General features: G+C 40.3%; 1 protein-coding gene across 4 annotated transcripts; it reads left to right on the forward strand.

Annotated features, from left to right (window-relative positions):
- The first annotated feature begins 6,725 nt into the window (after positions 1-6,725).
- On the forward strand, positions 6,726-112,521 carry pcbp4 (poly(rC) binding protein 4). Of its 4 annotated transcripts, none has more exons than XM_033967150.2 (15): positions 6,726-6,842; positions 49,310-49,357; positions 65,700-66,026; positions 67,064-67,087; positions 68,748-68,780; positions 73,064-73,180; positions 78,977-79,108; positions 80,344-80,472; positions 85,461-85,535; positions 89,046-89,117; positions 96,712-96,753; positions 96,834-96,912; positions 99,578-99,633; positions 107,037-107,206; positions 111,366-112,521. In XM_033967150.2, the coding sequence occupies exons 3-15, from the start codon at positions 65,853-65,855 to the stop codon at positions 111,781-111,783; spliced, it is 1,521 nt and encodes a 506-aa protein (XP_033823041.1). In that variant the 5' UTR covers positions 6,726-6,842; positions 49,310-49,357; positions 65,700-65,852; the 3' UTR covers positions 111,784-112,521. The 4 variants fall into 4 exon arrangements, with proteins under 4 accessions (XP_033823041.1, XP_055078123.1, XP_055078122.1 ...); XM_055222148.1 differs by lacking the exon at positions 111,366-112,521 and adding an exon at positions 111,055-111,338; XM_055222146.1 differs by lacking the exon at positions 6,726-6,842 and adding an exon at positions 12,869-12,923.
- Positions 112,522-136,491: the final 23,970 nt, after the last annotated feature.

Below are 136,491 nucleotides of genomic sequence, written 5' to 3' on the forward strand. Positions count from 1 at the left end.
ACGAGCTCTTTAGACGCATTCAGTCATTTATTTGAATTTTAAACATGGTCAATTTGTAGTTACGGTCCAGAGCGACAGGTTAAAGTGTCTAAAACTGGAAGAGATGCACAAATCGTTATATAATGTTCATGAAAAATGTGCTGTGGAGCTGATTTTATTTTGAAAATCATTTTAGTTTTTTTCTACAAAGACGTGCCACACACAAAAAAAAAAGCGTTACAACCCAAACGTCAAGCGCCCGTCTCCACCCGTCCTCGTTCTACCTTGACTTAAAGAACACACAAATTCTGGTATCGACCTCCGGAGACGGGCTCCTGGAACGACTATTGATCAGCGCGTTGCTCAAGGACAAGGGGCTTTAACTATTTTGCAGGTTAAAAATGACCCACTATTATTCTATGTCCAAGAAATAAATAAAAATGACGTTAAAATTGGACTTTTGATAGGTCGGTTATGAGGTTTTCCCACAAATCTGCTGTTTTTTCTTATTTAGAGATGCTCGTTTTGTTATATCTAAAACACAAAATAACTTAAAACAAGACCCAGCTTGTGTTTTATTGTGGTTTATTGCAAATATAAGAAGAAAAGGTGTAAAAGTGAATTCTGACCCATAAAAGTCCATAAACGCAGACTTCAGCTCATCGCACAGGCTGAAAAACATAATCCTGGTCATGTGGACGCGGCGTGTCCATCGTTTGTCTGATTGGATTTGCTCATGTTAAACACAAAGAGGCTGTTTTCAGACTGTCACATCATTGAAGGGGAAATAAAGACTTATGGGTAAAGAGGCTTTGAGCGTGAGCCGTGATCATCGTTATGAAAATCTCTGATCGTGTGTCATAAAGAAGAGATTTGTCCTTTGTGATTCCGTTAAGTGTTTGACTCACTTTTCTGCAAATATAACACAAACTTTACAATTAAAAACAGGTGAAATACTCTATTTTCTGGACGATAAGTGTGACTTTTTCCACAGTTTGTCGTTGGTGCGACTTATACTCAGATGTGACTTATATGTGAAATGATTCAAATCTATAATGTCACATGTTGGTTCTTGTCACAGTGACAGTCGTGCGAGGGGCTCTAGACTTGGACCAGTATCTACTCCTCCTGAACCACTCAACATTTAAAATATCAACATTACACTCATTTAAAAGACAAAGACAAACACTGAACGCTTCATCTTCCTCTGGAGTTGGTGGATTTGTTCAGAAGCGACACCGAGGATGAAGAATTCAATGGATTTATTGATTTGGAGTGAGATCCAGAGTAAACTTGTTGTTTTTTCTGCTTTATTTATCTGATTAACTGTTAATATCTTACGTTAACAAACCAGACACGTGTTCAGTTCTGTCTGTGCTTCATGGAGCTGAATAAATATAAATGTGTTACGTTAGCGTGATGTACTGATATTCAGCCTGTTGGTCCACATTTTATTATTATTATTAGAACTTGATTTAAAGATAAAATGTCTGTTCTTGGTCTCGGATTTTGCGAAATAATTTCCCCAAAAATGTGACTTATATATGTTTTTTTCTTCATTTTTATAATTTTTTGCTGGTATTAAATAAATAAATAATCAGCATGGCAGCACCTCCTCTGATCAGACTGAGGTTTGCTCCTTTTATACAGCTCCTCCTTTAATCCGTTGAGTCGACTCTGCGGCACAGGTGAGTTTCAGCACGTCACATAATCTTATTAAAGTTATTGCTAAAAAAAAAAAAAGTGTAAATATTTATTCAATCAAATATGTTGTTAAAAATAAAGCTTTACATTAATTTATCTGTTTAATCTGTGAAAAACCAAACAAGATACAACGAGCTCAAATATTTGGCCCCCCCTCCTCCTCAGCACAGAGTCGTCTGCCCCGGAACCTTCTTAAAGTGCCACAGCTCCCAGGGGACTCATTTGGGTGTAACACCTAAAATGGCCGACAACATGGGTGAGTAGAAATTCAAACTATTCAATGACAATCGATTACAACCACTTCAATCATTAAAATATTTAAACTTTCTTCTTTTTTGCTGTTACCTTCAAGTTTAGGCCCATGTAAAGGACAAACTGATACAAAAACAAAGAAATAAAGTTGTAAAAGTCCATAAATAAGAACAAAGTGTAGAAATCCATCACCGGCTCAAACAGTAGAAACGATCTGCTCTTTTCCATTTCTCTGTTTTGAAGTTCATTAGTCAAAGCTTCTGTTAACTGTTCACATTTAACTCAAATAAAACAAACAAAAGGATATTTGAAACACAATTTAAACGATTGAGGCGCTAATTAAAAGCTGAAACGATGAGCACGGTGCGAGATTCTGCCTAAAACGACACCGTGTTCTGTTTATAAGTGACATTCTGAGCACGTTCGACCGCTGGAAACGCTTTGAATTGTTAATTACTATGGCAACGGCGCTGGATTTTCATTCCTCTGAAAGGTGAAAATGAAATCTTGGCGCTGGACGAGTTTGTAGCGTTTGTAAAATCCCCTCGGAGACGACATTGACGCACAAACACGCGGCCGCCGCCTTTGAAATAAACTCGGATACAGATGCATAAATTCATCTGAGCGTTTTATCTCTCGCCGCGCGGGTCGCTTTAGCCCGTCAGGACGTTAAACCCCCCTCCACGCCGCCGCCGCTCTCATATTCACGTTTATTATCAGTCACATCTGTTTGTACTTTTACTTTATTCTGGATTCGTCATTGTCGTCGTTTCACTGCATCGATTCTTCATCTCGACGTCGCACGGATCTGTTAAAATTCTGCCCAAGTTTCTCCTGAACTCTCCCTTGTTTTTCTTATTAAAATTCTTCACTCTTTGCGTACGCTGAATCTATTTTCTGACACCTTGACGTTTTTATTTGTTTTCGCGGCGGCTTGTTTGAAGGTGATATGTTTTTTTTTGAAGACTGTTTCACCTGCGAGATTCAATTCACTGTTTTGTGTCGTCTTTGTTTTGCACGACTTTATCTGGAGCTTTTGAACGTCCCGCAAAGAAAAAGAAAATACTATAGGCTACTGCTGCGTTATTCATGTATTAATCAGAAAAGTGGAGTCACAACAGCAGGTTTTGTTAAATTAATGACTCTGATGGACGTAAACTTACACTTTTATTACAGTTTGAGCTGGTTACACTTTAAATAAACATGTTCTAAACAAAACTGAGTGAACAAAGTTTATATTTGTCAGTTTCACTTCATTTCAACACTTCATTACCAGATTTTTTGCGGCTATAGATGAGAACGTTCTTGATTCACCACAGTTAAATCACATTGAAACTACAAAAAAGTCACTGACAGTTGAAAAAAACTCATAACTCTTTTGTTTCTAAATATTTTCCAGAGCATTTAGAACGACTCTTCCCACATTAATCTGAGCAAATCCAGCACCGAGGAACAAACCCTCATTGTGCCCCGAGCGTAAACGCCATTAAAGGAATAATAAGTGTTTTTCAAAGACAGGGGGCAGTATCTCCACAGACCTGACTCGTCCTGATTTCTTCCTGTGGGTCGATCTTAAAGAAAAGGTGTTTGTGAATAAACCTCAGACGATAAACGACTTAAAACATGATATAGAGGATCAAATAAGAGCAAATAAGAGCCGGAAATGATTTAAATGTGACGCAAAGTGAGTTGGATCGGGCTGTTCAGGGAGAAACACAAAATGGTGGACACTTAAGAACATTATTTTTACTTTCACGAGTTTAAGCCGTGATAAGTTCAAGTGTAAATGAACAATTATAACCGTATATATCACCAAAAATCTCAGAAGGTTCAGTTTCTCTACGGCTAAAATTTGGTGAGTAAAACTTAAGGATTATAGGAGCGACTGAAGATTTAAAAGTGTCAGTGACTTTTGTGCCACTGATTCAAAACAGGAGAATCCCAGTAAACTAGTTCTTAAATGTCTGTATCATTAAAAAGCCTGAGCTGCAGCGAGTAAATGGCAGAAGGAGCCAGTATTTAGTCTCAGAAACTGTTTAATCAAATCTCTACAGCTGAAATCTTACATTATTACATAAAAACGGCAACAAATTTCACTATTACTGTAAAGAAATTGTGCACATGATACATTTTCAGCCCCAAAATTCTTGCAATTTTTTACTGAATTAGTTTAAAAAGAGAAAATAGCTCCAGAACATAAAACTTAAATGAGTCCGGGGCTTTTACAGTAAAACAGAAATCTGTTTTTTTGACAGAAAGAGACGACGCTGCAGATTCAAGTTCTGCTGTTGTGTGATGGCGCCCTCTGCTGGATGGTTTTAAAAACTGCATTTAAAAGGCAAACACTATTTTTTATTTATTTATTTTTAGCTTTGTTACCATGTTACACTGTCCCCTCAGCAAAAACAGGCCTGAAGAGACTTCTCCATGTATGTTTCAGTAATTTAGAGATCTCTCCTGGGCCCCATTTAAACCCTCCTTATGATTGGCTGTAAGATTTTTTTTTTTGCAAGGCTCCGCCCACAACCCCACGTCACCCGTGATCCGCCCACAACCCCACGTCACCCATGCTCCGCCCACAACCCCACGTCACCCATGCTCCGCCCACATCCCACGTCACCCATGCTCCACACAACAATCCTCCATAAACAAAAACAAAACTGCACAACGTGACAAACCTGGTGTGATGTGCAGGAGTGTCATTGGTGGGATGTGCTCTGAAGGGGGAGGGGCCACTGCTGATATAAAGTGATAAAGAGGAGACGTGTAGAAATTATGAAATTATAAGTATTTACAGTATTTTGAGTAGCCTGCAGTATGAAATATTTCTAAGACTGTAACTAGACTGTATTGACGTGTCTCTTCTCATCTCACCACTGGACACTAGGGGGCAGTGTTTCTCTGTCCATGACCAGAGCATGTGTCATACATGACCCAGAATCCTCTGGGGCTCTGAGCAGAGTCTCTATTGTCAACATATTTATATCAGGGACATTCCTCCAGAGGACACCTGTCCAACTCTGACTCTTCAACATGTCACTGTGTCCACACGACTCCAAAGACAACTGTCCACGACAGGACTGTCCACAGCAGGACTGTCCACGACAACGACAGGACTGTCCACGGCAGGACTGTCCACGGCAGGACTGTCCATGGCAGGACTGTCCATGTCCACAGCAGGACTGTCCACGACAGGACTGTCCACAAACAGGACTGTCCACGACAGGACTGTCCACGACAGGACTGTCCACGACAACGACAGGACTGTCCACGGCAGGACTGTCCACGGCAGGACTGTCCACGGCAGGACTGTCCACAAACAGGACTGTCCACGGCAGGACTGTCCACGGCAGGACTGTCCACGGCAGGAATGTCCACAAACGTCACACACAGAGCTTCATAATCTCTTCTGCTTTAATGTAGTAAAGACAGTCGTGTTGTTGTGTGTAAAGTCGTGTTGTTGTGTGTTGAGTTGTGTTGTTGTGTGTTGAGTTGTGTTGTTGTGTGTTGAGTTGTGTTGTTGTTGTTATGGTGAAGCTTCTGCTCTGAGTCTGTCCTCACAGTTTGGACGTGTTAAGACTGAATATTATTCTTAGTTTATATTTAATGAAGACAGACTGATCCACTCTCGCTGTCTGAAGGTTTCAGGTCTTTCCTTCCTGCTGCTGTCAGACACTGAACATGTGTCATCCACACGTATGTGCAATAAAGTCACTGAACCACACCCATGTGCAATACTAAAGTCACTTTATGGAGATGTTATATTCTCTGTTATATTCTGTTAGTCTATTTTTAGTTTATTTTTAAGTATATTTTTAAATTATTTTAAACTATCTATTCTCTTGTTTTATTGCATGTTCCATTTTCCTTCTGTTCTTTAACTGTGCGGTGCAACACTGGAATTTCCCCACTGTGGGACTAATAAAGGCAGATCTGATCTTAAATAAATACTGAGCCTCCTGCTCAACAAAACTAAAATAAAGAGCATCAGCCTCTGAACTGTTTTAAATGTTTTAAATATTTTAAATGTTTTAAATGTTCAGATGGTGCAATGTTTCCATGTTTTATGTTTTTGGAAATGAACTAAAGTTGCATGTTTTTATTTTATTTTATTTTATTTTTTTTCCTTCAGAAAACCAGGCCTGTCCCAGACAGATCAGGACATAAGACAAAGTGTCTTGTGCAGTAGAATGTTTATTTAACTTTGGTCACTTCATTCTCTGGGAAAAGACAAAGAGTCAAAACATCAAGTTTTTCTGGACGGTTTTTGGACATGTGGTTTAAGTCTGTTTGTATTTGCAAAAACACCAAACACTCCTCCTCCTGCCTCAGTGCAGTGCAGGTGTGTGTTTTCCACCACTAGGTGGCAGTGTCTGGAGGCAGGTGCAGATCTGAGCTTTAAAATAGAAATCTAAGTCTGTTCACCCAGAGCCTCAGAGAAAACAGCTGAAATAAAATCAGAACATCTCTACTTTTACACAGATTGAGCCAAATATGAACCAACCCTCGCAGCGCAGAGTCTAAACTGTCAACTTCAAAGAAAATCACGTGTTTTTAACCGATTATTAAGTTGAATTTCCGCATTTCTCAGACACTGCGCTGTTCTCCAGTGTACGCGCTCCGTCCAAACACTCAGCTTTATTTCCTTCCTGTAACAATCAATCCCAGTGTTTGTAATTGGACAGAGCCCCCTCCTCCTCCTCCTCCTCCTCCTCCTCTTCCTCCCCCTCCTCCTCCCTCTCTGCTGCTCCTTCCCCTCCCCGGGTTATTGTCACTGACAGTCGGATTATTCCCTCACAGCAGCCGCGCGCTCGCCTCATCCTCCTGCTTCTCCTTGTACGATGCGAAATAAGGATTTATAACTGCTCCAGAATCAGTTTCCTCTCGGTCTTCGCGTCTCGTTCACGGTAAGAGACACATTTGTACCTTTTCCAAACATGTTTCATGGACAGAGTCATGCGCCGCGCGGGTGGACCATGTGGAGCGGCTCCATTACGCGCGGCTCTGAGCTTCGTCCTGAGTGCGGATGGGGGGTTTTTGGTCCATTGCACAGCTCGTGTAGGTTCATGTTCAACTTATAACAAACTCCATCACGTCTCCGGGCTGTGATGTAAGAGGAGAGAGTGTCTGCTGACGTTTACACGCCTCAATCAGACGCTCTCTCCGCCTTAAACGCTCTTATTTCCCAAAGAAATCCCACATTAAATCCTCAAACACTGTTGGATTTCAGTGCGTAAAGGCTGAAGACCGTGATGTCCCTCAGATCATCCACACCACAGACACTTCTGCACCTGAACCTGCCCCCCACCCTCACAGAATGACCCCTGTACAGACCAAATAAGACCAAACCGTGGAGTTTTTCTGAAGGTCCATGTCTCCTAAACTCAGCCTGAGCTCCGTGTGGCATATGCTCCTCACACTTTCCCCCTCAGGCTCACAGATGTTCGCTCATTACATCAGCAGCTTTAGTTTGGAGATGGAGAAGTGCAGTGTGGCTGGACACCTCCTGCTCTGTGGATATTTAAACTGAACCAGAGATGATCCTTTGGTCTGCAGTGAGTTGGATTTCACCAGGATTATAAATGTCTCCTCCAGGTTGTGGATTGTTCTTCTTTGGATTTGAACTTTTGATGTTTTTGGTAAGAAAAGTCACGATTGCATCCGTTTTATGAGGCATTTATTGGTGATTTTACTGAAAAAATGACATAAAAATGCACCATGTTGATCTTTTTAGTTTTTTTGTTGATATTCTGTTGAAAAAGTGTCTCTGCTCTGGATTATCTGAGGAACATCATGGTCTTCAGCCTTTGTGCACTTAAATCCAAGAGAGTTTGAGGATATAATTGGGGATTTCTTTGGGAAATGACGTCCTTTTTTTACCAAAATAAGAGCGTTTAGGGCTGAGAGACTGTCTTTTCTTATAACAGCTGTGTTTCTACTCTTTTATTTTATTATTATTCAGTGTTTTATGTTGCACTTTATCACTGAAGCAAGTTCCTGGTTTGTGAGCTGAGCTGTTTTCACTGACAATGGCAATAAAAGTCTTGAGATTTTGATTCTGAAAAGCAGTTTTGTGGCTACGACTTGTGCGCTGTGGCTTCTGTGGCTTCATTTTACGTTACAACAATCACAAAATACAACTACACAAAGAGTTTAAAGCAAATTGGAGTTAGAGATGAGACGATAAACGATATTCTTTATCATTTATGTTGTATAATCACAGTTTGTTTGATAGAAAAATCATCTGGACACGGTTTAATTTGGCGATACTGATTTGAGACGCTTGGATTTACACTACACCGGTTTATTTCTGTACATTTTTAAGCATAACAAGTTGAAAATGTCTTGAATCCATCTGAAATCTTCCTTTGGACAAACGAGGATCACATTTCCTGCGTCATGCTTCTCTTTCGAGCACTGTCGTTTGGATTTATAACCATTTCACAGCCATTTTAACTCATGAATCGTGGCTTTATCGTCAGTTATTTTGTCCGTGATGATTGTGACGCGGCGTTTCGATACCGTCCCGTGTCTATTTTCGAAATGTGAGTTTATCGGAGTTTGCTGGTGTGATATTGTCCAGTTTTCAGTCTGAATAACGGGCATTTCCTGTGACGTGGGCCCTGCGTTCTCTGTGTGTGAGATGAGCTTTATAAAAAGTTGAATGTGGCTTGTGTCGTTGGGTCAGTGTGTGTGTGTGTGTGTGTGTGTGTGTGTGTGTGTGTGTGGAGCTGGCAGCGAGGGGGGCGTGGATTTTTGGAAGCATACTTACGTTTCAAAGTAATGGCCTATTTATAAGGCAGACGGAGCGAGGGCAGCGCCGCGGGCTGTTGTAGAATCAAAGAATGCTCCGGCAGCGCCAATGCTGATAAGTCAAAAGTCGTCAGGTGTTTCTGCGAAGTGACGTGTGCACGGGGGAAGTGAACACGCACAACCGCAACACAAATCACACTTGGTCACAAATCCATCGCGATCAAGTCATATCCCTTTTGTTTCTGACCTATCTATCTGACCTAAATCAAACTCACAACTGTTTTATTCCCACTGCATGTGTCGTATTAACTCAAATTTTGACTTTTTCCCCAAAAAACCTTCACCAAATTGCACAAAAATTGCAACATTTTAAGAAAACACAAGCTTTTTTTCCCCTAAAAGATTTTCAGACACTTTAATCTCAACATTTTACCAATAATTTTACAAATCTGCAGTAAATTTACACAAAAAACCTTCAGATTTGATTTGTTTTGCTGTACTGTATATCGTTTAGGGGCAAAAAAAGTCAGATTTGTGTCTTTTTCTGTTCACTGAGGTTGAACAAAGCTCCTCCCTCTGTGTTTTAAACTTCAGAGACACAAAGTTGTGACTTGATGTTGATTCTTCCTTTTGTTTCTGACCTAAAAATCAAACTCTTAACTGTTTTATTCCCACTGCATGTGTCGTATTAACTCAAATTTTGACTTTTTCCCCCCAAAAACCTTCACCAAATTGCACAAAAATTGCAACATTTCAAGAAAACACAAGCTTTTTTTTCCCCCTAAAAGATTTTCTTCTAACTACAGACACTTTAATCTCAACATTTTACCAATAAATTTACAAATCTGTGCAGTAAATTTACACAAAACCTTCAGATTTGATTTATTTTGCAAACTATGTATTGGTTTAGGTGCTAAAAAAGTCAGATTTGTGTGTTTTTGTGTGCACTGACGTTGGAAAAAGCTCCTCCCTCTGTGTTTCAAACTTCAGAGACACAAAGTTTTGACTTGATGTTGATTCTTCCTTTTGTTTCTGACCTAAAAATCAAACTCTTAACTGTTTTATTCCCACTGCATGTGTCGTATTAACTCAAATTTGGACTTTTTCTCCCAGAAAACCTTCACCAAATTGCACAAAAATTGCAACATTTCAAGAAAACACAAGCTTTTTTTTACCCTAAAAGATTTTCAGACACTTTAATCTCAACGTTTTACCAATAATTTTACAAATCTGTGCAGTAAATTTACCCAAAAAACCTTCAGATTTGATTTATTTTGCTCACTATGTATTGGTTTAAGTGCTAAAAAAGTCATATTTATGTTTTTTTCATGTGATTATCTCTGACGTGGCGTGTCGTACTTCAGCGACACAAAGCTTTGCACAGAGCTGATGTTTTTAAGCGCACGTCTAATCTCAAACGACGTAACCCGCGTTTGATTCGCCGCTTTCTCTAAACCCGCATATACGTACGATCATCAAAGGCGGAGATATCGATCTGCGTCGGTCTCAGCTGGAGGCTATGCTAACTGCGTCGTCTTAGATCAAAGCTAACTGCAGACTCGTGCCACTTCGGTCCAGAGCGTTGGATGATGCCACCGCGGTCTGTGTGTGTGTGTGTGTGTGTGTGTGTTTACTGCGTTAACGTTGACCCGGGAACATCTCGATTACAGTCTGATCTGCACATCGATCGATCCACTCACCAAATCCACTTAGACTCGAGGGGAGACGTGACGCATCGAACCTCCGAGTCTTTAGTCGAGCGACAAGTTCATTCAGCGCCGTCGCCCCAAGACCGTGACGGAAATGATCCAAAATCCAAAAAAAATCATTGTTTTTGTTGTTAGAGTCAAACCTTTATCTGTTGCTTTGGACTTTGGGGACTTATGTAACGCACTTTACACCGAAAAACAAACAAAGCTCCTCCCTCTGTGTTTTAAACTTCAGAGACACAAAGTTGTGACTTGATGTTGATTCTTCCTTTTGTTTCTGACCTAAAAATCAAACTCTTAACTGTTTTATTCCCACTGCATGTGTCGTATTAACTCAAATTTTGACTTTTTCCCCCAAAAAACCTTCACCAAATTGCACAAAAATTGCAACATTTCAAGAAAACACAAGCTTTTTTTCCCCCTAAAAGATTTTCTTCTAACTACAGACTCAAAAAACGGCGTTATGTGGACCTACGGGGACCTTATTATTGCGGCGCACTTGTTTTCAAAGGCAGGTTATTGTCTTTGCGCTCGTGTTCGGTTTCATTCACACAGCGGGTGAACGCGGACGCCGTAATAAGAAAAGACGACCGGCGGCGGAGGTGTGTGCACCGCCGAGTCGCACGGAGGGGGTGATATCAACCGCTACACGTCGGCGTCTCTCGTTTTGGCGAGTAGCAGCTGTAAAATATAGTTTCTTGTGCTGTGTGCGGCGTCCATCGCTGTTATAAACCGTCAAGGAGAGAAATGCAGAAAAGCTAACGGTCAGAAGGTTTAAAATGACAAAACAAGACGCAAAAATGAATAAAACTTCTATTTGTGACGTGGAAACTTGGCGTCGCACGTTTTCTCTCGCCTCACGCTGAAGTCGTGTTTTCTGATGTTTTGCTCTACAATCGCACGCCTCCGTTTTGTTTTTCGTCTCTAAACCGTTTGTTGTTTTTCTACGTTTCTGTCGCTCATCCGTTTCTTGTCTGAAGCTTTTTTTTTGCTGCGTCGTTTATAAAAAAAAGTGCTAAAAAAGTCGTTGATGCTGTAAAGTTGATTGAATTTGGAGCAGGGGCGGTGCCAGAGATTTTCGGTGGGAGGAGCTAACCGGGCGCTAAGGTTATTTAAAGTTATTTTCGTCTTTTAACAGTGGGGCAAAAGTGTTTCGGGGGTTTTGGGGGCGGCTTTGGTCATTCTAGAGGAGGCGTGTGCCCCTCTGGCTCCTCCCTGGCTCCGCCCCTCTGGCTCCTCCCTGGCTCCGCCCCTGACCAGGTGGAGCAGTGTTTTGTTGGTTTTATATTTTTTAGTTTTAAGGTGGATTCTTGAGCTTTAATCCACGTTCTAACGCAATTAACTCCTCAAAAACAGACCTGGAGTTAAGTGAAGGTGTGTGGAGTTTAAAAACACAGTGGAGCACTTCCTGTATCACCACATGATGACATCACAAGGTGGAACAGCGTGTTTTAGCTTGAGAAGAAATCAGGGCTGCAGGTTTTGTGCGTTAAACATGAGAATGAAACAAAACACAAGGTCTGTGTGTGGCGAGGAAAGTGGCCCAGTGTAATATGGGCCCTTTTGACGCTAGTGGCCCAGTGTAATATGGGCCCTTGTGATGCTAATGGCCCAGTGTAATATGGGCCCTTTTGACGCTAGTGGCCCAGTGTAATATGGGCCCTTTTGACGCTAGTGGCCCAGTGTAATATGGGCCCTTTTGACGCTAGTGGCCCAGTGTAATATGGGCCCTTTTGACGCTAGTGGCCCAGTGTAATATGGGCCCTTTTGACGCTAGTGGCCCAGTGTAATATGGGCCCTTTTGACGCTAGTGGCCCAGTGTAATATGGGCCCTTTTGACGCTAGTGGCCCAGTGTAATATGGGCCCTTTTGACGCTAGCGGCCCAGTGTAATATGGGCCCTTTTGACGCTAGCGGCCCAGTGTAATATGGGCCCTTTTGACGCTAGCGGCCCAGTGTAATATGGGCCCTTTTGACGCTAATGGCCCAGTGTAATATGGGCCCTTTTGACGCTAGTGGCCCAGTCTAATATAAACACAACTCCAGGTCAGTTTTTTGACGAGGAAACAACATTAAAACCGTAAAAACACAAGTACCAACATTTATCTGGACTTTTTTTTTTTACATTCCGTTGCGATACTCCAAAGAAAACAACATTTTCTCCGTCTTTTCGCAGTTTTCTTTTATTATTGTGGAAAAAATAACTCGCAGCAGAACACGACGTGACGGGAGTTGATGGGAACCAAATCAAAATTCACTTCTAATACGAGACGGCCCACTTTTGAAACAGTGGCGTTATTGTGAGAGAGAACACGCAGCGCCGGCCCCCGTGGTACAAAGAGTCTGCGCCGTACTTCAAAACAATATCACAATAAAAACGTCCCCATAAAATAATGATGCATCAATACAGGCCAGAGCGCACAACGAAAACGAACACAGGAATATCAAGGCCCGCGGAAGAACGAGGGCATTGTTCTCTCTCAACGGGACCGTGAAAACAAAACATTTTCCACAAACGTCCTCTTACGTAAGCCCGACTGTTTTATCTTCACATTTTTTTCTCGCGTTTGTAATTGAGGCCAGTGTTAATTGAGATTCAGACACCCATTAATTAGTGAGAAGATTCCTTGTTTGCCCCTTGCGTAATCGTGAAGTACTTTACTCCGAGTCTTCCGCCTGAGAATTATGTAAATGTGAATAATTTGTGGTCAGATGCTTTTGATGGTTTTGTTGTGGCTGTGAAACGTCATGTGGATCTGACAGATACTTTGGCGTTTTGTGTAACGAGGGCGTGACGTACAGGACGGACTCATTGTGACGGGGGAGGGGGGGAGTCTGCGCCGTAAACAAAGAAGAATCACGTGTTTGTTATGGACGGGGCGAGATCTCGTGAGATTCTGATCCTGTGAGATTTTTCTCCGTGTCTTTGTTTGGATTGGACAAAAAAAAAAAGGGTTAAATTCTGGTAAGTTTCATTTCTAAAGAAAGTGCTGCTCCAAAAAGCAGCTCCACAATGACAATAAAATATCTGAGGTGAATAAAAGACGGTGAAGCCAAATTGTGACATGAATCGCACAATTTATTTTAAAATCTCCGTCTCGTGGACCCAGTGTCTCATCAGTCCAGGATGTTTAAAGATTAAAGACACAAAATGTTTGTTTATTTAAATAATTTTACATTTGCACATGACATTCTGTGACCTAAATCATTTCCACCTTTATGATTTAATAAGTGCACTCGAGTTTGATTTCACTGTGATTCGATAACTTCACTTGATTTTGATTTCATTGTGATTTTGTTGTGATTGAATAACTGGCCTTGATTTTGATTTCATTGATTTCATAACTGCACCTAATTGTGATTTCACTGTGATTCGAAAATTGCTTCTGATTTCATTGTGATTTCACTGTGATTTGATAACTGCTCTTGATTTTATTATGATTCAGTAACTGCTCTTGATTTTGATTTCATTGCGAGTTGATAACTGCACTTGATTTCGATTCTACTGTGATTTCATTGTGATTTCCTTATGATTTCATAACTGCTCTTGATTGTGATTTCGTTTTAACATTGTGCGGTGCTGTCATACATGTGTACTCTCTGTGTGTACTCTTTGTGTGTACTCCCTGTGTGTACTCCCTGTGTGTACTCTCTGTATACTCCCTGTGTACTCCGTGTGTGTACTCAGTGTGTACTCTGTGTTTCCGTCCTGAAGTCTGCGTGGCGTCTCTGGGCGTCTCTACACATTTGTCACGTCGTTGGGGGCAGCTGTCGTCTGTCGTCGTTCCGAGCTGAAGTTGGCGGTGGATAAATCTAAATCAGGTCTGATTCCTGCCGAGTCCTGATTCTGCGATGGCGATGTGCTCGTTATGTCACCGCCAGTCGTCTCATGGTTAATTAAAGGACTCTGGAGACGGCCGTGTGTGAGCGCTGATTATTAACCAGGGGCTGGACTGACAGATTGAAAAGACGAGCGCGTTCTGTGTTTACTCTGCGACGCTCAGTGCTGTATTTTCATCATCAGACAGTATTAAACCGCGATTTAAAGAGCCACAGATTGGTGAGTTTTCTCTAGAGTCAGATCTGTGACAGTAAAAGCAGAGTTTGACTTTGAAGTTGGGCTGAAAGATAAATAATCCAATCAAAATATGGACATTTAAACAAAGTGCACAGGCTGGAGATATTAGGTATATCCTCCTGAGAAACGGGCTCCTGCAGGACTTTATTTGCAAAAACTATTAAGAGCTTGAACACAGACATTGTAAAAAACAAAATTAGAAACAATTTTGCCTCTAGGATCAATGTGTCTCATTTGTGCTGCTGACAGGTCCAGGAAGATATATGTCTTTAAATAAAAATAAAATAAAAATAAATCAATAAATAAAAATTAAAATACAATAAAAAATAATAAAACAAATAAAAATACAAACATATAAAATCAAATAAAACATAAATACAAAAATAAAATAAATAAAAATAAAATAAAAATAAATCAATCAATAAAAATTAAAATACAATAAAAAATAATAAAACAAATAAAAATACAAAAATATAAAATCAAATAAAACATAAATACAAAAATAAAATAAAAATAAATCAATCAATAAAAATTAAAATACAATAAAAAAAATAAAAAAAATAAAAATACAAAAATATAAAACAAATACAAAAATAAAATAAAAAATAAAAAATAAATAAAAATACAATTTAAAAAAATCAAATAAAAAAATAATTTAAAAAACATTAAAAAATCTAATCAAATAAAAATTGATAAAAAATAAAAATAAATGAATAAATAAATAAATATTCTAAACTCCTAGAAATATTCAAAATTGAACATGTTCTTGTTGCTGTTCTTCTAAAAATTTGCACTGTGGCCTAAACAACCCACAAAATGTGTTGTCCACAGATGAGGACACCAGGTCTCAGGAGGATAAGACATTTGGTGTTTCCTTAATGCGGAAAAAACAATGTAAAATAACAGTATGGTCAGAAAAATCACTCATTTATTTGTATTTTAAATGTTTTGGACGTCGCTCTGAGTGGAAAACATTCATTTAAGCTGAGGTTTATTTCTGGATAACACTAGTTTCCCCATATTCATCCATTTGGTTGTTTAATTTATTGCGTAATCATAATAACTCCTCTCATTTGTGTGAAAGTTTCATCCTGATCAGTCGTATTTACAGCTGTGAAGTTATAACGAGTGGATCTGGAGCTTCAGGCGTCGGAGGAAAAGCTACAGCCACATTTCTTCTCCCTGGATGGAAATAAAAGTAATAAGCACTTCTGTGTAACTTCCTTTTTTCTTTTTTAAAACACAACAATTACCGTTCAGCAAAAATGAGACGTTCGACTGGCTGCAGGCTCGAGCGCTCGGATATCTGTAAGCATCACATGACTGGCTTTTATGTGTCATTCGTCCTTGTGGAGAAGTGTTTTTTTTTCCTTCTTTTATAAACCCAACTGATACTGATACTGAGAGCAGACTCTGAAAAGGTTATTAATAAGATAAAAAATGATCCGAGTGTGTTTTGTAACTACAGATCAGCTTTGTAACGATATTAAGAGGCGTTTTGGGCCAGTAAATTGTCTCATTTCACCAAATTATTATTATTAATTATTAACGCGGTGGATCCAAACATCAAGTTCGCACGAGAAGAAGCGAAGAAGAACAAACTGGCCTTGTTAGATTGTGCGGTAACTTTAGGAGAAGACCGGCGAGTCCAGGTAGAAGTTTTTAGGAAGACCACGCACACTGACCGATACCTGAAGTTTGACTCACACCGTCCACTGAAAAACACAAATGGAAAAGTGAAGGAGGAGCAACACGTGGACCTGTGGAGATCCAAAATGGACCTTCAGTAGATCGAAGTGAGCAAAAAAAACCTAGAAGGAAACGTGTATCTCTTCCTTACGCGGCGAAAAACCTCAGAGAATCTTCAGACAGTTTGAGATTCCGGCCTTTTTCAAATCTACAAAAACTGATCCACCCGCTCCATAAGAGAACGAACCAACACGAGAAAGAGAGCAGCTCAGGACCACAGTCTGCTGTTCATCTGCATCTCAAAGACGCTAAGCACGACAGAAGAAGAGAGTGAGGATCAGATCTGACCCAGAGGAAAGAAACGGTTTGAGAGGAGAGTTAAAGAAGATATTTTTGTTAGGAAAGACAATCCTTGGGGGTCTTAGACGTCAACTTATCTGACCAGAACTGAAAAAGCGTCTTGTAGGAGCGAAGACGTTTAGCTGCTCGTCCAAGCCGCCAAACGTCTTCGCTCCTACAACGATTTGTCCAGTTGACAGATTTCAACTTCGTCTTTTGTTATTTCACCAATTTATGTGATGTCGTCTTGAAAACCGATGTGCCACCTATGAAAACGTCCAATATCGACGCAGATGTTCGTCCTTAAACATTTTTTTTTTTGGAAAAGGATGGACTCTCAGCGGAGTTTCAGACAATTACAGCAGAGAAAAATTAACACAAACAAATCTTACGATACAGAAATAGACACACGGTGAGTTTATTGTGCGTTAGAAAACTTTGCGACAGCCGCGTAATTCCTCATATTAGCAAAGAATTGATAGGAGACGTTTTAAAAGCCGTGCGTGTGTCTCTGTACGCGCAGCACTTTGACTTATCTGAGCGCACACGACGCCCGATTGGACCTCTGCGCCCGGGAGCCTCGCCGCAGTCAGGAGATACGTGGAGTAGCTCTTATCCTAATGCGTTTGTGTCCTCCTGAGGAAGTGGCGGCAGAGAGAGGGGGCGGAGGATAAGGACCGGGGGGGAAAAAGTGAGCGCGGAGAAGAAACCGGAGCAGTGATTAAGAGCGGAGGTATTTAAAAGGGCGTAAATGTGAACAAGATAAGAGGATCAAGAAATACAAAAGCGATATGAGCTGTATCAGAGCAGGGAGAGTGGCACAGACGTCAGAAGTCAGAAGGTCAGAGGTTAATAATGCAGTGTGAACGCTGGATATGAGTCTCTGAGGAGGAGTGTAGGGTTACAGACCAGTGATGCAGAGCTGTGAGGGCAGACAGTACGACAAACACATTATACTGGTATTTATTTTAATTTATTTTATTTTTTTGCATATTCTGTGTGGTTTGTGTTCTGGTTAACTTCTGTGCCCGTATTATTGCTTTCCATTAATATTACCACTTATTATGCTTGTCATACTTGGCTACGGCTATTTTTTTATTTTTTTATTTTTACTTATTTACTTGTATTTATTTTATTTTATTATTATTTTATTTTATTTATTTACTTATTTATTTGTATTTATTTAATTTATTTATTTTTATTTATTTATTTTCATGTACTTATTTATTTGTATTTATTTATTTTTATGTACTTATTTATTTGTATTAATTTTATTTATTTTTATTTATGTTTATTTTTATTTATTTATTTGATTTTTTATTATTTTATGTGTTTTACTTTTTTTTTTATTTATGTGTGTATTTTTTTTTTTTTTTTTTCCTGTTTCCGTCTGGGCGAGAGGGGTGGGAGGGCTGTAAAATGTTAAAATGCAATAAAAAAAAAAAGAAAGAATAATAAAAAAAAATCACCATTTCATTCCTCATAGTGATCAATCATAATCTTTATCTTAATAATCTTATAAAAATACCTTTTCAATATTAATTTCCTGAATATAAACAAACCTTAAATAGTCACGTTTCTTCCTGTAAAGTCTGAACTCTGCTCCAAATCTCAAACTTTTACTTGCACTTGTCCAAGCAAATCTCCGACGATTAAAACTAATTAAATCTTTATTAAAACCGGATTGATTCCATATAGTTTTGTGACGATGACACATTTTGAAGTGTAATATATCGCTGAAGTAAATACAGACAATAAATGAAAACTGAAACTTATTTATGACGCAAACAATGACCCAAGAGTAGATTTAAACCACAAAAACTGTCCTAAATGTAAATTATTTAGTAAAAAAAAACACTTAAGTCATTAGTTTGCATCTATAATGAGTCAGAGTTTATTAAATCAACTTTAACAGCTCAAAACCTTCCATAAAACTAAAAAAACAACCAAAAGTGTCCAGTAGTGCAAAGAAAAAGTCACACGATAAACTTTAACCCTCTAAATATATTGTTCCAGCTTTTAAATACTGAATGATAAGTCGATATTTTCATTATCGTGAACGCCGTGGGAGCAGTGATGTTTAACAGAAAAGCACAGACGACACTGAAATATGTAAATTTGAGTTCATTTCATTAAATCATCCTGATCAAATTCATTTATAAACTGTTCAAATCCTGACATTTTGACACTTTGACAAAGCCCCGTGTGTTTTTACGCCAAAACAACGACACACATCTGCTCCCAAAAGTCGACAAAACGAACTTGAACCTTTTCTTCCATCAAAGCGAAATAGTAAAATCCCAAATAGTTTTACTGTGGATCAGACCTGGACGACTGAGGATCACACAGACGTCAGACCAAAGAAACGTTTTTCCTCCTGTCGTAACTGTAAAAGTTTAATTCAAGTGTCCTGTAACTTTATAACAGTGAAACGATATGTCAGAACACAAAAGAACAGCTACAGAGTGAATTAAATGTGGATTTTGTTGTGTAAATAATGATGCATCGTATTGATTTGGACGTACAATTTTCCAGACAACCAAAGACGGACGACGAGATACAAATGATTCGGAGGATGTTTTCTTTACATATTCTGAATTCCACTTATTTCCGTCCCTCCAGGTCGTGTCCAGGTGACGTAAAAAAGCCAAAAGGGCAAAAATAATTATGATAAAACTGTATTATTCACAGTTACAGGTGACAACATGTTTGATGGAACTGAAATAAACCCATAACGAACGAATATGTTGATTTTGTAAGGCATAAAATCAAATCTTCAAACTGTAGCGGGCATTTTAGTTTATTTTTTTAGTATTTTATGTCTGTTAAATAAGGTAAATAAGTGTCATGAGTCCATTTATCTCCTGTCAGTGCCACATCTCGACACATCCTGCATCTTATTAGCGCGAAAATTCAGTCTGTAGATGGTCGTCGTTCGCAGGAGACGTCAAACTTTGGAATAATCTGATATATTTTGGTGTTAAATGCGTGAAATCAAGACTGAAATCCGTCTGTATTTATGTAGAAAAATCACATCGAGTCTAAAATCATCATATCCCAGTTGATGCTTTTGAGAAACTCTTTCCTAAAACTTTGAAGCACTTCGCCTCCTTTGCCTCACACTGATCTTTTAAGTCTCTTTTCTGGCCTGCGTCGGTCTCGACACAGCCTCTTGTTTGTGGCGTGCCCACGGTTTCTGCTGCGAGGACAAGAAGGGCGGTTCTTTGAGCGAAGGAGGAGAGTGGAGGTTGTCAGCGGCAGCCGGAGCCCCCACTGTCTGCCCTGATCCACAAACCACAGCCTGTTTTCTCTCCCAAACATAATGGAGCTAAAGTCATCTTTGTCCTTGTCACTGTAACCGACTACAGAGGCATTTACAGGGAAGAGAATCGCGCTCGCCGGGGGTTTCCAACGCGTGTTTATCTCTTTTGGTATTGTAATATGTGATACGCTTTTTTAGAACAAAAGCTGCACTTGTAACCCTCTGTTTTTAGCACGTCGTCGTTATGAAAGCTCGTCTGTATTGTAACGCTGAAGGTTTCTCAGTCTAGCAGTTCCATATTTGGTTTCCAGAAGTCCGCACTGCAGTGAAAAGCTCCGGCGTGCACCAACCCGGCGAGTCATGGAAGCTTCTGCACCAGTTTTTCCAAACAGGATTTACATTTCATTTGAGACGACCCCGCAGTCTTGCAGCGCGCGCTCTCCGATGCACTTTACTCGGGTTTGCCACCGCGCAGCTCGGCCTACAAAGCCTGGGCGGGCGCTCCCGTCATGCACATAATCGAGTTGAGCATAAGCGCGGTCGTCTCATGTCTAATGTAGGAATAAACAGACGCTGGCATGTGCACACGGCCACAGGATCTGGGTCAAACGCAACAGTGATAAGACGTAAAGGGACAGAGCGCAGCGCGGCGTTTGCCTCCTCAAGTTTGAGTATGAACCTCAAACATCAACAACGTCACTGCCAGTTTGTTATTACGTCTGAGATGCACCAACGTGTAGATCCTCCTGCGCACGAGCTGCAGTTTAACGACAAATGTTAAAATAAAAACTGATCGGTCAATTAAACTGGGGGAAATGTACGTGACGCTCGATATGTGTTAAATTAATATAAATAAATAAACTTTCGTCCTTGAAAAATGACGTGTAAATGTGAAAATTGAGTATCGATGTTGTACTTTATGCTACGCTGATGCATTTAAACGTAAATTATTATGAGTAAATCTATTATAAACCATCACAATCCAATATGTGGCTGTAAATAAACATGTTTCTTTTTATAATTTAAAAAAGGAGGTAGATAAAAGAACATCTTATCCATTTTCAGTGTTGGTTCATCCCGGTCTTGCCAAACATTGCCCCTCATGTTTGGTCCTGCTCCTGTTCCTCAGAGTAAATACTCAGAAGCTCTGGTTTTATTTGCCCCGAGTCGGACGAGTCTTGTTTTCGATCAGAACGACCCGAGGTGAACGTGTCCAGACATTCATCAGTGAGCGACAGTGATGTGTGTGACCTACACGCACTAAACTCTGGGATCTGCTGCCGTCTGTTTCGTCTTTTGCTTTGGACCAGACGCAGCTCAAATGCTATTTTCAGATGTCAGATGGCTGGACCCGAGAGAGGGACAGATTTGTGAAACGCGACGAGCTTCAGGGAAACATGGGCGGAAATAAAGACAAAGATTTGAGATGTGGGTGTGTTTTTATAATAGTTTAGAGGATGTAGGGTCAGCGTGAGTTCTTACTGTTGATTTTGCACTTGTTTTTAATTCTTCTCTCAAATGTGAAGAGTCGATGCTTTAACGCACATGTGTCAAACTCAAGGCCCGGGGGCCAAATGCGGCCCGCCACGCCATTTTATGTGGCCGCGAGAAGGTAAATTAAGGCTTGACTGTCATTTTAAAATAAGTCTGTACTGATTTAATGTGTGTATTGACAAACTAATGAGATTTTTTGCAAATAATCATCCCAAATTGTTCAGGAAGAGGAAAATTGTGGGCGTGGAAGGAAGTTTCAAGAAAGACACTAAAGGTGAATAAAGTTTGTGCTTTAAGGAGAAAATCTGTGTGTTTTTTGTGTTATGAGGCGGTCGGTCCAATCTACGTCGACATTTTGACACAAAACACGGAGCTAAGTATGAAAAAGTTAGACTGCAAGAAAAACAACAAACTGTCCAATAATTAAAAGGCTAAAAAAGTCTGTTTTTGAAGCAGAGCTGAAGGTTCTGACCAGATACACACTTTTAAAAATGTCAGTTTATCAGGAAATACACAGATACACAGACACGTAATATTTACAACTTGAATAAATAATAAACACAGAAACATTATTTAACAAGTTTAAAAGTAGTTACATTTATTTTACATGACATTTGTTTACATTTAGTGACATTTATCCTGCCACAGTCACATCTGGCCCTTGATGGTGGCCATTTTGCTGCTGTGGCCCTCGGTGAAGATGAGTTTGACGCCTCTGCTTTAACGTAAACGCTCAGTGACGTCGTTGGGGATAAATTCATCTGCTTCTTAAACATATTTATGATCTGTATATAAAAAAACCGGAGTCGTGTTTGTGTGATTCAGTCTTGATGCTTCTTCTCGTGTGTCACTGCAGTTCACGGATTTTCTGGCTCTGTCGAACACAGAGCCGCACTGTCCCCATGGTGCATTCACTGACACAAGGCTAATCTTTGTCTCGCTCGTCTCTCTGTAGCTTTTCCTCTCTTCTGCGTCCATGGCTCTTTTCAAGTTCCCCTCTGTTTTCTCCGTCTCCCTCGGTTTGTGTCGTAGAAGCCAAGTCTTGCCGTGCGGACTTGAATCGAGCCCATTATATGTTGTTTTTTTTAATATGTAAAGTAAAAATATGACTCTGAATTTAGTCCGAGTTGAATCTAGATTGAGACGGAGACGTTTCTGTTCGATACGCCTTGGTTTTTTTTGACTGAAAGACTCGACTCCAGCCAAACCTCCGTCAGTAAAAGCTCGTGGGTTGGAGCAGAGTTCAGACTTTGGACGAAGAATGTTGAATATTTTTCTGGGTTAAATCGTCCAGAATGAGATTTCTATGTATTTTCTTAAACAGAGGGACGTCTGTTTTGGTCAAGAGTGTTTTCTGGATCACAGGGAATCATTAAAAGTCGGTATTAATGTTTAGTAAATAAATATTGAAGCTCTTTGGGTTTGATTTTAATGAGACACTATTGTATTTTTGTCATATTGTTCATGTTTAAAGTTTACTAGCTTCAATTGCAATAGTTCTAAATAGTCTAAAAATACTCAAAGTTGTAGTTTGGGGGACGCACGATTCAATTTTGGTATCAGATATTGGCGCAGATAATGCAAAATTTGCTGGACGGGACATCGATTCAGACGATTTCCTGGTTGAACATGTAATTTGACGTAATAAGACGATTTACGTGTCATAATTGGCCCAGAAAACCTTTTAATGATTGAGTTTTTATTTATACAAAGCTGTTCTGTCGTTACATAACACTTTTAGATCAGTTTTGTCTTATTTTATTTTGTTTAAAGGAAAAAGAGAAGCATAAATATTCGAGAAATCATCTTCCCATTTGTTAATCACTTTCTCTTTTCTTAGCTCCATCTCTTCATCTAAAATAACTTTCAGGTGAATTTTTTAAACTTTTTGAGGCCCCAGTTGATCCAAAACTATTGTGGGTTACTTGTCTGTAAATTATGTTTTTAGTGCTTCGTCGTTTGAAAATCTTCTTCAAAAATGGACAGTTTCTGCTTATAAATGTTCCTCAAATCCTGTTTATTTTTTACACTTTTTGCAGTTAAGGAAAAACTTTCTCTGCAGATTTAAAATTAGGATTTATTTTATTAAAAATCCACAGAACTCACTGCACCATTTACATCAGAGAAACTCAAACTCATTTACACCGAGGGCCACATCAGCAAAATCAAGGGCCAGATGTGACTGTGGCAGGATAAATGTCACTAAATGTAAACAAATGTCATGTAAAATAAATGTAACTACTTTTAAACTTGTTAAATAATGTTTCTGTGTTTATTATTTATTCAAGTTGTAAATATTACGTGTCTGTGTATCTGTGTATTTCCTGATAAACTCACATTTTTAAAAGTGTGTATCTGGTCAGAATCTTCAGCTCTGATTCAAAAACAGACTTTTTTAGTCTTTTAATTATTGGACAGTTTGTTGTTTTTCTTGCAGTCTAACTTTTTCACACTTAGCTCCGTGTTTTGTGTCAAAATGTCGACGTAGATTGGACCGACCGCCTCATAACACAAAAAACATACAGATTTTCTCCTTAAAGCACAAACTTTATTCACCTTTAGCGTCTTTCTTGAAACTTCCTTCCACGCCGACAATTTTCCTGTTCCTGAACAATTTGTGATGATTATTTGCAAATATTTTTCAGTGTCACTTCAAATCTCATTAGTTTATTGTCAATACACACATTAAATCAGTATAGACTTATTTTAAAATGACAGTCAAGCCTTAATTTACCTTCTCGCGACCACATAAAATGACGTGGTGGGCCGCATTTGGCCCCCGGGCCTTGAGTTTGACACATGTGATTTACATCTTTGCATAAAAAAAATAACGTGTTTTCAGTCTCTGCTCTGAGGTGTTGCCAGATACTTGTTGTTGTGCTAAAACGTCGCCTCTTCTGCACATTTCTGTTGATATAGTCGCGTGCGCTCTGTGTCTGCGCTGATCTAATCCGTCTGTCAGACTCAGATTAGTCAAAAGGAGGAGTCAGCAGCACCTCCACCGCTCCATCCATTAACCCACCGTCTCTGGTTGTGTCACGTCTCCGCCCGGCCCTGAGTAATACTTCATTCTTCTCATTCATTTATGAGCTCTGATGGCTCGCTCTCATCAGCAAATCTGTGTTCCTTTTCCTCTCGTTCGTGGCCTCTGCAGGATCCGCGGTGCATTAGTGGATTAAACCACGACTCTGCCAACGACACCCCGCCCTCCGCGTCCAAACAACCGCTTTACAATTACGTTTACATTTTACCCTTTACATACCGTCTTTTAAGTATCGTCCGTCCCGTAAACATTTTATTTTTGAGTTCGCTGAGGAAAATCACACACAGCACCTCAGCGAGTTCCTCCAGTGCAAAGAAAAATTGAGCAATCAGCAGCTTGTCAAATACGTGACTCAGCGTGAGTCTGGAGCCATTTGAAATGAGTCAGATTTATAAAATATCCTTGTACAAATACGGGACGGGTCAGGTCTGTTTTGCTGCAGTTTTTAACCTTTTACAGCCTGGGTGCACGGAATAATAATAAAAAACATTGGCATTTCTGAAGCACGTCGTCATATTTTTGTTTATTCACACGTTTTCAGTTCATTTCCGATCATTTTTAAACACTAAACGTGACAATCCCGGTGTTTTGTTAGGTCTTTTAGTTCATCTGTCTTTAAGTTAAACATCACACACTCCTGTTACTTTAAAGCACATGTCAAACTCAAGGCCCGGGGGCCAAATGCGGCCCGCCACTTCATTTTATGTGGCCCGCGAGAAGGTAAATTAAGGCTTGACTGTCATTTTAAAATAAGTCTATACTGATTTAATGTGTGTATTGACAATAAACTAATGAGATTTGAAGTGACGCTGAGAAATATTTGCAAATAATCATCCCAAATTGTTCAGGAAGAGGAAAATTGTGGGCGTGGAAGGAAGTTTCAGGAAAGACGCTAAAGGTGAATAAAGTTTGTGCTTTAAGGAGAAAATCTATGTTTTTTGTGTTATGAGGCGGTCGGTCCAATCTACGTCGACATTTTGACACAAAACACGGAGCTAAGTGTGAAAAAGTTAGACTGCAAGAAAAACAACAAACTGTCCAATAATTAAAAGGCTAAAAAAGTCTGTTTTTGAATCAGAGCTGAAGGTTCTGACCAGATACACACTTTTAAAAATGTGAGTTTATCAGGAAATACACAGTTACACGGACACGTAATATTTACAACTTGAGTAAATAATAAACACAGAAACATTATTTAACAAGTTTAACATTAGTTACATTTATTTTCATGACATTTGTTTACATTTAGTGACATTTATCCTGCCACAGTCACATCTGGCCCTTGATGGCGGCCATTTTGCTGATGTGGCCCTCGGTGAAGATGAGTTTGACGCCTCTGCTTTAAAGAGATTTTATTTGGTTAAATTTATTCGATTCAGAGGGGGCGTGGTCTGTCAGCCTTGGGTGTGGTCATGGGCCGGACCATGTGGAGGGAGAACTGCGTTACATTCTTTTTTTTGTTTGTTTCATTATGTATTTTGTTTAATGTTTAAGTGTTTATAGTTTTATTTGAGTCACTTTTGAGTTAAAGATGCAGTTTTTAGTCCGATGATACAGTTGACAGGGAGGGGCCCAAACTCTTTTTTTATCGAGAGCCACATCTTAAAACAAACGAAGCGGGGGGCCACAGACGGTGATCAGTGCAGTGCGGCGCTTAGACCGAGCCGCCGTGTGTTAATAAAGCTTGAAACACATTAATTTTACGTCTGTATCACGCTGCAATGTGACGTTTGAGGTTATTGTGGTAGAAATAGTTTAATTTGCTGTTAAAAGTTCTGCTTATGATCAATTTGGCCGGTTCAGTGGGAGGTTTAAGGGCCAAAAAAAGCTGGTCTGAGGGCTGCATTTGGTCCCCGAGCCATAGTTTGGCCACCTTAAACCTGCAGCACCTGTGAAGTAAACGGTCTAAACGTAGGGGGAGGAGCTTCCTGTTTAAGGGAGTATTTTTGTCTTTCAGGAGGATCAGTGCAGCTGGAACACATGGAGTTTTCCTTAGTTTATTAATTTGTTGCTTTTTCTTCAGTTGAGCATCATTAATTTTGTAAATCTGTTTCATTTTTCCACGCTCACCTGTTCTTCTCCACAGAAACAAAAGCCCAAACTCTCAAAATATCATAGTAAAGTGTCATAAAGGCTGATGTGGGGGAGCAAAGACACAGACTCTGAAACAGTTCAACAGTTTATTTGCAGATTTAGGAATGTGAGTGAAGACGGAGCGGAGAGTCGGGGCGGCGTCGTGGGTCGCAGGGTCAGAGGCTGAGGTGTTCGTACCGGTCGTGGAGAGCTGGGTCGGAGACGGAGGAGCAGAGCAGTTCCAACAAATAAACCGGAGCATGACGTGAACGGAAAAAACGGAAAATGACAAGAAAATAGTGGAAGGCGACAAGACGATGTGGCCCAGAGTGTCGGGTCCTCAGTCGGCACAGAAAACAGCACAGAACACACAACAAAAAACAAATCCTGACAAGTAGTGACGTGTTAACATGTTCGATTTTTATTGTAGGGCACAGATCTGTAATAAAACCTGGAATACATTTACTACTGCGTTTAAACGGGTCAAGCGTGAGCGTTTGTGTTTAAGTTTTCTGTTTTGTCCACCACTGTTAGAAGATGATGCTCAGTTTGATTATAGAAGAAGAAAATACAGAAATATATCAGAATAAATATCAGTCGTACCTTAAATGTTTAATGGAATGACACAGCTAGATTTTCCCAAGTCTGACTCAAAGTTTGTTGGGATTTTTAAAAGAAATAGAGACGTTACCGCTGTTGTTATTCCCTAAAATGTTCCAGAGTACGACGGTAAACAAATGACTTATATCCTAAACGGCACTTTTAGTTGTTTGGTTGTTTTCTGCAGGTTTTTCCCGACCGCACACACTCATGATCGTCTTTTTCCGCTGCAGAATTTCCAAAAAGTCGGTCATTGGGATCGTCGTCCGTCGCAGCGTCGCAGGTGAACGGCTCCGTCGCAAACGGGCAGAGCGCCGACGCCGGACAGACGGAGAGCTTTAGGAACGTGTCATAAATAGTGAACTGACTTCCTCGCTCAGATCAATACGCCTCTCCTCGAGCGTGCCGAAATGCGCCGCCCCGTTGTGCTCGCCGCTCATATCAAAGAGCAAAAGCAGAGCCGGCAGCTGTAAAAGGAAAAAAAAGACGCCACAACGACCCCCGTGTACTCATCCGTGTGTCTGTTCACTCGTCATTTGGTGCTGCACTTTGGTTTTCAAACTGCAGAATGTTGGCTTCTTCTAACTATAGATCAGAGGGATGTTTTGCGTCGGAAATGGATTATGCTGCCCTAGATTTAGCGCATCTGTTTTTAAACTTAGATGGTGGAATTGTGCACCGAGCAGATGCAAATCGTACACACCGACGCTTCAAAAACACTTCATTTTAGCATTCAGCTGTGGTGTAAGTGCGTAAGTGCAGCGTTGTCTTGGATTAGATTTGGATTTTTTTACATCTTTCACCACAATGATCTTCGTTCTTTTGTGAAGTTTGAATAATAATTTAACAGCGTGTTAGTGGTTAGTGTGTTTTCCGAAGCAGCTCCATCAACGCTCCATGCTTCTTTGCAGAAAGTCTGAATTTTTAATGTAGAAATATGACTGGATTTTGTTTTATTCATGGTTCAAACGCCGTCCGCAAACGGGGAGTAAAGGAAGACTTTTGCGTGCTGTGAATTTTGTTTCTAGAAGAGATTTTTGAGTTTTTTGAGACCGTTTTTGATTGATTTTGACACTTTTTCTTTGGTTTTTAATCTCACCGTGTGCAAACAAACCAAACCAAATGCTACTTAAACATCTCCACTAAAACTTTAGCCAATCATTTGCTGTGCGTTCACTCGCGTTTCTCTTTGCGACCAATTATACTCAAGTCATTTCTTTCCACCTCTAACTTCCTTTGTGCTCCTCCTCCTTATGCTTCCATCTGAGTCGCTGAAATATTTATTAAGGCTCGTGCTATTTTGGGTGCAGCCTGGCTTTTTCCTTTGTGTCAGAGAAATGCAACGTCATGGCACAGGATTCATGAGAGAGGCTTCGAGCGCCGACGTTTACTTTATGAAATCAGATCTTTACATTTAAAATAAGCAGATTGTGCACTGTGCAGATGTGTATCGTGTTTTATCACTTGACAAATGAAGAAATTGGAATGAAATACAGTTGTAACAGTGCAAAACTTCGTAGATTAATCAGGTAAAGCGATTCTGGGTCGTCTAAAACATGGACCGTGCAGCGATAAGTCGTCTAAGCTCTCAAAATTATCCAGATTCTACTCAAAAACAGCGGTATATTCAAAGAAATAAACAGCATCTTCAGTAAAAATGACAAATAAAACTGTCCAGAACCCCAAAAACTCCAGCTCCTCTTTTCCTTAACAAATCCTTACAATCCAAATAAAATAATTACCCGACCAGTCCAAAATTTGGTGGACACCGTGAAGCGAATAACCAAAGACGACGTTGTTTACACGGCGTCGTAATGTTCGGGCTCGAGGAGTTAACTGTGCTCGTGCTGAGAGGAGACTAATGAGCTCTAACCTCTGCATTAGGAAATGAAATGGAGACATAAGACAAATGGTGTGACACAATGATGAATAAGGAGCACACTGTAAATAGGATTAGTGTCTGGAGATGCATTCAGTCAGATCAGTGATGAGTAATGCCTCACTGAGCCGTGTGCACTGGAGGATGAACTCAAATTATATTTAACACGGCTTTAGCATTTTTTAGCTCTCTGGCTAATCTGTCTATCCATTTGCTCAGAGTAAAAGCCAAAGTGAAAGTAAATTCAGTTCAGTGACTCATGTACAGTATACATTAATCGTAAACAGTGTCTTAAAAGAGTTTTGCGTGTGTGTTTTGAGTTCTACGCTTGAAACTCTTGCACACACTTAGACGTACGTTTGTTTAGCTTTTGCGCACGAGCTAAATGCGTCGGACGTGCTAAAAAAACAGACGCACTCGGATTAGCGTCTCTTATCGACACACGAAGCGCAGATTTTGCCCCCGGGGACCAAAACGACGGAGTGTTTTGGCCAAAAAGCATAAAAAAACAAAGAGAACAGACACAGATGAAGTTGTTTAGCGGTGCTGCTTGATTTAAAACACGACAAGAGTAAACGCTTTGTGGATATTTAACACGTTGGAGCGACAGGTGTAAAGTGTCTGTGGAGGAGAGACAGTTAAAAAGTTTTGCCTGGATTTCCAAACGCGTGTGTCGTGTGTCGTGTTTCAGCTGTTTCTCCTTCCGCACGTGTTTGGATTTGGCCGTGACGAGGCTGGGGCACGTATCTACAACGAGCAGCCGATGATTAAAAACATGGAAATCGCAGCTCGTTTTAATTGTACATAATGAATGAAGAAAAAAACAGCAGTGACAGAGCAGCGAGCGCATGTCAACTCATCATATTCTGAAGATTTTTGCAGGAACAGAAACCCTTTTGCTCCGACGCTGAACTCTTATTTACACTTTAGACCCGGAGTAACAATAAAACGCACAGTCTAACGCTTAATCATGTGCAACACGCCCACAAATATCATGCATTTTTCAGTTTGCTATCATGATTTAGCGCCTGGTTTAGTAAATATTCCCCGTAGCTTTGTTTGTCCGTATAATGTGCCATCCACAGATTTTAAGAGCAGAAACTCTCATCAGACGTGAGTTTTCTTGACTGTTCTTTCATTAAAACGCTTCAGTAATACACGTTTGAAGACGATGCGTGAGTTTTGTGTGTTTTTATGTGTTCTGATGGATGAAAAGTGCGTAAATATGAAGCTATACGGCAGAGGTGTCAAACTCACTTTCACCGAGGGCCACATCAGCAAAATGGCCGCCATCAAGGGCCAGATGTGACTGTGGCAGGATAAATGTCACTAAATGTAAACAAATGTCATGTAAAATAAATGTAACTACTTTTAAACTTGTTAAATAATGTTTCTGTGTTTATTATTTATTCAAGTTGTAAATATTACGTGTCTGTGTAACTGTGTATTTCCTGATAAACTCACATTTTTAAAAGTGTGTATCTGGTCAGAACCTTCAGCTCTGCTTCAAAAACAGACTTTTTTAGCCTTTTAATTATTGGACAGTTTGTTGTTTTTCTTGCAGTCTAACTTTTTCATACTTAGCTCCGTGTTTTGTGTCAAAATGTCGACGTAGATTGGACCGACCGCGCCTCATAACACAAAAAACACACAGATTTTCTCCTTAAAGCACAAACTTTATTCACCTTTAGCGTCTTTCTTGAAACTTCCTTCCACGCCCACAATTTTCCTCTTCCTGAACAATTTGGGATGATTATTTCCAAATATTTCTCTGTGTCACTTGTTGGGAAAATCTCATTCGTTTATTGTCAATACACACATTAAATCAGTATAGACTTATTTTAAAATGACAGTCGAGCCTTAATTTACCTTTTTACCGGCCACATAAAATGACGTGGCGGGCCGCATTTGGCCCCCGGGCCTTGAGTTTGACACATGTGCTATACGGCCTTGTTTGGTTCATGAACACTGACCTTATTGAAAACTGTGTGAGGGTTCGTCAGTGTTATTTTTGTGAGAAAGGAGTGAGAGGAGTTACCCAACTGCACAGATAAACTCACCACAGATATAAAATTCTTCTCGCCAAGTACCAAAACACAAATGTGTCAAAAAAAATAAATGAAGTGATGGTCCTTAAAAGCATTTTCCCTTCGACTTTGAATGCCTCCACATAAACTGATTGGATTGCATAATGTATTTCATTTCAAAAACGCAGCGTTGTTTTTCGCCCCGTAGGTCAGGCATTCACAATCTGACACCGTGGGCATTCAGAGCGGCCTACGGAATACATTGGCATTAGCAGCACCTCGCCACGACTCCTCCGCCAGTCCATCACCTTGACAGACGGCGGCTTTGTACGTCAAATTAGCACGACCTCGCCATCCTTTTCACTCCCCGCTTCACTTTTAAGCCTGCGTTTTCACATCTTTTTACGATTCGCGCGGGTTTTCTGCCGTAGATTCCCCTCGTCGTCGGCGTTCTCGTCAATCAAGATTTGTATGTTTCTCTGCGTGATGTGCGTTTTTGCTTAGACTGCGGAGGTTGGGGGGAGGAGGTATCTGCCCCGCTTTTGATAACTGCTGCTTACTTATAATAACAGGGATTATGAATGAGATTTCGAGGCTGATAGAACGCGTGTTGTTTGATCATAAAATTAGTATTCACACGGAGACCACAACACAACACACTTATTGCTGTGGAGTGGGGGGTGCGTGGAGCGGAGAGGACGCTCACTGTAAGGGGTTTTAGCGTCGTTGGCTTACGCTTTAATGTGTTTGGATGGTGTAAAAAGTGAGCGGTGAAATGAGCAGGTGAGAGACGACACAAAGCCTCCAGGTTATTTCTATATTTACTCTCTGAAATCAGCGCTGCCGGTTTCCTCGGTTGGATTTGGGAAAGATGGAGCCCTCGCAAAATGTTCTCTCAAGGTCATTTTCTTCAGTTTTCAAAGTGTTTTTTAGTTGATTTTATTTATTGTCTCGTATCCGGTCCCTGAGTGGGCTTCAAAACTGCTGTCAGATCAAACGGTGATTTAGCAGAGCCTCCCGCAAGACCCTGAGCTAAAATTACCACGAATAAAAGCATCTGTCTTCAGTATTGGAAGTTAAAAGTAGTTGGTAATTATGGTTTTGGTGGTTTAGAGAAGTTTGCTCCGGTTTTACGGCAGCTAAAGTCAAAATCTACACGACAAATCAAGTCTTTCCCGTCAGTCGAGAGTTTAAACGAGAGAGAAATGTGAGAAAATGTTAACGCCTGTGTGAGGAAAGTGTATAAAGTGTGTGGTGAGGGGTTTTACAGACAAAAAACATAGAGAATAACTGTTATTTTTAGAACATGACCCCCGCGATAAACGAGGGAACAGCGTGTCATGTTTTTGTTTAGAAGCAGAAGTTACAGACGGATGGAAGAAATATCGGTTCCGGTATCAGCTGTGGCCGTAATCGATGCAAATTTGTCGATTTCAACACCGATAATGTGCATTTCATATTGTATTTTTACTGTATAAATCTATTTTGCTGCTCTGAGTCCATGTGTCAGCCCCAGTGCATGAGATTTGTCTTTGTACAAAGTTAAAATAAATACATTTTGTTATTATTTTTATAAAAGTGTAGGTCTGTTTAGTCCTGCTCAGTGTTTGTCCATAGATTTTGATGAGATTCTGTTGGTGCAAATAGACGTCTGGCATAATTCTGTCTCATATAATATGCAAAAAGTATACATTTTTGCCTTTTTGCAGTTGTTTCTAATCATTTTAGAGCTTTATGATGAGCAACAATGTGTGATTTGATATTAAAATGTAAAGTCCAGGTGCTTTTTATACACTGTTTGACCATTTTAAACTGAAACCACCATCGTTTCTTCTGCTTATTCTGATGTTTTTATATAATTATAAGGAATTACTACACAGCTTTCATTCTAGAAAACAGGTCTAAACATTCCAAAACCCACAAGTCCATGATCTTAACTTTAAATTAAAATAAATTCACAGGTCTCGCCATCAATTTTAAAAGCAAAAAAAAGCACATATTGATCGTCAGCCACAGCCGCAGACCCTCACGTATCAACATCGGCTAAAAATCCATATCAGCAGAGCCTTAGTTATAAAATATCTGCTCGTTTTATGACTCTTGTTGTATTTTCTTGGGGAAGGACAAAAAGCCTCACGTCACGAGTTGAGGCGGACGTGCCCGGAGAAAAAGGAGAGAATAAAGATACGAGACCTGACAGAGAGAGAGAGAGAGAGAGAGAGAGAGCGCTCGACTGACTCTGCTCCAGACTCAAACTGAACGACTCACAAAGATCAAGTTTGGGTTTTGTTTTGGAAACTAGAGGCATTTTGAGCAACAGTCTGACCCTGGTAAAAAAGGGGCAGGGGTTTCAAACTCAGATAATCAGGGGCCGCAGGAGGAGTGTGGGTGAAGCTTTGTGTTTCAGGTATTCCACAAAAAAAAGCAGGTCAAAATCTTCTCAAAAGTCACAGCTGTTTTTAACATAAGGAAATATGCCAGTTCTTGTGAATATACATGGTTATTTGTTGAATCTTTTGTGACTGGAGTCCACGGCGCGAGTGACACACGTGTTGGTAACGCCACACACACATTCATCCTGTCCTGCGGGCCACAAAATATCATCTCGTGGGCCGCAATTGGTCCCCGGGCCGTGAGTTTGAGACCCCTGCTCCAGAGTGATCTCTCCGTAATTTGCTTATTCTCATTTCTACGCTCATGTAACGCAGGTAAATTTGTCTTTTGTAACGTAAATAAATGCTCTGGAAAACATCAACAACTTTCCTCCGAGTCACTGGATCAATACTTTAGTTTTATTATTAACGTGGAATTAACAGGAGCTAAAATCATGAAGTAAAAGAAAAACGTCTCATTGTGGAGTAAAACTTTATTAAAACTCAAATAATCAAGGTTCAGTAACTTATAATAAATGGAAAAGATTTTTTTTAAATACATAAAAATAGTGTAAACAAAAAGCTAAACTGTGAGGGGGCTTTAAATTTCAAAATAAATAAATAAAAATAAAATGTGTGTATAGATGTATATACTGTGTGTAGGTATAGGTGTATTTATACATTTACATATTGTGTGTGTGTGTGAATAAATATAAAATGGATGTATATATATTTGTATATGTGTATTTTATGGTATAGGTGTGTGTATATGTATTTATGTAGTATTTATTTATGTATTTTGTGAGTGTTTGACATGTTTGTTTTGATCTTGTTCGTCCCAAAGAGCTCGGGATTGGAGTTTCTTTCATTTACTTGATGTTTTTTTGTGTGTTTTTTGGTGGGGCGATGGGCGAATCTTATTTTTGTGTCTTGATTTTGCTACGATACACTTTTTTTTTTTAAATTATCGCATAAAAAACTAAGCTAACCCGTGCTCTGGCAGCTCTTCTGTAAGTCCAGTCGAGTAAAGAGGAGAAAGCAGCTGAACGTTCAATACTCTACTGTAATTTCCCTCTTGGTTGGTTTCAGAGTTTCCAAAATCGCAGCACTGCAGAAATAATGAAGCGCGACTAAAAGAAGAAGCGGCGCAGAAGTGACTGTGAAGGTAGTTTGTTTAGCGTCGGGATTGAGTTGTTTTTAATAGTAGGCATGTGTCTCTATCAGAGCGGGATAATTACTACTAGAAACATTCACTTCCGCGGCGGCGAGTCGAGGGGAGAGTATGGATTTTGTGATTACTATGGCATCTGTCACATTAGGACAGAACAATGAGAGTTAAAGCTGAAGCGTCCTCGGGAAAACGCCTCGCCGTCGTCAGGTTGAATCGTGTTTGTTATGAAAAAGGTTTAACCGGATCGATGCGAAGGTGAACTGCAGACGTCGGCGCCATTATTCCCTCGGAGTAAATACAAAATACAACACAGCAGGAGAAGTAAATGTGTACGTTTTGTGTTTTGTGTCGTCCCGGGGTAATTTATGACCCCAAAAAATAAAAAAATCGCAGCGGAACTCGGACGTTTCTTCATCAAAAAGGTTGAAAATTGGGTCACTTGAAAAAATGTTGATTGTAGAATAAGAAATGTCTGAAAAACAAGTTACGTTAAAGTTCAATTTGACCCCAATTTGTTTCTCTTCTAACTCAAATCGACTTAATTTCCACGTCTGTACTCGACAAACACAGGACAGTGATGGAAATGAAGAGTAACAGGAGATTTTGAGGTAAAAAAATGCACAATCTTTACTAAAATAGGGCCTAAATAAAAAAGTCAGACTGAAAATAAGATCAAAATTATATTAAATTAAAATAAAAGTATGTTATTTTATGGCTGAGTTATAAGAAAAATAAATTGGGGTCAAATTGAGCCCAGAGGAACTTCAATGTAAACGTAAAATGTGGCAAAGCTGTGCACCGTCTGACGCTATAAATAAAGTATTTTTATTTCTTTGTCAGCGCAGACGTACGCTCTGAACGCACCGACTGGCTGAGCTCGGGCACAAAGTAAATGCATGTGGGGCATTAATGATGTGCCAAAGGGTTTATGGGAGCGAGGGATGATTTACACCGACTTTCTCCTTCTGCGTTGGGAAAATGAGACGCTACAGCTGCACGTCGGGAGCAGAAATGTTGAAACGCGCTCAGATGTGTGTTTAGTCCCAGAGTGATGACGACATTTACATAATCCTGAGTTTACATGAGTGCGTCCTGCATGTGGATCTGTCCCTCACCGTGGGAATAGCAACGAACTGTAATATAATGAATGTCAACTGTATGGAAAAGCACTCTTTTATTTACATATTTATGTTTTTTTATTGCATTTTAACATTTTACAGCCCAAGTAAGCACTGGGTCAGCACAGGAACAGAAAAGAAATACATATACAATACATAAAAAATAATAATAACAATAATAATAATAATAATAATGATAATAAAGATAATTATAATACCACTACTACAACTATAATAATGACAATAAAGCTAATACTACTACTACTACTACTGCTACTACTAAAACTACTAATAATAATAGTTAAAAAAAAGGGATATTAATAAAAATAAAAAAGTGGTAATAATAATAAATAATAACAATAATAATAATAATACTAGTAAAAAAGTGATAATAAAAAATAAAAAATAGTCGTAATAATAAAAAAAAAAAAAAAAAATAATGATGATAATATCCATAGCTAAGCATGATAAGCATAATAAATGCTAATATTAATGAAAAGGAATAATACGGGCGCAAACGTTGACCAGAAAACAACACAAACCACACAGAATATGCAATAAAAAATACATAAATAACAGTAGTAAAATAAAAAAAAGAATAAATAAATAATAAATCTTTTGAGTGGCTCTGCATTGATCCTCGCTCGTTCTTCATTCATTCCACTTACATTATAAACATGTTATTAGTATTGAGACGAACTTTGACCTGCATTTACACTTGAAGCTCAGGCCGTGTCACATTACCGCCCCTAAACGCCGCCCCGCTATGACCCCGGCGTCCCACCTGATACGTTCATACTGTTCTTGTGTATCAGGATCTATAATATGAACTCAGAGCTCGCCGGCGTTAAAAGCTATCGACCCCTCCTCCGTTCTCTCTATCGTCTCATGTCTCATCTCTGGGGTGGGCTCAGGTTCTGCGGATCATTACGGGCAGAGACACGGGGGCGGGGGCGGGGGGCTGACGGACGCACCCCGCCGGAGGGATGGGGGTGACCGCAGGAGGACGTGGTCATACGAGAGCGAGGTCACGTGACGGAGCTTCGAGGATCAAACCGAGAGGAGCACGTTTAGAGCGTTTAAACTGGCATCTCACGATCAGAGCAGAGTTCATCCGTATGTTAAACGAGAAACTGGCAAAGCTCGCTGAGAAAATCACTGCCGAGAGTTTAAAGCGTGTTACGTTTGTCTTATTTTAGTGCAATTTTAATGAAAGTACAGAAAATGGCGGCGTAATGAAACTATAGCGATCTGTCTCCCGTGTGCACGACTTTTGCGGCGCTTAAACGTCTTAAAAAATCATCTGGTGTGATTCATGTTTCAGTGTCGCTCTTTTGAGTACTTTTCACCATCCGTTCAAGCCATTTAAAGTGAAGTTTTGAATAGTTTATCGCTATGGTAACAGCGCCAATATTCACTCCGAGGCCCCGAGGATGAGCAAACGCATCAGCCTGAGCCACCACGTTTTTGTTTTGTTTTTTTTTTCATCTGGAGCCAAACTGTGTTAATGCTCTCCGACAGTGTCTGCGTCGCTCCAGAACATGATAAATCGTGCACACGCTCTTCTCACGAGGTAAAATGATGGTGCATATTGTGAAAATATCAAAAAGAACCAGCGTTTGTGCTCGGATTTATTGAGATACATCAAAAATTACTGCAAAAAATACTTCAACGGGACGGGATTCTGTTTTGTTCTGTTTTCAAAATTAAAACTGGATGGAGCTTTGGCCAGAGATGGGCGATATTAAAATGATTGTGACCAAAATAATCCCGATAATTATTAAATCACGGCAGTATAATGTCCTCACATGTGGACGCCTCGTAGAGAAAAAAACAACTGTATTGTGGCCGAGACAAACCAAAATGCACCAGGTCTGAGGAGGTTATAGGTTCAGATTCATTCATGATTGTTGTAAAATCATGAGCCGCTGCAGCAAATCGTCTGTGCAAAATGCTGTTCAGCTAATGCTAACCTAGCGATAGCAAAGTCGACACAAACACGTAACATTATTCACACAAATCCAAACTAACACATGGAGATTTTCAGCTCAAGTTTGTCAAACGATGCAGGATGTTTGTGTCGTAAATGTGCGTTTAAGTCGATCGTGTGAGTCGCTCGTGTTTCCCCTCTGAGCCGTATCTTTTCTCCTTCAGACTCTGCAGATCGGTGGCTCATCTTGTTGCTCTTGTTTTTCAAATCCATAATAATTCCACACATCAGACTTCACCTTCTCGAGTGGAGGATATAAATGTGTGGAGTCATCCGGATCCAGAGCCACTGCCCACGAGCCACGAGCCACAGACACAGAAGCTAACGAGTTTCACTGCTATGACAGAGCGCCCCCTTGTGGACAAACACCAGAACTAACATCTAAACATCGTATTGAAACTGAAACATGAGTCAGTCTGGAGCCGTAAAGACGATTATGATCATGATTATTAAAAAAATTCCGGACCTTTTTTATCGTGACTAACTACATTATCGTATTTCATCCTTCGCTTTGTCACAGCTGTAATACAACACTCGACTTACCGGACAAAAGCGAAGCACGTTGTCGTCCTTCGGTGCGACAGCTGAGGTCAAAGTGTGATTGATTTTATAAGTGACACCTGTAGCTTTAGCGGCGCTCGGCCTCGGTCTAAACAACCACTCGGCGATCTTTGACCTTTGACTCCTGTGTAAATCCTGCCCCCGCCACGTAATTACGACCGCGCACGCCACCGAGGAGCAGCCCGAGGTGCAGAATCGCGGCGACAGTGAAAAGGTGTCGGAGCGTCTAATTGAAGGACACGTTATGGGTTCATTAAGCTGTAAAAGACAACGCCGCCGTTTCATTGTCACGCGCACAACACCTCGTCTGAAATATTAAAGACGACACGCCATTTCCCTCACGGTAGTCTGTGTGAGGGCGCTACTAATCATGGAAATTAATCAGAGCGTGGAGCGGTCCCCCAACTCCTACCGCCGTCACATTCCCGCGGTTCTGTCTTTAAATCAACGTATTTAACATCACCTGTACGTCCCGAGCCGTTACTCATCACCTGGACGGAAATAAGAGTCTTTTTACCGGTCGTTTACTTGCGTTTTTATTGAGTAAATTAAATATCAGACATAACTGTAATTAGGCCTGTCATGATACGTACGATATCCACTTCTTGTTCGATAAATGACGATGGAACTGTCATTTTTGAGGGTCAATATTTATCGATCGCTCTATTTCTTCGCACTAATGGGGAATATTTGGTACATTTTCTGCACCAAGATGAGATTTGAGCTGTAGAAGGTCAAATTATGAGTTTATATCACTCATTTTTAACTATTTTGTACATTTAGAATACGTTTTGGGGATAATTCTTTATCATTTATCGTTGATATTTACCTCTGGAACACATTGTGACTGGTTTATCTCTAATGTATTTGACTATTTGCTTTTAGCGGAGTTAAATTTTGAACATGATTTTGTGATCATTTCATATCCAAAGACTTCAGGTAATGGCTCAATCCAAAGAAGAAAAGAGTGATCGAGTCTCTTTTTTTGCCTATAACACAACAGTTTGTTTTCATACGCTCTGACAAAGTGAACTTATGTCACATTAAACCCATAAATTTTACTCATAATTATTCAATATTCAACTAAACTCTTTGACACAACTGTCCTGGCTTTGTTTTGTTCAGTTATAATCCATCTTTAAGTCTTGGTTTAGTTCTGGTTTTGTCCTGTTTCGTCCTGGTTTAGACCTGATTCAGTCCCTGTTTAGTCCCAAGTTACTTTAATGATATTTTATTTGATTAAACTTTTTCATTTCAGTTAAATAGATCCACATTAATGACGTACCTGAGTCTCCACACGACAAAAGACGAAAGAGAAGACGTGCTCAATGTCGGCCATTTTTAAATCCTTCTTTGTGTATTTTGGTTTGAATATTTTAGTGTTTAGTTTTATTTTAAAGACTCATATTTAAGTAGTTAGATTATTATACAGTTGTCCGTCACTATATCGTGGTTCACCTTTCGCAGTCTCGCTGTTTCGTGGATTTTTTTCCCCAATTTCACATGTTTTTGTTTTTTTTACAGAGTATGAGCATGTATTGTGTTGTGCGTCCTGATTGGCTGTTGGACTGTAGACCATTGTGTCGTGCGTCCTGATTGGCTGTTGGACTGTAGACCATTGTGTCGTGCGTCCTGATTGGCTGTTGGACTGTAGACCATTGTGTCGTGCGTCCTGATTGGCTGTTGGACTGTAGACCATTGTCCATCAGTCTCCTCCGTGCCGTGTCTCCTGTCCAGTACAGAATGTGTTCAGACAAATTTACATAAACGTTGGATCTCAGTGTGACTCTGAAGTGCTGTACGTTTACGATTTGTTTTCTCCCCGACAAAACCCACAATGTCGATGAAACGTTCTGCACCGACAAAGACGCCTATGAAGGTTTGAACTTTGAGAGAGTTTAAACGAGAGAGAATGTGAGAAAATGTTAACGCCTGTGTGAGAAAAGTGTATAAAGTGTGTGGTGAGGGGTTTTACAGACAAAAACAGAGAGAATAATGTAAAAAATAAAGCTGATACTGATAAACGAGGGACCACTGTTCTGTGTAGTTTTGTACGTTTGACCACACTGAATCAGAGTCTTCCACCTGCTTCAGACCAAAAGGAAAAGGAAACGTTAAACTAAAATATGTTTAATTTCCCAAATAAAAAACTGGACAATATAAACCCAGATTGTTTGCACGTGCTAACAGTCTTAAACTTCATGTGTTTGTCTTGTTGAGTAAACAATAAAATCCTAAATAAAAAGAAAAGGTCTTGCTGAACTCTCCCTGACATTTGCAGTAAACATGGACGCGGCTTCATGCGTGACATTGAGAATCTGTCGTCCAATCTGCTTTTAGAGGCTTGAGGGAAGTTAATTTCATGCTTTGGAAATACTGTTTTTTTTATAGACCCAGATCTGTGTCTTTTTTTCTTGTGATCAGCGATTTGTTTGTGTCGGTCATGCACTTTTCCCTTTACACCGCTGCATTTCTTCTAGATCAAATCAGAAGACAGGTGTTAGCGTAGCCTGTGTAAAGGAGTGGACAAAAGAAGCGTGACGTCACCAGTTTAATGAAGCTAATCGAGGCTAACGGTTATAGCGGTCGATTTGGAGGCAAGTTGCACAGTTGTGGAGTATCATAGCAACCAAAGAGCCAATCAGGAGCGAGGTTGTTGAAGCTAACGCTCCTTCCCATCCGCATCGTTGTTTTAGCAGGAAGCGGGGAATCAAACCCGTTGCTAATGCTAACGGGAGTGATTTTTGGGGAAAGAAGACGCCTGATTTGTCTGTTTTTAATTTTCATATCTTGAGTTACGGATACAAAAGTTAAATAAAAAAAACAGGATCATGTAGAGGGTTAATACGAACATTTAAGACCAAAATGACGAGTCTGACAGCAGCAGGTACAGAGAGAGGGGACAGTTTAAAAAACTAAAATAAAAAATAACTCTAAATAAACTAAAGAAAAAAAACAAAACAAAACAAAAAAACTCAAAATAACTAGAAAAAAAAAACAAAAACAAAAAAAACTAAAAAAACATCAACCTCAAAATAACGAAAAATTAATAAAATAACTAAAAAAAGAAAATAAACCAAAAAAACAACAACCTCAAAATAACAAATAAAAGAAAATAAACTAAAAAAAGAAAATAAACTAAAAAAAACAATAACTTCAAAATAGCAAAATAATATAATTTAAAAAAAAAATCTTAATAAAAAAAGAAAATAAACTAAATAAACAACAACCTCAAAATAACAAAAATAATAATAATAACTAAAAAAACAAAAACAAAATTCAAAATAAAAAAGCAAACAAAACAAACAAAAACTCCAAATAACTCAAAAAAATAAATAAACTTAAAAAATAAACTCAAAATAACTCAAAAAATGAACCCCAGGATCATGTAGAGCAGGTTAATATGAACATTTAAGACCAAAATGACGAGTCTGGCAGCCGAAAGAGTGGAGTTTTCTGATGTAAAATGAACTGGAGCCAGAGTTAATAGAGCTGGAAACGCGCACATGATCACTTCCTGTTTGGACGCAGCGGCTAGCGGGTTAGCTACGTCCATTTATATAAACAGTCTGTGTCAATGGGATAAGTTTAGCCCTAAAGGCAAAACCTCCTGAATTTGCCTGAGCGAGAGGAAGTGTGACTATGTGCATGAGTCAGACGGGAATTAGAAACACGGGCGAAAAATGTAAAAATAAAATATCTCCATAACTTATTAAGCTTATGTGGCGAACATTTTTAAAACATTTCTAAAGCTCTAAACCTGAATGTGATCAAAAGGAAAAGCCTGGAGTGTTTTGGTGGATTATGATAAATGTTCGTCGCACATAAATCACATGATTGCAGCGTATGGGATGTTGATTATTGATTAGCTGCGACTCTCTCTGGAGGACGGAGTTTTTAGTATCGCTGAGTTTCTGATGACATAATAACACTCTAGGACAATGAGATTTAACACAGGTAAAATCATAAAATCACTGCTCAAACGCTGTTCTTACACGTCGTCACTAATAGAAATGATCAGGTTCAACATTTGTGAATTTACCTTTTAGATATTTCATGGCAAAATATAATCAATAAAATGGCAGTATGACATCATTTTAGAGCCGGGGTGGGCGACTCACAGGCCACAGTGGATTCTAAAATGTAACAGAGTCTGGGCCAGGATATATAAATATATATGTAAATATGACATTAGAGGTTTGGCCTGTAACATGTAGCGTGAATATGCAAGACTCCAAATGGATTAAATTAATAATTCATTTATTACATTTCAGTTAAATAAACACAGCAGAAAAACTCATTCAGTTTTAACAAACAACTTGTTGAAAAGGTAAATTGGACAAGGTTTACCCTCACCTAGTTTAATTTAATTTGGTCACGTTTGGCGGCCTGGATTAATAAGCACAAAGGGCCGTGTGTGGCCCCTGGGCCGTAGTTTGCCCATTTCTCTTTTAGAATCTGAAAAAAAACTATTAATTATGCACTGACATGGGATCCACAGACTGTAAAATGAAGTGGATTAAGTGAATGTGACGTCACCACGGCGTTCGGCTCCAGTCACATGACGCTCGTCCAGACTGACAGAAGAGCCGATTTGGAGCTGAGTTCCATATTTGGAATTCTGACTTGAGCCAATCCAGAGCGAGGCTGATGATCACCCTTTCTCACCCACCCTGCTAGTTTAGCACGGAGCGACCAGTTGCTAATGCTAGCGGGAGCGACCTCGGGGAAAAAAGGCGCCTGATTTGTCTGTTATTAATGTTCATATCTTAATTTACAGACACAATAGTGAAATAAAAACCCCAGGATCATGTAGAGGGTTAATACGAACATTTAAGACCAAAATGACGAGTCTGAGAGCAGCAAAGACAGAGTCGATGGAGCAGGAAGTGCGCACATGATCACTTCCTGTTTGGAACGCAGCGGCTAACAGGTTAGCTACGTCCATTTATATGAACAGTTTATCTCAACATAATGTAAAAAAAAGTATTTGAATGTGGCATAATCTGCTGCTTCTCTCCGTTGGCGGCACCGACCTTGGATTATCATCATTAAGTTGTACGTGAAAAGAGTCGAAAACAACGTGAACGGAGCAAATATGAAGCTGGTCAGCACGACTCTCATTATGGGGCTTTTAGCTAATGAGGCCATAAATACAACAGTGAGATCAATACATTAAAGAAGAGGCCAGGGACACGCTAGAATTTCCAAATCTAAAGACCTGAATCGTGAAGCAAACTCTGCAGGTTTAAGGACGTTTTACTACTTTCTTTAAACTCAGTCGTCAGAAAAGTGACACTGAGACCACACCATTTTCAGACGAGATTTGCATCACAGGAAAGACGACCAACAGTGTCATTTAAGGCTGAACGCTTCGGGAAAAGTATCAAATTGTGCTTTTTTCTGACAAGCAATGATTAGATTTAGCGATTTATATTTTAGTAATAATATTCTCCCCAAAGTTCACCAAAAAAAAATGAGAAAAAGACTGAAATCTGACCTGAAACTGATACAAAAATCACATTTCAGGACACGTTTGCACAGATTTAAACTACAAGGTTAGACGTTTTTTGGTTTTGTTTTGTTTGTTTTTTTTAATGCAGAATGACACGGGATGTTTTTTTGTTGTGGGGGAAATGATAGTACTTCAAAAATTCAACTTTTCAGGATAGGATTGCACTTTTATTTGCAGTGAAAAGCGGAAAAAGAAAAGCATCAAGAGGCAAATTGCTTTTCAAATCGGGTTAAACGAATAGGCTGGCGTTCGTTTAAAGATTTCATGTTATAGGTGAATCCGAAGATCAGGAAAGGTGCACGTAATTAATCCCACCTGAAGGAAATTAAACCTGTATTTGACCCATCCGGGAGTACGTCGACTGGAGGTTTTTACTTATTGCGTTGTAGCTGAGCGCAGAATATAAACTTAATTATGGAAGTATATGAACGGACACGCAGTTGTTCAGGACTAAACTACTGCTGTCTACACAATTTAACAGTGACGCTATAAAAATCTTTTCCAAATTTAGCCCAGCGATACTTTTTCTTTGTCACATCTGCTCAGTTTTAGCATTTTAAATCAGTATTCCATTGAGCGAGTGGCTTATTTCAGGATCTAAGAGCGAACCTCCTCTCGCAGTTCATCATTGACCTCTCTGCTCTTATTGATCAGAGGCCGGTGTGTGTTTTCATGTGTTTTCGTGTGTGTTCGTGTGTGTTTGTGTGTGTGTGCGTGCGTGCTGGTTACATCTACAGATTGCATTTTCGTGCCTCATGTATTTTAACATAAGGTACTTTAATTTACCGACGCCATTTTCCCTTTCTCTAAACTGGAGCTGATTGATTCTAAAACACCGAGGTCGTTGCGTTTGTCCTTTTTCTCATAAAACTGACCCAGTCCCTCGTTGTTTTCTTCTACTATAACAAATCCTACCTCCGCTCTGGTGTTTTATTGTGTTCAGTCGCTCCAGTTAATGATGTAAATTATGTGTAAAGTATATCCTCGTCAAAGCAGCGCTCAGAAGTCATTTAGCGCGTGGACATATCTGACAGACGCCTTATTATTTCTCCCATTATTGTGTCAATGCATCAGTTTGTTTGGCCGAAATGGAACGTGTCGGCAGAGCAACGCACGACTGCAAATGACACACGTTTGACCGCACATTTCACCGCGACGTATGAACATTTATATTCAATTAAAACCTTTCATATATAAGAATTATCGTCTGTGTCCCTGTCTGTCTGACGAATCCCGTTTCTGTGTTTCTGAGGAATGAAAGAGAATAAATAATATACAAAACATCAACAGTGGGGTTAAAAAAGGGGTATTATGCAAATTTTAGGTTGTTTTTTTAGCTTTCTATCGTCTTATAATGTTGTTCCCTCGTCAAAAACACGCCTGAAGTGTTTGTAAATGTCATCCATGCCTGTTTGAGTAATGTAGCGATCTCTCCCGGGTCCTTTTCCGAATCCTCGTTACGATTAACAGTACGACTCTGTGCAATGCTCCGCCCCCAACGTTTCGTGCGTTGGTGATGTAGACGAGGGAGGTAAAGACACTCGTGATCGAAAGTTTAAGACCAGTTTTTAAGACGCTGTTGGATCTTAAGAAGGTTCTAAGTCGTGCTTCAAAATGCAAAAAGAAACCAGTAATTGCAACAAAAAAAAAAGCGTCAAACTGAAATATTCTGTTCATCAGCTCATCAAAAGTTTAAGACCTTCCTCTGCGTCTTCCTCTGATCGAAATCCAACTGACACAGGTTCCAGACGGCGGATCTCCTTCGTGATGCCATCTTCACCACGACATTCCCACGAACCTCCTGGAAACACGAGCGTGAACCATGTCCCAACGAATTTTTGAGGTGATTAACAAAAATGGCGCAGCTACTCAATACTAAGTCCTTTTTGGAAGATTTTATTTCTATTTAAGGGTTTTTTTGATCAGCTGATGAACAGGCTATTTCAGTTTAATGGTTGTTTGCAATAAATAAATGGGGCTTCAATAGATCTAAGGGCTAAAAAACAGGACAACAGGGAATCTGAACCTAGAAGGAAAGGTGTAACTCTTCCTTACACGGCGGTTGTGTCTGACAAACTTCAGAGAAACAGTTTGAGATTCGAGTCTTTTTCAAACCCACAAACACTTTAAGACAAGAAACTGGTTCACCCTAAGAACAAAACCCTGAGACATAAACAAAATAATGTGTCGAAGAGTGCAGTGAGAAACTAAACAGACGCTCCATAAGACGATGAACCAACACGAGAGAGAGCAGCTCAGGACCACAGTCTGCTGTTCATCTGCATCTCAAAGACACTAACCACGAAAGAAGAAGAGAGTGAGGGTCAGATCTGAGCCAGAGGAAAGAAATGGTTTGAGAGGAGAGTTAAAGAAGATATTTTTGTTTGGAAAGAGAATCCTCCCTCATCTATAACTTCATCCTCAGACCCAAAACAAAGAGAACAATCGCAGGGTCGTTAAAGGTTGAATAGAGTCGTTCAAGATGAAACTGGAGACAATAGATATTTACAGTTTCAGTGTCGTTAGCTCCTCCTTCAGACAGATATAAGGCAGTGTCCAGCAGGAATCTGACCATGAACTGAAGAAGTGGCTTGGACGAGCAGTGAAACAACTTTTTGTGAATGAATAGTATTATTGAAGCTTTATTTCTGTTTTTATTTTTGCAGTCTTACGAATAAAACTTGTACTTAAAATGGAATACCTCATTGTATTTGTGCTAAATCGGGACTTGACCATTCAGAAAACTGGCCCCTGTGCAGGAGTTTGAGTCTGTTTGTCTTTTCGTTGTACATATTCTGCTCGATTCTGTGTATAAGACTAAAAAGATAATCGAATTACTCATGGTTGGGAGGTCATTAAGCTTTACAGTCTAAACTCCACCTCTACATCCTGTATCCTCTTCTCCCTCTTTCTCAGTGCCATTATTTCTTCTCACATTACCGCAAAGTGAGCATTAAGCCTTTCAGATGCTGCTGTCTCATTAGTCGATGAGGCTTCACTCTGTCTAATGCAGTCCTGGTCTCTGACACTGAGTGCATTTCCACCGCTGTCTGTGCTCGGGCTCTGGTCAGACGAACAGAAGGCCGGCTCTCTCCCCGTGGACCTCATTAAGCTCCACGGGGGAGACGCAGGCTCGTAAACACAAAGCCCACGTCCCAAAAAAAGGGCACAGACACTTTACACCAGGAATGTCCAACACGCAGCCCGCGGCCAGAAGCGGCACACGGTGAGACTTCAAATGGTCCTCGGTGTCGGCAGAGATGGGACGAGATCTAACGCTGAGATTTCACGAGATGCGTCCTGATTGGCTGTTGGACTGTAGACCATTGTGTCGTGCGTCCTGATTGGCTGTTGGACTGTAGACCATTGTGTCGTGCGTCCTGATTGGCTGTTGGACTGTAGACCATTGTCCATCAGTCTCCTCCGTGCCGTGTCTCCTGTCCAGTACAGAATGTGTTCAGACAAATTTACATAAACGTTGGATCTCAGTGTGACTCTGAAGTGCTGTACGTTTGCGATTTGTTTTCTCCCCGACAAAACCCACAATGTCGATGAAACGTTCTGCACCGACAAAGACGCCTACGAAGGTTTGAACTTTGAGAGAGTTTAAACGAGAGAGAAATGTGAGAAAATGTTAACGCCTGTGTGAGAAAAGTGTATAAAGTGTGTGGTGAGGGGTTTTACAGACAAAAACAGAGAGAATAATGTAAAAAATATCAAGAAACATCCAATTCTGACATTACTTGTGTGATATTCAAGTATTGATACTAAAAAATATGTAGTTTTAGTATCAGTTTGAGTTTGGGTATAAATATTGAAACACGCCTCAGACCGAAGTTGCTTTTTACACAGAATTCGATCTATGAAAGTGCAAAAACGTCGAACACGCTGATATTCACCTTGCAGTAAGTTTTTATCGGTAAAGCTGCAGAAAGTACTAGCACAGATATACACAACATGGCCGACATTACCGTAGCTGAGGGAGAAGTTACGCGGCTGTAGGGGGCGCCATTACGGAATAAATTCATCTTTGGTTTGTCGCATAAAGAAGGAGGAAAATAACATAAGGACGACAGCAGCGATAAGTTCATCAGGATGGAATTTATTTATTAAAATCAATGAAGGTTTGAACTTTGAGAGAGTTTAAACGAAAGAGAAATGTGAGAAAACGTTAACGCCTGTGTGAGAAAAGTGTATAAAGTGTGTGGTGAGGGGTTTTACAGACAAAAACAGAGAGAATAATTGTAAAAAATAAAGCTGATACTTCACGGTTTTCGGCGTAAACGAGGAACCAGTGTAAAACAAAAATGTGAAACCAAAACTGGCGCAATTTAGTGATTATAAATGATGCTAAAATATCGTTCTCTCGTTCTCAAATCTCACGTCTTGTAGAAAGTCTCGTCCTTAAGTGTTAACCTTTATGAGTGACATCAGAGTTTAGTCGCGTGCACGCTCCCAATTCCCAACAAGCATTTCAACAAACGCTCGCGAAGAGGAATTAGCAAAGGCTTAGCTCGCTCTCGTGTCCCTCCTCCGCTCTCCAAACACACCCTTCAGTTTGTCGAGGGCCACGTGCATATCTGCCATACGCAAAAGTCTTAGCATTCTCGTCTACTTTGTTAGCCCAGCGCCGCCGTCCTCTGAGCCGCGCAGTTGTCCCGGCGCTAAACAGCTGAGCGTCTGATGCTAACATGAGACACGTGCCGCCCGAAGGCTCCAGTTGACGCCACGCGCGCTGAAGAAAAGATGCGAGTTTCATTTGGGTAATGCTTAAAGCGCGGGAAGAGTTCAGGAGGTAAATGTGTTTTGGTGCCGCTTTGGCTTTGGCGATTTGTCTGCGTTTATCAGAAAGTGCTCGGGAGAATGACAAAAGTGGCGCAGTTAGACGATGGATGGAGGAGAACGAGGGTGAAGCCGCTCGATTTGGTTGTTGATGTGAATTTGCATGATAAGAAAATGCTAAAAGCGTTTTTTAATTTAGTCGGCGCGGAGAATTTTCCTTGCAGATTGATGGTTTTCAGACTCTGGAGTGGGTCAAAAGACAGATTTCCGTATTGATTGTAGTGGATTTTGTGTGTTTCCATGAAAGTTAAATCCGCAAATGTTAAACCAGATCAACCCCATTCATTCTTACATCAATAAAAGCAGTTTATCAATGTTATTTAAGCTGTTTCCGTGTGTTTTAAATAAGATTGGCCTGTGCAACGCTTTGATTTCATCTGTAACCCTGAAATAAAAACAACCCGGCGCAGCGCAGACAAAAGCAGCACTTCTCTATAAACTCCCGTGTCTCTCTGAAGACTCACTCCACCCAGACACGTGCCGCATCTCAAAGCACCGAGAGGCCATTCATATTCACAAATTTACACCCTCACGGCTCACTCTGGCGGCGTCGCACCTCCAGCTCACTCCACGGCTCCTCCTGGGGCTGTGGAGGGTTTCTCGTGCGTCTGAAGGGGGCAAACACTTCAAATGTGGCCCGTCTTTTGCTCATTTTAAGCTCAATCAAAGGGCTGCTGTTCCTACTGATCTAAAGTGTGAATTTAATGATCGTTAACGTGGCGAACAGGCCCGAGGTGCGCGGATATGAGGCCGCGGAGACGTGTTTGATCGCTGCGTTCATGGTGGTGCTTCTGTGTTTTATTTTACGCAGAAACGAACTCTGTAGATACTTAAATTTGCGTTGTTTTTGTGCGTTTCAGGTCGGGTCAGTGATGTCGCAGCCTCCACAGATCTGAACGCTCAGGCTGGTGAGTGACCTGCAAACATTTTATTTGATTGTTTTGAAAAGACGTAACAATAGGACTGTTCATAATTTTCTTTTTTGTAACCGTAGAATATGTGTAAGTCTCTCCATAACGTGAATTTCTTTCCCGTTTCCAAGCGTAGGGGGGTTTCCTTATGCCTTTTGCGTTTAATGGCGATTTTTGATGCTTGATTAAATAATAGTCCTTTTTTTTGGGATGTGTGCGTCAGTTATTTGCCCGAAATTCATCGTTATGCTTGTTTTTCGTAGTTGGCGCTTAAATATTTCGCCATTTCTTTGTCCAAATTATCCCAAAATTGTGACCCACATTCTAGCCACATGTTTGATCCACAGATAATGATGCTTTTTTTTAATCTTCTTCCAGCAAAAGATTCTCCAATTTGTTGAAATAGTTGAGGTTTTCTGATTTGGACAAACTTTATCCCAGTTGTCATCACTTATTTCTTCTTTAATTTGATGTTTAACGATGTATTTTTCCTGTTGATCCCTAAACTTTTATACCATTTACATATAATTTTTACACTTCTTGTTCTTATACGCATCCCAAAGTATCACAGTGATTCTATTTAATTCACTCAGGACGTCCGGTCTGATCTCTTTTTGATAATAATCTCTCACTTAAAGGTCCATGTAGAATCCTGACGTTCTAAATCAAATCTGTGCTTTATGTTTTGGAAGTTTACCAACTCTCCTTCCTTAAAAACGTTCCTATAATGTTCAATCCTTTATCTGCCCACTCTTTAAATTTGTTGTTCATATTTCCTGGTTCCTGGTTCTTTCTCCATTTTGAATCTTTTTACAATTTTGAACCAGCGACTTACAAACATTTCCACATCTTTATTAAACTCAGTGCATTCGTATGATTCTCTAAAGTGAAAAAAACAGCTGAGTTTGTGGTTTAAAATGCAGATGTTTTGTCACGGCTGATGGTTTTACAAAGTTCAATATGAAACACAATATTACACAAGTTTAAAGTCTCTGTAATTATGTGGTTTTGGCTTTTTTTGTGTGGACAGAATCACAACAGAAACACGTTGTTCTTTGCCAAACACAACAGTCGATTTTACTGCGTCAAATATTCTGTAAAGAGGAGAAACGTTTGTCGGTTTATCGGACATTTTCTTACGTTTGTGTCAGTTACAGACGCCGTCGAAATTCATCAGCGTCACGGTAAACACTCTAGGAACTCTGGGAAACGACTAAACATATGATTTTTTTAATGTTTTTGTCCTTGAAAGTAGAAAAATCGACTTTTTAGCAGCACTTTTTCACACCAGGACATTGTGTTTTATAATGTAAAACGATATAGTTATTACCAGAGCATAATATTTACGTCGTTCCTCTTCGTGTCGCTCTTCACTCGTCCACGCCTTTGTCATTCTAAACAGTTTTATTGAAGCAGATGAAGCTGAAGTTGCCGGTGAATCTTACATCAGACATGCGTTGTAGATTATACTGTATTTACTGATGCAGCAGCTGCCGTGGAGCTGCCAAGACAAACATTTGTGACGCAGCTGCACCAAACAGACACTTACACACTCAAAAAAAAGGCAAAGTGGGTGAAGTGTCTTGCCCGGGAGCACGACATCAGTGTTGTTTTCCGCAGCTGGAGGTTGCGTTAGCGTCCTCTGCCTCTGGTTTTGTTTTAAGCGAACTTCTCCGTCTTCGCTCATTGTCTCCTTCTTCTCGTGCGCTCGTTCTGTCTCTGTAGAGCTGCCAATTAGTATGTAAAATGCAAAACCTCCAAAAGCCTTAGATGTCCTGATAATAAGAGAAGACGCTGAAATAAGATGGATTTGGGTCAACAGTATGGAACTCTTTTACAGTTCTTACCTTTTTAACATCCAGCAGATAACATAAATATGTTTTTCAAAGACAGATTGCTTTGGAAGAGAACTTTATAAATCAGCAGTGCCCCACTTACACTTAAAGCTAAAGGGTGTATTGGGGACATTGGGGAAAGGATTAACTTTTCAAAGGCCAGTGCGCTGTGCTACTGCGAGCTTAGAGTTTGATAAGCCATGCACTGCAAATGAGACTTTTCTTTGTACAAATGTGGTCTCTCAACTGCTCCTTTCAACTACGGGTGACATTTTTGTGCAGTTTGAGCTCGATTCAAACATCATTTTTGGTTGGAAAAGGCATGTTTGGAAACGTCCACTTCTGCTGTAAAGAGTTTGGGAGTCAAGTGAGTGTGAAGAAGTGCGGATATCGTCCAAAACGCTACGGAAACGTGGTCTTTCCTTTATAGACGATCTCTCGAAGGCATTAGAGGATCACACACACACATATTTATTTAATTTTAATGTTTTAATTTTATATTTATTTAATTTTAATATATTATTTTGACATTTATTTCATTTAAATTTATTCATTTTATATTGATTTAATTTTAATTTATTCATTTTACATTTATTTAATTTTAACGTATTCATTTTATATTCATTTAATTAGATTTTATTATATTTTATTTTATTTTTTTCAGTATCAAATGGTTCAATCAGTCGGTTAAAAAATGTCTATAGTTTAAATAAAGATTAATTATGGAAAAAACAATGTCATTTAAGTAATTTTTTGTTGTAAGTTGATCTATATTTCTTTATTTTTTTTGTTTTTGTTTTGTTATGTTGTACTTATGACAGTTTTATAGACAAATTGTACTATTATAGTTGCGGCGGATACAATTATTGAGAAGTACTGAGTTAAGAGACACAGTACTTAGACGCCCTTCTCCTGATCTGACACACTTTAGAACATTTACGGCGTTTTCTTTTGAATTTTAATCACGTGAACTATTTTGGCTTCTCCAGACAGGACAGCGTGAGAGACAGAGAGAAGTCTGTTCCTGTGGCCGGTGGAGTTAATGGCTGCAGTTCTCAGGGCTGTGTCAGGATCTCAGCTGGATCGTAATGACTGCTCTGCTTTTGTGGAACAGCTAATTCAATAAAGAGTCCATTACTTCCTGTCCGGATCCGCCCGCTGCCGTCATAACAACTCGCAATATTCCACGGAAATGCAGTATTTGTACATTAGAGCTTTGCATTATTTTATACTCGTGTTAAAGTTTTTGAATTGTTCATTAATACAGTTTCAAAGTCTCAAATACAGTTTTTACCACTGATGAAGTACCTGCTACTACTGTGTCTCTTAACTCAGTACGTCTAAATAATTTTATCCGCCGCAACTATAATAGTACAATTTCTCTATAAAACTGTCATAAGTACTACATAACAAAACAAAAACAAAAAAAAGAAAGAAATATAGATCAACTTACAACAAAAAATTACTTTAATGACATTGTTTTTTCCATAATTAATCTTTATTTAAACTATAGACATTTTTTAACCGACTGATTGAACCATTTGATACTGAAAAAAATAAAATAAAATATAATAAAATCAAATTAAATATCAAATTAAATAAATATAAAATGAATACGTTAAAATTAAATAAATGTAGAATGAATAAATTAAAATTAAATAAATATAAAATGAATAAATTTAAATGAAATAAATGTCAAAATAATACATTAAAATGAAATAAATATAAAATTAAAACATTAAAATTAAATAAAATGAATAAGTAATAATAAATGAATTGATCAGCAACATTAACAAGACAAAAATGAATAAAACAATTTCTCCTGTTTTTTTTTCTTTCTTTATCAAAATGAGAAATCCAACATTTTTAGACATTTTTCTGTCCTCGTCTCCCGCCGTGAGGAGTGCTACATACTCTTCGTCACACTTCCTCGTCTTTCTTTCAGTTGACTTTCATTTATCTCATTCTGTCTCCTTCTTTCTTTTCTGTTAAATACTTTTCCGTCGTGTCTCTTTTGTTTTGTTCACTGCTCTGTGTTCGATCTGTTCAGTATCTCCTGCTCTTTGTACGAGCGCAAACCCTACACCAACGAGCTAATCCTACCTGCGCACACTCTGACAACGAGAGCGCCACTGCCACCTACTGTAGCGGAGGCGCAACTACACTTTATTCTAGTACGGCAAAAGAAAAGCACGTTCCTCAGGGTCAAACGCAAGAATATAAACCAGTACGTTGCACATTATTATCCGTTATTTTCTTTTCGTATTTTTTTTCAAGCATCTCATAATAAAGTCCTCATTTATTATAACCATTTGTCTCCGTTAAGATGCAACATAACAATCCCCGGCGGTGGGTTTGGTTCATCCCGGCATCATCTCAGGTCAGCACTCAGACACAGGTAAAGTGGCCCTTGAGCTGAGAAGCCAATTGAAAAACAACTCAGGTCAAAAGCAGACGCAGCAAATACGACCGAACAAGCGCTGAGGCGTAATAGAGCGAGAGAGCGGGGCGGGCGGAGGGGGAGGACAGAGTGAGGTGTGACTAGTAAAGGAAAATCATCAATACATACAGCACCGCCAATGGAAAAAGCGCACGGTACCATGGAAACGTGCAAAAACGCTAATAGAGATGTATTGGCCAAAACGGCGTTAAAAAGTAAACAGAGGCGCGGTGGAATAAACCAATAAACCGCTGGGCCGCTGCTGGTAAATACATCGATCAGTCTGTAGTGTTGGAAAACGTTTAAGCGAACGTGAAGGCGAGGGTTTAGCGTCTAAAATCGGCCTCGGTTTAACTTTAGGCGCACTGAAAATTACGAGTTTTATAGTTGGAGTTAGGCGGGTGTCAAACGCATCAGGAAAACGGTCGACCTCAATGGGCCAGATGTAATGGAAAATAAATATAACTACTTTTTAACTGGTTCATAAACTTTCTGTATTTATTACTTATTTAGTTTACAAATATTGCATATGTATTTCTATAGATGTATAAAATATTGCGTATCTCCTGATAAACTGACATACCTTTTAATTTACCTTGTTGTCGGCCACATAAAATGACATTGCGGGCCACATTTGGCACGGGGGCCTTGAGTTTGACGCATTACGGGGAGGAACAATTACGCAAAATATGATTCAGGTTGAAGTTCACGCCGTTCACGCTTTATAATGAACATATTTGCTGGTCTTTCTCATATGTTTTTTGTTTTATTTTTGTCTGACGGTCCCTATATTTCACCACAAGGACATTTAAGGCACCATTTCGTAACACGTGCTTGTCTTTGAATCGTTAAACGTGGGAACAGTGCCCGCAGTAACACGGCGAGGACGTGTTTACTCACCCAAACAGCGCCCCCTTTGTTGTTTAGACGTATTACTCATTCGCAGGCCGGACCACGCTTCACTTTCATTACTATAATGCACTTACAGCCCAACAAGAGCTTCAATCATTTACCAGATGCCCTCCATTCCACAAACATGAAAAATATTAAAAGCACAGAAATAAAATTATAGACGACCTTGACGAGGCTCTGTGCAGTTTTCTTGGAAGCTGCATTTTGATTTGCGTGAGGTAAAAAAGCAGTTTTACGTGGAATAACAGAGGAGGTGATGTTATGTGACCTGGCGTGCAGCTCATCCCCCCAAACGCCGCAGAGACGCAGCGCTCTGAACGTGCTCTTTCATGTAGCGCTAACAAACCCCCACGTATTCCCTGTCTGTCTCTGCTGCACAAACCACTGCTGATCCAATATAGACGATCACAGCTCTCAGCTCAGACGTGTAATCAAGGATCATTTTGGCAACGCTATAAAAGAGGAGACGGCACGTGTGAAGTTTGTCGGTTTATGTACCGCGAGACTGTACGGAAATGCACAAGGGAGCGTGGAAAAAGTGTTGTTCTTCTTGTTTAAAAAGGCCACAGGTTCAGTTGGACAGTTTGGAGCGTGTCTGTACTATTTTATCAACATAATAAAAGCATAAATTGTATGTATGCACGTCGTGAGGAGAATTACTCTGACTTTGAAAGCTAAAACGATATATTCTGAGGCTCAAAATGGGTCGTGTTTATAATTTCTTTGCACAAACGGGGACATTTTGAGTATTTTTATTTTAACGCGATAACATTTGAGCTGTAAAAGGTTAAATAAGCCACTTCTCTGGATAATTGTTGGTTCATTTTGCTTTTTACTTGTTGCAGCTCAGGTTGTTTTAATGAGACAGTTTGAAAATAGTTTACAAGGATTATCTTTTGTTATTTCTTTTATATTTGTTGAAGTAGTTTACTGCAGTATATCTTTGTAGCGATATATCGTGCTTCAAAATGAGTTATCGTGACAGTCCTATGAATGAATATAATTAACTTAAACTTGCAAACATGATGGTTTAACATTTCAGCAGTAAATTAAAGTTAAAACACTGTGGACGCACCGGGTTTTAATCAATCGCCGTAACTAAAAACACACAGTAAACGTTTGCATTTTCCAGTGTCTGTGTGTAACTCGATCACTTTGTCAAACTCAGGCCCGGGAGCCAAATCCGGCCCACGGTTTAATTATATCTGGGCCGCGAGCTCATATCAAATGCGCGGTATATAGAGCATGCATCGCTAATACTACAAATCCCAGAATGCTTTGCTGGTACGTTGTCGAGATCGGCCAGAGCCCCTCGTTTTCTGTCGACGCTCATTAGCGACTGAGCTACTGGTCGTGTTAGCCAAATGAATTACTACAGAGAGAAACATCATTTATTTGACATATTTTAGTAAGAAATTAATGCGACTGATGTGTATTTTTGCACATCTGTAGTATGTTTGCATTGTATATATCTACCTCGAAGACTATTTTATATTTAATCATATATTTTTTTACGTATATATTATTATTATTCAGTGTTTTATGATGCACTTTATCGCCGAAGAGAGTTCCTAGTTTGTGAGTTGTGTTCACTGACAATGGCAATAAAAGTCTTCTGTTTCTGATTTGATCACATTTAATTCCTCATATGTCTCTCATCTGTCCCTGGGAACGCTTTGGGGTCCCAACGGAGGAGCTGGAGGACATGTCTGGGGTGAGGGAAGTCTGGGAGTCCATGTTTAGACTGATGCCGCCGTGAACCAGCCCCGGATAAACAGAAGAACATGGATGGATGGAGTTTTGCTCGTGAATTTGTCTCAGTTTTTTAAATTCTGTCCCGGTGCGGATTTGAGTTTGACGCCGTTGCTGTAGATTCTGAGCGTTCGGGGGGAGGGGCGGCGCAAACAGCTGATCCTCCGTGGCTCGTCTGTACGGCTCGGTGCTTGTGCCGCACACCTGAGCCCACTGGCCTCGGCTTGGGTCCAGTGCGAGGCCTGTGCGCGACCTGCTGTGGTATGCAAATATCCCCCTGGACCAGACCAAGTGGCATTTGAATACAGTCCGGCTCTGTCTCCTCCGACGGCCCGGGAGCAGCCAAAATGTCACTGCTGCATTTTTTATCTGCTCCACAAAGATCATTTTGATTTCTTTATATTATTCCGTGGGCGTCGTTCTGTCGGGTTTAAGCCCTCGCAGTTTCCACGTTAAAAAGAGAAGCCACTAAATGTCATCGTCGGCCACTTCCGTTGTCAGTTGTTGATGCAAAAATTGTTAAAAATCACAGCCTGCCGGGGCGCTCTGTTTTCTTTTAGTCACTTTATAGCGCCGTGTAGCTATTAACATAATAAATGCCCTTGAGTGAATAATATTGTGCGTGTGCGTTGCGTTTGGTGAAGGATGCATACAGATTAGTTTAAAAGTCGTGGCAAGGTAAACTATAGATTGTACAGTTTGTCTTGGAAGGAAAGATGCAGAAGCGTTTCCTGAATTCTGCGTTTGAAACTCACTGTTTTTCTAAGTGCTGTTTTCTTTTTGTGAGTTTTAAATGTGCAGACTGTCGAGCCGAGGTCAGTGTTTGCCGAGTTTCTGAGTTTCCGTGTAGACGTGCAGCGAGCGACCGCGGAGTTCACAACACGGACTCAAACGAAGCATTTAGTAACCGCACTTTTCTGTTTGTCTATGTCATTACGTTTCCCCCGTCACGCTCAAAACACATGCAAATATAACACGGAAAGTTGTTTTTGTGGAATTTTAAGCTAGCAGAGTGAACCAAACTGCAGTTTTTATTCAATTTTTTTATATTTTATGTGTAACAGTCCCTCACATTTACGCATTCAATTTAATATTTGCCTTTTGAATTTTGCATTTACGCCATCTAGTGGTGAAACCCATGGAACAAACCATTTTTAAATAAAGTTCCGCCCGACCCTAATTAGATGCGTGCTCAGCCGTCAGCCGCGTTTTCAAAATAAGATAACATAATAAATCGGCCAAAATATAGAAATAATAAATAACATTTGACATCTTTATTAATTAAATGTATTTAAAAGAAGAAGAAAGACGCCAAGTAGCCCCTCGTGGATGTCAGTTCACGAGGTTTGTGTACTTTTATATTTGTTTAATTTAACTTGCATGTCATGTTTTGTATGAGTTTCACTTATATTTGATTTATTGTATCCGTTTTTCGTGAAAAGAAGAATAAACCCCGTCTTCTCTTCCTCGTGCTCATGCTAAATCCTCGAGGCTGCTACGACATGTGTGGATTGTTTCGCGATTCTCTGTGCGGCGTTTCTTTTTTGGCTAAACACGTGCGCGGGCAGCAGATTGGAGCGTAAACTATGGGAGGTCACGAAGTCCCGTCGTGTGGAAATATCCCGGTGACGGAGACGGAGACGGAGACGTGCAGGTGGAGCTTTCTGCACTTTAACAACGTAAACATGACACTAAAAGCAGACTACAGCGCCGTTTATTGTCTCCGCTTTCTAAAGAGCTCTAGTTTATGCACCCTTCGCTTTGGAGTCTTTCGGTTGTGGCGCTCGCATCTTGTGTTCAAAGAGATAGTCGTGGCATCGTAGCATTAGCCGCCTCTAATTACAGTGATTATCAGCCGCACTGGCAGGGTACAGGAGACGTGGGGCGCAAATGACCTCCCTCGTGTCGGCTTTGTCTGTCCCTGCCTCTCCTGCTCCTCTGTGTTCACTGTGGAAAGAGCAATTTCTCACACGCTCAAATCCTTTTATATGCACAGAGGGAAGTTAGAAAATAATATTCGGATTATACGACGGGGAAACGGCTGGAACTCGAAAGCGAAGTACGGCGAAAATTACAACCAAAACACCTGAAACGCGCGAATTTGACGGTGAAATCTTTGTTCCATTTCCGTTTGTGGAGCGCGGGTAGTTTTAAGATACGTTTGCGTCCGTGTTTCAAAGGCGATCGGACGTTCAGATCGTGCTTTTTGGCGTTTAATTCCGCTTTAAAACAATCTGCGCGGATCAGAATACGACGCCGTTTGTCTGTGGAGAGCGCGTTCCTGTAATGTAACCCCTCGTCTTCCGCAGCTTGGCAGAGAAATCCGATGTTCTTATCTCGCACAGGCTCCTGCCGCTGGATTCTGTTTTTAGCCTCACTCGATACACACACACACACACACACACACACACACACACATAGAGACGCGCTGATGTCACACTCCCTCTTCCACCGCGGCCATCATCCCAACATGACATCACCGTCTCATCATAGACTCTGCGGCTTCAAACGCCAAATCTGACTCAGAATGCGCAAATGCAGTGAGCGCGTTGTCACATCAGATGGATTCTTTAGGTTTTGTTCTTCCAGGTGATCGTTTCCGTCCATTTTGGGAGGATTTGAGGCGTTAGCGCGAGGCCGTTCACCATAATTACTAAATACGGAAAGGTTGGACGATCGTTTTTAGGGGTCTGTTTGCACCGCGGTCACGTTTTCTTCGTGCTTGACGGGAACGTTTTGTTATTTTTCTAGAGTACGATAAGATTTGAGGTGCAGGAGGTTGAATAAATTACTGTTACTGTCACTGTGTTGATAGAATCGAACTACAGAAGTGTTTTATTCTGCTACTCGCTCACATTTTTGGGATAATCCTGTTTTAGCGTCAGTGCGTCAGTGGCATAAATCAGCTTTAAAATCATCGTTTAACGTCTGTATTTTCATCTTTAATATCTCGCACTTAACAGACTAATTAGCAGAAGCAAAATAACACTTTTCAACAATTATTACTGGTGTTTTTTGTTGGTTTTGCTCAGATCTCTTAAGCTTCTCTGGACAGTTCTGGACGCTTAAACGCTGGGTAAAAGCGCGCCGCTATAACCGTACCCTCGTTATTTACAAGCATGACGTCCTTGACATCTGCCGCGACTTAACGACTGACATGATTTAAAGGAGCCGGACGCAGTCTCCGACCAATCAGTGTTGAGCAATGACTTGTTGGCTCAGCATTTAATCCAATCACTTTTTAGAATGAGTTGTTGCCGGCCAGAATCAATCAGGCCTGCCCACCTGGTAATCAAATCCAAAAACAGTGATTTAGCGTAGGTCCGTGAAATGTATGCGAGCCGAGCGGTGCCTGGCTTTTGTTCTTTTTCTTTTCTTCGCTGGAGATTGGAATTTCTCACTGCGCTTTTGTTTTGCGTCTCATTCTGCTGCTGCGTTTGGTATTCATATGCACGGTTTTGTGTGGTTGTTGCGGATGCTCTGATGTGAAAGGCTGCTCCGGCTGATAAGTTCAGCGGAAGACGGCTTATCGAGAAGGCGGACAGTGGCGCGGGGAGGGATACGGAAAGATACCCCAGCAGAGTTATTTTACAGCGTCTGAAGTCTGAATCATATCACCTGTGTCGTATCAGGAAGTGCACAGAGACGGTTTTCTTTATAGATTTGATTTAATATCTGAGGGAACTAGATTTTGTAGGAAGAAAACAAAGAAAAAGCTCAAATTTTCCAGGCTAGAGGAGTTAGATATTAACAAATCCTTAAGTCGCTGAAACATGTGGTGCCTGTAGGTGCTACTTTAATTGGGAGATGTTTCAGTCAGCAAAAAATGAGCTTTGCCTGCAGTGTTTCAGGTTGTGCATCTCCAAACACGGCTCCATTTGTTCTGGAAAAGCTCTCTTATCACAATCTCACACGAATCTTTCCAGAAATGATAGCGTTCGGAACATGTTAGCGCGTTCTAATGACACATAACCTGCAAAACACGACGTCGGTTTTGTCTCTCGTTGTAAGAAATCTTCAGAAACAACGTTATTTTAAGCGTTTTTTTGTAGCTGACATCTGCGTATCGACTTAGTACATCACAATCCAGCAGTTATTTTACCGTTTGTGCTCGTGTTTCATCAGAATCTTGTGTGAATCAGGCTCTTTTTTCTCGTGCGGTGACACACAATGGTATTTTTGTTCTGTTAGACGATTACGTTGTTGTTGTTTTTGTCAGTCTTGTACTCGAGCATCGCCCCCTGGTGGTTGCTACTGTCGCCGCGCGTGACTCTGAACAGCCTGCAGACTCGCGCTGACCTCCGCCCCGCCTCCACAAGGGCGTGTCCGCGGGGAGGGCGACAGTGGAGCTGAACGTATGGCAGTGCGAGAGATGGAGGGTAAATGAAAGTAAACGAAAGAGGGGGTTTAACTGGAGCATCTGAATGACTCAATAATTCATACGATGCTCTTGTAGGGTTTTACGCCGGTACATTAGTTTCTTCTCTAGTGTTGGGAGTTGTGCAGTTTCTGTCCACAACTCTGCATTTAGAGCAACTAATGAGCACAATTGTTAAGCGTAACTCATAAAAACACAAATATACAGGCTAAGATACTATATTTAAACTCATTTTAACTGAGTTTTTGGAGCGACTGAACAGTTTAATCTGCCTTTTCGCTCATGAAGACGCTGTTTACTGCTGTTTTTTTGCGTACGTCGTAGCTTCTGCGTGAAATCCTCATCATTTTTCCAGGTTTTGCACCACACTTCACCCCCTTTTACCTGATTGATCAATGCACTGAGCACTTACAATTAGGCCTGTCATGATAAACACTTTATCGACTTAGATGGAACAATATGTTTATCGTGTGCACAGTTTCTTTGCAATAATGAAGAGATTTTTGTTATTTTAGCTGTAAAATGAAAAGATTGAGCTGTAGAAGGAAGAATAATTCACTTTTATGTTTAATTATTGGTTCATTTGTTGCATCTCGGGCTTTTTAATGACACTGAAACCCCACAGCCGCACGCTTTAAACAGCCAATATCATTTCTAAAGGTGCTTACTATCACAGTGACAGCTACACCTGCCTGCTTACGTTGAGTAAAAGTTTGTGTGCAGCAGCTCCACACCTCCTCCAGCTCTGTGCTCCACTCTCTGTTTATTTCTACCCCGGTCCCTCTGCACTGGAAGCTTCCCATGTGTTTCTGCTGTGTTGTCATGATGCTGCTCGAGTTGCGTGCCAGACAACCCGCATCACATTTGTGACCTACTTTGGGTTCCAATGTGTATTTTTTATGAGATGGGAGGAGTGGGACGGCAGAGGGGGTGATGCAGAAGCTAATGCTGCGGATGGAAACGCACAGACGTTTATGAACGCGTCGTTTCATTACCACAACGTGAACATTTTACAGACCTGAGGCGAGAATCAAAGGAGTGATCCAAAATAATGTCAAAATGTGGAGGTTGTCTTACATTTGTACTGCGCTTCAGGCTCGTTGACGCCTCTCAAAGTGCTGGATTATCGTCTTTTTTCATTCACACACTTGGCGGTGCTAAGATACTACAGTCACAGCTGCCCTGGGACGGAATCTGCACCATCGACCCCTCTGACCTTCGATCGCTGTCATTCTAGGCGAGCTGGGTGACGTCAAGAGAGTCTGGTACTGCTCCTGGGCACATGTGAACTACACTGGTCCCTGGTTTATCTCAGGGGTCACGTTCTAAAAATAACCTGCAAAATCATCAGCTTTATTTTTACATTATTCTCTCTGTTTTTGTCTGTAAAACCCCTCACCACACACTTTATACACTTTTCTCACACAGGCGTTAACATTTTCTCACATTTCTCTCTCGTTTAAACTCTCTCAAAGTTCAAACCTTCGTAGGCGTCTTTGTCGGTGCAGAACGTTTCATCGACATTGTGGGTTTTGTCGGGGAGAAAACAAATCGCAAACGTACAGCACTTCAGAGTCACACTGAGATCCAACGTTTATGTAAATTTGTCTGAACACATTCTGTACTGGACAGGAGACACGGCACGGAGGAGACTGATGGACAATGGTCTACAGTCCAACAGCCAATCAGGACGCAGGACACAATGGTCTACAGTCCAACAGCCAATCAGGACGCACGACACAATGGTCTACAGTCCAACAGCCAATCAGGACGCACGACACAATGGTCTACAGTCCAACAGCCAATCAGGACGCACGACACAATGCACGTTCATACACTGTAAAGTAAAACATGCAAAATTGAGCTAAAAAACAGCGAAACCGCGAAATATGAACAGCGAAATGTATATTAGTATTTTATTTGGTCATTCCGTTCAAAATCAAACATTATTCACTTGTATAAAGTTGTACGTAACATTTCTATCATGACTGAAAGAGTTTAGGCTGAAGTAAAAACGACTTATAACGTCTAACTCTATTTAATAATAACGACGCACAAGAATTACAAGAAAAGCAGCATCAGTTCGACAACAAATGACTCGATATGTAACAAAAGAAAAAGGACAAACCGCAGCAGTTCACCTGAATCACTCCTGAGTCCTGTAATGTTCAAAAAGTCGTGTTTTATACTGTACTTCTTTTTAAATGCTTTTATTGTGTAGGAGCTTTTTCATTTATCCTCCAGGTTGTTCCACACACTGACCCCTCGAACACAAACACAACCACGGTTTGACTGGTTCTAATCTTACTTTTTTTGAATAAACCTGTTCGTTTAAGATGTAGAAGTCCTGGGAGCAGACGTACAGCAAATCAGGAAACTGTCCAGTCTGTGGACGATCCAATCAAAACAGTTTATTTATAGCACACGTCTCCCCTCTGCTCAGACGTCCTTATTATTTTCAGCTTGATGCGTACTCACATTTAGTCCTTTGTGCACTGATTTTACAGAAGTCCATGCTCTTTTTCAATCCTCTGTTGTTTTTTTCATGTTTTTTTTACTCTTTAGTTACACAGATCGTATGTTTCTGTGGTTAATCAACTTGTCAAACGCATTGAGACTCGTGGAAACAGGACCCTGCTCCAGACTAAGTGTCCTAAAGAAAAGGAAACTTATCGTGTTCACAAACTCGCTCTGCAGAAGTGAGTAAACGCAGCTGGAGGTGTTTAGCGTATCTTCACACTTGATGGGCATTTTCAAACCCAAAGCCAATTTATTTGCTCCCTTAAGCTCGTCTGAACTCAGAGCCCAATTAATGTTTAAATGAGCTGGCCGACTTGTTGACTTACTTCTGTCACTTGATAAATTCGTCTAATTCCGCAGCTCTGGTCGAGTCTGAGCGCTCCATCACGGCGCGGCTTTAAGACGCAGCTCAGGACGTTACGCCGCTCAACGTTTTGTGAGCTCGTGGCGACTGTGGAATGTAAATCGAACATTTTTGCGTTTTTTTTTTTTTAACAGAAATATGTTTTTTCTTCAAATGTCGCCATGGAACCAGACGGAAATTTAGTGTCATGATTATTATTATGATTATGGTCCTCTGTCTTTTATTGATTTGTTCCTTTTGGTTTTTATTTGCTTGTTTTATTTGATTTTATTGTTTTATTGCTTTTATATACATATTTATTATTTTAATTTTTGCTATTTTATTCTAGTCTAAATATTGATTTACTTAATTAGTTGTTTTTATTTATTTGTGCAGCACTTTGGAAACTGCATTTGTTTGTGAAATGTGCGATTTAAATAAAGTGGATTGGATTTTTTTTTTTATGTCCCCATGTGTTTCTTAATATCCTGTGTTTTTGTAGTGTTTTTTCCCACTTATTCCTATTTTTTCCTGTATATTTTTGTTAGTTCAAATTAGTTAGTAGTTAATAATTCTTGCCGTTCTCTAGATTATTCCCCGTCATTTTGGTTTCGAGTCTTTAAATATCCTGACCCCGGCGTAGCTTCTTTTGTTTGTCCTGGTGAGTCTGGACGTCCTGTTTTTGTTCTTTATTTTGTGCAGGTGAAGTTTATGTGTAGATTTTTCCGTTGGCGTCGGGACAGCGGCGCACTAGCAGCTCCTACGGCTCTGTCCGGCGCACCGTCGTTATTTTACGTTGCCCGTTTGCACCATGCTCTTTTTCCTTTGTTACTTAGTTGTTGTTGTTTTTTTTCTAACAGCTTTAAAAATTTAAGAAGAACCAGAAGTTATAAAAATAATAAACAACACTGAACTCTTACCTTTGTCCTTCTTAAATATGTTTTGATCCACTTTTGGGTCGAAACAGCCAAAATAATTGCGATAAACGATTATATCATGATAATTATTAAAGCTACTGACGGTTTAAAATGTTCTGGATGTGAATAATAATGAAAAAGTTCCATGTTTAAAGAACTGATATAGTTTTGTACTTTGTCATCAGTGAAAACAAGTACGATCTAGAGGAGAATATTCTGGATGAGCAGGGCCGTCGACTAAAATTTGGGGGCCCGGGGCAAGAAGTCACACACGGGCCCCTCTTATACAAATTAATACGAAGAGAGTCTAGTTTTGGGCCCCTAAACCCCGGAACAACAGACCTTTTTGTCCTCTCTGTTTACTCCCCTGTGGATAAGTCATTTTTTTCCTGATGTAACTGTGATTATTTTTGTTGGAGATGATATAAAATGTCCCACAAATGATTATTGTCGACCCTTTTGATCACGATAAACGATATTATTGTTTATTGTCCCATCCCTGGTCCTATGTTAATCTCAAACTGCTGATTTATTTGACCCATCTCGCTGACGGTGTACTTTTTCGGACACCCACGCCACATCACCACAGGTTTTCAGTCCTTGTACCTCTTTACTGTTTTGTCCAACTGTAATTCATTCTGTTTCCCATTAAGCTTTTTTTTTTTTTAAAGAAGTATTTGGTGAACCATATTAACAGACATTCACTAAAGCCTGAGGTTTTATGGATAACTTTTGCTGCTTTATGAACACAATTCTGCAGGTCACAAGTTACTGCAAGTGTCTTTGTGCACTGAAAATTACTCATAAAATACCTTTTTTGAAAGAAATTAGCTTTTTTATTAGCTCTTTTTTTACCAAATATTAAAAATGTGTATGTTTTCATGTTACAATCCAGCTTATTTGCAAACTAAACTGTTAAAACGTGGTGTGTTTTTAGTTCAAAAGTGGAGAAGTGTTTGCCTGGGATCCAGAATAAACAGATCGTCAATACTTTATGAAGAAGTGTGTATCTTCCTGTTTGTGTGGATGAGCGAATCAGGGACATGTATGGTCCGTCTGTGTCGAAAAACGGGAAAAAAATATCACCGAGAGCTGAAAAACATGGAGTATTTCTGCAGAATCAATGAGTGATAAATGTCAGATTGATATAAAGCTCAACCAAATGTGATCGTATTTGTTTTTTTGCGTTTTTTTGCGTGTATATGAAGCACATTTTACCTCATCCTCTTTCTTCTCTCCCAGACAGGAACCAGGGAAAGCTCCACCCTTGACCCCCACCTGCACCACAGCGCCCCCTGCAGCTCCACCCTGACCCCCCACAGCTCCTGCGCTCCATCGGCAGAATCAGTGGCTTCTCCCAGCGCAGCTCCGGTCGCCTCGGGGCCTCAGACCTTCATGCGTCTCCCAGCGACAGACTCCGCCCACCACACCTCCACCCACCACCACACCACTTCCTCCTCCTCCTCCTCCACCTCCACCTCTACCTCCACCACCATGAGCTGTGAGCAGGAGTTTGGGGACGGAGCCATGGGAGTGACGCTGACGCTGAGGCTCCTGATGCACGGAAAGGTCAGAAGAAAAGTTCATACGTCGCACGGAAGAGACTTAAATTAAGAAACACAATCAGACGCACGTTTATCTAAATCTCGGACGTATTTTATGGAGATACTTAAACGGTAAAGCAGTGAATACTCGTCGTGGTGAGATTGTTTGGTTATAAAATGTATGCAGGGGTCCTTGGTTTAAGTTACGTTCTAAAAATAAACCGCAAAAGACGAAATCCACAAACATTTTCTCACATTTCTCTCTCGTTTAACTGATTAGTAGTGACTCAGGTGTATTTCACAGTTGCCTCTTCGTGTCAATCAAACATTTATATAAATTTGTTGCATTCTGTTTGGGTTGAGGTCTGGTTTTGTGTCGTCCGTTGTTGTTACTGGACTCCGACGTGAAAAGAGAGTTACGAAATTTAAACTCACAGCTTTGCAAAATCCTTTTTTACAGAAATAATCAAACCAAGTCTCAAAAATAAACAAAACTACGGTAAGAAAAACCATTTGCCTCCGTCTTTACGCGCCGCTTCAGCTCGTTTCCCGGGCGTGTGCTCTTTTCCTCGTGCGTGCTGTCGCTCTTAAAGTGACGGTAACATATTTACGTAAAACTTAAATAACAACAGGTCTTAAATAAATGTATCTTATGTTTATAAATTAAATATTAAATGATTTGTGTAAACTTAAAACAGCATTTATAACAAAATATCAACACTGTAATTGTCTCTCACACATTCTGAGCTCGATTGCCGGTGGTCTGTAGTGCCTTGGCCGGTCCAGGCGCAGAACACAATGCACGTTCATACTCTGTAAAAACGTGTGTAGAATCGCACTGGAAAAATCCACGAAACGGCGAGACTACGAAAGATGAACCACGATACAGCGAGGGACCACTGTACGTTTATTTTAGTTTTAAATATAACGATCTTCGCCCGACTAAGATTAATACGTGTAGAACAGTAGTTATTGAACTGCGTGTGTTTGTGTTTGTGCGAAGGATCGAATAATGTTTCAAAACCGACAACGCGATTGACACGTTTGTTTTGTCTCTTACAGGAAGTAGGAAGCATTATCGGCAAGGTGAGCGTCTTTTCATGATCAATATTGTGTTTGTATTGTATTGTAAGCGTTAAAGCACATTGTATACTGAAAATTACTCCCTTCTGCAAAACCTTTGTATGTGAAAAGTATTTTTATTGCCCTGAAGGTGCTAATCTATGTATCTATGTGTGCCATCTTCAGCTCCGTGTGCTTTTCTTAAGATAATATTAACTGTAATCCCACTACTGCTGCACAAACTCACCATGAAATCTGCATGAAGATTCCCTTGAGGCCCACGTCGTTACAAACTTCCTGAAAATCAACTTTTGGTGTCATTCAGTTTCACGTCAGACATGTTAAATAATCCCTGGCAGGCTTGTTCCAAATATATCAGTGCAGTGAGATAATGACCGTTGGCCTCGCAGCAGCTAACCCGTGATTATCAGTGATTTCCTTCAGCGTATATTTAGATACGTTTCTCTTCTCTTTGGTTCAGCGTGTGGTCGAGCGGAGTGCAGTGCGCTAGTGCATAAAGAGGCCATTAAACTTATACACGGCAGCCATAATGTGGAGTAATGTGCAGTCACTGGTAAAGTTCTAATACACAAACGGACACTAATCGATACTGAGTCAAGAGCTTTGAAAACTGCGGAAAAGAAGAACAGTCTCGATGCCACGATATTGAACAGTTACTGATCATCTGTGGTACTGCACTAAACCGGTTTAAGTCCTATCTAGAAAACAAGGAGTTCTTTGTGGAAATTGGAAAATGTCCCTGTGCTGTGGGGTGCCTCAGGGGTCAATCCTGGGACCCCTATTGTTGTCGTTAGGCCAGTTAATACGCAGTGTCCTACCACAACTCTGCAGATGACACTCAAAACAGTTCTTTTTAGCTGTGCGTATGACTGAAAGAGTTTTATTTTGCACTTTTCTCCTGATTATTTACGTTTCGATTTCCTATATTGTGATTTTTTTCTGTAAAACACTTTGAATTATCTTGTGTAAACTTGTCTTGCTAAATCTAGTATCAAAAGATCCTCGTTTGAACAAGTATCAATGCTGAAAAAAATACATAAATATGAAGTAGGATTACACGATAATATTATAAAAAAAGTATACGTTTTGTGTGCTTAAGATTATATTATGTGTTATACAAAAAGAGGAATCGAAATTGGAATCGAGAAACAAGCCTCAGTGTCAAAATGGAGTCGTAAACTTTGATATTATGACAACACAAGTGACAGCTCTGCAGAATCCACACGCCACACGCCGCCATCGAGCCCGTCACAGAGCGAGAGCTGACACTAAACTGTTCACACACAAAAAAAAACACACAAACTCAATCATCATCTGATCACAACGTCACCTACACCTGAGTCTCGACACATTTTTCCCGTTTGACCGCTGGGATCTGTCACAGCAGCTCTTAGATGTGCAGATGCAGACGTTTTTTATTTTTACACCGACATGAAAACGTTGCAAATGCTGTTTTTGCACTTACAGGTTTAATATTTCAAACTGTAACATTGACAGTTGAAGGTAATGTGAGGTAAAAACATGCGGATTGTATTAAACAGACCAAACATGTTAAATCTTTCTGTACTTTTGTTTAATTTAACGTTATTTGACTCGATATATTGTGCTAATATTGTCGTGTATCTTCCACAAACCTCACTGTTCAACCGTTGTGTCTCTACAGAAAGGAGAAACTGTAAAGAGAATAAGAGAAGAGGTAAGTCACTCTATTCTTTCTTGCGTCTGTCACGTCTTTCCCGCTTTGCTTCCACATAACCTTCATAACCTTGGACGTCCAATCTGCTAATTGGGACCTGCTCAAAATGCGCCGCCCGTTTGGAAACAGTCATTTTAACACGACAAACACGTCCAGAATCATTACACCGCGCAATTAAATAAAGACTGGATAAATATTTGCATCCGAAAGTTGCCTACAAAGTAAAATAAGTCATTGTTTCACCCGTTTATTACCGTATTACTTTTGCCGTCAGTGTGTAGTTCAAAGTAGTTAGCTGGAGCCGCCTGTCACGCCGCGCTCGTCTTTAGCTGTCTTTGCTGTCTCTGGCCTGGTAAGAAGAAGAAGAAGAAGAAGAAGAAGAAGAAGCAGCCTGCGGAGACGTCGTCATGCACTCTCCCAGCGGAATACATGTCCTTGTCTTTCTCGTGACATCCAAGACAAAAATATATTAAAAAAGGGCGTAAGCGTGTACTGTACTCAGTGTATCAAATGGTACATAAGTAGTGATGGTAAATAGTAACAGTCTAAGCTCTAAAGTGGATTATAAAGTTGTATTTTTGGGTTTCACTTTATAATAACTACAATTTTTATAAACTTAAAGGTCTTTTATTACGCAAAAATGACTGAATTGCGAGTTTTAGCCACGTCGTAATGTCAAAAACACACACTGGAGTTGTGTTTTGTTTCATTCACACATGGTTGAGTCACACTTTATTATCCGTCTGTTACATCTACAAAGCTCAAAATGTGACGTCCAGGCGAGTGACGGTGTTTGGAGTTTTAAAAAACACAGAGGTGCACTTCCTGTTTCACCAAATGACATCACAAAGTGGAACGGGGTGTTTTCAGTTTGAGAGAGTGAGTCTAAATCAGTCTAAATCTGCAGGGTTTGTGCGTTAAACGTGTGTGAATGAAGCGAAACACCAACTCCAGGTCTGTTTGTGACGACGAAACATTAGAACATAGATCAGAGAACAGCGCGGTAATAAAACATGCACAAAGACTTAATTCATAATGAACTAATCAGGCTTTGTAGCTACTTAATGAAGCGTTATGGTTGGGAGTTTGGGTTAGGGTATTCATAAAGTACTTAGTAAGCGTAGTTTTTATAAGTGTTACCATTTTGTCCAACTAAAAACATACGAATAAATGTTTCCGAGTGTCCAAACTATCACTATCTCTGCGTCGTTTTTATTCCCCGTAGAAACTCGTCCTTAAAAGATCGAATACCATCACTTCATTTTTTTCTTATTCCAAATCTCAGACAAGTAAAAGGCTTATTCCCGAGTACGGCAGAGCGCAGGAATCAGTGGTTAACATATATACCACACCTGATCTGAATACGAAAAGCGTCCGTACGATAAGACGAGGCTAAACTGTGGAGAATTAAAGCTCAAAGATCATCCCCGTCTGACGAAGGCTCGAGTAAAACGCCGAGAAAGCGACAGCGCCGGCCCAGCGAGTTACACAAATCTATAAAACAAATGCCACAAGTGAAAACTCAAACTTTGGTGACCCATAACAAATAGATGTTTTATTCCCATCTTGCCTTCGCTAAATAGGTCACAGCGCTCCTCAAGGTGGCGTTCTCCGAGTAAACAAGCAGCAAAAAAGTTTTAATGAGACAAAATTGACGCTGTTTAGTTGGAAAATTGTTGTCCGGAGGGTGGATTTGTGTTAAAAATGTTTGTCCCCGGAGGAAATCGTCGCGATGTGTGCGCTCCACGGAGACGAGAGAGATAGGGGAGAGTTTCAGGGATGTGTCTGTCTGTCAGGGGAATAAATAAGTTAAAACTGCACCAAAATAACACTCAAGTTGAGCCAGTTAGGACATTACAGCCTGTACTTGTGAGAAATTACCCTGCAAAGAAAATGTGTTTATTATCGCTCAGTAAAAGTGTCACAAAATGCACAATAACAAAAGGTTCACAGGGATTACGGACAATATTTAAGCCTTAAACCACAGGATCATCAAACCAAATGTAAATGAAGACATTAGCCCATAGATAGACCTGTTCCAATAAATTGCAGCTCAGTGGTTGTTATTCAATTAGCATAAACGCCCACATAGACCGGCTCAAACTCGGCATACAAATGTGAGCACACGCCACAAGTTAATATGTTTTATGACTATGTGTTTGACTGTACACATATTGTTGAAAAGTAGGAAAATACGCCATTAACGTTTAACTCACGGCAGCGTAAAAACAAACACGTCAAACGCTACAAAAGACAGAGAAACGTTTTAAAAGACCTTCCATTCTCCTTTGATTGTCATTCATCTCCTCACGCTCATCCTGTTTAACCATAAAGTGCATCTATACTTTAACGTAAGCTCCTCCTTCGATTGAGTTAGATATTTGTCAGCCCTGGTCTTTCCACTTCCACTGATCTTCTCCTCTCTGTCTGTCCATCACTCCCTTTTCCTTTTTATAACTCTCTGCACAAACCCTCACCTTCATTTAGCTCATACCCGGCTCTGAATCATTCCGTCCTTAGCCCCTTTTCTCACATAATCCTGTAATTTTTCATGCAAACTCCTGGAAGTGTTCAAGTGTGTGGATTCAAAACGCACCATGTAACTCAGGGGCGTCCAAACTTTTCTCATGAAGGGGCCAAATATAAAAACACAGACGAAGCAGAGGGACAACTGAGGGCCATGGACTGGTCGCAAATACAGTGAATACTTCAAATCTGTGTTTACTACAAGTTAGACTGAACCACTAGACCTTTATTCACACTTACATCATCAGTGGGACACATTGAATACTTGATATGAGCTTGTTAAAGTAGATTTTCAGAAATATACAGTAAAAAGTGCTGTTTAAAGTAATGTGGGTCAATTATATAGAAGCTTTAGGGCCAAGAAAAATGAGTCTGAGGGCCGCGTTTAGCCCCCAGGCCACAGTTTGCGCATTTCTGATGTAGCTTAGCTGAGTCTCCACCCGAAAACTGTTTTTTGTCCATAGATATTAAAATGTGTCGCCTTGAAAGTTCCACAGATTTGCATTAAACTTCTCTATCTCCATGGAGACGAGTAGGTGGCACCATCAGACCAAGTGAGAGTTAACGGCAACATTCCAGGAAAACCAATAAAATCTCCAAAGAGACAAGTACCTGATTTTCTGGAGTATAAGTCGCTCTGGAGAATAAGTCGCACCAGCAAAAAAAATGCAGAATAATGAAGAAAAAAACACATAAGTCGCATTTTTTGAGGAAATTTATTTGACAAAATCCGAGACCAAGAACAGACATTTTATCTTTAAATCAAGTTCTAATAATAATAATAATAATAAAATGTGGAACAACAGGCTGTAAAACATTTTAGCTTAAATCCATTCCACTCTTTTTCAAAATCATAAATAAAAAAGTCTCCAGTTTTCTCCAGTTTTCTCCTTTCACTCTGTTTTGTTTTCAGTCTGGATTAAACCCGACAGTCGAATAGAAACTCACTGAAGAGACATTTTTCTAAATCAAATCTGAAATTTTCCCGTTCACATATAAGTCTCATGTGAGTATAAGTCAAACTATGAAAAAAGTGACACTTATCGTCTAGAAAATATGGTAGATGAACCAGAAAAAACTGAAAAAAATAGATGATTCACCTTTACTAACATGTCATTCTACTTAATAGTTGGTCAGTCAGTGTGGAAACCATTAGCTTGTGTTTTGTTGGCCAATGGTTGGATTTTCTTCTTTTCTTGGTGATGTTTACTCAAAATTCTCGACATTTAACACTGGATTTCACCAACAATACAAGATTATACTAGTCCTAACTTAAATAGCCTTTGTAAATCGGACAATTATATCACTTTTTGAGGTGGAACTCATCAAAATCAAACCAAAACCTGCAGTAGACCCATTCTCTGATGATTTTACAAACACAAATCAGGCGTTTCTCACAATCTCATCCTTAAAGTCTCCGCTCGACCTCCGTGTGCCGTCGTCTCCTCCTCCTCCTCCATCACACGGGTTCTCTGTTTGGGACTGGGGCATAAAGTAAATATGAAAAGTGTTTTACTCCTGTTGTGTGTCCGGACCCTCCCCCATTAACATGTTCTCTGCCGTTCCTTCCCCCTTCCCTTAACTCCTCGTATCACTTGTGTCCACCCCACTGCCTCCCATCACTCATTCTTCAATCCTTTTCCTTTACCCCTTGACCCTTGTAAATTAATTTGACTCCCCCGTCCCGCCTCCTCCTTCCCGGACCCCTCCCCTATGTGTCTGTGTGTGTGTGTGTGTGTGTGTGTGTGCACCTCCAGAGCAGCGCCAGGATCAATATCTCAGAAGGTTCCTGTCCCGAGAGGATCATCACCATCACGGGACCCACGGACTGCGTGTTCCGGGCTTTTACCATGATCGCGTTCAAACTGGAAGAGGTATGGACGCACATCACTGCTATTCATGCAACAAACTGTGTGTTCAATATTAATCGTCACATTTTTACGTCAATTAAGTGGCAGTTTGAGAAGAAACGCCTTGAGTTTGAAAAGAGAATCCGTTTTTTTTGTCATTAATGCACAAAATTACATTCGAAACGTAGGGAAAATGTGTTTTTTCTGCCAGTTCAAAGATTAATTTACAGTATTTTCTGGAGTATAAGTCGCTCCGGAGCCACAAAATGCATAATAATGAACAAAAAACATATATAATAAGTCGTATTTTGTTAAATAAATTTCCCCCAAAAATGCGAAACCAAGAACAGACATTTTATCTTTAAAGGAAAGTTAAAATAATAAGAATAAAATATATGTAAAATATGTAAAATAGATGTAAATGTGTCGCCTTAAAAGTTCCATAAATTGGCATTAAACTTTTCTATCTCCATGGAGACGAGCAGGTGGCACCATCAGTAAACTGCAGCATTCGAGGAAAATCAATAAAATCTCCAAAGAGACAAGTATCGTATTTTCTGGACTTTACGTCGCTCTGGAGAATAAGTCGCACCAGCCAAAAAAATGCAAAATAATGAAGAAAAAAAACATATATAAGTCGCATTTTTGGGGAAATTTATTTTACAAAATCCGAGACCAAGAACAGACATTTTATCTTTAAAGTCAAGTTCTAATAATAATAATAAAATGTGGACCAACAGGCTGAATATCAGTACATCACGCTAACGTAACACATTTATATTTATTCAGCTCCATGAAGCACAGACAGAACTGAACACGTGTCTGGTTTGTTAACGTAAGATATTAACAGTTAATCAGATAAATAAAGCAGAAAAAACAACAAGTTTACTCTGGATCTCACTCCAAATCAATAAATCCATTGAATTCTTCATCCTCGGTGTCACTTCTGAACAAATCCACCAACTCCAGAGGAAGATGAAGCGTTCAGTGTTTGTCTTTGTCTTTTAAATGAGTGTAATGTTGATATTTTAAATGTTGAGTGGTTCAGGAGGAGTAGATACTGGTCCAAGTCTAGAGCCCCTCGCACGACTGTCACTGTGACAAGAACCAACATGTGACATTATAGATTTGAATCATTTCACATATAAGTCACATCTGAGTATAAGTCGCACCAACGACAAACTGTGGAAAAAGTCACACTTATCGTCCAGAAAATAGAGTATTCTGTCTAAATCTCTAAAGCTCAGAATGCTCCGTTCCACCTTGTGATGTCATGAAGCAGAACTTTAACAGCTCCTTTTACTTTTTTGCTCGTAGAGATCGACAATTCCTGAAAATTGCCAGTTATCAAAATGATTCTGGTGAAGCTGTATGACATTTAAAAACACAATAAAGCACTTCCTGTATCACCACATGATGACATCACAAGGTGGAACAGAGTGTTTTCAGCCTAAATGTGCAGGTTTGTGTGTTAAACATGTGTGAATGAAACAAAACACAACTCCAGGTCTGATTGTGATGAAGAAACTACATTAAAACTACAAGAAACTACATTAAAACAGAGAAAATAGACAAGAACCAACATGTGACATTATAGATTTGAATCATTTCACATATAAGTCACACCCCGAGAAACTATGGAAAAAGTGACACTTATCGTATTTTCTGGACGATAAGAATATAAAAGTGCTGTCATATATGTTTTTTTTATTATTAAGTCATTAATATTGTGCAAATTAGACAAACTTGGAGCCTTGTTTACAGTTTGGTTGCGAGAAAACTGTTATGAAATTACATCTATGCATCTTTGTATCTGCTGCTCATGTCCAACCAAAATTGGAAAACTGGGCAAAACTGAAAAGATAAAACATGTTAAGTTTGTTTTAGTAGAATGTGCATGTTTAATCTGTCGTATGCACTTTAAAATATGTCAACATGCCGTTCTTCTTGGCTTCAAACTAGCATTTTTTTGCATATTTCACATTGAGATTATGCATTAAAACCGATAACAAACGAGGGTCAATTTGCGCACATATGATTCACCCATTTAAATCTCGTATAATATTTTCTGATAAGCTCATTCCTCTTTCTCTTTCATTAGCATTAGCTTCTTATATTTTCTATATGTTTTCCGCCTTTTTGAAACTATCTTCCTCCTTTCATCTCCATCTCACAGACTCGTTTAATACCACAGCCTTAAATCCTCTGAGTGGAGCCATCTAGAGTTCTTTGAATCTGTCGTCCTCCGCCTCCTCCTCTGCCTTCTCTTTCCAGTCATTAGGGCTGTGGCAACCTGCGTTTACTCCATCACTTGTGCAAATAAAGGCGTTGTAGATGCATCTTTTCTCTCATTAAAATACAGAGCATCACCCGAGCTGTTTGAGGCCCCGTGTTTAGCTACGACATTTGACTTCTAGTGTTAAGTAAGGACATTGTTTTTTGTTCTTCTTTGGGTTAGTCCTTTGTTTAGAACTCGAAAAACAGGCTGTGTAGTTCTTTCTGTTCTGTTTTAGCCCTGGTTTAACCCTAGTTCAGAGCGAATAGCCCTATTTTTTGACCTGGTTTAGATCTGGTGCTTCTGAAAAAGACACATATTTCCTTTATTTTTATCTTATTTTTTATATTAAGTCGTTCGTCAAACCCGCTTCTTCAGTTCTGGTCAGATTACTGCTGGACACTGCCTTATATCTGTCTGAAGTGGCTCCAATTTCAGCCTTAATGGCCCTATTCAACATTTAATGGCTCTACTATTGTTCTCTTTTGTTTCTTTTGTTTGCTTTGGGTCTGAGGATGGAGTTATACACGGGAGATAGATGATGTCTAAGGTCTTATTTCTGTTTAAGGAAGGATTGTGTTTCCTAACAAAAAATATCTTCTTAAACTCTCCTCTCAAACCGTTTCTTTCCTCTGGCTCAGATCTGATCCTCACTCTCTTCTTCTTTCGCGGTTAGTGTCTTTGAGATGGAGATGAACAGCAGATTGGAGCCCTGAGCTGCTCTCTCGACGGCGTTGGTACATTCTCTTACGCTCAGATCGTTTCTTATTTAATTACCTTACCATTTTTTACTAATATTTCATGAATACGGTGAAGTACAATTAACGTTTTGCAGTTGGGACAAGTGGAAAATGTCGGTTATGTAGCGGGCACGTGTGACCAAAGCAAACTGTAGTGTGGATGTCCGCTGGGAGCATGTACGGTGTTGTTTACTGTACTAAATGTATATCATGTTAGCACAATACCATCACATGCATTTATTTAATCAGACATTTTGGAGAATCATTCCTAAAGTCAGTATATTTTGCAGTTTTCATTACTGCAGTATTGCACATGCAGATATGTTTTTGCTGATATGTATCGCTCTGAATAACTATGGGGATTATACAGCACGGAGTTTATGCTTTGTGTATTACTTTGTAAAGTTTGGATTCCAAAGGAGTCAGCATTGTTCAAAATAACCCACCTTCCTCGCTCAAAGACGCCGCACTCTCACTCGCTTTATTTTTACGTGACACAAACAAACACGGCACTACTGCTGCACGGAGGGAAAATAAAAATATATAAGTTTACGTAGTAGCAAAAGCTGGGACGATTCTACCCCCACTGACAGCTCAAGATTATTTCATTTCACCAAACCGTTTCAGTGGCTCCGCCGGCACGTCACATGGAGAGGGGAGCGTGCATGTGTGGGCCCGCTGTCTGTCAATTACAGCAAAAATAGGGAAAAGACTTGTGTACCAGACATCTATGTGACACGCTGGGATAAATAAAGACAGTCATATTTTCCAGAGGACGAGCTGCAGTGTTTCTTGGCTGTGGCCAGAGCAGACCCCGTGCGAACAAGCGCCTCCAGTGCAGTGTCCAAATGAAGGGATTGATCACGTTTATAAGAGCCAGGTGATTCTAGCAGGCTGTGATTTGTAAGTAGAGTTAATTAAAAGGACGGGGAAGACAGAGTGCCTTCCAGAAAGAGGAGAGAGGATACACAGAGAATTTTAAGAGATTAAGGAGAGACTGAGGTAGGGCTGGATAATGTATGACTTATAGTGCAGTAAAGAAAAACACAATCATATGGACTGAATATATTTATTGTATAGTGTATATATTATGTTTGCCTTAGAACTTACTTAGTACATTTTTTATTTTATTAATTAACTTACTATTACTATTATTATTATTACTACTATTATTGTTATTATTATTTTTTATCCTTACTGTATATTTAATTTTTGTATATTATTTTGTATATTTATTATTATTATTATTATTTATCCTTACTGTGTATTTAATTTGTGTATTATTATTATTATTATTATTATTATTATTGTATATTTAATTTCTGTATATTATTTTGTATATTTATTATTATTATTAATTTTTTTATCCTTACTGTGTATTTAATTTGTGTATTATTATTATTATTAATTATTTTATTTTATTTTTTACTATATGTATATTTTGATCTTTATTGTATATTTATTCTAAAACATTTTTCTTCTTTATATACCAATCAAAAGGGGATCTTGGGGAAAACAGGTGGGACATGTGGGGATTAAAATGAGGAAAAATGTAATTAAAATGTAACTTGTACAACTGCAGATGATATCAACACTTGCATGAAAACAAAAAAAGCACAAAAAAAAACTTACCTGGGACCTTTTCTTATTTTTTAACATTTGAGCTGCAGAGTGAAGAATAGTGATAGAAATAATGACAGATCTACGACCGAGCCCCAGTTTAATCCAAGACGGTCTGTGTTGAGTGTATTTCTCTTAGTGTTGGTGGATTATTGCACAAACGGAGCAATATCTATAACTCATCCATCCACTGACTCTTTACTATTGGACCAGTGGCTTTTATGACGTACAATAAACAAACAAGAAGCAGCCAAGGTCACAGAGGCAGACAGTGACAGGACGAGAGCGACAGGGACGAGTGACCACAGCAAATGTAAAGTGTGCTGTGCATTTGAATGGACGGATGACGGACAGGAGGGGACGGGTCACGGCTATCGTCTCACACAAGGGACGTCCTGGACCGAGAGAGGGGGAACGGGTACTTTGAGGTTCTCGACGTTAAAAGATCTAAGAAAAAACATAAAAAAATAACATTATGGGCAAACTGATGTGATTTTGTTTCATTGAACGTTAGTATAAGATGCATAAAATCCTATCTAAACGATTTTTCCCGTGTACAGTATTAGATATTGGTCTTGCTTGATGTCAAACTCAAGGCCCACGAGCCAAATGTGGCCCGCCGTGTCATTTTATGTGGCCCACGACGAGGTAGATTAAAGGTATGACTGTCTTAATTTGTCAGTTAATCAGGAGATGCGCAGTTATCCAGCCATATTTATGACATTTACGGACATGCATATGCAATATTTGTAACCTGAAAAAGTAATAAATATAGAAACAGTTAATGAACAAGTATGAACATGAGTTTGACCTTGCTTGGCCTATATAAATATTTAAAAATTGTTGTACAGCCCCGCAAAATTAAGTAGTTTAACCATTTAACTGCTCCTTTTTGTAAAACTATAACAAAATGTAATGTAACTAAACGAATATTAGCCGCACACATGGTCCATCCCTCCTCTAATAGCGACATATCGTGTTTTCTGAGTCGCCCCAAACACGTCTGACATATGTGAGCTTAATACAGTGTGAGGCGTTTACAGTGATGGACGGGCTAATGGTGGAAAACAGCAGATGTTACCTGTTAAATCGTCTCAGCTCGGGGGAGACCAGACTGACTCATGCATCAGTTTTTTTGCTCAGTTCGACTCTCATCACCGTGAATCTCTGTGTTTCTGTGGACAGGACCTGACGGCTCTGGTGGCCAACGGCACAATGACCAACAAGCCTCCGGTCACTCTGCGGTTAGTCATCCCGGCCAGTCAGTGCGGATCGCTCATCGGCAAAGGAGGATCCAAAATCAAAGAAATTAGAGAGGTAAGTAATAAAACTCCTGCACCAATAATACAGTGTGACAAATTTGAAATCCAAATATTAGGAAGTGTTTTTCAATATTTTTTCTTCATTTATGCCAAAATATATGTTATAGTTATTGACGTCGGTGACCTTTAACCCCCAAAGAGCCATGTGGACCCGGTTTCCACGGAGCTGCTAATACTTTTCTTCTTCTAAAACTTCTAAAATGAAGATAACACTGTATATATTGTTTACACTACGAAGTTACGACGTCACTTTGATGTTTCCTCAGGTGTCGTCTGTTTGTTTTTAACATAGTTCATGGTGGAGAAAAGCTGCTCACATGTGATTTTCAGATTTTTTTGCTCACTTAAATCTTGTTTTTAAAGTCTGTGAGGTGTTCTGAAATCTTAATGAATGAAGTATTTACTGAGTGAACACAAAACTCACATGTGTAGTTGAATTTTCAGCTTCTTGAATAGATTTTTCCTCAGTTCAGCCTCTGTATCAGCTCCGAAATAACTTGATTTTGATTCTTGTCCCTCTCTCAACTTCTGTGAATGTGACGCTTATTTCAACAAAAAATAATAACATATAATTTTAATTTAATATTTCAAGATCACAATAATCTTCCAATTTAGAACTCCAATTTAAAAAGAATGAACACAAATAAAATACACTTCAATTAAATACTTCAATCATTTATTTTCCTAAGCCACGCAGAGCCACAGTATTAAGATGAAAGAGCCACATGTGGCTCCAGAGCCGCAGGTTGCCGACCCCTGGTCTTGTATAAACATAATAAATAAACGTGATGGATGACGATGTTTCCCTCTTGACTCTGGACGTTCACATTCAGAAAAAAGTCAGGCAGTAAAATCTTACATAGTGAACGTTCAACTATATCTGATCCTCGTAAGATAAACTGGTTTGACATCGTCTAATACTGAACGTGCTTTATTTATTCTTTTTTTTTCAACCTCTGTTTCCTTTGTTTAGTTTTCAGAGAGCAACCGTTTCCATAGCAACAGCAAACAACTAAGTGCATGTCTGATTAAATATATTAATAATTCCCTGTTCTCTGTCACGACGATGACACGGCGTCGTTCTCTGCGGCGGTACCTGCTGTAACGGTATAAATAGATTTGATCCCGAAGCTGTCAGCCGTGTCCCCGCGCACGTCCCGCCGCCTCAGACTGTCACGAGCCGCATGTGCACGTCACGCTCACGCCGCTTTTGGCTCTGTCTCCGCTCAGACCACCGGGGCCCAAGTGCAGGTGGCGGGGGACCTCCTCCCCAACTCCACCGAGAGGGAGGTGACCATATCGGGCAGCCAGGACGCCATCATCCAGTGTGTCAAGCTCATCTGTACTGTTATACTAGAGGTAAGTGTGGAGGAAGGGAACCAAATAAACACGTAAATACATGTTTTAGTTTGCACGAGTCAAAATAAACCAAATTAAGTCCATTTACTAAATTACAAGCTCCAGCCCAAACAACAGAGTGATTCATTCCATTACTTTTCTGTGCACCACAAAAATAACCCATTGACTAGTAAATAATAGCACGACCTCAGAGGATACAGATCGACCTGGTGTTTTGCAGCTGGACAAAATTGTTAGTAGTATTACTCGATCAAAAAACACAATCAGACAGTATTATCCTGAGTGGCCTTTTATTACTTCTATTCATGCTTTGATTTTCTTTCCACTTTCATCTCCTCCTTAAATATCAAACCTTCTATAATCCTGTTATTGGTTGGAAATAAACTGCACAATACGTTTTTGTTTATTTTTTCAGGCGCTTTACTGAAAATAACCTAATTACAAACATGTTAATGATGGTTAAAAGGTCACGTTTTATGACACTTTTCAAACTTAAACGCTGTTGTTGTCTTTATTAATCTGAAAAAAAGCATTTGACGCAATTAATCATTCAATCTCGCTAAATAAACTTGAAATATATGGAATCAGAGGAGTAGCTGGGGATGTTAAAATGGGAGAATACTCATCTAAATACATTGGCATTGCTTGTGGGGTTCCCCAGGGGTCCGTGTTGGGGCCCATACTTTTCAATCTTTATATAAACGATATATTTAATGCATCACATTCATTAAAACTAATTCTCTTTGCTGATGATACAAACATTTTTTAGAGTAGTTTAGATTATAACGACACTGTAGACACTGTGAATATGGAATTAAATGAAATAAAACCATGGATGGATATGAATAAATTCATTAAATCTAAGTAAAACCAAAGTAATGATCTTTGACCTTTGGTGACCATAAAACCAACCCAGAATTACAAATAAATATTGGTATAAGGGTGGACAAATTGAAAATAAATTCCTTATTATGAATATATTATGGACAGCAAATTATCATGGAAAATAAATAAATAAATAAATGTAAAAAATAAATGATATAAAATAAATATACAAACTAAAATAGCCACGAGCCTCTTAATTATAAATAAAGCAAAATAATGTGCTTTAGGTGTATATGTGCTTGAAATAAATAAATAGATTAAAAAAAATTAAATAAAAAAAAATTTTTTTTTATTTTTTATTTCTAAATAAATAAAGCTAAATAATGTGCTTTAGGTGTACCTGTCCTTGAAATAAATAAATAAATAAATAAATAAATAAATAAATAAATAATAAAAAAAATAAAATAAAAAATAACCATTCTAAATAAATAAAGCAAAAATAATGTGCTTTAGGTGTACCTGTTCTTGGAATAAATACAAATAAATAATAATAATATTTAATAAAATAAAAATATATATAAAATAAAAAAATAAATACACATCCTCAAACCACTTTACGTCAAAGAATTATTGACCCATTGTCCGCTGACATTAGAAACAAGGCAGTTAAGTGTGTTTGCCCAAGGACACAACAAAAATATTCTGAGGAGGAAGCTGGGATCAAACCCCTAACCTGTGGGGCAGTAGATCTGCCCACTCAACCAACGATTTTCACACCGGGAGCAGGATTTGGACCACCGACCTTTGAACCGGAGACACTTTCCCAACCCCCAGTCGCTGCATTTGGTGTCAGAAGTTTTTTAAGCTGCGGTAGAACTCATCTTGCCTTTTCCACTTTAAATGAGCGTTTCCTTAGTCCCTTAGTAACTCTATCTGCTCTGCTGTCAAACTGAGCCAACGAATACGGCCCTTAAAGCCAGTTTGATGTCTCCCTGATGTGTTTTACTGTGATCACACTTAGCCACAAAAGCCCGACTTGAAACACTAGTCTGATGCAACCGCGGACTAATTTTAGACTCTCGCAACAAGGCAAACGTCGACCTGTCTGATCTCCCAATAACATCACATAAAAGTTCACCTATCTAGTAATCTTCAAATGGGAACTTCAATCTATAATTTATGGTTTTATTCTAATTATTAGGAGGCGGCGGACATTAAGATGATAAGTCTGAGAGCTTAGAAGCAGGAAGAGTGAAATCAAAGGCTCGAGAGCGCATTGGTATTCAGAGCACCTTAATGTGGAGCGAGAAAAGGGCGGAACTGAGAGAAAAGAAATGAGACGCTGACCTTAAACTAACCACTTTTACTTTTAAGTGCCTCTGCGATATGAGTTTACACTGTCCAGGTAAAATTCTCCTCCCCTATTTTTGAAACAAGAAGCTTTTGATCAGCTCCGTGACACGCTGCTGCCTCCCGTTGCATGCTGGGATCGCAAAAACCCTCCTGACCCTTTCAACGGATGAATGCCAGAAAGAGAAATATCGCTTCAAGGTCTAGTGCGTTTCATGTTTCCGTAGGTAATTATTTTAGATTCTGCAATACACAACCGGGCGTCACAGTCGGACAAAGTGACACAAAATTAGCTCGGGCGAAGTGAAAACCATTAGGAGTGCAAAAGTAATGGCTTATCTCATCAGGAGAGCATTAGCTGTTCGCATGATCCCAGCAGCGATCACGCCAAAAAATGAAAAAAATAAAAAATAAAACAGCTTTCAAATGAAACTCTCAGCTGACAAAATGTGGAAAATCACTTAAACAAACGTGACAACTTTAGGTGGTAATAATCACGGGACTAATGTGAAAGAAACTGCCGCTTTGGAGAAACGTGAAAGATCTTTTTAATGTTTTTTTTTTATGTTCTAGTCCTTGAGTTCTGTCATTGAATCTCCTACAAAGATATTAGTATTTTGTGAGTCACGGTGCCTTTGTCTGGGTTTAGTAAACTCACTGACTTTGATTTTTGTAAAGTGTAAAGTTACAGATACAAAATGTGATTATTGCTTTTTTGAGAATTACTGAATTTTCTGGATTATAAATCGGACTGGAGTATAAATCGCACCAGCCAAAAATGCATAAAAATGAAGAAAAAATATATATAAGTTGCTCTGGAGTATAAGTCGCATTTTTGGGGGAAACTTATTTTACAAAATCCGAGATAAAGAACAGACATTTTAGCTTTAACGTAAACACGAGAGACACTGATGTTTACTGTGGTCTTACTTTTTCATCACAGTTCACACCGTAGAATTAGCAAACACATCAAATATAACATAAGCTCTGGCTCATATTACACAAAACACACAAAATTACACAAATTTACTTTTCAGTTGTTTCTTAAATCGTGCTCTGTTGGAGTAAAACTTTGCATCAGTGTAAAAGGCTGAAACGGAAAACAGGAAGTAGTTTTCACGACCTTAAACTAAACTTATGATAAACTAAACAATTATATTTATAATGTTGTTCCAAATGAAAAATAATCACCTTTATGGTCTTATAAATGAAGAGGAGATAAATAAGGGGAAATTAAATATGTAAAAAAAAGAAAAGGAGTCAGGTAAATTTTCTTACAGGTATTACAAACACACCCGTGCCCTCTAGTGGTCAAATGAGTGAACTGCAACATGTAAACACGTACATGAAGCACAGACAGAACTGAAAAAACAAATGACACTTATTGTCCGGAAAATATGGTAATGCAAATCCTGTGTGTATGTGTGTAAACTAAAGGCTCTCGACCTGATTTTTACTACTTTAATAAACAGAATTTGTTCATTTTAAATTATTTTCAGTGGTCCTCACCTACGTTTAACATTCTGAGCAATTTAAATACTCACCATGATGAGTTTATAAGTGTTTTTCACAAATTTCAGAGGCCAGACTAGTGTTTTCGCTCAAATACTTGCTGAAAAAACCTGATACAAGCCCAACTACAACTAACTGACATCCAAATAAGTATAAATATACACACTACACCAGGTACTTATTTAATGCAGTAGGTCGCAGCTCAGTTTAAAAGTTTGGCGTTGTGTTTCTGTCGCCTGTAACTTCTGTTAAAAGTGTTCCAACAGCAGAAGTAAATAATCCTCTGACAGTAGAGCGGATAAAACTGCCAAGTGGTTTATTCAGGTCGTACTTACATAACTCGTCATGGTTATGTAAGTTATAGCGTACACGAGACCTGCGCTTTAACTGTTTGGAGACAAATTTAACTTTTTACTAACTCCTTAAACAGCTCAGTGAAAAAGACCCAAGTTTAATTACAGTTTGATATTTTCATAGTCTAACCTCGAGTCTAACTTAAATAGTAGTGGATTCCTAAAGTACACGGCGGCCCAAAAGTCACTGACAGTTGAAAAAAACGTATAACTCTTTTGTTTCTAAATATTTTTATTTTATTTTTCCAGAGCGTTTAGAACGACTCTTCCCACATTAATCTGAGCAAATCCAGCACCGAGGAACGAACCCTCATTGTACAGTGGAACTTTGAGTCACATGGGGCAAATTCAACATTTTAACACCAGAGATGCTCCGAGCGTAAACACCATTAAAGGAATAATAAGTGTTTTTCAAAGACAGGGCGCAGTATCTCCACAGACCTGACTCGTTCTGATTTCTTCCTGTGAGTCGATCTTAAAGAAAAGGTGTTTGTGAATAAACCTCAGACGATAAACGACTTAAAACGGAATATCGAGGATCAAATAAGAGACATAAGCCCGGAAATTTGGTCATTTTACTTCCCCGAGTTTAAGTCGTGATAAGTTCAAGTGTAAATTAACAATTATAACTGTATATATCAACAAAAATCTCTGAGGGTTCCGTTTACCTCCTGCTAAAATTTGGTGAGTTTAGCTTAAGAATTATAGGAGCGACTGAAGATTTAAAAGTGTCAGTGACTTTTGGGCCACGCTGTGTTTCAAGCGCTTTGTTAAAGGAATGAAATGCTGCTATAATTGGATGTTTATATTGAGAAACCCATTATCTCTCCTCCGTCCCGTGTGCTGTTAGTTATTTCTTTGTCCATACATTTTATCTCACTCCTGAGTTTGTTTAATCTCCTCATTCCTCTCACTCTTTTAATCATCTTTTCTTTCTTATCTGCCCAGTCTCCGCCAAAGGGAGCCACTATTCCATATCGACCAAGCCCCATTCCAGGGACCGTTCTTCTGGCCGGAAACCAGGTACGAACACGAGCGTTCTGTCCGAAATTACCTCTTATCAACACACCAAAAACACACGACGTGATGGATACTAACGAGACAGTTTGATGAATGCGGAATAAACACGGTAATTATAAACGAGCTGCTCAGAAAGATGAACGATGCGAGATTATCACCGAAACAGACACGAAAAAGCGAATAAACTGGGATAGATGGAAGGCACACGATGATGGATAGATGCCAAGAGGAACGGAAGCTGCAGGATGAGTAATCAGGTGAATAATGTATGAAATAAAATAGCTGCGGTTTGCATTTTGAGTGTCCACTTGCTCGTCGGCGTCTCGGTCAGCTGATTGGCATCTCCCGCCACAGTCAATCACAAGGAAAACAAATGAAGGGGCTTTATCCTAAGAGACAAAACTGCGCGCGGATTCATCATTAGTGTCAATATGAAAGACAATTTAGGTTTATCAGCAAATAGAAAGATGCAGAATATGTTTGGATAGACTTCTTCTTCTTCTATAGTCAGGTTTTTTACTTTTTTATCAAATTAAAAAACGTATTTTCTGGATTATAGGTCGCTCTGGAGTATAAGTCGCACCTTTGTAGACGTGTAGTGTTTTCATAAACCGGAAGAGTCGAGTCGTTCGTGGGGAAATCAAAGCTCTAATTCTGCGGAAAGTCAAAAATGTTGCTGCCTCATGAGTCAAGATCAAATACTAGAGAACACGGAGTTGAGTAGATAATAAAAGGCGTCTCTCGTCTGACAGATTTTTGTTTTGAGACTCAGAGGCAGCGGAGAAGAAACAGCAGCAAATCTTCACCAAATTGTGGACCTGTGTAAAATGTAATTGTCATGTGTGATGGATTAACAGCAGATAATTGTGTTTTTCAAAGGAAACGGGGGGATTTCGAAGGTTTCTGTTGCGTTATATTGAGTTTGTTTAGTTCTGTTTTCTCTGCTGAACGTCAGTCGCTAAAAAGTGGTGTTAATTAAGATAAGACATTTCACTAGGATAGAAAAATGTACGGACTAAAACGATTGGGTCATCTTGTTTTTTTGTTTTTTTTACCTGCTTATAATTTACAACAATGAACAAACAGGCAAGGAAGGTTTATTTGTCCAGCACAATTCAGACACAAAGTCATTCAAAGTGTTTTACAGAATAAGAAAGACTTTAAAATCACATACAACAAAATAAAACTTAAATAATCAGCATAAAATTAACACTAAAACATTGATTTACTCCTGGTTTAGTTTTGGTTTGACCCTGGTATGGTCCCAGTTTAGCCCCAGTTCCGTCCCGGTTCCATCCTGGTTTAGTCCCAGTTTAGCCCCGGTTAGTCCCGTTTTAGTCCCGTTTTAGTCCCGTTTTAGTCCCGGTTCAGTTCCGGTTTAGTCCTGGTTTAGTCCCATTTTAGTCCCATTTTAGTCCCGGTTCAGTTCCGGTTTAGTCCCATTTTAGTCCCATTTTAGTCCCGTTTTAGTCCCGGTTTAGTCCCATTTTAGTCCCATTTTAGTCCTGGTTTAGTCCCGGTTTAGTCCCGGTTTAGTCCCATTTTAGTCCCGCTTTAGTCCCGGTTCAGTCCCGGTTTAGTCCCGGTTTAGTCCCGGTTCAGTCCCGGTTTAGTCCCGTTTTAGTCCCACTTTAGTCCCGGTTCAGTCCCGGTTTAGTCCCGTTTTAGTCCCGTTTTAGTCCCGGTTCAGTCCCGGTTTAGTCCCGTTTTAGTCCCGGTTCAGTCCCGGTTTAGTCCCATTTTAGTCCCGGTTTAGTCCCGGTTTAGTCCCGGTTTAGTCCCATTTTAGTCCCGGTTTAGTCCCGGTTTAGTCCCATTTTAGTCCCGGTTTAGTCCCGGTTTAGTCCCGGTTTAGTCCCATTTTAGTCCCATTTTAGTCCCGCTTTAGTCCCGGTTCATGTGGCTCTAACATGTGGGAAATGTTCTTTGTTGCTGGGACATGGAGAGCCTTGTTCACAAATAAACATAATTATTATTTTTTTTTTCTTCCATTATGGAGCTGCTGTACATGGTGGTGCGTGGCAGTGGAGCGGGTCGGTGTGGTCAGTGTGAGGGTGGTGCTCCTGTCTGTCCCGTCACACATCACTGGACCATAACAGACACAAAGCCCCTCGGTCCCTCCAGCGTCCCGTCCACAGGGGATTTCAGCTCAAGACACAGTTTTAGAGACGAATTTGAGGATTTATTAGTAAAATTGACACGAAAAATACAACACAAAGAGAATAAACAAATGTGTGTGATCAGAGCGAGAAATAAAGTCTCGTTTTACTCACCAAACATCCAAACTGTCCAAAAGTCACATTCATCCAGCAGATTTCAACAAACAAGGCAAAGCAAGTGTATTTATATCACAAATCACACACAAAGTGATTTACAGAATAAGAAAGACGTTAAAATCACAACACAACAAATCAAAGCATAAATAATCAGCATAAAATTAACTTTAAAGGAGAAAAGTGCAGAATAAACCCCCTTTCAGTCACATGCCCTGATAAACAGAACAATTTGACCCGGGATTTAAGTCGAGGTCTCACATTTTCAGGAAGAATGTTCCAGGTTTTAGCTGCAGAAAACTCAAGCGCTGATTCCTCTGGTTTAGTCCTGGTTTAGTCCTGGTTCAGTCCTGGTTCAGTCCCGGTTCAGTCCCGATTCAGTCCTGGTTTAGTCCCGGTTCAGTCCTGGTTTAGTCCTGGTTTAGTCCTGGTTTCGTCCTGATTCGGTTCTGGTTTAGTCCTGATTCAGTCCTTGTTCAGTCCTCGTTTGGTCCTTGTTCAGTCCTGGTATAGTCCTGGTTTAGTCCCGGTTCAGTCCTGGTTTAGTCCGGGCTAAGTCCTGGTTTAGTCCCGGTTCAGTCCTGGTTTAGTCCTCGTTAAGTCCTGGTTTAATCAACAAACAACAACAAATCAAACATAAATAATCATTAACACTAAAAGAGAAAAGTGCAGAATAAACCCCTTGAGTCACAGATAAACAGAGTCTGGACTTAAATTGTCAAAGTCGAGGCCTGAGTCACATCTTCAGGAAAAATAATTCACCTCTGGAATGAAAAAGTAATGACGTCTGATCAAGTCCAACAAAGTGAACGTTTGGCGTTTGTGCGCGACGAGCAGAACGTCGCCTCGTAATATATCACACAAGTAAAGCAAAACTGTTACGAACTGTACGAATAAACCCTTTTCCTTTTCATTTAAAGAGTCACAGTTAATCTAAACGTTTTCAGATGACTTATTGTGAGGCACATTTGAAGCCACAGCTGAGCGTACGTCTTCGTCAAAGTACATTAAATCTGAAATACTGACGGCGCCGCGGGGTCACGCACATCGACGAAAGGACTGAGCCATTTTTCATATCCAGAGTAATGTTAAAGTAAAATTAAGAGTCCGAAACTGCGGCGAAAGTGTCGTTATTCAGAGAAAATGTGTGTGCGCGTTGTTCAGAGTTGTACGTTTGTGTCGTGTTGCTTGTGGTCTAACTGTAGTGTCCACTGTTCTTGTCTCCCTGTGCCCGCTGAAGGTGTTCGAGGCGTCAGACTTTGGCTCTCACCCGCTGTTCTCAGTGGCACAGGGAGGAGTGGACCTGCAGCAAGTGAGTATGACCGCCGGGGCCGAGGGTTAAAGGTCACGCTCGACCTCACAAGAGTCAAGTCATGTTTTATTGTTGGAGAGTACACACCTCCAGAAAGAAAAGAAAAGAGCGAGAAACAGCCTCCTAATCACTGCTATTGAGTTCAAACACTGAAATCTCACGCCTCCGCCAATCATTTAAGACATTTATTCATTATTGGCGATTTCAGTAAACAGGTGTGGTGCTTTAAAAAACTGAATTAACGTTTTAATCAGTCACCTGGACAAGTTTTGCATGTGTTTTGCATGGTTTACAACAGTAATCTTACTCAAAATAACATTCCCTCTGCACGCTACCTCCACGAATTGATGCAAATTTTGAGACATCCAGGAGATTTAAGGTTTATTCACTGAGTTAAACTAACTGTTGTCTTCGTTTGGTCGTGTAAAGTCGAGATTTGGTGGATGTTTGACGATTTGAAAGAAGGATAATGTCTGTGGTGCGGGTTCTCGTCACTCTGAAGCCCCTGGATAACATCTTTCTGTTTGTTACACGTTGATTTTCCCTCGTGTTTCGCTCGTGTCTCAGCACAAACCAGAACGTGGCGTCGTCCATAGACCTGACTTGTTCCTTCCTCTGTCGGTGTTTACTGTAGGTCGACACAGAACCATTACACTTGACTTAAGCTGCTCTAATAACAGCTTTACCCCTCTGTCTCTTATGTGCCTTTTTTGATTACACTTGAACCAAGGAATGGACGGTTTAGTCCCAGTTTAGTCCCGATTTAGTTCCGGTTTCATCCCGGTTTCGTCCCAGTTTCATCCTGGTTTAATACTTGGTTTAATCCTTGGTTTAATCCTTGGTTTAGTCCTGGTTTAGTCCTAGTTTCATCCCGGTTTCATCCCGGTTTCATCCCGGTTTCATCCCGGTTTAATCCTTGGTTTAGTCCTGGTTTAGTCCTAGTTTCATCCCGGTTTCGTCCCGGTTTCGTCCCGATTTAGTCCTGGTTTAATCCTTGGTTTAATCCTTGGTTTAGTCCTAGTTTCATCCCGGTTTCGTCCCGGTTTAGTCCCAGTTTAGTCCTGGTTTAGTCCCAGTTTAGTCCTGTTTCTCGTCACTCTGAAGCCCCTGGATAACATCTTTCTGTTTGTCCCAGTTTAGTCCTGGTTTCGTCCCCGTTTCGTCCCAGTTTCGTCACGGTTTCGTCCCGGTTTAGTCCTGGTTTAATCCTTGGTTTAATCCTTGGTTTAGTCCTGGTTTAGTCCTGGTTTAGTCCTGGTTTAGTCCCCGTTTCGTCCCAGTTTCGTCACGGTTTCGTCCCGGTTTAGTCCTGGTTTAATCCTTGGTTTAATCCTTGGTTTAGTCCTGGTTTAGTCCCGGTTTAGTCCCAGTTTAGTCCTGTTTCTCGTCACTCTGAAGCCCCTGGATAACATCTTTCTGTTTGTTACACGTTGATTTTCCCTCGTGTTTCGCTCGTGTCTCAGCACAAACCAGAACGTGGCGTCGTCCATAGACCTGACTTGTTCCTTCCTCTGTCGGTGTTTACTGTAGGTCGACACAGAACATTACACTTGACTTAAGCTGCTCTAATAATAGCTTTACCCCTCTGTCTCTTATGTGCCTTTCTTGATTACACCTGCACCACGGAACGGACTCCTAAGCAGATTTTTGCCATTAATCTGCTGCTCTACCACAGCTGTGTGGGGACACGGTGATGAATTATGGGAGTGCATCGGTGTAGGTCGGGTCAGGTTCATACACTTTTTAAATGTCCCTGTAGCGTTTGCAAAATATCATTAAATATATTAAAAAGACAACTGCAAAAAGGATCAGTGGTGCTTATATCTCAGTGAGTGGAATAGTCTAAACGCAGCCGTGCACAGAGCCTTCGTTTAAGTCAAGGACGGGGCAGGCGGTGTGGATTAGGCCATCAATAACTCAAAGGTCAGAGGTCACGTTCCAGCAGACAGTGGGTGTCCATCATTAGCAGAGGGTTGGTTTGACCGGCCTGTGAACCCACCGGCGGAGCTCACAGAACACTTCCCCGTCTATCAATAATCAAATAATTCAGCGTTTCCCTTCATATCGTGAGATTGGATTGTCAATTTAAATGTGCAATACGTCACTTTTCAGGAGGATGGTCTGTCGTCTTGTGGCTTTGTCTGGAATATTACACAAATATAAATGCATGAAGGGTGGGGTCAAGTTTTATGGTCAAAGTAATAATTTGACTGGCAACCATTTATTTATTATTTTTAATAAATGTGCAGGTACTTAGTACTTGTTTAGTTTTTTAAATTAATGTATTATTATTATTATTATTGTTTTTTTATTTATTATTTATGCATTTTAATTTTTTTAAATTTATTTATGCATTTTATTGTATTATTTTTTATTTATTTTATTATATTATTTTTTATTTTATTTTGTCATTTGTTCTATTTTTTATTTATGCATATTATTATTGTTATTATTATTATTAATATTATTATTAATATTAATATTACTGTTATTATTTTTTATTTTTTTATTTATGCATGTTATATAATTTTGTATTTTTTTTATTATATTTTTTTTATTTACTCATTTGTTCTTTTATTTTTTTATTCATGCATTTTATTATTATTATTATTATTGTTTTTATTTATGCATTTTATTATTATTATGTATTATTATTATTATTATTATTTTATTTTTTTATTTTATTTTCTCATTTGTTCTATTTTTATTTATTCATTTTATTATTATTTTTTATTATTATTATTTTATTATTATTATCTTATTTGTTATTTTTTTCTCTCATTTGTTCTATATTTAAAATCATAGTAAAAAAGAGTTTTTAAAAAGTAAACAGTGTTAATAGTGGATATTCTGTTGTGGTCCACGCATGAAGAGATCGGTTCAGACTAAAACTCAGGAGCACAGGCTCAAGGCAAACACAACAGTCGTTTGCAAACTCGAGGAGCACAAGAGCACTTAACTCCATCACCCTGACAGCCCCATCGCTCCAGCGCCAACTTTAGCTGAGTGCTGCAGACATGTGCGTGTGTGTGTGTGTGTGTGTGTGGGTGTGTGTGTGTGTGTGTGTGTGTGCAGGGGCCTTGGAGTGTCACTCTAAAAACAACAGTAACCTCGGCTAATGGAGGCGCCAGAAGAAAGCACAGAGTGTGAACAGTGAGAGAAGTCGAGTAGAATATGTTTGACTGTGTTGTGTTCACGAGACACTGAATCATCTCAACACAAGTTTATTTTTTATTTATTTATTTAAATTAAGACAGTGCATATTAATCAACATGTCAACAAACAGCATCAATGTAAACATGTCTGAATTAGCACAATAGCTCGTTTACATCCGTTGTCCTAAGGCAGGTCAGAAACAACATTTAGAGCAGAAGCGTCAAACTCATTTTCACCGAGGGCCACATCAGCAAAATGGCGTCCGTCAAAAGACCAGATGTAAATGAATCTAGCTGCTTTTTTAACTTGTTTATTCATTGTTTCTGTATTTATTACTTATTCAAGTTACAAATTTTACATATACATTTGCCTAGATGTACAAATATGTCTGTGTAACTGTGTGTCTCCTGCTAAAATGACATGTTAAGACCATCATACCTTTTAATTTAGCCCCGCGAGGGCCGCATAAAATGATGTGGAGGGCCGCATTTGGCCCACGGGCCTTGAGTTTGACACATGTGATTTAGAGAAACAAACAGACGAGACAAAAGTGACAAAGACACGACGAGTGAACCACAACAGACCGTCCTCTGAGTTTAAGACGCCCCAAGAAGAAGAGAATCCACCTGTGTGAGTTTGTTTTTCATGTTTCAGAGTTTTGTTCTTGAAGGTTGAAAAGTTCCACAGTTCCTGACTCGGGCAGGTCATGTGATCCGTGACTGTGATCCTCTGATGGACGTCACCGTTTGGACAAATTTGGTCCTGCGTCTCTGTTTGTCTCAGTCTCCTCTGGTCAATGCTCTCGTGTTCACTCGGTCAGTCGTTTTTTTAACTTATAAAATCCATTAAAGGTGGAGGAGCGAGTCCATTTAAAACTTTAAGAATAAGACGAGTGTCCATAAAAACCTGAGAACGTTCAACATCCAAAATATTAAACTTAAGATGTTACAATAGTGAAACTGTAGAGGCTTTTTGTGCAGTGTTTTCAAATTCTACACATCTGATTCTGTCGTCAGATCAGGTCTTATATGTTTGAAGTTTGACAGATTTAATTATATGTGATTTTTTTTACATGCTGTTTAAAGTTTAGGTGATAGAGTTTGTTCCTTGTTGCAGCCAAAATTCTGTCATAGTTAAACGGCAACTGCGATCAACGTTTTGACCTGGTTTATGGTTAATGTCGCTGTAAATTCTGGGACAGTTCACAAAGAAGCTGCAAAATGTAGTGATTTTATTGAAGCTTTGACGATTCAAATCATTTCAGGCGTTAAATTATATCACAAATGTTTAATAACAGTTACATTCTGCGTGTTTTATTGTGAAGTATTTCTCTACGTCACCTCAGATCGTGAAGTCTGACACATTCTCTGACATAACAAAGTGTTCGACTGTATCATAAAAACGCCGCGCAAAAATAGAAAATAAGAAAAGTCAGACGTAAAGACGCTTCATTGCCGCTGAACTCCCCGAGCCGCCCTCCGCCCCGTGGCCTTACGTTTGCTCTGCAGTTCCGTCTCGCGCCGCTGCTGTGATTTATAACACGTGTTTTATCTGGAGCCTGTGCATATTTAACTCTCACAGGGTCAGAACCGCGGCTCAGCTTGAACGAGATCCGCCACGAAAGCACAACTTGATCTTTTTATATCTCTCAGCCAAAACGCAGCGTGCAGGAATTTTGTAGCATCAGTTTTACACAGTCCTCTGGAGAGTGTGAAGACGGGTTTGTTTTGAAACGTGTTCAGATGTGACGCTCCAAATCAGGACCGAGGACAAATAAATATTATATACACTGAATGGATAATGAGATGACCACCTGCCTAATGTTAAAAAGGTAAATTAAGGCTTGACTGTCATTTTAAAATAAGTCTATACTGATTTAATGTTTGACACTGAGAAATATTTGCAAATAATCATCCCAAATTGTTCAGGAAGAGGAAAATTGTGGGCGTGGAAGGAAGTTTCAAGAAAGACGCTAAAGGTGAATAAAGTTTGTGCTTTAAGGAGAAAATCTGTATGTTTTTTGTGTTATGAGGCGCGGTCAGTCCAATCTACGTCGACATTTTGACACAAAACACGGAGCTAAGTATGAAAAAGTTAGACTGCAAGAAAAACAACAAACTGTCCAATAATTAAAAGGCTAAAAAAGTCTGTTTTTGAAGCAGAGCTGAAGGTTCTGACCAGATACACACTTTTAAAAATGTGAGTTTATCAGGAAATACACAGTTACACAGACACGTAATATTTACAACTTGAATAAATAATAAACACAGAAACATTATTTAACAAGTTTAAAAGTAGTTACATTTATTTTTCATGACATTTGTTTACATTTAGTGACATTTATCCTGCCACAGTCACATCTGGCCCTTGATGGCGGCCATTTTGCTGCTGTGGCCCTCGGTGAAAATGAGTTCGCCGCCTCTACGTTAAAGTATCAGAACTAGAGGCGCAAACATCTGTGTAAACCTGAACAATCTGCACGCTAAGCAACTCCTACCCACGTAATCGCTAATAAAAACGACAAATTATTTCATCTTTGTTGAGTCATGTTTGAACAGGAAGTTGTCATGATATTCGCCGAAGCAGATTATAAAACGGATTTACGGAAAAAAAACAAAAACTGCAGCAACTCCTGAAACGAACATCCAAAAAAAAATTTAAAAAATCACTGTTTGGCAGGAAGTAAATTTGTAAAAACTGTCTGTAACCTTTGATAACAAAACGCACGAGATGGTTTATGTGAAAGCGAGTGCGGGGTAGTGCGGAGTTAAGTGGCTGTGCAGTGCGATTAATGCTTTTATTCATTATTTAGACTGCAGTCATGTGGAGTGGAGCGGGGAGCAGTAATGGGAACAGGCTCCAGGATTTATTGCCCGTGTGTGGTCTCTGTTGACATCCTCATCTGCGGCTGTCACACACAAACACGTCCCCGGATTAAAAATTCAAGCGCACGTTAAGATTAGCACTGCGAGGCTATCTGCGCGTTATTATTCCAAGGAAATTAGTTTGGATGAGATGTTGTCATGACGTTGGATATTAAGGATATTTGAGCGATGGGCTGAAAGAAAGTCAATTTAGAGCTTGGAAATGTTTCGTTTTTTGAGTCCAAGTGTAAAATAGATTCATTCACAAGTGGAAACCGACTAATTAACCCACATGTGTCAAACTCGACGAGGTAAAATAAACGGTACGACTGTCTTAAAATATCTGTTTATCAGGAGATACACAGTTACACAGACATTTTTGTTCATATTTATGCAAATCCACATGCAATATTTGTAATTTTATAAGTAATAAATATAGAAACGGAGATTAAAAAGTAGCTGCATTTATTTTATATTACAATTGGTCACATTTAGTTACATTTATACCTGAATAAACCAAATAAAAATAATGACAGTACTTCATTTTTACAGAAATACTTGAAAATGAGAAGGTAAATATGTGTATCGGTCCATAAATTAATCGCAGGGGCAGCAGACTAAGCAGGGACTCCCAGACTTCCCTCACCCCAGACACGTCCTCCAGCTCTTCCGGTGGGACCCCAGGGCGTTCCCAGTCCTGAGTCTCCCCCGGGGGCCTCCTCTTGGTCGGACATGCCGGGGACACCTCCCTAGAGAGGCGTCCAGGCGGCGTCCTGAGCTGCTCCTCTCGCCGTGGAGGAGCAGCGTCTCTACTCCGAGCTCCTCACTCTATCTCTAAGGGAGCGCCCGACTCATTTTCAGCTGCTTGTATCCACGACCGTGACTGGATTTACATTAGATACGTAGATATATTTTAGTTTATCCGACAGTCTTCTATGTTTTGCTGGTTTGGCATCATGAGTCAACATTTCTCTGCAGTTGTGTGAAAACGAGATACGCTAAAAAAAACGCCTTTGTGGGCTCGGTCTTCCACACACTCCCGTTCTCCTCCACACATCGCCCGTGGAAGTGTACAGACTGTTTGAAGTGTAGTTGAGGCTTTAAAGAAGGGGCTGTGGGTCTTAAAGTGCGGATTTTTGAGAGATAAACACTGAGGCTTTAGTAGACAAAGAGCGGCTTCGGGGGTCACACTGTAGAGCGCTTTTATGAACTCCCATCCTCTTTTTGTAACTGTCGGACAATACTGCACTACAACCAGATGTGTCACGTGTTGTACAGTCACATGATCTCCAGGGCATGTGCTTTTAAATGTGATACTTGCCTTAAAGTTAAAGCTCAAATGCGTTCCCCTTTTCATCCCATATTTACTCATTTACTTTGCGCTTTTTCTGCACAAAGTTTTTCAACACAAATCCGTTTCTTTGCACCAGATCGGCCGTCAGAAAACAAACTCCCCGCTCATCTGTATCTATATTAAAATCTAGAGACAATATTCTCGACTGTGAGGCGCCTGTACAAATGTCACTCGCCGTCACGTAAACCCGTATGAACCTCTCTTCCGTCTTCTCTTTCAGACGTACGCGTTGCAGAGTCACTACGGCATTCCACACACAGAGGTAAGAGCCGGACGTCACGCAAAAAAAATGTGGAGTATTCCTTTCTTTTCTCTAATAATAGGTTTGTCTGTGTGTTTCAGTTGGCAAAGCTGCACCAGTTGTCCATGCAGCAGCAGGGACTGGGCCACATCAGTCAAGCAGCGACGCAGGTTTTGTCAGGTATGGAAACAAAAACACACCTGAGACGTAGACAGTTATCAAATAAACACCATATGAGTACATGTTGATTAGATTCATTATTAACTAAATTATATGGAGGCGACATGTTGAGTCTCCTGGTTAAAAAAATAACAGTAGGGTTTGGTGAAGTAGGACATTTATGAGGCACAAAATAACATCTCGTTATAAAGACTTTGGAGAAACGAGGATCTTACCCGAGGGAGTGGACGAGGGGACAAAAGAGGTCTGTTGTCCCATGACCCTGGTTCTAAAAGGTCCAGAGCTAAACCCTCTTTTTATTTGTTTAAATCAGAGGGCGGAGCATGAGAGGCTTCACACTCGTACCTGTACATACCACAGCTTGTCTTGCTTTCTGACCAGTCCAGTTTGAAAAGCAATTAGGCTAAAACAGAAATGGTTCTAAGAGAGATTTATTATTTTAATTAGAGGGTTTTTTTTACATTATTCACTGCTGCACTGCTTAGATTTGTCTGTGTTGAGTCTGAAACAGCGTTTTTATTTACAGTTCACACATTCATTCACCTCTTAATGGGTGTTTTTCGCACTTATTAGCATCCTGACTAGCTCTGTCATTCTTTGTTTCCTTTGTTTGCTTTGGGTCTGAGGATGGCGTTGCAGAACTTACAAACAAAAACTGTAAACAAAAGCTGTTTCCCTTAGCCAAGCCGCGGCTTGGACGAGCAGCTAAACGTCTTCACTCCTACAACTTTTTCTCCATTTGACAGATTTAACTTTGGCTTTTACTCCGTGTTTACGCTGCAAACGTTGAACTATAACAAGTCGTCCACTAGTCTCGTCTATACTCTCTATAAAAGCTGCATTGTTATTATAGTTTACTCATGTGGCACTTCGTTTCCAGTTAACTGTCACATTAGTTTTAGATATTTGTAAATGTGCGGCCGTTGCCTGTAGTTTCATCATCTGCAGCACCAAAAAACACTGCAAGTCCACTGCTGAATAAATGCATTAATCCAACGTGCCGTGAATGTATCTGCTTTACTCTCTCCGTTTGGCCACTGGAACTTACTGCACATCTGCACTTTTGTTGAGAACTTTAATTTTGCCGCGAGCTTTTTATTCATCAATGTTGCATAATTATAGTTATGGCCGTATTCCTGCGCGATATGAGCCGCGTCCAGCTGCGCCGACATCCCGACCACAGAGCAGAAAAATGCCTGTGGAGATTCTGGCTGCATCGGCTCAACCGCTCGCTGTTTTCAATGAGAGTTTGGACTAAAAGGTGGAATCAGTGTGTGTGAAAAGAGGATAAGTAAAAGCGATGTTCTAATAGAGGGAATCATTCACCAGCAAAGGGACTGAAATACACATAAACTGCACGATATAAAAGGTGCACAGTAGGAAGAAGACTAAGAACTACTGTACTGCTTCTTTTTTTACGCAGAGGGACTTCACTCTGGGCATCGTTCCCTCTGTTGCGTCTCAGTTCAGGCTCAAACACAGCCCTGCGTTTTGGTGAATCGAAGGAGCTCATTGGTCAAAAAATCGAATAAAATTTCTCTCCACACAGAGTTTAATGCTTCACTCATTGATTCTGCACAGATCTGACATGTTCTAAGTCTCCTTCGATATGTTTTACTGGAGGTGAAGGCAGCTCGTCTCATGTTTCTGCAGCTCGTGAGGAAGTGCAGAGGTCAGGGTCAGACGTACACAGGAGCTATGAGTGTCGCTGCACAGTGTTGTGTTCAAGGACCCATTTGTGTTTGATTTACTGTCTGACGGCTGTTTGTGTTTCAAGGCTGTTGCTCTAAACATGCACCTCACAAGTGTGCGCTTAAGGACCTGACATAACACCATTTAAATGTGTATAAGACCACTTTAAATTCAGTGTTTAAATGTTTGATAAAAGACAAAAAGAAACTATTTAGGCACCAACCCGCTTCTTTTTCTCTGGTTTACAAAGGTACAGATTGTATTTATGTTTTAAAAAGGTCACGTCACTTTGTTTTCCTGCTCAACATGTTTAAGTCTAAAAGCTCCAGGGCTGAGGTAACACTGAGCTCTTCAGGACAATAAAAGCATTGAAATGTGCAGTAGTTAGTGAAAATGAATGGCACAACCAGCCTTGTGGTAAATACATGAATGAGAGCTGCTTTTTTAAATGCATTTACAAAATGCATGTAGTTTCAAATGACTTCCCCTACTGTTAAACATGTGGGCTTTGTCATCCAATTTTTCAAACAAATGTTAGCTGTGCATTCACAGCGGAGAGAGGGAGAGGAGCGAATTATCACCGGGATATGGATGGCTGATTATTCCATTATGTCCCAGGTATAAAACTCATCAGTCGTGCACAGCGGAGCCTTCGGAGCACTCTTTTCAATAACACACACTTAGGTTAGCAGCTGCAGCAGACACTTTCACTTAGAGGACGGCACCAACCACCTGCTGAGGAACAAATGCAAAAAGTTATTTTAATGACCAAAAAAATACTGAGACATTGCATTTTGTATCACCAAATATGTCAATAACGTATAAAAAATTCAGAATGAGTCGTCTCCTGTGAGTGAAGTTTTGCATTAACAGATTTCTCGGTGTCTTTCGCTCTGTCCATTATGTATCTGAATATATATTTTTCATTTACGCAAGTCACAAGTTGTTCTTTTGTTCCTGTCTCTTTCTTCAGGAGGAGTGGAAGCCAATTCTCAGACCACATCTCAGGAGCTCCTCATTCCAAACGATGTGAGTAGAAGCACATTGTAGTTACTCGTGGGTAGCAGCAGATGTAGGTTTTTACTGCTGTGTTCGCTACATAATGGAGCTGAACTGGCAGGAAAACTAACAGCACGTTTCCGCACCAGCACACACATCTAGAGCTGGGTTTCCTTCTTTTTGGTTACTGCTTTTACAATGTCTCACAAAAACTTTCTCCGTCAGTGTGAATTGTTCAAATGTGATGGAACATTCACCATAACTTTAGCTTTAAATTTAGCTTTAAAGATTTCATTTGCACAGGTGATATTAGTAAGTAAGCGTTAAATTAGATGTCTAATCTCACAGCCAAGGTTAAGGGGAAGCTGCACGTTATTGCTCCCATAAAGTAAAATTGGAGCCATAGGGAAATCTGTCCACTGCATTTGACCTGTTCATCAAACGTCCCGCTCAGGATCTGGACGTGTAAGACCCACGTCCAGATCCTGAGCTGGACTTGGTCAGGACTAACTCAGACATAGACGTCATAATCACGGGGTATTTGGAGCTAATATTTATTTAGTATTTGCTCTTATGTGATCTCTTGTCACTTTTTTATTTTACAATGAAGTTAGAGCTTGGAAAAATAACTTCTAAGACAGTGGTACCTCGTTTATCGCGGGGGTCACGTGCTAAAAATAACCCGAAATAAGCAAGTATCAGCTTTATTTTTAACAATTATTCTCTGTTTTTGTCTGTAAAACCCCTCACCACACACTTTATACACTTTTCTCACACAGGCGTTAACATTTTCTCACATTTCTCTTTCGTTTAAACTCTCTCAAAGTTCAAACCTTCGTAGATTTTAATAAATAAATTCGTGCAGATGATGTTGGTCCCAGCGTAATGTTGTTTTTCCTGCAGTCACTGATCCTCGAAGCTAAAGCCGACTCCATCCTGATGAACTTATCGCTGCTGTCGTCCTTATGTCATTTTCCTCCTTCTTTATGCGACAAACCAAAGATGAATTTATTCCGTAATGGCGCCCCCTACAGCCGTGTAACTTCTCCCTCAGCTACGGTAATGTCGGCCATGTTGTGTATATCTGTATATCTAGTACTTTCTGCAGCTTTACTGATAAAAACTCACTGCGAGGTGAATATCAGCGTGTTCAACATTTATGCACTTTCAGAGATTGAATTCTGTGTAAAAAGCAACTTCGGTTTGAGGCGTGTTTCAATATTTATACCCAAACTCAAACTGATACTAAAACTAGATATTTTTTAGTATCAGTACTTGAATATCACACAAGTAATGTCAGAATTGGACGTTTCTTGATATTTTTTACATTATTCTCTCTGTTTTTGTCTGTAAAACCCCTCACCACACACTTTATACACTTTTCTCACACAGGCGTTAACATTTTCTCACATTTCTCTCTCGTTTAAACTCTCTCAAAGTTCAAACCTTCGTAGGCGTCTTTGTCGGTGCAGAACGTTTCATCGACATTGTGGGTTTTGTCGGGGAGAAAACAAATTGCAAACGTACAGCACTTCAGAGTCACACTGAGATCCAACGTTTATGTAAATTTGTCTGAACACATTCTGTACTGGACAGGAGACACGGCACGGAGGAGACTGATGGACAATGGTCTACAGTCCAACAGCCAATCAGGACGCACGACACAATGGTCTACAGTCCAACAGCCAATCAGGACGCACGACACAATGGTCTACAGTCCAACAGCCAATCAGGACGCACGACACAATGGTCTACAGTCCAACAGCCAATCAGGACGCACAACACAATGCACGTTCATACGCTGGAAAAAAAAAAGCATGTAAAATTTGACCAAAAAAAATCTGCGAAACAGCGAGACCACGAAAGATGAACCGCGATATAACAAGGGACAGCTCTACACTGAAACCGGGAGCCTGAGACATAATTTAACTCCATTGTTAGACCCAAAGCAAATAAGGAAACAAAGAAAACAAAAGAGTTAGCGTGTAGCCTCGTTTAGGCTGAATGTTTACGCTAAGCAGCTCTCAGGCTCAGTTCACCTACAAACAGAAACGGTAAAACAAAAGATGTTTACAGTTTCAGCGTCGTTAGCGCCTCCTTCAGACAGATATAAGGCAGTGTCCAGCAGGAATCTGACCAGAACTGACGAAACGGCTTGTAGGAGTGAAGACGTTTGGCTGCTCGTCCAAGCCGCGGCTTGGACGAGCAGCTAAACGTCTTCACTCCTACAACTTTTTCTCCATTTGACAGATTTAACTTTTACTTTTTTACTATTTTACAATGTTCTTTTTCAGGATTATTGATGCTAGTACAAATAAAACCCTGAGAAAACATTTTGTCACGTCGCATTTGTGTACGCGACCCGGGGACAGTTTGTTCCTATTCACAGTTTTTGTTGTTTTTTTCCCATGAGATAACAGTAACATTTTGAGATTTCTAAATATCTCTTGCAATCCTTTAAATATTTCCTCGAGTTCCTTCCACACGCTGCTTATGCAAAAAACGAAATCCAAAAGGCAGATTCCGTCGTGGTTTGTAGTGGAGTGAGGTGAACCGTGTCCGTTGCTTCTCCGCGGGGCATTCCTCAGGCTCGGAGTGTCGCGCTGAAGACGTATGACGTGATGTGATGGACGCGTTGACTGCGGTGAAGACCAAGCGCTGACCTTTTGCGCAGAGACGGAAGGCTAACCACTCCACCGCGCTGTCTGTTCCACTCAGTCTGTCTGCTCCATCCATCATACGCCTGTTTTCATTCTGACACCGCTGAACCCGCTGCGTACGACTGCTCACTTGTACCCGCGCTACTGTTTTACCCACGATGCATCAGGTTATAACAGGTTCTGATCTCACAGTTGAGACTATAACCACCAAAAACTGTTGATGGAATTAACGTGAAAAGCCTGATGGTCATGCTACGTCTCATTCGGTCTGCAGAGCGGTAACTCGAGCCAAAATATTCATCCTGGCATCTGCTGGCGTCAGTGAGTCATTCTTGTAACAGATTGTGCTCAAGAAAAAACTGTAATTTTAATAAATTGGCCGCACAAATGCACAAACCGTTAGCATTATGATCCTACGGCGGTCCCTCGTTTATCGCGGGGGTTACGTTCTAAAAATGACCCGTGAAGTCATATTCTATATTCTATTGTGGGTTTTGTCGGGGAGTAAACAAATTGCAAACGTACAGCACTTCAGAGTCACACTACGATCGAACGTGTACGCAGAACATAGTGCGAGTTTATACGCTGTGAAAAAAGCAAAATTGGACTAAAAAAGCTGCGAAAAAGCGAGACCGCGAAAGGTGAACCACGTTTTAGCGAGGGAGGGCTGCAGGAATAACGATTTATTGCAACTAAGACGAGATATTTTAGGTTTTTTTTCTAGAATTGCTCATCCCAAAACTGAGAATTTCAATGCAAAATAAGTGTATAAGCCCTGATCCAAAAGTTAACTCATCTTTTGTGTGTAATGTGGTGCTGGAGTCCGTTTCTACTTCCTACGCCTTCATTTCATTTGAACATACGACTCGATGCAAACTTCTCGTCTCATCTTCTTCTCGATGAACATTTATGGTCGATGTTCTTCCACTTTCGAGAGTTCTTAACGTCAGCGAGCGATGCATCTTTCTCATCTAATCCACAAGTCGAGGTTTTTACATCATAGAGACACAAGTGTTTTCAAATTTAAAACATAAATTGGCTCTATCCCTGTTTCTGCTTCAGTGATTTCAGTCTAGACTTTTAATCTCTGCACATCCATCAGTGGCGGTGGAGGTTTGTCAGTTATGGAATAGATTCTGGACTCTATTTTTCTCTTCCGGGCAAACGGGTTAAATAGTTTTGCAGCGGTAACATTTATTCTTAACGTATAAACTGGTTTGTTATGGCGCTACGGAGCCGACATAAGTCACCCAAACCGAACTTTACACTGCAACTCCATTTAATTTAAGAACTGTGAGGTTTCTTTTGGGCTTCTGCGTTTGATGTGCTCTCATTTATTATCACGAGAGGCATAGATCCGCTCCGACAATCCCTCGCCATCCACTGAATCACTCGTATGTTCCAAAAAAACTGCCTTTGAAATACACAAGGCATGTTTCCATTTATGAGCTGAAGTGATAGAAGATGCCCCCGACAAAACAAGCGGGCTCCACGACAGCGTATGGGTCGTGTTGCATCATCAAAGCGGAGTCTGGCGTCTACCAAAACATGAAGTTAAAGACGTGTATGTGTGTGCGCCGGCTGCGTAGTCGTGTCCGTGCTTTTAACTCCATTTAGCAGTGGATATTAGCGCACTGGGGAGTCGACAGAGAGCTTGTTGCACTTTGACAGAACAATCAACACCTTTGCAGCCTGTGATCTCCTGGCATCAGTCCCCGGCCGTTTTAATCTGTCTTTATTGTGATTTTTGCGTTCAGTGTGCGAGCTGTGCCCCCCCACACGAGGATATACAGTCCACGTTTGAATGGAGCAGATAGGGCTTAAGACCCCGCGTGTGTTTGTGAGTCACTGAGCAGCGACGAGCCGAGCAGCTTAATGACATCCTATAGCTCACAGTAAGAGATTTAGCATCAGCCCGACGTATTCAGTCGATCCTTTTCACTAAAACCTGTCCAAATTACAAGGACAATGGGGATTCACCCAAAAATAGAACCTTGGCCCAGCCCCGTCCTCCGCTCGTAAAAACCACTTTGAGGGAACCACGGCTCAGCTGCAAAAACCTCATATCCTAAAAGCAATCAACCTTATGAGCGTGTCCTGCCATTGCGGGCCATAGTCATCTATTTTTCTTAAGGCTGAAAGGTAGTTGAGCGCTGCCAAATGGCTCCGATACTGTCAAGTCACTTTCATTTAGACCATATTGTCTCCTCAGAGGGGTTTCAATCTGTAAAAACAGCTTCTACAGTGAAGCTTTGGGAGGAAAGATGATGCAGACGATCAGCACGAAATGTAAAAAGTTGAAAATGTGAGTGGGATTTTTCTATGAACTGGTAGAATCACGTGACTAATGAGCCGACCTTCAATCATCGTTTAGGTTTGGCACGAATCGTGAAAACAAAAAGGCAAATTGCTACGAAAAATATCACAATAAAAGATAAAATTGAAATTGGTCTTAGAGTAGAACAATCCAGTAACGCTTTTCTAAATATACACTTCAGTTGTCTCTCGCTATTTCGCAGATTTTTGTGTGCAATTTTGACAAGTGTATGAACGTGCATTGTGTCGTGCGTCCTGATTGGCTGTTGGACTGTAGACCATTGTGTCGTGCGTCCTGATTGGCTGTTGGACTGTAGACCATTGTGTCGTGCGTCCTGATTGGCCGTTGGACTGTAGACCATTGTCCATCAGTCTCCTCCGTGCCGTGTCTCCTGTCCAGTACAGAATGTGTTCAGACAAATTTACATAAACGTTGGATCTCAGTGTGACTCTGAAGTGCTGTACGTTTGCAATTTGTTTTCTCCCCGACAAAACCCACAATGTCGATGAAACATTCTGCACCGACAAAGACGCCTACGAAGGTTTGAACTTTGAGAGAGTTTAAACGAGAGAGAAATGTGAGAAAATGTTAACGCCTGTGTGAGAAAAGTGTATAAAGTGTGTGGTGAGGAGTTTTACAGACAAAAACATAGAGAATAACTGTAAAAATAAAGCTGATACTTCACGGATTTCTCTTATTTCGGGTTATTTTTGGAACGTGACCCCCGCGATAAACGAGAGATCACTGTATTGTTGAAAAGAACAGCCATAGAAGTTATTTTTCCCAACTCTAATTTCATCGTAAAATGAAAAAAGTGACAAGTTTCTCACCAGAACGAAGAAAAAACAAAAGACTGCTTATACTGTCTGTCGAATATAGTAATTATTATGTCAGACCTACAAACATTACCTTCGTACGTCCATAAACCTAAAAACCATAGCCCACTCTCCGCTCTTTGAATGTCGTTTCCAGAGCAGTGACCACAGACACATTTGCGTCGCGTTGCACACAGCTGATAGTGCCGCCGCTGATGGTCCACACGAGGGGATTTTTTTTGGTCCAGAGCGGTCATTTACGGGGTCAGACAGCGGCTAAAGGTGGATCTGACTCAAATAGTTCTGACCTGGTAGTTGTCTGGGGCCACTTTGTCTTCTGTCTGCTGCAGTGCCATTAGGGCTCTACAGCGGGCACACACACTTGAATTATCAGCAGTCTTTCCACGAATAGCCCACTTTAGACCAGACCCAATCGACCCTGACTCCGAGAGCAAGGGCCAAATGACTGCGAAGGAAAGGAATGTTTGTCTTATCTATGTTCATTAAAAGCCTTGTTTAAAAAAATAAAAAACTATAAGCCAAAACTGTAACCAATCATCATGTCAGATTGCTTTTTTTTTGGTAATATCTCTCAACCTTAACTTGAAATAAGAAGGAAAAAGTTTAAGTTTTTTAAAAGAAAGAAGCAGATCAGGAAGATGAGGAAGGAGCCGTGCTGAGCTGGAGTCTTCATCAGTGACGAGTCCTTCAAACGAGGGCGGAAACACAAAATGAACCTTTTGCACGACGACCACCTTCTTTGATTTATAAAATATTCAGTTAATATCACTGCTGTGGTTATTTCGTTTATTTCGTGCATAAACTTGGGTGACTTGAATCTATAGAGTTCAAAATATGATGTTTTCAAACTGTTAAACGTTTATTTCATGGCGTCATTATTACTGAGATTTAAGGAAACGGCAAGATGCACGTTTGTGGTTCTTAAAAAAACTCTAGAGATGCATCTTGTCAAGTTCTGCAGTTGCATTTGAGCCGCAGCGGTTCAATAAACGGACAAATCACATAACGGCATTGTGGTTTGGACGGACGCCAAAGTTGAAGCTCAAACAAACAAAAACTAAAACACAGCGACGTACTTTGGCTTATTTTAGCAGAACGACGGACGTGTTTAGCTTTGAAAGAAAAGTCTGTGCGTATTTTCATCGGAACGTTCCATCTTTTCCAACGACTTTCAGAGCTATCTCAGACCGGAGATACTTACAAGAAACACTTACGTTCAATTAATTACGCTGTAGTTTCATCAAATGTGCCGTTCTAAGGATGAATATATATAAAAAATGTAATAAAGCGCGAGTAAACAAAGCGGCCATTAAAGTCTCGGAGTAAATTGAATGAATCGTGAACACGGAGGGCAGTGATACATCTCAGACTAATGGTTCACGTAATGAAGGTTAATTGGCTGTTCATTAGTTGATTCTACACCACATAATACGCCTCGTCTTTCGTATGGAACCAGTTACATCCATTCAACGCTTGACACGGGACAGCCTGAAGGTCGACGAAGCCTCGCTCTCCTCTGCCACGTCGCTGCTCCCAATTAAGAAGCTCGTAAGAAAGACGCCGGATCGCTTCGTTTCGGGTTAATCACGGCTAATCTCGTTTCCGTTTTCTTCCTCGCAGTTGATCGGCTCCATCATCGGTCGCCAGGGCACCAAGATAAACGAGATCCGGCAGGTTTCGGGCGCGCAGATCAAGATCGGGAGTCAGATGGACAGCACCAGCGACCGGCACGTCACCATCACCGGGACGCCCATCGCCATCAACCTGGCACAGTACCTCATCACCTCCTGGTAAGTCTCGACGCTGCGTTTGAACGTTTAACATAATAAGTTTAAAATAATCTAGTCCTGAAATTCAAGATTCTTTTCCATCGCGCTCTGTGGAAAAGCGTTATCTTTGGCTTCCTAATGAGCTGTGAAATAAAAAGACGTTTTGATCGCTCTTTCTACCAAAACATTCTTCAGTTGTTTTTATTTTATTTGATTACGATTTTTTTGTAGACTTGAGAAAACTTATTACGTAAAGGAGGATATAAAAAGGAGGCAGGCTGTTTTTGTTCAAGCCTATTATCAAAAGTAGAGCGAGAAAAACTTACAAACACAGAAAAAATACATGGCACAACTGTATGAAAATTTGACTTTGCAGAACTCAGCGGTGGAGATTATAAACGAGGAGTAACTGAGGCTGTCGGCTTTATTTTTTACGATTATTCTATGTGTTTTGCAGCTGTAAAACCCCTCACCGCACACTTTATACACTTTTCACACACAGGCATTAACATTTTCTCACGTTTAGACACTCTCAAAGTTCAAACCGTCGTAGATTTTAAAAAAAAGAGGGCAGAATTATTGAACAAAACCACATTATTTTCGCCGTACAGCTGTGTAACTTCTACCTTCCCTCAGCGTGTCCAGAAGTCCAGCGTTTTCTGCGATCGCGAGCGTTTTGGGTGCGACCGCAGGTGCCTTTGTCGGTGCAGGACGTTTCAGAAAACTTGCAAACACACAGCACTTCAGAGTCACACTGCGATCGAACGTTTATGTAAGGACGCAGGACACGACGCACGTTTATAAGCTGTAAAAAAAAAAAGCAAAATTGGACTAAAAAATCCACAAAACAGCGAAACCACAAAAGGTTAACCGTGACATAACGAGCGACAACTGTACTTATTTTTTTCCCTTAGTTTTCCTTTTGCTCGTTAATGCTTAGCTGGAACGTTGACACATTTACATTTTAATAACAAACTGGCAATGCATTTCTATCACACTTTCATACTGTAAAAAGTAACGTTACATCACTAATGCTTTTTTAACGCGCGCCTCTCTGTCTAAGTTCATCGCGGCGCCGTGAGTCTGACCCGGGGAGCAGTTCGTTCAATCAGATACTGTGCACGAGCGACACGGGAGACTCCGAGTTCTTCAGGGAGCCGTGCAAATCGGCAAAAACATGAATATGCAAATTCCAGATTAGACCTCGCTATGGATGGAATTGATATTTCATTACCCTGCGATGTACGAGTTCAAGAAAAGGTGCGATGTGCCACGTCTTCATAGCGACACGGGCTGCGTAAAGGCGAGCAGCTCTCACACACACACACACACACACATTAAGAGTCGATCTGAAGGGTTAGCCTCATTCAGTCCGAAATGCCAGGTCAGGAACGTTTCCAGCTGACGCACAAGTATCCATGACAAACCGGCTTTTTTCACTCTATGAGCTGGAATCACACAGAGCTGCCGCCTCCAGCACCTTTTGTTGTTGCATCATGAGACTTAAGAAATGTACTTTATTTAACATGATCAGGAAATAAAGGTTTGAGATGCAATTTAACATTTTCTCTTTATTATGGGGCTGTTTTTGGGACTGTTTTTTGGCAGATTGCTCCATTTTTTACAACATTTGGTAGCACTCTTCTCATGTTTTCATCTAGATATAATATTCCAAAATAAACAAGCCAATTATTTTTGCTTTTCTGTATCTGTCGGGGCCAAAATATTCCAACAATATTTTATTTTAAGGGGATAGCTACACCGATGTTTTGTTTTGATGTGTTAATTTATCAGGAGGTTCAGGTACAGCTCCTATTTCTGCTGTTTAGGCCTCACGATGTCGCACTTAATGCACTTAAACTGTTGTAGAGACATGTTTTACTGGCATTTTGTGCAAGAAAAAACAAATTAATGCATCCACGTATATATGAATTACACTTAAATTCCCTTTTAATCAAACTAATTTGTGTTTTATGACGAGAAAGTCCTTAAATTGCCCTCACGTTTGAACACATTACCTCAGTGGGAATACGAAGGACGACAGTGTGCAAAATAAGTGCACATCAGATTAAGATTCTAAATGTCGTTTCACAGAGTCTGAGGCTTCTCCACAGGTTTCCACTGTGTCGGCTGCACAGATCCACAGTCATTTACATCACCGCATCAAACTCCATCCATAATTCATCTGCGTATTATCCATGAATCAGTTTGGGTCAAATAGAACCTCTCGAAATCATTTAACGTGGAATGAAATGTCTGAAACGTAGCTATAGTTTAAGTAAATATCTCTTTATATGAAGTTTAATGTGACGCTCACTATGTTTGTTACAGCCATGAAGATTCAGAAGCGACAAATAAATTAAAAAAAAGGATATGACTGATGCTTCTTGCTTCTGTTCTTGAGCGTTATTTCTTTACGCTCTTTTCTTCGAGCGCCAGAACCTGCTACACACAAGGGATGGGACGATATTAAAAGTTAGACTCATGATTACTGCGCTCAAAATAAATGATAATTATTAAACCAAGACAGTTTAATGTCCTCATATGTGACGCTAGGACCTTATAGAGGAAAAAAAAAAAACTGTATTGTGGCCGAGACAACCCAAAATGTGCCAGGTCCTAGGAGGTTATAGGTTCAGATTAATTCATGATTGTTGTAAAACCATGAGCCGCTGTTAGCAAGATGTGCAATCAGCTGTGCAAAATGCTGTTCAGCTAATGCTAACCTAGCGATAGCGAAGTCGACACAATCACGTGCCATTATTCACACAAATCCAAACTAACACAAACTATATTTGTTACATACGATGGAGATTTTCAGCTCAAGTTTGTCAAATGATGCAGGATGTTTGTGTCGTAAATGTGCGTCTGTGAGTCGCTCGTGCGAGTCGCTCGTGCGAGTCGCTCGTGCGAGTCGCTCGTGCGAGTCGCTCGTGCGAGTCGCTCGTGCGAGTCGCTCGTGCGAGTCGCTCGTGCGAGTCGCTCGTGCGAGTCGCTCGTGCGAGTCGCTCGTGCGAGTCGCTCGTGCGAGTCGCTCGTGCGAGTCGCTCGTGCGAGTCGCTCGTGCGAGTCGCTCGTGTTTCCCCTCTGAGCCGTATCTTTTCTCCTTCAGACTCTGCAGATCGGTGGCTCATCTTGTTGCTCTTGTTTTTCAAATTCATAATAATTCCACACCTCAGGCTTCACCTTCTCGAGTGGAGGATATAAATGTGTGGAGTCATCCGGATGCAGATCCATGACAGAGCGCCCCCTTGTGGACAAACATCAGAACTAACATCTAAACATTGTAGTGAAAGCAGAAACATGAGACAATCTGGTGCTGCAATGATCATGATTATTAAACAAATACAAACTATTAATTGCCGACCTTTTTGATTTTGATTTTAATCGTCCCATCCCTGATACAAACTATGGCAGTTGCTGTAAGATAATGCACCTCTGTACAAGTAGAAACCTGCATTTAATCCTAAACTGCTCTTTCCTGGTGACCCTGTGCATATTAAGACACGAGAAGAAGTGTAGATTTATGCTTTTTCGCGATTGTAGATCTATCAAAGTCACTCAGCGTAATTAAATTTCACACAGATGAACTGGAAAATGGAAGTAGAAAAAGTAAATTCCTCATACATACTCATATACATTCCACAGTATTCCAGTCTGTCTGAGGGTGCGCCTATATCTGCGGGTTACTTTGCCGTGGCTGTTGCTGACCCCAAACCACAAATTGCATTATGAGTAATTAGACTAGGTTCGAGATTGCATTTAGCTAACAATCTCCTGGTCGATTTTTTGAGTAATTTCATCAAGAGCGTCTCTTATCAAACATCCATCCTAATAAACTGTGATGGTTTTGTTCCCTCCTCCCAAAGCCCCCTCCCGAGCCATCACCCCGACTTATACAGCACACCCCCCCATCCGTACAGCGAACTCCCCTACAATAATCTGTTGCAACCTCCAGCAGTATACACACCCGTCTTATGATTTTACTTCATTTTTGTTTTGGTTTTCAACTCTCCAAAATATTCCTTTGAGTTTGGATTCTTTTGGTTTAACATGTCTTTGGTTTAACCCCCTTCTAACCCTTCTCCATCCTCGTCCCTTTGACCCCTGTCCCCTCCTCTTCCCCTCCTCCTCTTCCCCTCCTCCTCTTCCCCTCCTCCCTCCCTCCACCTATCCCCAGTTTAGAGACGGCCAAATCCACGGCCCAGTCCTCCTCCATGCCGTCTCCCGTTGACCTGACCATGAGCTTCACCCAGCCCGCCCCCACCGCCTCGTCCTCTCCCTCCCCCCTGGCAGCGATGGGAGCGACACTGCCCCACGCTCCGATCCTGGGCGGCCCGTACGCCCTACCCTTGTCAAGCCTCCTCGGGGTCAAATCCATCCCTTACCTGGCACTGTCCACCCCTCCCGCCTCCGCAGCAGCAGCAGCCATCGGGGGTCCGGTGATGGCGGGCTCGGTACCGGCGGCGGCTACGGCGGCGGCGGCGGTTCCGGTCCAAGCTCACGCGGCGGCAGCTCTGGCGTCCTACACGGCCAAGATCTCCACCTCGGCTAACGGCATGAAGAAACCGGAGAGGCAGAAGTTTGCGCCCTACTAAAGACGCGCCGTGAAGTTTTACGTTATGGCGCAGTCTGTGGACGGGGCAGAGCTCAAACTTTGACCTTTTTCCACACGTTTTGCATGTAACGTTCAAGTGAAATCAGATTTATGGAAACTGGAAATGATCGTCTCTATTTATCCCAACATAACTGGATCAATATCTCAACTTAAAATCGACCCGAGACACTGTCAACATCAACGTTTTCCAGCCTTTTTCGCGCGTATACTGTATGTGACGTAGCTTCGAACTGTAGACAAAGAAAAGTATAATCAATCAAAACAAGACATTGCTTTTTAAACCGTGATGACCCATGTAGTTATACTCTCTGTAGGTTCACGTTTCTGTTTGTCTTCCATGATCCTTTAACGCTGAAACCAGACCAAACTTTGTTGCACACTGCCAGACCCAGCACTGAGCTACTGTCGCTATTTAAGTGCAAAATGACAATCTTCTATTTGTACATTTAACGCCAATTCCTACTGGTTCTTTTAGCATCGCTCATTGTCACCTAAATGAACTCAGGGTGGACAAATACGTGTAATTAAACTTCAATGGCCATAGGATAAAGTCTCATGTAGTTTATATTTAAGGATTAACAAGCATGCGTCTTTATTTTTCAATTACTATTTTTATGTGGCGATTACTGTAAATCTGAAATGCCAAACTCAGGACACTAAATCGATTTTGTTTGATTATTTCCCAGGATAAACTCTCACATACAGTATATACATATAAACCCCGCCCCTCTGCGTCCGACAGTTGCAGACGGCCTTTTCGTGTCATTCCTGTTGCGTCTGAAGCTCTGCCCTCTCGACCGACTGCGCTGCTCAGATGTTGCCTCGCTTTGATATTAAAGGTTGTTTGGGCCACAAAGCCTATAAAAGCCATAGAGACTTTGAGCTCTCCGTCTGCTCCCTACGTCTAACTATCGTACTCTCTTATTTATTAACTAATATTCCCTCAGAGTCTCACTGGTCACTAACACTGAGCTGAAGCGCAGCCTTTGATCGACTTGATCGACTTGTACATGACTCCGCACTCGTGCTGTTTTAGGAGTTTATGTTTTAGGTATGTGTTTTATAAAGTTTACAACAAATTTAAAAATATCTTTTTCTCTTTTGTCACTCTTTTTGTGTTATGTTCACAGATTATTTTAATTGTATTTTTAAGTTATTTTTTTAACTTATTAAGTATTACATTCACACGTGTTTTCAAAATAATGTTTGTTTTATGGAAAATACACTGTAGCTTCTCTTGTGTTAGCTGAAGCTAACTTATCCTGAATCTTTTTCTATATTAAACGAGGACGTGCTGTGACATACGTGTGCCTCCACAGAGCTAGAATAAAGGAAACGTCTGAACGATGACTGCGAATGTAAGAACAAAACTCTGCTTTAGTTTTAAAACGTGGAACAAGAGTTTGGAAGAGTTCAGTACAAATGTTCAGAGGTGTAGCAGTTTCAGATGCGTTTCCTGGTTGTAGCTCTGTGGATCAGACTCATTCAGTAGCAAGGAACAAGTGAAGTTGTGTTATTTTTAACAAAAGTGACATTCTGTGTTGTGCCAGGGACTAATGCTGCATGTTTGCTTGGCCTCACTAACACATTCACATGTAAATACACATATGATATGAACTTGAACTAAACTGGCCCACAGTTAAAAGGGGATTTACACAGAAAACCACCCGACGCATAGGCCTTGGTTGTGCACTGACTGCCTTTCACGGACATTGTGAACCTAAGCAATACAAAAACAGGGCCAATTGAGTAGCTCCACGGAAATCTTTTCAACAAACGCTCGACACGTAACATGAACGGGGTGTTAATGCTTAGATTTATCTGGTATTGTTCTGTTTTCAAAAATAATGTGGTATATTAACAAGCTTACTTATTTTTATAAAGTCTGATGACCTTGTTAACTGAACTGTGGATTCAAAGCTTCTGAACATGTGTCTCTCTCTCCATTACTCACCTTTTGTGTTTCTTTCATTGTCTGCGTGTCCTTCCTCCATTTGCATGAGTTTGACTTGAATTGATGTCTATGCAAAAACATCTCTGAGTGGGTTAAGCGCAGTGTGTTTCTGTTTTACATGGTGCAGCTGGAACCAGAACGGCTACGACAAACTATGGGTCTGACTCACAACTTCTCCTGCCTCATGATTACTGCACGTTAGTATCCAGAGTATCCAGAGTATCCACCTCTAAGGGAACGATACTGCATCTCTCTTCACGTAACAGTCATAGTTCCACAAAAACCTTTTAAAATCCCGTCATAATCAACGAATTAATCTCTGACGGTGCTTAAAAACACTGATTTCTTTATGTATTTTGCTGTGAAATTATCTGTAGTTCCCTCAAACATTCAACAAATACTTTAATATAAACACTGAATATTAATTACTGAAGGCAGCGATAATAAGGCCCGTGTTTTATTTTACGCAGCCATGCATAAATGAATTAATAATGTTTTAGAGAAGCACGTTTTAACCTGAGGTCTCGGCGTAGCGACTAATGCGAACCGAACAAACACTGCGCCCGAGCAAAATTCTGCACGGCTGGGACATTACGAGTTGTGCAGACGTTGCTTTTAATAGTGTTCGCCATATGCCCGGACTCGGAAAACAAAGGACAAATTGTACTGAGGTGGGCCGGCGTTGTGTTTCAGACCCGTAGTCAGCGAGTCCATGTAAACAGTGTCACTAAACGAGACGCGACGGAACAAAAGAAATGAGTCGTATGATCTCATTTGAATTATAATCCCAGTTTGTGCGGTAAACAGATTAGATTCATCTCACTCGTCACACCCTCACGTCTTCACAAAGGACCGACTCTTGTCATTATCACGTTGCACTTGAAACATGAAACGCTCATTTTGGTTCTGGAGCATCTTCCTGCTGAAGGAGGAGAGGTCTGCCATTTGTATATCAGCCCCAGGTGTTTGTGAACATGTTTTGTTTTTGTCCATGCCATATTCTACTAAATAAAATCCACTATTAAACCGGGTCTTTCTTTGTGTAGCTGTGACACGGTTCGTTCTCTCGTTGTGAAATGCAGTATTTCTCATGCAGGGCCGGTCCTACGTTTCAGGGGGCCCTAACCTGAATGTGTCTCTGGGGCCCCCTCCTGCCTCAGCTGTTGTTGATTCACATTTGACACATTCTGACTCTGCTCTCGTCACTTTGACCAGTTGTTTTTGTGTTTATCTGAACAACATCAGACTGAAAACATCCACAATGACACAACTACCATCGATTTTTGAAATTCTACACATTTTTTTCTTCATTTCTGGTGCATTTTAATGTGTTTCAGTTGTGTGTTTCTTACATTTACATGATGTCGGGTCCTTGCTCCGGTGTAAACACAGAGCTGCCCTCACCTCTGCACGACTCAAAAAAAAAAAAAAAGTAGCAGCAGCAGCAGATATTTTACTCCTACAGATATTAAACAAATGTAATCGTTTATGAGGGACATTTAAGCTGCTGTAAACACATACGCCCTGTGCACAATAAAATTTGACATATTATATTATTTTCAATATAAACGTATGAGCTCTTGGGGGCCCCCTGCTGGCCTCGGGGCCCTAAGCAGCTCCTCATTCTGCTTATAGTCTGGACCGGCCCTGTTTAGTCAAATAGAACTTTCTCAGAATTGATTTACAAGTCAGTTTTGCAAAACATTTGAGTGAGGAAAGAGTTTGGTTGAAAATATATCACTTGATTAACGTGTTTTGAATTAATCGCACATCTGTATTGTCTATAATCTGGACTATTTGCACGTATTTATTTGCGTTTTTATTTATTTGACGGATAATACAGTCAGAGATGAAGTTACAAACCAAAACTTATTGCAGCAGATGCGACGCAGACTGAGTTTTCTTTATTATAGTTCAAAACATGTACAGTATATTTGCTTGTTTTATCACTACTGTGTTTAAGTAATGAAACCGCGAGCTATTTCCTCTTATATTACACACGTCTGGAAACTTTTGAACTCTTCCACCGTCAGATCAATGTTCTTTATAATAGAGATGTTTGGGTTCATTCATTCTTTCCAGGAAACGCAGTCTCCAGGCGTCTCTCGTGTTACAGAACGACAGGATGACAAACAATAAAACAGGTAAGTGCATGCTATCGCTATACGTAGCATTTAGCTGCTATTAAACCTGTCAATACGTGAGGAGGGATTATTTATCATCGTCAGACGGATGCAGTGGAGCGATCTGCAAGTTAAACAAGTGTCTGGTCGCGAGCCCCTTGAGCTGTTCCTTGAGAAATGGCACATCTCTGGAGCTTTTGCATTTAAACATTAGACACATGCAGTTTGCTGTGGAAATGTAAACAGTATTTGCAGGGGAGTGTTGCAAAATTTCACCGAGTGTCCGTGTCGAGCGTGAAATAGACTCGTGACTGCTGTTGTGCCCTCTGGAGTCGGGTTTAATCGTACCTCCGACTACGACGTGCCGAGTGATGGCTGCCCACAACGGCTCCGCTCCTGCCAGTGCATGTTCAAGTGACTCTCGCACATAAACGCACACATCCCAACACGATCTGCTCCCGCGCACAATCAACAAACACGATCCCAGAAAGGAAAAGCACATCTGTATCTGGTTTTCTCATTCACAAATGCAACGGTCTTTTCATTTTATCTTGTCCAATAAGGCAGAAAAGATCATTTTTGCTCATATACCGTAAATTTCGGACTATAAGCCGCTATTTTTTTCCCCCACACTTTGAACCCCGCGGCTTATACAACGGTGCAGCTAATTTATGGATTTTTACTGACTAACGACCACCGGGGGGCGCTATCAGGCAGTAAATGCAAAATGAGACAGACATGGGGGGAAAAACTATACGCTGAAGATTAAACTATTTTTGATTTTGATGGAAAACACACGAAGAAATGCAGATGATGCCGCTTTTAAGTTAAAGGCAATGGGTCTGGCGTCAAAGAAGGAAATAGAGCCACAGCACGTAGGTTTGACCATTAAAGAAGGAAATAGAGCCACTGCATGTAGGTTTGACCATTAAAGAAGGAAATAGAGCCACAGCACGTAAGTTTGGCCTCAAAAAAGAAGGAAATAGAGACACTGCACGTATGTTTGACCATTAAAGAAGGAAATAGAGCCACTGCACGTAAGTTTGGCCTCAAAAAAGAAGGAAATAGAGACACTGCACGTATGTTTGACCATTAAAGAAGGAAATAGAGCCACTGCACGTAAGTTTGGCCTCAAAAAAGAAGGAAATAGAGACACTGCACGTATGTTTGACCATTAAAGAAGGAAATAGAGCCACTGCACATAAGACTGGCATTAATGAATCAATGGTGCAACATTGGAGGCGACAGCGGGAAGAACTCAGTCAATATAAAAAGACGACAGAAGCTTCAGAGGAAATAAAAGCAGACGGCTCGTGTTGGTGTTGTTTTATTTTCTAAACTTGCCGGTGTGTTCATCCCGTGTTTTAAAAAAGCGTGTCTTAAATTAAAACAAAAAAACCTTCCGTGCACCGTCTTTCTGTGTCAATATCTCATGTTACAACTTGAAAACCTGCGTCTTTTATTCAGGCGCGGCTTATTTATGTACAAAACTGATTTTCTTTTCAGATTTAGCTGGTGCGACTTATATTCAGGTTCGCTTTATAGTCCGACATTTACGGTATATGCATTTATGTTCATACTTTTCCCGCATTAGTCCGGCCCGCTTTATTTTCAGGTTTAGTCTCACTTTAATCCGGTGTTTGATGTGGTGTGTGTGTGTGTGTGTCCTCTCTCTGTATCACACACACACACTCCATAAACAGAGCTGCAGTGTGAGATGAAAGCGGCTCACAGAAGCAGAGCGTGGAGTTCAACAGCTGGTCAAACGCATCACGCTCCTCGCCGTCGGCACATGTACACAGAGATGCACACACACACACACACACACACACAATGTCCACGTGTCCATTCACAGGTAATTTGACGTTTCAGATGATTGTTTCACTTTGTACCGAGTAAAATAACTGCATAAATCATGAGAGTTTTAACCACGTGTCACTGAACATTGTTTTAACTGTGAGACTTTACCACACGAGCGTTGGTCAAATCCCAGACGCCACAGAGGACGACACGGACTCTACACACACTCTGTCATCGTCCTTCAGCGGGAGACTGCACCTTTTTGTTTTCTTTGTGTAACTGTGATGACTGATTGTGCGTTGCAGGAGCCAGGAGAGAGTCCAGTCTGTCTCAGGGCAGCTGTGGCTCCAGTGGATTTACCTCTGTATGTGTGTGTGTCTCTGTATGTGTGTGTTTATGTCTCTGTATGTGCGTGTATGTCTGTATGTGTGTGTGTATGTCTCTGTATGTGTGTATGTCTCTGTATGTGTGTGTGTCTCTGTATGTGTGTGTGTCTCTGTATGTCTGTATGTCTCTGTATGTGTGTATGTCTCTGTATGTGTGTGTGTCTCTGTATGTGTGTGTGTCTCTGTATGTCTGTATGTCTCTGTATGTGTGTATGTCTCTGTATGTGTGTGTGTCTCTGTATGTGTGTGTGTCTCTGTATGTGTGTGGAGTGAATGAATAATGCACCGAGAAGAGACACACACACACATACAGAGACATACACACATATACAGAGACATACACACATACAGAGACACACATACAGAGGCACACACACATACAGAGACACACACACAGAGACACACACACAGAGACACACATACAGAGGCACACACACACACAGAGACACACACACATACAGAGACATACACACATACAGAGACATACACACATACAGAGACACACACATACAGAGACACACATACAGAGACACACACATACAGAGACATACACACATACAGAGACATACACACATATACAGAGACATACACACATATACAGAGACATACACACATACAGAGACACACATACAGAGGCACACACACATACAGAGACACACACACAGAGACACACACACAGAGACACACATACAGAGGCACACACACACATACAGAGACACACACACATACAGAGACATACACACATACAGAGACACACACATACAGAGACACACATACAGAGACACACACATACAGAGACATACACACATACAGAGACACACATACAGAGACACACACATACAGAGACATACACACATACAGAGACATACACACATATACAGGGACATACACACATACAGAGACACACATACAGAGGCACACACACATACAGAGACACACACACAGAGACACACACACAGAGACACACATACAGAGGCACACACACATACAGAGACATACACACATACAGAGACACACACACACATACAGAGACATACACACATACAGAGACATACACACATACAGAGACACACACATACAGAGACACACATACAGAGACACACACATACAGAGACATACACACATACAGAGACACACACACACATACAGAGACATACACACATACAGAGACATACACACATACAGAGACACACACATACAGAGACACACATACAGAGACACACACACATACAGAGACACACATACAGAGACACACACATACAGAGACACACATACAGAGACACACACACATACAGAGACACACACACATACAGAGACATACACACATACAGAGACACACACACATACAGAGACACACACATACAGAGACATACACACATACAGAGACACACACACATACAGAGACGCACATACAGAGACACACACACATACAGAGACACACACACATACAGAGACATACACACATACAGAGACATACACACATACAGAGACACACACACATACAGAGACACACATACAGAGACACACACATACAGAGACATACACACATACAGAGACATACACACATACAGAGACACACACATACAGAGACGCACATACAGAGACACACACACATACAGAGACACACACACATACAGAGACACACACACATACAGAGACACACACACATACAGAGACACACACACATACAGAGACACACACACATACAGAGACACACATACAGAGACATACACACACGCACACACATACATGGACAAAGGGCTGCATGGCCCCCCCCCCCCCCCACACACACACACACGGAGACGACACGACTGAAACAGAGTCGACACACACACGGGGCACACCTGTGAGACAGCAGGGGGCGCAGTTTGAGAAACAAAGACAGTATCCTACATTTAGTTTGGACTGATCAAGATGTTTTATTATGAATCCACAGACAAACGCTGAAGAGGAGAAGTGATTGTTTCTGTGACGCTGTAAAACTAAAGGAGCAAAACAATAAAAGTGCATTTTATATTGTAATAAGTCCAATAATCTCACCACATTCAGACAAAATGACAGTTTAAATGACGACAGTTGATCAAAAACAGGTCTGAACATATAAAATGAAAAGAGCATATTTACAGTCATGCAAAATAAAACTTAAAAATGCTCAGCTGACAGAATTCAGAGTGAATATGTGTTTTTTTTATTCATTTTCGTATTTTGCATAATCGTACACGCTGCTAATGCTTCATGTCCTAAAACACAAAATCCATAAATCACACACTGCACAGTCGGTTTATGTCTGGACTGGTCACTGCTGCTTCGTTCATCCGTCCAGCCCCTTCTGCTGTAAATGCATCCGATCTAATCAGCTCTGGGGTTAGTACATCACACCACACTGAACACACACTCAACACACACTCAACACACACTCAACACACACTGAACACACACTCAACACACACTCAACACACACTGAACACACACTAAACACACACTCAACACACACTCAACACACACTCAACACACACTGAACACACACTAAACACACACTCAACACACACTCAACACACACTGAACTAACCGCACTAATGTGTAGTCCAGCGACACACAAACGCACAAAACGCTCTGCTCTCCCGACGGGGCCGATGCTGCTGAGGGTCTGACAGAACAAGAACAAGATCTGATCCATCACAGTGGAACAAACGCAAAGACTGAAGAAGAAGGAGAAGAAGAAGAAGGAGGAGAAGAAGAAGAAGAACAATCATAAGACCTGATCCATCACAGCGAAACAGAAACGCAAAGATGGAAGCAGAAGAAGGAGAAGGAGAAGAACAAGAAAAAGAAGAACAAGAACAACAAGAACAATCATAAGACCTGATCCATCACAGAGAAACAGAAACGCAAAGACTGAAGAAGGAGAAGAACAAGAGGAACAAAAACAAGAACAACAAGAACAACAAGAAGAACAAGAGGAACAAAAACAAGAACAACAAGAACAACAAGAAGAACAAGAGGAACAAAAACGAGAAGAACAAGAACAATTAAAGCCGCAAGCGGCATCGAACGGCCCTCGCGGGCCGTGCTTCGCATTCGGCCAACCCGGCACTCCCTGTGGGTGGCGCTAACGCGCCACTTGTCCCTTTTTTATTGCGGCTTTGGGCTGCACTTGTCACCAAACAAGTCAAAACACATTGGAAGTGCTGATGCACAAAATGCAAAAACATGGGTTTTCCAGGCATCGCCATGGCAACACCGTGCAAAATACAAAGTTGGCACCTCGGACTTTTTTGACGGGGACGACCTGAAGAATCACTGTGCCAAATTTTGTGTTCGTCGTTGACGGTAGTAAGTCGTTATAAGACTTTGAAATGTACGAAAAAGTAGAAATTTTCCCATTAGGATAACATGGGCGCTTTCGCGCATCGCCATGGCAACCCAGTGAAAAATATGACTTGGGTCTGATTGACTTTTTTGATCAGGATGGCATGACGAGTCATGGTGCCAAATTTCACATTATTCCATGAAACTAATATTATTCCCATGAATGGGAAAAATTTGGAGATTTCCCATTAGGATAACATTGGCAGTTTGGCGCATCGCCATGGCAACACGAAGCAATAAAACACATAGGTCTGATTGACTTTATTGATTGGGATGACCCAATGGAATTTTGTGTCAAATTTGGTAACATTTGGGAAAACTTAATTTTCGGCCTTCCATACAAATATATTAGATGTTCTGTAGGGGGCGCTATCGCGCCAATTTAGTTTCTATCATAATGATTAGCTTTAGACCCAAAAGTTTTACAACTGATTCGAATTTGAGCCAAATCGGACTTTGCTTGCGCAAACGGGAGCAAATTTTGAAATTTGAAAATTGCGAAAATTGGACTTCTAGGAGGAAAACAAATAAATACATTTAAATAGTAAAGAATAAATAAAAGGTTTACCAATATAAACACTACTAAATTAGACAAGCATGTGGAAATCCGGCAGTATGCTTCTCTTTATAAAAAAAAAAAAAAAAAAAACGTCCCACGAAAAAAAAAATAATAATAATAATGATACTGGCAAGAGGAAATTGAAAGTAGTTGGACATTGTAGAATGGAAGTTAGACTTTTTGAGTCAACACTTCCATCTACAGAGGGGCCCTTCTTTTGTGGGAGGCTTTACCTCTCCCCTACCAACAGGACACTAGGGTCACCCATAGGCCCAGACTTTTACCAGGGGGTACTGTTCTTTAATATTTTAGTTAGAGTTCATAAGGTTCACTGGGTTGTTACGGTCACACTGTCAGTATTTTTTTCCTTGGTTAAAGATGTGTACCAGTAAAGTGAAGATTGTGTCTCTGAACGTGAATGTCTTAAACAATCCTATTAAAAGGGGAAAGGTTCTTAAAAAGTTAAAGAAGGAAAAGGCAGAGATCATTTACCTACAAGAAACTCACCTGTCTGATACGGAGCATCAAAAAATAAGTAAACTAGGTTATAGAAATGTATTTTATAGTTCATTTAAAGGAGGGAGTAAACGGGGAGTAGCAATATTAATACATAACAATATAAAATTTGAGGGCCTGAAAGAAATAAAAGACAGTGAAGGTAGATTTATATTAGTTAAGGGGAAACTATATGTGGTTACATTGTTGAATGTTTATGCTCCTCCTGAATCTGATAAAGTCATTTTATAAATCTGTATTTGACATAGTGACTATGGAAACAGAAGGAACATTAATATGCTGTGGAGATTGGAACATTGTCTTGAATCATACTTTAGACTCAAGTAAAGTTAAGAAAAACAGTAAAACATATTTGTCACGATATATCAATACAACATTAAATGAATTGGGGATTATAGATGTCGAGAATGTCATCCATTAGAAAGGGACTACACATTCTACTCAGCTCCACACTTAACTTATACAAGAATAGACTACATTTTTATGAACAAAGAAGACAGGTTTAGAATATTAGAATGTAAGATAAGAGCAGCTGATTTGTCAGATCACTGTGCATTGAATCTAACATTGGACCTTAGTAGGAAAATTAAAAATACAAACTGGAGACTCAATGTTGGAATGCTTAACAATAAACAATTAAGGGAAAAGCTAAAGACTGAAATCAGTAATTATAAAAAAGAAAACTGTAATAGTGAAACAGATCCCACAATGGTGTGGGATGCCATGAAGGCTGTAATGAGGCAAACTGATATCACATGCAGCATATATAAAAAAAAGGAAAATGTTAGACTACCAGACACAGAGGAATTAGAAAAACTTGAAAAATTACATAAGAAATATAACAATCCAGAGATACTAGATAAGATTAAAGAAACAAGGGGAAAAATTGATAAGATATTAACAGAAGAAGTGGAAAAAAATATTAGGTTTCGGAAACAAACATATTATGAAGGAGGATCAAAGTTAACAAAATCACTTGCTAGACGTTTGAGAAATAAACAACAATCTAACACGATCTACAAAATAAGAGCCGATAACGGAAAACTTAGTTTACAAACCAGAAGAAATTGAAAAAACATTTGAAAAATATTATTCTAAACTTTATTCCCAACCTAAATCAGCAGACGATGAGACAATTAGAGCTTTTTTAAACTCATTAGATTTACCAAATATAGGAGTGTCCCAAAATTCAATATTATGTTCGCCCATCACAGAAAAAGAACTAGAAAGTACAATAAAACGAATGAAATCCAACAAGACCCCTGGAACGGATGGGTTTCCAGTGGAATGGTACAGGACCTTCAAAGAAGAGTTGAACCCACTGTTATTATCATCGTTTAACCACACTCTGAAAAATGGAGTTTTACCTCGTGGAGAGAAGCAATAATTATGATTATCCATAAAGAGGGCAAGAACAAAGAATATTGTGAAAGTTATAGACCAATATCAATATTAAATTGTGACTACAAAATATATACGTCAATTATATCTAATAGATTCCAAACATTTCTTTCCGATATGAGAGATGAGGATCAGGCAGGTTTTATTAGAGGACGACAAACCCAAGACAATATAAGGAGGACTTTACATATAATCGAACAAGCACAAAAAACAAACGAAAGCGCACTTCTTTTGAGTCTGGATGCCGAAAAGGCTTTTGACTGCGTTGGCTGGAGATTTTTGTATTGTTGTTTGGAAAGATTTGGCCTTAATACACAGTCAATCAATTGTGTCAGGACACTGTACCAAGATCCAAAAGCAAGACTAAAGATAAATGGCAGTCTCACAAACTGGTTTACCCTAGAAAGATCTGCGAGACAGGGGTGCAGCTTGTCACCAACCCTCTTTGCAATATTTATTGAACCATTGGCACAAGCTATAAGGCAGGAAGAGGGAATAATAGGAGTTAAAATCAAGGATATAGAGCATAAGGTGGGGCTATTTGCTGACGATGTCCTAATTTACTTAAAACAACCAGATGTATGTTTACCTAAATTAATGGACTTATTAAATTATTTTGGCTATCTATCGGGTTATAAACTGAATATTGAGAAAACGCAGGTTCTCCTCTTAAACTGTAATCCTCCACTAAAAATATCGCAGCAATATAATTTCAAGTGGAATAAAAAATCAATAGACTACTTAGGAATAAAGATTACAAATAACTTTAACACATTATATGAGACCAACTATAAACCTTTGAATCAACAAATATACAAAGACATGGAAAGATGGGAGGTTTTATTGTTAGATCTACATGCCAGAATCGAGACAATTAAGATGAATGTCCTACCGAGAATTTTGTATCTTTTCCAGTCCCTGCCAGTGTCAATACCAACAAATCAATTTGTGGAGTGGAACAAAAAAATCTCAAGATTCATATGGAATGGAGCCAAACCAAGAATTAAATTTTCAACAATTCAATTACCAAAAAATGAAGGTGGATTGGCCCTGCCAAATTTAGAGGAGTATTACTATGCAGCCCAGCTCAAATCTTTGAGTTGTTGGTGTGACTCTGAATGCACGGCCAAGTGGAAACAAATTGAGGTGAATAACGTTTGCCATGTACGAGCAATGATTGCAAACAAAAGACTGTTTAAAGAAAATGTAACAAAGTTGGACTGTATGGTCAAGTTCACTCTGGATGTCTGCTTCAGAATTGTAAAAAGATTCAAAATAGAGAAAGAGATTAAACTTTTAAGTTGGCTAGCATATGATACAAATTTTAAACCAGGAATTATGAATACCAAATTTAAAGAGTGGACAAATAACCTCAACTAATTCAACAAACTGGAGAATCTTTTGCTGGAAGAACATCATCAGATTTTTCATCACACCAAAGATTAAAAAAGCATCTCTATCAGTGGATCAACCATGTTGGAGACATTGTGGGGAGTATAATGTGGGACATGCACATGTGTTTTGGCAGTGCAACAAGGTGTCACTATTTTGGGAAACTTTGGGCAAAGAAATGGAGAAAATATTGGGGTACACACTATCAAGGTCATGCATAACGATGTATTTTGGGCGGACTACTGATGCGCATATCCCAAAAAAGGACCATTACTTGATTAAGGTATTACTGGCAGCATCAAAAAAAGCCATTACACGCAAATGGCACAAGGAAGACCCCCCTACGCTGGACAACTGGAGGGACATTGTGGAAGAAATTCGCACCATGGAGAGACTTACATATGTTTTAAGGTTACAAAAGGAAAAATATGTAGAAAACTGGGACAAATGTTTTTTTTTTATTTAAATGACGGCTGACCGAATGTTCATTGTTATTTTGTTGTATTTTTGAAAATAATAAAATATAAGTTACAAAAAAAAAACACATCTGAAGTGCTGATGCACAAAATGGCAAAATTTGTTTTTTCCAGGCATCGCCATGGCAACACCGTGCAAAATACAAACTTGGCCCCCGGACTTTTTTGTCGGGGACGACCTGAAGAATCACTGTGCCAAATTTTGTGTTCGTCGTTGACGGTAGTAAGTCGTTATAAGACTTTGAAATGTACGAAAATTTGGAAATTTTCCCATTAGGATAACATGGGCGCTTTCGCCATGGCAACCCAGTGAAAAATATGACTTGGGTCTGATTGACTTTTTTGATCAGGATGACATGAAGAGTCATGGTGCCAAATTTCACATTATTCCATGAAACTAATATTATTCCCATGAATGGGAAAAATTTGGAGATTTCCCATTAGCATAACATTGGCAGTTTGGCGCATCGCCATGGCAACACGGTGCAAAAAAAAGCATGGGTGTCATTGACTTTATTGAAAAAACAAAAACAAAACAAAAAAACTGGTTTATTAGTCTGTCTACATATCCAATGCTCAAAATGCTCAGTCTCCCCTTGTGATGTTGTGGTTTACAATATATCTGTAATGAGCAAGACAGATTTAGCTCAATTATATGAAAACTAGGTACAGCCACTTTAAACAGCAAATTCTACCATAGAATCCTGACTGTTCTCCAGCTCACATTTAAATGAGGCATTCTATAATGTTGTCATGAAGTCATGTGACCAGCTCTAGAACACTCACCTAGCAACCAGTGTTGCCATGGTGTTCTCGTCACGGTGACAAAGAAATCCTTTGACACAAAGCAATCGATTTGTAGTACTTGTTAGATCAAACTCAACGGTCACAACAAAGTCAAGTGCTCTTGTATTGCTCTTGTATTGCTCGTGTATTGTTCGTGTATTGCTCTTCTGTTGCTTAGATATCTAATTTTTTGACCAACCTAAATACATACTGAAATGGCTTCAGGATATCCCTCCAGACTAGATCAAACCCTGTTTAAGTTAGGGGAGTACATCGTCTTGGACGTACTTGGGGAAGGGCATTTTGGTGCAGTCACTAGATGCTTTCACCCTCAGACTTTAGAGATCGTGGCAGTTAAAACCCTGAAGAACGCCAGTAGCAGTCTCGAAAACGAAGTTGAGATCTTGGAGGAGTTGCGCCTCTTACAACCAGACAAGTACAATATTGTCAGGTTCATTGAATACTTTGCAGAACAGGACTCCGAATGCATGGTATTTGAAACATTAGACAGGAGCCTGTTCGACTTTATGAACATGAGAGGAAAGCTATTGTCTTTGTGTGAGCTCCGTCCAGTGGTACAGCAGCTCCTGGTGGCCTTTGACGGTCTCAAGACGGCTGGGATCATTCATGCAGACCTAAAGCCAGACAACATCATGCTGGTGAACCACAGTAAGCAGCCTTTTAAAGTCAAACTCATTGACTTTGGCCTTGCTGGTTATGCAGACATGATGGACTTCCTGAACATATGGCAGCCTTTTCCATACCGAGCTCCAGAGGCCACTCTAGGCTGCGACGTCACTGAGGCTGTGGACATGTGGTCTCTAGGCTGCACTCTGGCAGAGTGTTTCACAGGATACCGTCTTTTCAGTGGACACTCAGCCTACGACAATCTCAGGACAATCGTCGAACTGGTAGGACTTCCAAGTGCAAAAATGCTCCAAAAAGCACATATGGCTTTAGATTACTTTACAAGCCCTTCTGGTGACTTCACACAGTGGAGACTTCAAACCTTAGATGAGTACTATGGCAGACAGAGAGAAGACATGCCCATGGTCTCAGATTGTCTAGCTGGAATATTCAGCTCTTTAGACAGTGTTTTTCAGGGGTCTCATACAAGAACGGGAGACCCAGAGCACAGAGACAGATTGGCCTTTGCTGATCTCATAAAGAGACTTCTGGACCTGGACGATGAGATGAGAATCACTCCCAAGGAGGCACTCCATCACCCCTTTGTGACGATGGAACATCTGATCGGTGATGACAGTGAATACAGTGAGAACGCTCGTGGCCTCATGGCCTTAGCTCTTAAAGGGTCCACCACTGTGTCTGATTTGAGCCCTCCTGAACAGCCCAGTCCACACGTCCCACAACATGTACCAGAGCCGCTCTGGGATGAGGAGGAAGCAATAAGACCCACGCAAACACTGGAGCACATAGACAACACAAAGTGTTTCAACCAGGGTATTCTAGAGACTCCAATGGACAACGAGGAAAACATGCAACCTGTCAAGTACGTCAATGGGTTTTTCTATTTTGGCCTTGAAGATCCAGTTTGGAATGAACCACTTAATGTAGGAGAAACAAGTGTCCCCCAAATACCTCAGTGTTTGAACCCAGCTATTCTAGAGCAGCAGGGAACAGCAACAGAACTCACTGAAGTAAACATGTCCAAAAACTGGTGTGATTATACTTCTGAGGACGACGAACTCCTCTACAGCCAGGAATTCGACCTGGAGATGGAACTCGCCAATCAGGACCAGACCTCTGGACCATCTGAGGAGGTGGTCCAAACCTCTGTAACTCTTGAAGAGTTGGAGAGGGAGCAGTTGGAGCCTCAAACCCAACAGAGGTCTGAAGAGGAAGAAGACCAGAGCTTGAGCTTAAACATGCTCGAATTTGAAAAGGCCTCTAAAGCTGCTCAGGCTTTAGATGCCAGAGAGGAACGTCTTCTCCAAGAACTGGAAGACCTCAGGCATGTTCGAGAAATTGACCACGAACAGCACCAGGAGGAGAAGCTCAAGTTATTGAACAAAACTGAGCTGATCATTGCAGGTCATAAGAAGCAACTCCAAGGCTTCAAATCTGAACTGCACACAGTGAAAAAGGAGAACAGACAATTAGTGAGAGAATCTGAGGAGCTGAAACGTAGGATTAAGATCAAAGATGGAGACGTAAACCAGCTTGTCGAACAGCATGAGGAGGACAAGAGGAAAATGAAGCGGATTATTCAAGATCATAACACTGAAATGAAGAAAAAGGACAGAATAACCCAAGAACTCCAAATTGAACTGAACAATGTGAAAGAGGAGAGAGCAGCACTTATACACCAGTCAGATGAACTGAAGCACCAGCTTCAGTCCAAAGATCGCACTATGGACGCACTGCAGAAACAAGTTGCTGAAATGAAAGACATGTTGGAGCAAATTCGAAAAGATTCCAGACAAAAATCCAAACAGTGGGAAAAGGAAAAACGGAATCTTCAGACGGACGCTGCCAATATGAAATCCAAACTCCACAAAAAATCTTCAGAAAATACAGAGCTGACTGAGCAGAACTCTCAACTGAAGCGTGCACTGGCAGATTTCAGAACGGACATGTCTGCTCTGAAACATGAACTGGAAACCAAAAAACAAGAGGCGGCTGTCCAGAAGGTCCAGATGTTGCGGCAAATGGAAGACAAAGATACGCACATCCGAAAGATGGACGAGGAGAAGGACGCCACTTTGAGGACCTGTGAGGAGGTGAAGGAGGATCTCAGAAAGACACAGAAAGAGCGCTCCCTGCTGATGGAGAGATGCAGTGCATCAGACCAGCAATTGAAAAGAGCAGAGGTAGAGCGCTCCCTGCTGGTCATTAAGAACAACGTGTTACAGCAACAGATAGAAGAGGAGAAACAAATCAAAACCGAACTAGAGGAGGAGAAGACGGCTCTCTTAAAGACCTGTGAGGAGCTAAAGGCAGAGAGCTCCCTACAGGCTGAAAGCTGCAGTGCGTTGGAGAAACAGCTGAGGAGCACAGAAGAACAGCGCTCCCTGCTGGAGAAGATGAGCATAACACTGGAGCACGAGCTGGAGAAGAGGAAGAGGAAATGGTACAGGAGACTGTTCCACGTTGAGACCCTTTCTTTTTTGTGATCAAATTTTTTTATTGTTTACATAATAACAACAAAAACACAATACCCCCCCCCCCCCCCAAAAAAAAAAACAAAAAAAAAAAACTAAACAAAAACATCCCGAGCTCATGGTGATATCCTACCCCCCCTCCCTGGGCTCCACATGTACAAGATTAAAAAAATTATATATATATATATATATATATATATATATATATATATATATATATATATATATATATATATATATATATATATATACACATGCACATTATATATGTATTCCTATACCCCTATACATTACTATACATACTATACTTATATTATACACTTACACATATATATATATTTAGTGTAGACCCTTTCTCAACCCCCCACCCTGTTCTGCACATGAACAATAACTAAAAAAAAAGGTTTTTGAGTTATTGTTTAATAAAAAAATTAAAAAATCCATTCATTTTTTTGTCTTCTTTTGGGTTAATTATTATTTGAACCACCTTATCCATGGTTTAGTCTATTTTAGGTGTCGGCAATATTGGGTTAAACTTGAGTCTAAATATCTAAAATCTAGCTAATGTACTTTAACAAACTTGTCGTAGGGTTTTTATCTGACAGACTCCAAACTGAGGCAGCCTCATCGGGACATATATTCGACTCAACATAATGACATCTTAACAAAACAGCCATTTTGAAAGTATAAAAATTCATGTGACTTTTGCAAAAATGATCGGATCTGGATGGACCCAATGTAGCACTTGTGTGGTTTGATGAGCTGGACATAATGATTTGTGAATTAAACTTGTACCTTTAAAATGTCAAAACAAACTGGAGAATCTTTTGCTGGAAGAACATCATCAGATTTTTCATCACACCAAAGATTAAAAAAGCATCTCTATCAGTGGATCAACCATGTTGGAGACATTGTGGGGAGTATAATGTGGGACATGCACATGTGTTTTGGCAGTGCAACAAGGTGTCACTATTTTGGGAAACTTTGGGCAAAGAAATGGAGAAAATATTGGGGTACACACTATCAAGGTCATGCATAACGATGTATTTTGGGCGGACTACTGATGCGCATATCCCAAAAAAGGACCATTACTTGATTAAGGTATTACTGGCAGCATCAAAAAAAGCCATTACACGCAAATGGCACAAGGAAGACCCCCCTACGCTGGACAACTGGAGGGACATTGTGGAAGAAATTCGCACCATGGAGAGACTTACATATGTTTTAAGGTTACAAAAGGAAAAATATGTAGAAAACTGGGACAAATGTTTTTTTTTAATTTAAATGACGGCTGACCGAATGTTCATTGTTATTTTGTTGTATTTTTGAAAATAATAAAATATAAGTTACAAAAAAAAAACACATCTGAAGTGCTGATGCACAAAATGGCAAAATTTGTTTTTTCCAGGCATCGCCATGGCAACACCGTGCAAAATACAAACTTGGCCCCCGGACTTTTTTGTCGGGGACGACCTGAAGAATCACTGTGCCAAATTTTGTGTTCGTCGTTGACGGTAGTAAGTCGTTATAAGACTTTGAAATGTACGAAAATTTGGAAATTTTCCCATTAGGATAACATGGGCGCTTTCGCAATGGCAACCCAGTGAAAAATATGACTTGGGTCTGATTGACTTTTTTGATCAGGATGACATGAAGAGTCATGGTGCCAAATTTCACATTATTCCATGAAACTAATATTATTCCCATGAATGGGAAAAATTTGGAGATTTCCCATTAACATAACATTGGCAGTTTGGCGCATCGCCATGGCAACACGGTGCAAAAAAAAGCATGGGTGTCATTGACTTTATTGAAAAAACAAAAACAAAACAAAAAAACTGGTTTATTAGTCTGTCTACATATCCAATGCTCAAAATGCTCAGTCTCCCCTTGTGATGTTGTGGTTTACAATATATCTGTAATGAGCAAGACAGATTTAGCTCAATTATATGAAAACTAGGTACAGCCACTTTAAACAGCAAATTCTACCATAGAATCCTGACTGTTCTCCAGCTCACATTTAAATGAGGCATTCTATAATGTTGTCATGAAGTCATGTGACCAGCTCTAGAACACTCACCTAGCAACCAGTGTTGCCATGGTGTTCTCGTCACGGTGACAAAGAAATCCTTTGACACAAAGCAATCGATTTGTAGTACTTGTTAGATCAAACTCAACGGTCACAACAAAGTCAAGTGCTCTTGTATTGCTCTTGTATTGCTCTTGTATTGCTCGTGTATTGTTCGTGTATTGCTCTTCTGTTGCTTAGATATCTAATTTTTTGACCAACCTAAATACATACTGAAATGGCTTCAGGATATCCCTCCAGACTAGATCAAACCCTGTTTAAGTTAGGGGAGTACATCGTCTTGGACGTACTTGGGGAAGGGCATTTTGGTGCAGTCACTAGATGCTTTCACCCTCAGACTTTAGAGATCGTGGCAGTTAAAACCCTGAAGAACGCCAGTAGCAGTCTCGAAAACGAAGTTGAGATCTTGGAGGAGTTGCGCCTCTTACAACCAGACAAGTACAATATTGTCAGGTTCATTGAATACTTTGCAGAACAGGACTCCGAATGCATGGTATTTGAAACATTAGACAGGAGCCTGTTCGACTTTATGAACATGAGAGGAAAGCTATTGTCTTTGTGTGAGCTCCGTCCAGTGGTACAGCAGCTCCTGGTGGCCTTTGACGGTCTCAAGACGGCTGGGATCATTCATGCAGACCTAAAGCCAGACAACATCATGCTGGTGAACCACAGTAAGCAGCCTTTTAAAGTCAAACTCATTGACTTTGGCCTTGCTGGTTATGCAGACATGATGGACTTCCTGAACATATGGCAGCCTTTTCCATACCGAGCTCCAGAGGCCACTCTAGGCTGCGACGTCACTGAGGCTGTGGACATGTGGTCTCTAGGCTGCACTCTGGCAGAGTGTTTCACAGGATACCGTCTTTTCAGTGGACACTCAGCCTACGACAATCTCAGGACAATCGTCGAACTGGTAGGACTTCCAAGTGCAAAAATGCTCCAAAAAGCACATATGGCTTTAGATTACTTTACAAGCCCTTCTGGTGACTTCACACAGTGGAGACTTCAAACCTTAGATGAGTACTATGGCAGACAGAGAGAAGACATGCCCATGGTCTCAGATTGTCTAGCTGGAATATTCAGCTCTTTAGACAGTGTTTTTCAGGGGTCTCATACAAGAACGGGAGACCCAGAGCACAGAGACAGATTGGCCTTTGCTGATCTCATAAAGAGACTTCTGGACCTGGACGATGAGATGAGAATCACTCCCAAGGAGGCACTCCATCACCCCTTTGTGACGATGGAACATCTGATCGGTGATGACAGTGAATACAGTGAGAACGCTCGTGGCCTCATGGCCTTAGCTCTTAAAGGGTCCACCACTGTGTCTGATTTGAGCCCTCCTGAACAGCCCAGTCCACACGTCCCACAACATGTACCAGAGCCGCTCTGGGATGAGGAGGAAGCAATAAGACCCACGCAAACACTGGAGCACATAGACAACACAAAGTGTTTCAACCAGGGTATTCTAGAGACTCCAATGGACAACGAGGAAAACATGCAACCTGTCAAGTACGTCAATGGGTTTTTCTATTTTGGCCTTGAAGATCCAGTTTGGAATGAACCACTTAATGTAGGAGAAACAAGTGTCCCCCAAATACCTCAGTGTTTGAACCCAGCTATTCTAGAGCAGCAGGGAACAGCAACAGAACTCACTGAAGCAAACATGTCCAAAAACTGGTGTGATTATACTTCTGAGGACGACGAACTCCTCTACAGCCAGGAATTCGACCTGGAGATGGAACTCGCCAATCAGGACCAGACCTCTGGACCATCTGAGGAGGTGGTCCAAACCTCTGTAACTCTTGAAGAGTTGGAGAGGGAGCAGTTGGAGCCTCAAACCCAACAGAGGTCTGAAGAGGAAGAAGACCAGAGCTTGAGCTTAAACATGCTCGAATTTGAAAAGGCCTCTAAAGCTGCTCAGGCTTTAGATGCCAGAGAGGAACGTCTTCTCCAAGAACTGGAAGACCTCAGGCATGTTCGAGAAATTGACCACGAACAGCACCAGGAGGAGAAGCTCAAGTTATTGAACAAAACTGAGCTGATCATTGCAGGTCATAAGAAGCAACTCCAAGGCTTCAAATCTGAACTGCACACAGTGAAAAAGGAGAACAGACAATTAGTGAGAGAATCTGAGGAGCTGAAACGTAGGATTAAGATCAAAGATGGAGACGTAAACCAGCTTGTCGAACAGCATGAGGAGGACAAGAGGAAAATGAAGCGGATTATTCAAGATCATAACACTGAAATGAAGAAAAAGGACAGAATAACCCAAGAACTCCAAATTGAACTGAACAATGTGAAAGAGGAGAGAGCAGCACTTATACACCAGTCAGATGAACTGAAGCACCAGCTTCAGTCCAAAGATCGCACTATGGACGCACTGCAGAAACAAGTTGCTGAAATGAAAGACATGTTGGAGCAAATTCGAAAAGATTCCAGACAAAAATCCAAACAGTGGGAAAAGGAAAAACGGAATCTTCAGACGGACGCTGCCAATATGAAATCCAAACTCCACAAAAAATCTTCAGAAAATACAGAGCTGACTGAGCAGAACTCTCAACTGAAGCGTGCACTGGCAGATTTCAGAACGGACATGTCTGCTCTGAAACATGAACTGGAAACCAAAAAACAAGAGGCGGCTGTCCAGAAGGTCCAGATGTTGCGGCAAATGGAAGACAAAGATACGCACATCCGAAAGATGGACGAGGAGAAGGACGCCACTTTGAGGACCTGTGAGGAGGTGAAGGAGGATCTCAGAAAGACACAGAAAGAGCGCTCCCTGCTGATGGAGAGATGCAGTGCATCAGACCAGCAATTGAAAAGAGCAGAGGTAGAGCGCTCCCTGCTGGTCATTAAGAACAACGTGTTACAGCAACAGATAGAAGAGGAGAAACAAATCAAAACCGAACTAGAGGAGGAGAAGACGGCTCTCTTAAAGACCTGTGAGGAGCTAAAGGCAGAGAGCTCCCTACAGGCTGAAAGCTGCAGTGCGTTGGAGAAACAGCTGAGGAGCACAGAAGAACAGCGCTCCCTGCTGGAGAAGATGAGCATAACACTGGAGCACGAGCTGGAGAAGAGGAAGAGGAAATGGTACAGGAGACTGTTCCACGTTGAGACCCTTTCTTTTTTGTGATCAAATTTTTTTATTGTTTACATAATAACAACAAAAACACAATACCCCCCCCCCCCCCCCCCAAAAAAAAAAAAAAAAAAAAAAAACTAAACAAAAACATCCCGAGCTCATGGTGATATCCTACCCCCCCTCCCTGGGCTCCACATGTACAAGATTAAAAAAAATTATATATATATATATATATATATATATATATATATATATATATATATATATATATATATATATATACACATGCACATTATATATGTATTCCTATACCCCTATACATTACTATACATACTATACTTATATTATACACTTACACATATATATATTTAGTGTAGACCCTTTCTCAACCCCCCACCCTGTTCTGCACATGAACAATAACTAAAAAAAAAGGTTTTTGAGTTATTGTTTAATAAAAAAATTAAAAATCCATTCATTTTTTTGTCTTCTTTTGGGTTAATTATTATTTGAACCACCTTATCCATGGTTTAGTCTATTTTAGGTGTCGGCAATATTGGGTTAAACTTGAGTCTAAATATCTAAAATCTAGCTAATGTACTTTAACAAACTTGTCGTAGGGTTTTTATCTGACAGACTCCAAACTGAGGCAGCCTCATCGGGACATATAGTTGACTCAACATAATGACATCTTAACAAAACAGCCATTTTGAAAGTATAAAAATTCATGTGACTTTTGCAAAAATGATCGGATCTGGATGGACCCAATGTAGCACTTGTGTGGTTTGATGAGCTGGACATAATGATTTGTGAATTAAACTTGTACCTTTAAAATGTCAAAACAAACTGGAGAATCTTTTGCTGGAAGAACATCATCAGATTTTTCATCACACCAAAGATTAAAAAAGCATCTCTATCAGTGGATCAACCATGTTGGAGACATTGTGGGGAGTATAATGTGGGACATGCACATGTGTTTTGGCAGTGCAACAAGGTGTCACTATTTTGGGAAACTTTGGGCAAAGAAATGGAGAAAATATTGGGGTACACACTATCAAGGTCATGCATAACGATGTATTTTGGGCGGACTACTGATGCGCATATCCCAAAAAAGGACCATTACTTGATTAAGGTATTACTGGCAGCATCAAAAAAAGCCATTACACGCAAATGGCACAAGGAAGACCCCCCTACGCTGGACAACTGGAGGGACATTGTGGAAGAAATTCGCACCATGGAGAGACTTACATATGTTTTAAGGTTACAAAAGGAAAAATATGTAGAAAACTGGGACAAATGTTTTTTTTTTTATTTAAATGACGGCTGACCGAATGTTCATTGTTATTTTGTTGTATTTTTGAAAATAATAAAATATAAGTTACAAAAAAAACCCACATCTGAAGTGCTGATGCACAAAATGGCAAAATTTGTTTTTTCCAGGCATCGCCATGGCAACACCGTGCAAAATACAAACTTGGCCCCCGGACTTTTTTGTCGGGGACGACCTGAAGAATCACTGTGCCAAATTTTGTGTTCGTCGTTGACGGTAGTAAGTCGTTATAAGACTTTGAAATGTACGAAAATTTGGAAATTTTCCCATTAGGATAACATGGGCGCTTTCGCAATGGCAACC

This window comes from Periophthalmus magnuspinnatus, chromosome 5 (genome assembly GCF_009829125.3).
Source record: "Periophthalmus magnuspinnatus isolate fPerMag1 chromosome 5, fPerMag1.2.pri, whole genome shotgun sequence".
In the NCBI taxonomy this organism is placed as follows: Eukaryota; Metazoa; Chordata; class Actinopteri; order Gobiiformes; family Gobiidae; genus Periophthalmus; species Periophthalmus magnuspinnatus.

Coding starts and splice junctions, on each gene's coding strand:
- pcbp4 (XM_033967150.2), top strand. CDS start 65,853: ATGCGTCTCCCAGCGACAGACTCCGCCCACCACACCTCCACCCACCAC. Junction 96,754..96,833: donor ACGGCATTCCACACACAGAG/GTAAGAGCCGGA, acceptor TGTGTGTTTCAG/TTGGCAAAGCTGCACCAGTT. Junction 96,913..99,577: donor AGCGACGCAGGTTTTGTCAG/GTATGGAAACAA, acceptor CTCTTTCTTCAG/GAGGAGTGGAAGCCAATTCT.